The sequence below is a fragment of the Neophocaena asiaeorientalis genome, unplaced genomic scaffold (assembly GCF_003031525.2).
Source record: "Neophocaena asiaeorientalis asiaeorientalis breed wild unplaced genomic scaffold, Neophocaena_asiaeorientalis_V1.1 scaffold134, whole genome shotgun sequence".
NCBI lineage: Eukaryota > Metazoa > Chordata > Mammalia > Artiodactyla > Phocoenidae > Neophocaena > Neophocaena asiaeorientalis.
In genome coordinates this window covers 31,234,249-31,357,864 of record NW_020185339.1, presented here as the reverse complement: position 1 = coordinate 31,357,864, position 123,616 = coordinate 31,234,249, and the positions used below count along the sequence as shown (strand labels likewise).

At 41.1% G+C, this 123,616-nt stretch overlaps 1 protein-coding gene across 1 annotated transcript; it reads right to left on the bottom strand.

Annotated features, from left to right (window-relative positions):
- Positions 1–28,172: 28,172 nt before the first annotated feature.
- Positions 28,173–92,102, bottom strand: SLC38A1 (solute carrier family 38 member 1). The gene is made up of 17 exons (XM_024736939.1): positions 91,782–92,102; positions 78,210–78,324; positions 73,599–73,804; positions 64,717–64,792; positions 64,315–64,430; positions 42,624–42,697; positions 41,087–41,179; positions 40,700–40,781; positions 39,635–39,717; positions 38,190–38,248; positions 37,952–38,068; positions 36,625–36,704; positions 33,419–33,519; positions 31,022–31,140; positions 30,371–30,512; positions 30,171–30,268; positions 28,173–28,403 (listed from the first exon to the last, which is right to left on the bottom strand). Exons 3-17 carry the CDS (start codon positions 73,718–73,720, stop codon positions 28,302–28,304), a joined length of 1,464 nt encoding a protein of 487 aa, XP_024592707.1. The 5' UTR covers positions 73,721–73,804; positions 78,210–78,324; positions 91,782–92,102; the 3' UTR covers positions 28,173–28,301.
- Between the last annotated feature and the right edge of the window lie 31,514 nt (positions 92,103–123,616).

Genomic DNA, 123,616 nt, shown 5'->3' with positions numbered 1-123,616 from the left:
GAAAAAAAAAAAAAAAAAAAAAAAAAAAAAAAAAATGGAGATTGAGTTCCTGCAGAAGGCCAGCCATGCTGCCTCCACCTCTCACCCCCCGTAATGACAGCATCTTCTAAAACCACGTGTGATGTAGTTGGATGGGTGGATTAGCCTATGATGGCATTGAAGTTATAGCTCACAAATCTTTGCAAAACTGGAAACACAGCCCTACAGGCAGTTCAAATTCCACCCATTCCTTTTCATCGATCCCCAGACCTCCCTTATTTATTTCAAAACTATTGTAACCTCTCTGGGAACTCTTATCTAGACCATCTTCAATTTCTAAGACTGAAAAAAAAAAAAGGAGGAGAAGAAGCCTTTTTAAACGCAAAATGCTAAAAGGACTCTCTTGCCCAAAGAGCTTCCTTAAATTTCTTGTCAAGGGCCAATACAGATCTTAAAAGTCTTCTCCAAAAATAGTAAAAGACTTTCGCTACCTGAGTGAGTAGACTTAATTTATTCCAATTGTTATTATAAGCTGATAAGTTTTATATTATACCTGATTCATGACGAAAGTTTTAAAATGAAAACTATGAGATCTTTATGCCTACCTGTATGCATGTATATCTATGTATGTACATTATAGATATGGTATTTTTAACCTCTGGATGGCATTGCCAAAATTAATTTGTGAAAGAGCTTTATTTAATTGGCTTAAAAAAGCAAGTGCCTATATAAAACTCTCAGAAATGTAATAGGAACTAACCCAAATGAATTTCAGATTCATGTCATCTGGGAAAATATTTGGTGTTAAAGCCAGTTTAAGTTTGTTGGTTTAATTAATACAAATATGTCTTCAGAATTATCAACATTAAGTATAATACTTTTATTGTACCTAGGTTTACTAAAAGTCAAATAAGTTTACATTATCTGTAATAAAATTTGTCTGCAAGAAAAATAACTTGGTATGATGAATTATCATAGGCAAATTAAATGTAAATGTGATAAGAGTTTTAGGTGAACTCTTTAACAATAAGTATGTTTTATCGTATGTCTACTTAAAAATAGTTTCCCCAAATCTTTTTGGTAACTTGAAACTTCAGAGTTTTGTTAAGTTAAATGATGGGAATTCTTTGAATGTCTAGGTCATTTCCAAATAAGATAAAATACTGAAATATTAATTGCTAAACAAGTCTAAGGTTACCTAATTTTGACCTCTTATTACAGAAAGACTGTGCCTGGGTCTATTAGTTAATATGTATACCGTGTGTGTTATTGAAAGATTGTATTATGAAGTAGCATATGGTTCTAAAAATTATAAAATGCATTTGTAAATTCGCCAAGCCTCCAAATGTCAATACAGTTCGCAATTGTTTACTCCTTTATTTTCACTAAAAAATTAAGATTTCAAAGAATTAAGAATCCAAATTAATATATGTAATTAAAACTACTAGAATTAAATTTCCTTCCATGCAAGGAAAGTTTTTTAAAGGTATAAGGAATGGAAATGCATTTTGTTAAGGGAAAAGAAAGTGAATTTGTCCCAAAGCTGGTAATTTCTAAATGGGAAAGAAAACAAGGGACAAATAAAATGGCCATAGAAGTTGTAAAAGGTTTGTTAAAAAAAAAAAAAGGAATCTTTAGAAAGGAATTTTATGTGTGGTCAGAACTTGCTAAAGTTGGAATAAATTTAATTAAGCAAATGAGTTTTAAAATCGAAAGTAAGCTGGTACAAAATTTAAATTTGGTTTTTCTCTCTGTTTTTTTTCTATTGGCCTGCTTTTGATAATAAAAGATTATGAAAGGTTTTGTTTGTTTGTTTTGTCTTTTGTTTTGTTTTGTTTGCCTTCAAGTAATCCACCTTAAAAAAAAAAAACAGAAACAACAGAGGTTTTATGTCTTGTCAAGTTAATCTCTTATATTCTATGTTCTTTATCAGGTCTTTGAATACTTAAGTAAACCTTGTCCTCTGGATATTAAAAGAGCTAAGATTTCCTCAGAACTGTATTTTGCACTTTCTGTATTTGCCTATGAGGTCTTTAATTGTTATTGGTTAAAAGGATTACTAAGCATTGTTTCACAGTGATCTATGATCCTATTTGCCCAAGTGTTTAAAAAACTTTTGATATTTTTGACAAACGTCCCCAAATCAAATTCTAAATGAAGTCTTTTTGACTTAGAACTAACTTTGAAATGTGAGATGTTTCAGCGGGCTCTTGAAATATCTCAAAGATTGCCCTCTCAGAGGCACGGACATATATACACTACCAAACGTAAGGTAGATAGCTAGTGGGAAGCAGCCGCATAGCACAGCAAGATCAGCTCGGTGCTTTGTGACCACCTAGAGGGCTGGGATAGGGAGGGAGTGGGAGGGAGGGAGACGCAAGAGGGAAGAGATATGGGAGCATATGTATATGTATAACTGATTCACTTTGTTATAAAGCAGAAACTAACACATCATTGTGAAGCAATTATACCCCAATAAAGATGTTAAAAAAAAAAAAAGATTGCTCTCTCTTTATGGAAAGGGAGATTTTAAGCTAATTAGGCTTATTTGATATGTTAAATTACATGAGAAGCATTGTCAAATAAGAAATAATACTAAGCCTTCTTTATGTTGTGTCTGTAAAGGTATATAAGTGTTTCAGAAACTATGTGAAATTCCTAAAAGTCTGATGTGTCCTGGTATAATATCAGTCATAATTCTAGTTATTATTTTTAAATGTTGTATGCCATAGAAATAATCAAATTTTCTTGTTAATTGCATTGTAACCAGATCTTTAACCATGCCATTTTAGGTCTTTTAGCATTTGTAGGCAGTTGTTGTTTTACTCTGATGTTTTTGCAAAAATGCTTCATCTTCAAGGAAATTCGTAGAAAGGATTTTTTGACAAATACAGGTTTCTGACAACTTTTGGATCATACCACTGAAATGGGTAAAAAATTATAGATGCCTAATGGAAAAACTAATGGCTTCATAAAACTGCTAACAAAAGGTCAATGTCAAGAACTAATTATAATGACTTTGTTTTAAACATTGCTGGCTCTTTTATGTTTTGCTTTTCCAGATTTAAGGAAACTTTTTCTCTCAAACTATCTATGATTTGCAGCGATTTGATAAAGTATACCTTTGTAAATGAAGATGAAACATTTATCTCTTTCTCCCTACCTGATCCCTCCAGAATTCAGAAACTCTTAGTAAGTATTCTTCTTTTCATGGCAATGTAGTTATTTGCATAAGTTCAATAGGAATCCATTCTCCGTATAATAGGACGTGATTAGAAACGTTGGCTATATTACCAAGGCTTTGACTTTGAGTATACATAAACTCAGATATGATCATGCAAGATTGACTTTATGGAGCCAATAAAGCCCCTTGGAAAAGCAGCCTGGTACCTTGCCTGCAAGATTCGCAGCATCCTAACCAGGTGAATAAGGATGCTCATTTCCTGGCAGGTACAGGAACCTCAAGATATTTGGAGTACCTCAAGAAGAGGGTAATTCATCCAAGTCTATAGGTATTGCAGACAAAGTCTGATGGAAAGTACTTGGACTGGCTTTCCTGGCCTCAAGAGACTATTAAAAATTCAAGCTAAGATTCTTTAAGAAAAGTTCCAACAAAGCAGATTTAAAAGAGCCTATAAGATCAATCGCTGTTCTTATTACACTTATGTAAATAATCAGGCCAAGTTTATTGAAAACAAACTTATTTTGGAAGCAAATAAGTCTTAATTTGACTACTTTCGGTAGAAATTAGGGTTGGTTTTGAGAGAAAACTTATGTTTCAGTAATATACATTTGTGGGTGTTAGATTTTAGTGCTGTTAATTGTCTTTGAGATTTTGGTATTTACCTGTAAACTGAACCAGGTCCTAAATCCTTCTAGTTTCCTCCAATATGTGGCTATGACTCTCCATACTAATGTTTCCAGTTTTCCTCCTTAGAATCATTGAGAACTAAAATTGCCCTTTTCCTGAAGCCATGCAAGCTAAAATTGGACAACTTGATAAAAACCTCAGAGAAATCACTGTAACTGCTCATGTATAGACAATCCTCATGACTGTTGCTGTATGAGAAATTCAGAGAGTTTACCTAAATACCCGATGACATCATCAGAGACATTTCAAACTGCAAAAGATGCTTTGAACCTGACATTTAGAAATCTTTTTCAGTTGGCTCCCCTCTGGACTTGGTGCCTTATGGAGATCTGGATTGCAACTAATTATACTAATCATAATTCTAACTTGTTCACTCTTTGTTGTTTTTAAAATGTTGATACTTTGTATTTCTTGTTGTTGTACTAAGATGCCTTCCACAGGAATAATGATAGCTCAATGTCTGGAGATGATTAACCACTCCTATAAGATTCCTCCTAATGAAGAATCATGAACTTCTCCTATTTTGAATGCTGTCTAAGACTCACTTCCTAGATGGCTCCTTGTTGTTCAAATGTGGCCATAAAGTCTCTAACAGCATACCTCTCACACAACCACCTTTTTCTGTCCTCCGTGGGATATGACTCTCTGGGAATGAGACTTCTCAGTGCTGGGAAGTAGATGCCGATGCCAAATAACCAAATGGTTGATCATCAATGCTTTCTAAAGAAAGATCTTAATCAAAAGGGGGAAATGTGAAAGGAAAATAAAAATGGAGTCAGGATTGCTAAGAGAGCTCCCTAATATGTGGCTGGGAGACCACTGAGGACATGTGACTTATGCATATCTTAGCCTGGGTGGAACCTGATTTTGAACACTTATTGTCTTAACATAGGCATCCAAAACAATGTTCCAAAAACTCAAGATACTTATCAGACCCTTACCCTAAATAACTCATAATAGCCTATCCCTTAAAGATAAATATTTCCTTTCTGTGTCAGAGTACAGCCTCATGGCTCTTACCTTTATAAGCCCCTCACTCTTACTCTTCCCTAGAATATGCTTTAGGTTTTATCCAAATCTGTGCCTCCCAAATTGCAATTCTTAAGATCCCCAATAAACTGTTTTATTTGTAGCCTTCTGTGTTTGTTGGTCGACAGAGGGAAGCATGGCCAAGGACTGCAGTTCATTAATGCATTGTTCCATTAAATAATGGGTGATGTTATAGATAATAGTCTGCCTAATATGGTTTGGTCTTGAGTTAATTGATATTGAGTCATATTTTAGCTTTAAGTTCTGCTGTGTCCCTATATTGCTGTGAAACTGTCCATTATCTCCAGAGGCGATCCTTAAATTTGAAGGAATTATTGGTCTGGAGTTGGAAGCAGGCAGGTTAAAAGTTCAGTAAAGGCTTAACCAGGAGAAAAGGACAATTTGTATGCCTGGTTAGGATATGGATTGGTGATTCTTATACCATACCTAAAAGTAAGTGAAGTAGAATAAAATGGGTCACAGAAATTGTTGAACCAAGGAAATCCCATCCATGACTTCTTAATCAGTCCTGAATATGTATTATTTTCAGAAAAAAAATCTTCCTTTTATGTTTCTAAAGAGTGAAATTTAAAGGATGAGACACAGAATAAAAGGTGAAATAGTACAGACAAATTAAACTAGGGCAAAGTAAGTCCCTTCACCTATGGTAGCGGTTTTCAAACTTTAGTATGCATCAGAATTCTCTAGGGAGCTTAGTGAGTATGCAGATTCCTGACCATACACGTGGCTTAATAGATCTTGGGAGGACTCAGAAATTTACATTTTTAAAAGACACCCAACTATTCTCATTCAGGTAGTCCAGAGATCATACTTTGAAAGACAATTAAGCCATACAAGGAGAGACTAATGTTGGCAGATGCTAATACAGCATCTCTTCAGGTAGTGAAACTTCATAGTGGTTGGGCAGACAAGCCTGAACAGAGAAACTTTGGAACCCATTTTTGGGCTGGGGCTTGCATATTGTTTCATTCCTTCTGGGTTATAAAAACTACATTCAGGAAAAGGTAGGGAGCAACAACAACACTCTACATACACACACACATCTATGGTTTCTAGACTTACGGATATCTTCTACAAATGTATTCTGAGATGCTTATTTCATCATTAGTAAAGCCTTTCTTTAGTCATGTCCATGAATAAACCTTTGACCTTTCTTACTTTCTTCCCATCCAGATTGCGTAGAACACTCCAAACTCCAACCAGCCCTGACAAAGGACCTTCAGTTGAGCCTTACACTGCTCCAAGATTGAGTGAAGCTGCTGGCTTTTTTGCCCTTTCTCTACACCTACCTCTCTGCTTTGACAAGACTCCCCTATCCAGGTGCTTCGAGGTAGACTCCACCTATAATCTCTGACCCGGCCCATTTCATGACCCCATTTTTTTGAGATTAGCAGGGTGCAAACAGATTTAGATTCCTACCTCAAGCCAGCAGAATTTAATATTTAAATCACCTTCCATTCATTCAATAACATTTGAGTGCTACTCGATATTTGAGCGCCTACTATGTACCAGGCATTGTTCTAAGCACTTGGGATACATCAGTGAACACACTTGAAAGATCCCTGACCTTGCAAAGCTTATATTCCAGCAGGAGAGACAGTCAACAAACAATAAACATTATTAAGGCAGTAATTGCTATGAGAAAATGAAAAAGTAGAGCAAGGGATGTGTGTGTGTGTGTGTGTGTGTGTGTGTGTGTGTGTGTGTGTGTGTGAAGTTGCGGTATTACACAGAATGTTCAGGGTAAGGCTTATTAAGAAAGTGAGAACTGTGCAAGGATTGAAAGGATGGGAGTGAGTTAGCCAGAGGATATTTGTGGGAAGAGCTACAAAGAGCAAAGACCCTATGACAGAGATGTGACTTGCAGGCTCAAAGAGCAGTCAGGAAGCCAGTGTAACTGGAACAGATTGAACAAACAATATAATAGAAGGAGATAAAATAAGAGGTAATAATGGAGAAAGTCAGCAATAGCTTCAACATTTTTGTCTGATCTACTAGGAGATGGGAGTTGATATCAACTGAGGGAGGGAGGGCGGGCTGTGGATGGAACAAGTTTAGGGAATAAGGGGAAATCAAGCAGTTTGTTTTGTAAATGCCAGACATCCAAGTAGAGAAGTTGGGTAGACACTTGAGTATATGAGCTCGGAATTCAAGAGAGATATAAAATATGGGAATCATCAACATATAGATTTTATTTAAAGACATGGGACTGCTTGAGGTTAGCAAGATGTAAATGAAGAAGAGATTCAAACTCTGATCCCTGGGGTACTCCAAAATTAAGAGGATAAGTTAAGAGAAGCAAACAGCAAAAGAAACTGAGAAGAAGCAATGAGAGAGGTAGTATGAAAACTATGAGAACGTGTTATGCTGGAGAGTATTAGGGAGAAGGAGACAAGTCAGGCTGCTGACAGGTTAAGGTCTGAGGTTTGACCATTGGGATTAATATTGGTGACCCTGACAAAAGCAATTTTGGTGGAGTAATGGAGGTAAAGCCTGACTGAAGCAGGTTCAAGTGGAATAAAAGGAAAGTAATTGGGGACAGTAAATATAGACAATTATTTCTAAGAATCTTGATACAAATGGAAAGGAAAAGAGGCAGTTGCTAATGAGGAGTTAAGAGAGGTGTTTTGTTTTGTTTAAATTTTTATTGGAATATAGTTGATTTACAATGTTGTGTTAGCTTCTATCCACTCCTATTTTTTTAAGATTCTTTTCCCATATAGGCCATTACAGAGTATCGAGTAGAGTTCCGTGTGCCATACAGCAGGTTCTTATTAGTTATCTATTTTATATATAGTAGTGTATATAAGTCAGTCCCAATCTCCCAATTTATCCCTCCCACCCCTTACCCCCTGGTGACCATAAGTTTGTTTTCTACGTTCATGACTCTACTTCTGTTTTGTAATTTGTACCTTTTTTTTAAGATTCCATATAAAAGCAACATCATATGATATTTGTCTTTCTGTGTCTGACTTACTTCACTCAGTATGACAATCTTTATATCCATCCATATTGCTGCAAATGACATTATTTCATTCCTTTTTATGGCTGAGTAGTACTCCATTGTATATATGTACCACATCTTCTTTATCCATTCCTCTGCTGATGGACATTTAGGTTGCTTCCATGTCCTGGCTACTGTAAATATTGCTGCAATGAACAATGGGGTGCATGTATCTTTTCTTTTTTTAAAACATTTTCTATTTTATTTTTTTATTTTTGGCTGCCTTGGGTCTTTGTTGCTGTGCACGGGGCTTTCTCTGGTTGCGGCGAGCAGGGGCTACTCCTCATTGCGGTGTGCGGGCTTCTCATTGCAGTGGCTTCCCTTGTTGTGGAGCATGGGCTCTAGGCATGCAGACTTAGTAGTTGTGGCACACAAGCTCTAGAGTGGAGGCTCAGTAGTTGTGGCACAGGGGCTTAGTTGTTCGGCAGCATGTGGGATCTTCCTGGGCCAGGGCTCAAACCTGTGTCCCCTGCATTGGCAGGCAAATTCTTAACCATTGCGCCACCAGGGAAGCCCTGCATGTATCTTTTCAAAGGATGTTTTTCTCTGGGTATATGCCCAGGAATGGGATTGCTGGGTCATATGGTAGTTCTATTTTTAGTTCTTTTAAGGAATCTCCATAAGAGAGGTGTTTTTATGGCTGATTTTGAAATGGTAGAGATATAAACATGCCTGTATGACTATGAGAATGACCCAACAAAGAGAAAGAGGATCAATACTACGGGAGAGACAAAGGAAAACTGCTAGAGCAATGTCCTTGATTAGATGAGAGAGTGGAGGTCCCGTCCACAAGTACAGAGACTGGCTTTGTAGAGAGTACAGATGGTTCACCTACGGTAACAGGCAGGAAAGCTGAGCATATGGGAGATGAGGCTGATTGGTGGGTACATGAGATGGTGTGATGAAGTTTAGGGAAGTTCTCTTCTGATGCTTCAATTTTCTCAGTGAAGCAGGAAATAAAGTCATCTCTTGAGATTAGAGAGGAGGATGAGGTTTTGGGCTTTCAGAAGAGAAAATGTGTGAAAAAGTTGTTTGAGAGGGGGAGAATGAGTGAACTTGTTATAAATGGTATGCTCATCTGTGGCCAGTAGGGGCCCAGTTGTGGTTCCTGGTCATAAATTTAACGTGCAATTTGTCAAGAGTGTGTGGTTTTTCTCCAGTCGTATTGAGCTACATATACAGGTGCAGGCACAGAGTAGATTTTCAGTTGGATTTAACCTAGGGAGAAAAGTGAACTGACTCTCAAGAGGAGTTGATTGAAGACAGTTTAACGGAGGGACAGTCTTCCAAGGTGTGGGCAACTTTAAGAGAACCAACAAGGATAATGAGGCATCCTAGGGTTATAGCAGCAGCAGGGAGCCATTGCTTCCCCAAGGCTGAAAGGGCAAGAGGAGGCGTGGTCCTCAGAACCCCGTGAGTGGTACGGCTGCAGGAAAAGAGCTTGTCAATCTGGAACTGTGGCCTTAGAGAAACTCAGCCAATGCTGAGCTGCAGACTGACAGGAAGGGAGCAGGGAATGAATACCCCTACCTCTCTTTCTCCTGCCCTCCACTCTCTTGCCAGTGCCTCTCCTTGCTAACTGGTAGCTAAAGGGTAAGGAAGCCATGCTGAAGCATCGATAACGGGCAGCTCACAGAGCAGAGGGAAGAAGGATGGAGAGTAGATCAGAGAAGGATATGCGGCCAGACCAGAGTGGTGCTTTTGCTAGATAAGTACACTGAAGTAAGAAAGAGCAAGTAAGTCAAACCAATACACAAGAGAGTCATTATAATTGTTGCCTGTGGGACTCAGATGGGTAAAGAAGGGAGAGAGGACATGAAGGGCATGAGGGACAGTGAGAATACACAGCAATCGCCATCTGGTGAGGGTGAAAGATACCTGCCGCTCAGGTAACAGAAGGAGTGATGATAGGAGGTAAAGGTAGGAGGTGGTGGTCAAATAGTGGGATGCATGGAACTGAGATTATGGAGGAGTTGCAGTTATTGATAATGACAAGGTCTAGCTATTATGATGTGAGTGAGTGGCTGGGGTAGGGTGAAAAACAAAATCATTGAAGGTGGGGAGGTCAAGTAACTAAGAGGCCAGATCCCCTGGGCTCAGGAGCTCTTCCCAGACCACCACTTAGTGTTATCGCTAAGCTGGGCCTCCTGTTGCTCCGCCCACTTGAGCCTCAATTGATGGCACTGGCTTATGCCTCATCCTGGTTCCTAAGTTCCAGTCAGTACCCTGGTTACTACTCTGGTCCCCTCTAGAACTAGAGACTTGCCCTAGAGTCCAGTACAGTTGACTGAGGCACTGCTATCTTTGGAGAAGTTTCCTGGCTGATGTCTATGGCTGTCCTGACCTGGGAATCACTTCTAATTACCTGTCGCAGAGTTTCATCACTAGAAGGTCCCTGGCCACTTTCCCCTTGGACCCTGTAGCTTTGACAGATGGCTGATCATGACTGAAGCTGGTGTGACACTCCCTCCCCTCTCCACATCTTCAGAGTCAGCCTTAGCAGCTGGGTGGATTCCCCCAAGAGCCTATCCTCAAGTAGAATTCTCTCTACCTCCCTACCTGTCATTATGCCTGAGTCGGAGGACCGAGCTGTGAAAGCATCAACACTACTGAAGGGAGGATCTATAGATGGATACAGTAAAAGTGACAGGTACCAGTCACATAAGCAGCCTTTTCAAAAGTAATCCTATGTCCAGCTCCAAATTTGCATATCTAGAGTTGCCTTCATAAATATTTTCTTTCTGATTCATAGCTAAAGACTATGCACTTTGTTAACTTTTCTGGCAAAGGAGAATCAATGAGTTAGATATAAAGCACATGATATAAAGCAGGAATGGCTTCCAAAACATACTGCAATTCTTTTAGAGCTGAATTTGAAAAGAGACAAGAATGTCAGTGATACTTTGATACTTTGACAATGCTGGGAATGAGGTGCTTCTTCTACCTGACATAATGAAATAAGGAATCTGTAGTCTGCTAAGAATCAGTTACGAGTGGAAACTAAGAAAAATACTCAGTTTATAATAGTGACAAAAACTATAAAATTCTTAGGAATAAATTTTAAAAGGAAGGCATAAAACCCATATGAAGTGACTGTCAAATCTTTCTGAAAGGTGTAAAATGGAATCTACATAAATTGAGAGATAGTTTTGTTTTGGATGGGAGAAAGACTCAATATTTTAAAGTCTATTATTCCCAAATAAATAAGATGAAGGTACTGCCATTCCAACCTGACTTCCAGCAGGAAAAACCTGGGAAATTTTATTTTAGAATCAAGATATAAGATTAAATATCTGAAAGTAACTAAAATTTTTGAAAGAACGGTTGAGGGCGGCTTGCCTTACCAATTATGAAAGCATGAAATGACTGTGACTATAGTGGTTAGCACTATGTTGTGTAACTGAAATTTGCTGAGAGTAGAATTTAACTGTTCACCCTCACATGCACAAAAGGATAAATATGTGAGGTGATGGGGTGTTCATTAACCAGATGGGAGGAATCCTTCCACAATGTATATATATGTCAACTCATCACGATATTACACTTTAATATCTTATGATTTTATTTGTCTATTATACCTCAGTAAAGTTGAAAAAAGAAAATGCAGTAAGTAAATTGAAAACATTTTGAAGACAAAAAATAACAATAAAAAAATAAGACAACTGTAATTCAGATGGTTTTAGCACAGGACTAGAAAAACTGACGGGAAGAATAGAAAGCCCAGAAACAGATCAAGATCTACTTGAGAACTTAATAAATAAATGGACAAAGAATGGTTTGTATAATAAATGGTGCTGACTTAATTATCCATTCATCTTTAAGAAAAGTTGTACCCCTACCTCCCACATACACACAAATATACTTCACATGGATTGAAGACCTTAAATATTATAAATAAAATAATAAACACATTCAATGAAATTTAAGAAGATATTTTTATTACTTGGTACCAAGAGAGAATTTCTTTATAAAGACTAGAAATACAGAAAAACCTAAAACCATACAGTAAAAAGAACTATATTTGACTGTCTGAAAGCAGAAAATAAAAGGCTTCAGTATATCCCAAAGTCCCAAAACAAACATGAGAGACTGGGAAAAAGTAAATATTTTATAACACATGTAATAAAACGTTCTTTTGTCCTTTTTACACAAACTGATTTTGAAAAAATCCTATTTAACAAGGAATAAAGAATATGAACAGTTCTTGATTACCATTTGGCAAAACTTTAAAAGAGTCCCAGTATCCAGTTCTGGTAAAGATGCAGAAAAGGGGCAGATATATATTATTTGTGGGTGCATGGATTATTACCAATAATTTAGAAAGTAATTTGGTAATTTCTGTTAAAATTAAATAAAATTAAATATAAAATTAAAATTTAAAAAAAATTAAAATAAAATTAAATAACCATAGACCTTTTGGCACATATTAAGTAACATGTCTGAGTTTGCAAAGCCAATACATTTGAATCTAGACCATCTGATTTTAAAATTCCTGCCACCATGGTATAAGCACCATACTGAAAGTTATATTTCTGATGTTCAGTATTAGTCCAGTAGTCTAAAGACAAGTCAGCCCTACGCCTATACAGATCTGTATGAGCATAAGGAAAAAAGGTTTTAATTGTGGCTGCCTCAGGGAGTGGGATTATAAGAGAAGATTATTAACCACTTCTTCATACATCTCTACCATGTTTGACTTGTGAGGAGGGGCTTATAATTTTTAAAATACTTATAAAGAAAAATATTTTAAATTAAGTTAAAAAAATTTGTAAAGGGGGAGGAAAACAAATCTGGGAACATGATATTGAACGCTGCATCTGATTATTACAGTTTAAGGAAGAAAATGACTTAATGTAAACACATTAATTTATTCATTCACTCATTCAACAAATATTTATTGAACACCTACCCTGTTCCAATTGCTGGGGATACAGCAGTGAACAAAATAGACATAGACCCTCACCTCATGGAATTACATTCCAGATAGGGATAGACAGATCATAAACAAATAAACAAGCAAAGTAAAGCATTTCAGTTGGAGACAAGAGTTCTACCAACAAAATCAAAGTAAGATAAGGGATATAGGGAGTGAGCCTATGAGTGTTAGGTGAGTTGCTATTTTTTTTAATAGAATGGTCAGAGAATGTCTGAGGGATAAGGTGACACTTCAGAAGAGACCTGAAGGCAAAGAGGATAACTGCCATGTGGATAACTATGGGAAGAGTGCAATAACAGAAGGAACAGCAAGTGCAAAGGCCCTGAGGTCAGAACATGCTTGATATGTTTAAGGAACAAGAAGGCCAGATTGGGGTGAAGGTGGAGGGACAAAAAGATCACGAGAAGATCATGTAGAGAAGGACTTTAGCTTTTTCTGAGAGTAATATGGGAAGCCATTGGAGGATTCTGAACAGTGACAATGATAGGATTTATGAACCTATGACTTGAAGAATATTTAGTTGGCCATTTCAGTTTGAAGGTAGTACAGTATTTGCCATTCACTCCGCGTAACACACGGAAACACCGCAGTGTGTCCCCTGAGAGCATTATTTGAAAAGAGGACGTGGCCTGGAGAGTTTCCAGAGAAGTCTGAGCGGGCAACTGAGTGGAATTTTTGAGAGTGCTTGGAAATCCTGTCCTCATTTGCTTGGACCCTGCTGACAAAATGTGCTTTTCTGTGTGGTTTGTTTTGTGGCTACCCTATTCAAAGAAAAGAAACCTTGGAAAATCGATAAGGACATTTTATTCCAGGAGTATTGTGTTTTGATTTTGAGTGAGGGGAAAATGTCCCCAGGATTTAGCTAGGGCCTGATGCCTCTCCCACACAAAGAACAAAAAACAAAACAAGACCCCCAGGACTGTGATTTGTCAGGAAGCTCTAGAAGCTCAGATCATTTATTTCACACAGTGTGGCCTGAGGCAAACTTAGTGTTGAAGGTTGAGCTCCCCAGAAGCAAATTCTGAGACAGAATTTGTGTAAAAGTGCTTTATTAAGAAGTGTTCCTATGAAGAACCCTCAGGGGGTCAGGGAGTGGGCCTGGGAAGGGAAGGAGCCAGGCAAGGAATTGTGCAGGATCAGATCACGAGGGTCTGAAGGAAAACTGCACACCTCTACGCCACGCATCTCATCCCGCAAGCTTACCAAGCTGTTATACGTCACCCCTGTCAGTCACTGGTCACGTGCTGTGTGAAGTGGAGCAATGATAAATTCTTAGGCATATGGATCACAGAGTGGGCTCCACCGAAAATCTCTAAGAGACAAGATCCGGGAGTAAGGACATTGTTTGCCAAAGGGGTCTTCGAAAACTACGAATGAAAAGTAGATTTCACACTTTCCTTCGTGCTCTTCCAAACCATCACGCTTTTCAACAGGAAAATACACCTTTACTACAAATATAAACTTCCATGTTTGAAAAGTGCTTCCCCAGGTAAGCAGGTAAGCTGCTTCCCCAGGTGGAAAAAACTGCTTCTAAACAACTTAGAAGAGCCATCTTTTCAACAAGTAGGGACAGTACATACTACTTCCTCTGATGCCCAATTTCCAAGCCTTGAGCCAGTCGTACAGACCTAGGTTTTTTTTTTTTTTTTTAATTGGAGTATAGTTGCTTTACAGTATTGTGCTAATCTATACTGTACAGCAAAGTGAATCAGCTATATGTATACATATATCCCCTCTTTTTGGATTTCCTTCTCATTTAGGTCACCACAGAGCACTGAGTAGAGTTCCCTATGCTATACAGTAGGTTCTCATTAGTTATCTATTTTATATGTAGTATCAATAATGTATATATGTCAATCCCAATCTCCCAATTCATCCCATCCCCCCCTTCCCCCTTGGTATCCACTCATTTGTTCTCTATGTCTGTGTCTCTATTTCTTCTTTGTAAATAAGATCGTCTATACCAGTTTTTTCAGATTCCACATATATGCGTTAATATACGATATTTGTTTTTCTTTTTGACTTACTTCACTCTGTATGACAGTCTCTAGGTCCATCCATGTCTCTACAAATGACCTAATTTTGTTCCTTTCTATGGCTGAGTAATATTCCATTGTATATATGTACTATATCTTCTTTATCCATTCCTCTGTTGATGGACATTTAGGTTGCTTCCATGACCTGGCTATTGTAAATGAACTTTGGGGTGCATGTATCTTTTTAAATTATGGTTTTCTCAGGGTATATGGCTGGTAGTGGGATTGCTGGGTCATATGGTAGTTCTATTTTTAGTTTTTTAAGGAATCTCCACACTGTTCTCCAGAGTGGCTGCATCAATTTACATTCTCACCAACAATGCACGAGGGTTCCCTTTTCTCCACACCCTCTCCAGCATTTATTGTTTGAAGATATTTTGATGATGGCCATTCTGAACAGAGTGAGGTGATACCTCATTGTAGTTTTGATTTGCATTTCTCTAATAATTAGTGATGTTGAGCATCTTTCCATGTGTTTGTTGGCCATCTGTATGTCTCTGGAGAAATGTCTATTTAGGTCTTCTGCCCATTTTTTGATTGGGTTGTTTGCTTTTTTAATATTGAGCTGTTTGGGCTATTTGTATATTTTGGAGATTAATCCTTTGTCAGTTGCTTCATTGGCAAATATTTTCTCCCATTCTGAGGGTTGTCTTTTCATCTTGTTTATGGTTTCCTTTGCTGTGCAAAAGCTTTGAAGTTTAATTAGGTCCCATTTGTTTATTTTTGTTTTTATTTCCATTACTCTGGGAGGTGGGTCAAAAAAAGATATTGCTGCGATTTATATCAAAGAGTGTTCTGCCTATGTTTTCCTCTAAGAGTTTTATGGTGTCTGGCTTTACATTTAGGTCTTTAATCCATTTTGAGTTTATTTTTGTCATACAGACCTAGTGTGTTTCCAACTGCCTAAGGAAAAAGGTACCAGCTAGTGGTCAGGGACCCATCCTGCTCTCAGATGTGTTTTGTTTGCTCTGCATAATATGTTTAAAAATTGGACTTGTAGTATTTGTCTGCAAAAAAAAAAAGCATCAAAAATTTTGCCCACAAAAAAGTATCAAAAATTAATTTGTGTCCAGAGTGTTCATATTATGAATAAGAGGCTGAGAATCAAAGATAAAAAATTATCTTTGCTTAGGGGAACAGCGAATATGGCAACATAAAATATCAAAAAAGTGATAGGAATTTCACATCCTAGAATTTTCTTAATAAAAATAATAAGCTGAAGGTAATACACAGCCAATCTGAACTAAGTTAGTAAAACCAGTTTAAAGGGCATTTTGAGGAATTGGTTTTTTATCAGCATTTAAAAAGGAATGATAGAATAAGTTTGCTAAATTAAATACACAGCTTTTGAGGTTATATTTCTACTGGGAAGAAATCATTTGCATCTCTAACAGACAAAAATCTATAAATTAACATTAAATGTGTGATATTTAAAAAGTATAATTTGTAATATTTACATATTGTATATAAATATTACATATTTCATATGTAATTATGCAATTATCAATACATACGACAAATTACATATATAATTACACATTACATTTAACTATTACAATATGTAATTATGTATGTTGTAATATTACAACTTACAGATTTATCACAAAATCTGGGACTTTAGTCAGTAGTACACAGCATATCAAACAGAAGTACTTCCTCTAGATGATTAAATAATCCATGGGTGGCACTGCTAAATAATGTCCCAGTTCAATATTGTGTCTTCTCCCTGTCTTATTTCTAAGTTTTGGATAATTTTTAAAATATCTCTGGCTGTGCCACTAGAGATTATGATGGAATTGGCCTGAAGAAATACTCTGGCATGTTTCTTTTTTAAAGCTGTCTTAAATTCATAAAATATATAAAACCGACCCATCACCATTTTGGAACTAGCTGTGAAGAACCAAGCTGTCGTTGAACAAGAATCTACCAGTTAAAATGTTCTGATGCATAAGATGGAGAAATGTCTCTAATTTCTATCTGTGATTGAAGCTGGGCTAACTGGGAGCCTGAATATGGAAAATAGGGATTGGGGCTGGGTTTACTTGGGGGGTTGGTGTTGACATAAGGACTGTTCAAGAGTTCATTAAGAAAAGAGAAGAGATGAAGAAACAGCCCAAAGGACAGAAGAAACAGTAAAAAAAGAGAGACAGGGATATGAATTGAGATGAAGAGACATGATGAGAATCTGGCAGTATGTTGTTCATTTATTTCTGTTACTTCTTGTGGGTTAGAAAAGTTCACAGGCATGGAATCGATGGGCAAAAGTGAAGAGCATTTACAATATTAATAGATATTGCCAAAAAAATTGCAACAGTTTATACTCTCACCAGCTGCATATGAAACTGGCTGTTTCTTACATCCTTACCAGAACTATAATAGCAACAGTTTTAATCATTTCTGATATGAAAGTAAAATTTTAAAAGGTATATAAATGTTCTACATTAGATTTATTTACTTATGAGTTAGATGATTAGATTGAACATCGTTTCAAGTGTTTATTTCTCTTTCTTGCAGCTCCTTTTTACATTTTTGTGGCCCATTTTTCTGTTGGGATTTAAATATTTTTCTTAGTGATTTTTAAAAGCTTTTGACTAGTTAAGGAGATGAGCTCTATGCTATGTAGCCAAGGACTGGGTAGGCAGAACTTTAAGATGCTTCTAGATGCTTCTTTGTGAATACAGTTTAGTAACTTTCGAACAAGAAAGTCAGTGGAATGGCCTCTATAAAGTTCTAAGTAGGAGTCAAACAGACAGGCATTTCCTCAAGGGAAGACTGTACCAGAAACATTTTTGTGGTTTAATGTGACTGTCCAAAGCCAAACATCGCTTGGGGTATTGAAACAATGACTGTTGGAAAGAGTCAGGCAAATTTGCAGAGGCATGACAAAGATAGTATTAATTCTCCTACCCAATACATTCTGTTTTGAGTTTTACTACTTTTAGAACCTCTCCCATTGATTCCCCAAAGGGAAACTCACCATGAGGGACATCCGGAGTGAAGACCTGGCATCAATATCAGGTTTCAGTGCCCATGGGTGGGGGAAGGGGTGAGCGTTGGCTCTGATACAGTGTGCAGCTATAATTGGAGCCCTGCCTAAGCCAGACAGCCTGGAGGGCGTGAGTTGGGAACAAGCTTGTGGCAAACAGCTCTACCTTGCTTGGGTTCCCAAGGTGGCAGTCTCCATAGCACTGTGTGGATTAGTTGCCCTTCCTCCATGGTGGCTTCAGCCCTGGTGGAGTTGTGGACCTGTGAGGGCACCGCTGTTAACAGTAGACACAGATTAACAAACTGTTCAGAGCCAGTGTTCAACAGTGACACCGTGTGGTAGCAACAGAAGCTGCACTGCAGTGGGAAGGAAGCCTGCTATGAACTGATTAAATTCACCAGTAAGTTTCTCTTTTGCCTGGAGTTTGGAAGCAAGCACTTCTGGAGCCAAATGCCTCGAGGGTTCTTGGACAATTTGGAGGGGAGGGAGTATCAAGAAAGAGACATGGGGCAACCTGGTAATATGACCAAGGGAATACTTTGAATAATTTCGACCTCAAATTTGAGAGTCAGGTCATACCAGTTGCAACCCATGTGTAGCAAATGTTAGTTTTGTCTCTCATTTGGACTTTTGGGTTTTTTGCCCTTTGGCACTTTTGTAAGTCATAGGGAGTTGCACAATTTTATAGATCAATTACTTCCTTTGTGACTTCTGTATTTTTGTACGAAGAAAGGCCTTCCCCTCTCTAAGATATTATATATATGAGATACAGATATACAGACAGTGATAGGAAAACTGTGAAAGGCTTTGAAATAGGTAAAAATGATTACTGGGTGCCCTTTCAGTGGAATACCACACAGCTCTTCAAGGTTACCTGGAAGGATACCTATGATAGAGTGGAAACCATTAGTTACCTAGTAAATGAACCACAGCCTTTCCATCTCATTATCAAAAACCCTCTTCTATTTCTCCTTGAAACTTGCCTGAGGCCCTGTTATAAGCTACAGGCCCAAATCTGGCTCTTTAGCAAAGACACACAGGCCCAGCGATTCGTGGAAAAGGAGTGTGCCAAGTGCATTAAACTATTAAACACTTCAAAGAATACACTCCTGGGTACGAGCTTCTGAGCTGACATTACTTAGACAACGTTCAAGCTGTACCTGTGGAATGAGTGTGGATTTACACGACCGCTTTTAGTCCAGAAGCAGACAACTTTATGAAAGCAGAGCATTAACCCAAGATCCAGCAGAGCAAAATTACAAGGAATGGAAGGAGATGATGAGGGCAATCTTACTGTGGTTGTGTTGCGGCTGTTTTAATACTCTTATTTTCTGGATATATAAGGAGGCCATTTCTCTTTCTTCTTAAGCTGTCTTTAATCTACAACCCAGTGGACTCTGCTTTTGTAAAGTGAAGGTAAACTCATTCAGCTTCCCTCTGCCTCCAAATTAAAAAGCTCTGAGTTCCTTTACTTTTTCACAGCAATAGAGTTATTTGCATAGTTTCCTTTCTACCAGTACATAGTTGGAAAAATTGTGTATCAATTCCTTGTAATATCATGTTTGTGAATGATACTCGTTTAATCAAACACCTCTAAGGAACAAAGGTTGATTTTACTTATAAAGCCAATGCCTACAAAACCATCCCAGGAAAGCTGGCCTAGTACCATCCTTAGAGATGGTAAGAAAGGGCACTTCCTGGAAGGGCAGGATCCTTAGCAAATTTGGGGGGAACTCAAATGGAGAGGAATTCATCCAAATTTCTAGACAGCACAGGTGAAATACGGTGGGGTTTCTTGGGCTTGCTTTCCTAGCCTTGAGCTGGCAAATAACAGAGACTTTTAAAAGTGCAATTCTGTGCTCCAATTAGCTGTTCAATATTGCATGTCTCCGGATTTGCAAAGCAAACCCAAGAAAGCCTGTGTGGTTAATTAACACCTGCTGCACCTATGCAAATTATCAGGCCAAACCTAATGAGGCCAGCCTTTTGTTTTTAATAACCAAGAATAACCTTTGAGACTTTTATGGTCAAAAAGCAGAAAGTTATTAGGAAAATTGGAAAGCATTTGAAAATTTGAAAGGAGCAAAAAAAATTATTGGGTTTACTACCTATGTAATACTAGTCGTCCCTTCTGAGTTATCTGATTCTAAATGAATATTGCTTTCTTTTTTTTTTTTGCCTTTGAGCTATTTTATAACCCGGTAAATTGTAGAAAACTGATAGAGACAGAAATGATTATTGCCCAGAGAAGCAAATGAATTCTGTCTGATGGAGATGTAATTGATTTCCCTCTGTGGAGAAGGCCAGTTTTTCATCTATTAGTTAAATTCATTTCAGCATCCCTGATTGCTCATATATGTGTGTGTTCTTTGAATTCTCCTTTGAACCATTTTAAAACATCTTAATTGTTCCTTTATGAATAACGAACTAGGGCTTCCCTGGTGGCGCAGTGGTTAAGAACCCACCTGCCAATGCAGGGGACACGGGTTCGAGCCCTGGTCCGGGAAGATCCCACATGCCGCGAAGCAACTAAGCCCGTGCGCCACAACTACTGAGCCTTCGTTCTACAGCCCGTGAGCCACAACTACTGAAGCCCGTGCGCCTAGAGCCTGTGCTGTGCAACAAGACAAGCCACCGCAATGAGAAGCCCATGCACTGCAATGAAGAGTAGCCCCGTCTCACCGCAACTAGAGAAAGCCCGCGCGCAGCAACTAAGACCCAATGCAGACAAAAAAATAAATAAATTTAAAACAAAACAAAAAATAATGAACTAGATAAATATTTTGACACACTTTGTATGAGTCGTATTTCTACATTTGTAAAAAAATAGACATATTTACCTGTGTGTTTTAAAGTCTTTAATATATATGAGCTTTTTTTAGATATAAGGGGCAATACAAGGATATAGCTTTATCATCTTCAAAAAGCTAGTCATCTTTCCACCATTTATTGAGTAACCCATATTTTCCTCATTAATTTGAAAGGCCACTTTTCTCATGTTATTTGTGTCCTCTATTATGATCTATTTATTTCAGTATAAATCTGTTTTAAGTGTTACTGCTTTATAATACATTTTGATAACTTGGCAGGTTATTATGATGTTGCAGTAACCCTACCAAAGAACAGAGTGTCCTGCCAATTTCGATTAGTCTAAAATTTAAACTAATGAAAGATAAAGCATTGGCGTACCAAAAATTGGCTCCGTTATTTGGGCCTCATCAACCCCTTCCAGACTGGGCTAACCCGACAGAACCGAATTATAAATCTAGAAGGTAAGTGAGCAGGTTTTCTGAGTTGCAAAGTAATCAGTAAGTCCATAGTTTATTCCATTTTGGTGGGGTAGAATAACGCAGACCCAGACAATTATGTGTAAAATAGGGCAGAAGAGAACAGTATTAGCAGACACGCATGGAACTGCAGTGGAAGTCAGAACCATCAAAACCACAGCAGGACCAGACCTTCTGGTTTATAACAAAACCTGCTCATATTCTCAAGCCTTTTGCACGTATGCACTTTTACAACTGCTTGGGTTGGAAAGTGATGACGACACACACCATTTGTCCCTGGGTTTTTTTTTTTTTTTTTGGCGTTACGCGGGCCCCTCACTGCTGTGGCCCCTCCCACCGCAGAGCACAGTCTCCGGACGCGCAGGCTCAGCGGCCATAGCTCACGGGCCCAGCCGCTCCGCGGTATGTGGGATCTTCCCGGACCGGGGCACGAACCCGTGTCCCCTGCATCGGCAGGCGGACTCTCAACCACTGCGCCACCAGGGAAGCCCGTCCCTGGGGTTTTGATGAATTAAGAAATAGAAACAGGAGGCACATAAGGATAAAAGTATCAGCCTTCTTGCTAAAGAAGTCAGATCGGTGTCCACAGCTTGGACTGCTAGGCCCCAAATTTCCACCATGAGATCCACACGGGCACCAAGGTGGCCCTGCAGAACGGGCTGTCTCCTGGGCAGCCCAGGGAGAGTCGAGAGCAGCCTCACAGCCAGTCATACCATGAAGGCCCAGGTCGTTCATGCACTAACCCTGTCCACAGAGGAACTTGGATACCAGACTATGGTCATCCTGCCATCTTGGTCTGATAAAACTTTCCTAAGATCATGGGGAAGAGCCAGTGATGGACATGGAAATGAGGCTGCAGGAGATTTCCCTTCAATAGTTCCTGGAGAAACGGAAGTGTCGATAGGATTTCCTGTTTTATGGGTGGTTGCAGTGTGGGTAGAGGAAGACTAGAGTCCCTCCCACAAGATGGCACAGAAACTGATATTCATAAAGATGAACCTGAGTTTAAGAAGAAAATATTACGCTCAGCCTACTCTGATAACGAAGGATGGAAAAGATGTAATGTGCTTCAGATCAGATAGATTTCTGTCGGAAGTAATTTTTAAAGTTTGGGCACCTGAATATAATCTTCCATGAACTCTCGGTGTCCCAGAACACTGACAAACGTGTCAAATCCGTCTCCAACAATCCCAAATAGTGCGTAAGTACCTAAATACCTCCCTCTTTAGTACTGCACCCCAGAAGAATGAAGACAAAAATTCATAAATACTTTTATTCCACATTTTTAATGTTTAAAAACTATGTTAACAGAGCAGTTATAGAACAGAACTTCTTACATGTCTTTATTTACACCATATCCTGGGGGGGGGGGGCGGAAATATGTGTTTGATCAACCATGAATGGCAAAGTTTTGTGACTTGTGACTCACTTAAATCATCCATCTGAAATTCATTTACAAGGTTTTTACATTAATAAAACAGTGGTGTGCTACACGCACTGGACTTAGATGAAGTCTAAAATACACTGAACTCTAGTGAGCGGATTACATACCAACGATCAAGATTCAAGTGTTTTGGGAAAAAGTGACTTAACACAGTCTACGTTGGCGTTGACACTGAAAAGAAAAGGCAATCATGCAAGACTTGCAAAAGCTTGATAAAATAATAGGTTTTTTTTTCTTTCTTTCATATTTGTGCTCATAGCTAATATTCAGGTCTTTCCCCCCTTTCAGAGATCCCAAAGTTTGGGAAATGCAGCAATTCAATTTTGAAAAAAAAAAAAACCCCAAAACCGTTCTCCTCCCTAACTTCTGTTTTCATAAATGCTGTGTAGTGTTAACGGTGAAACAGCATTATGAAGAAACAACTCGTTACTTTGGGTACATCTATTTCTATATGGCAATAATTTGGGTCTAAAATGTTCCTTATTTGTATCTCAGAGGACTAGCTTTGAAATAACTGATCATAACACCAGTATAAGAAATCAACGAAACTATTTCTCAGACATTTCTCTCTCTAAACAATTAAGTAAGACTTGTAGGTTCCAAGTTTACATTGACAGAACTATGTTACCTGGGAGAGAATGTAAATTTTTCTAATTCCCAAACAAAACCGCTAATATCTATGAAAACATTCTTGATATGCAGACACTAGTGACTTCTATTTCAATGTGGATCAACAACTGCAAAAATATACAGCCTCCTATTTATTTACAATATATTTACATACAAATGAAGTATTTCTTACAATAAGCCTCAACTGCATAGATTCTTCCTTTTAAAAGCACAAATTCAAGCCTGCATGCACATGGGCCCAGTTTCACAGTCCTTCCTCCAAGAAATTCCTAAAGAAGATCTGAGCCTTGTGAATTTTACATGTTTTTCAAGAACTTTCCCTTTAAGATTTAGTGGTATTTTTCAGTTGTCAGCCACGCCATCCCCAATTTGTACCTGAAAGCCTTAGATAACTATAAATAATTCACCGTGTGTATTTTAGAGGCAGTGTATTCTGCTAAAAGATTCTCAGATCTGCCATCTCTAAGGAAACATTCATTAACATCGTTAAATGATGCAGTCTCAATCGTCTTTATTTTGAAAGGGGCTAGAAGTTTACTGTGAACTGGAACGGAGGAATTAAACATTCTTAAAGTTTACACCCTTTCTAAGCCTCGTGCCACTTACACTGATAAAGAGGGGAACTGATTGATGGCTTTTGCACTAAGGCATAAAATCATGGATCTGATCATTTCACTGACCTCTGCCCCACGCCCACCCCAACAAAACGTGCTGTCCAGCACTCTGAGCCGCTGAAACCGAGCTGAGCGCTAATCTTTTCGGAGCGGTTCGTAGCCCCTCTCGCAGTGCGGCACTTTCGGCAGAGAATTCACTTTAAAGGGAGGACGGGCTTGATCGCCAGACACTGAATCCAAACATTCTGGAGAACTTACTCCTGACACGAATTCCGTATTTCCTCTGAGGTTGCATTTACAAACGGTATATCATTTAATGTCTTTCAAAAAAGAAAAAAAAAAACAAACCACCCAAAGCCCAAACACCTCACTTTTATTTCTTCACAGCTGCCGTAACTGTAACCTTACGGTGTGTCAGGCTGCGCGAGCCCCGCTTACAAAGGTGCACCTGTACCAGCATTTCCAGTGGGAAGGGGGCTGAGACGAGGCCCCTTCCTCCCCTCCCTAAGTCCTGCTTCCCACTTCTTGTCCGTGAGTCCTAGGAACCACCCTCAGAGAATTATGGGCAGGACTAATGAAGAGGAAAAGGAGAGACAAACTGGCTCCCCGGCAGGGCTTTTTACAACATGCTTTGCTGGGCCTCCACCCTGAGAGTTTCTGATTTTACTGGGTCTGGGGTGGGGCCTGAGAATGTGCATTCCAATGAGTTCCCAGGTGATGCTGATGCTTCTGGTCTGGGGATTCCCCACTTTGAGAACCACTGGCTTGGAGGCTTGACGCCAACTCCAGAAAGAAGCCAATTCTGGGGTAACTGTCTGAGGTGTCCTCTGAAATACCGTGACACCTTACCACAGCCCTTTGTCCACCCCAAGCCCCACGGCCATGACCCACGGATGCCTGTCTCAACAGGGTCTGCAAATGTAAAAAAGGAAAAGTGGGTAGAGAGCTTTTTTACCCCCATTTGATTACTGGGCAGTTAAACCATGGTTTACTAGCACTAAACCCATTAAAAGTGCTGTGTGCTGGCTTCTATGACTGGCATGTGGGAGAAGATATGCCGTGGCATCCTTTTTGGTAGCGGGAGGGAAGGAGACGAACTCCAGGAGTAAGAGGTCCTACAAATAGAAACAGGCAGGCCACGCCTGAGACCCCAGAGAAAAGAAAGGGTAGCAGCGGAGAACGTCCCTGGCGGTTTACGGCCCACAGGAGGACCCTTCATCCTCCGTAACCCTCCTCCTACCACGAGGTCTCTGGTGGCCCTGAACTTGGTCCCCCTCCTTTGCTGGAGACCTACCTTCAGGCCACTCTGGGCACCTCTAATTGGTGGTGTGTGACTGGAGTGGGCAATCCAGATTCCAGTAACAACGAGTGAGGGATTCTTGGCAACTCTGAACAAATACCCCCTAGAAACAATATTATATTTAGTGTGTAGGTTCTTTAGCAATCTTGTTATATTATCCTATTTCAGCTAAACTATGGGCTTAGATCATTTTCTCTAGCTGGTCTGGGGGCGGCCTAGCCATCATGTATAACCTGGTTTCTAAAGGAAAAAGCATTCCAGGTTGCAAACAACTGACAGTTTTACAACTGGTCTGCTTACAAACTGGGGGCTGCCCGTGGTTAACAAGACTGGACTTCTTTCCTGTATATACTTTGCAACCCCACTTCCAGTAAGTAACATGAAGGAAACTAGGGATTTACAGTGTGCTGTGTTATTATAACCAGAGAACAGTTCATGATCCAAAGTACGAAGCTGGCACTGTTCACTAGTGCTGAGATCCTATCTACCAAAGGAAAACGTGCTGCTCCCAAAGGCTAAGGTATACTATTCGTTAGTCTACTCATTTAGCAGAAAAGCTTCTACAGCACTTGACTGTGTTATTTAAATTCTACCTAACATCTGTGGTACACGTATTTTTGGCTACCGGTTCACTGTTCTGAATAAGAAGAATAAGGGCAGGTACACTTTACAGCTAATCCCACACAAATGATGTAATTAGTCCATGATATTTGACAAATTACAGTAGGGTCTACTATATTCAGTCAACAATAAACTTAGATAAACATTACAAAGAAGGTTTAAAAAACCTGTAGTATCACAGACATTCACAGCAATGTGCCTCCTCTAAATAAGTATATTTTAAATAATAATAAAAATCCCTTGTCCTGACACGTAAAATCCAGACATCCAAAAATATCACTACACATTCCAAGAGCTAATGATTACCTTCTAAATGGACTCTGTGGGCATAAAATGAATTGTTATAAATTAATAACGAAAATAGAAAGCAGCATAATATAGCTTGCAGGCTACATTTGTAGTTTATTTAATGGAGGGTCATCCACTCTCTGGCTATGTCATTATTTGGTGCCCTGGACAGCTCAAAGGGCCAGCCAACTTGTTTTGTTGAGTTTCTCTCCTGCTCATCTAACATGGAAGACACCGCTGAGAAGGACAGAGAGGGCTGTGGATTTTACTAGGTTAGGAAGTCATACATAGGTAGGTACTCATATCTCAACACCTGAACTCTGACCTAATGTGCATGTAATTCTGGAGCATAATGGTAAAAGCTATGATGATCCCACTAAGAAATGCAGGAAATAACTTCTCCTTTTCCCCCAAGAGGATCACGAGAAAGCGCTCTGATGCCTGCGCTCTCCATGGGACATTAGTCTGTAAAGGGAAGGGGACATTTCCGTGTTACTCCCGGTAAGTGTGGAGGCCTCTGGGGGTCTCCTTGGGGGAGGAACAGAGCCCAGAGCTAAGTGCCTGGAAACTCTGCCAAGAGTCTGCGGTCAGAGGCCACTTACCTCTGGAAAAGAAATCTGTGCTTGGTGAACTTACGTGTCTGTGGAATTCAACTAGGATGCAGATAAAACACAAGTCCTGTTTCAAGTGACCAGCTCACAGGGTACACACACTTCTCACCGTGTGATACGGACAATCCAATCATAGGTGACGGCCCAGCTCAGGCGGAATGCGGTGCTGGGTTTCTATACTGTCTCCCACGCCTTTCCAAGCTACCTTGTGCCAAACTCTCTTCTTTTTTCAGCCTCTCTGTAGTTTCCTTCACTTGCTTTAGGAGAGGGGCTGGGGTAAGAGTGTGAGGCAACTCTGTCCTCCTGTGTGGTTCACGTCAGGCGGGCAGTAACGGCCCACCCTTGACTAGGGGCGAGAAGAGAGAGAGCACAGACGCCAAAGTCCCCATCTGGGGGAAGAAAGGTACACAGTGATTTCATCACGTGTTCTTCTCAAAGACCATCTCTGAGGGCTCGTTTTCTTTTTTCAAGACTGGATGGATGGTTAATGGAGAAGAAATAGGAATGAGGCTTATTTAAGGTACAAAAATCTTATATTTGTAATAACCTAAATTTATAGATATAAAACAAGTCTTTTAAAGACCCCCCTAAGGTACCCAATATAAAACAGGAGTTACTTATCCTAGATCATCCTTGGTTAGATACACGTGATTCTCTGTGCAAAAAGCTGGTGGACATGAGTAAAAGCTGCTGGGTTTGTAATTTAAGAAAATGCTTTTCCCCCTTCAACAATACCGACGCAGGGCTGAAGGCTACCTGCGCCCGAGGACTAGTTCCTTAGGCATTTTGGACAATCTTTTTGTAGGACTCTTGCTTCTCAATTTGTTACAAAGGTATCATGGGTCTTCCCCAATAGAAATTGACGCAGCTTAGGGTAACTCTGACAGAAATCGTCAAGGGGGAAACAAAACTTCATTTGCTAGATTACCCAGATGTGTAGGTTAGTATGTTTACCAAGGTAAGAATCATTCCCATCCCCTTCCCAGCTGAGAACAGTCGCCAGAGAATATCTCTGCACAGAGTGGGATGCAGTGCCAGCGAGGCCATGGGCTGCAGAAGCTCGGCTGCCAGGTGATCAGAGCTGCCTCAAATATTGGGCATCCTCTGATCCAGCAAGGGTGTGCCCCTGTGACTCTCATATGATATCCCTATGTGCTATGTTAACCAAAATAGGCAAATTATTTACGAAACCATTTTTTTTTCTGTAAAGCAAAATAAATATATACAATTCAAGATTCTTTTCTTTTCTAAAAAGGTACAGATATTATAAGCTGAACATCAGTAGGAAAATTATGTCAGGATCTGGATGTGTAATAAATAAACGTGTGATCATGTCTTCCAAGTTCTAAGAGACGATGACATCACAGAAAACAGTTAGGAGAGTGAAAAATAACCGATTGTGAAAAGTACTGGAAAATATGATTGCGTGCAATTTGGAACAAAAGAAATCCATAATCCTTAAAATTGATCCCCGATCTTGGAGGGACATGAACCATGATAGAAACAGGTCTCTGTTTTGTTACCAAAGTGTTATTCCATTGTGTATCTTGTAAATTTCTGTTTGCTTCGGTAAACTTGCAAAGGATGCGACGGTGAGGGCTTGCTGATGAGTGGTAACTTGACCGTTTCCTTCTCCATCTGGTCTCAGTGGCCCTCATCACCACCTGATGAGCAGGCCCAGTCGTAGATAACCAAGGGAATGCTGACCAGGGAAAACACCACCCCCAGACCCAAGAAAAGGGCAGCCTGGAGTGACAGAAAGGCAACGGTTATTTTCAGGGAAGCAAACATTTCCCACACATACCAGGGAAAAAACAGATCTGCTCTGCTTTTCCCGCTCTTTTTGAGTCCCTCTGTATCTGGAGTTTGTTACAACTATTGCCGAACTGTGAGAATCTTTCTAAAACTGTGTGCATCTGATTCTCCAGGGATGGGAAACTAAGAAAAACCAGCTATCAGAACCATCCTCTGCATTCTGTCCTTTGACTTCGGAGTCACCTCAGAGTGAATCTGTTCTACAGCTGACGGTATCCTCACAGCTTCTTTCAGACTAAGACGACAACCGAAAAAAAGAATGGGCTTAGAAAACATACAGGTCATTTCATTACTCTTTACCAACCAACCTAGGTTATCGCTGGCGGGCAGACATTTCTGTTTAAAAAGGTGTTAAAAGGATATCAAAAAGAAAAGTAGATTTGATCGAGTGAACATAGGAAATGGGTGTCCAAAACGAAGTTATTTCAAGGGTTGATGAAGGCCACAGGGGGCAGGTTCCTAACTCTAGAATCTGGAGAACTCGAGATTGTAAACTGCTTGGCCTTGAGAGTTTCCAATGAGAGCTGAAATTCAGGGAGAAGGATGAAGCAACATGAGAGCCAGGGGGGCTGGACTAGAGTCTGGATGGGGAGACAGAGGTAAGGGAAGGGGAAGGGGAGGGTTGCACACAGGCTCACCATCACCGGTCTGGTGTAACTCCCACTGGGTCCCCACATGGACTGGATCCCTCGTCTAATGCTATTTGGTAGATCCTCCTAGCAGTTTTGAAACGGGAGCAGGGTTGGAGAGGCCCAGAGAATTCACGGGCAATAGGTCTCCATCACTGTCAAACTTAATCTTAGTTTACGTTACTGCTGTGTCAGAGTGACTGCTCTTCCTCTGTGTCCTCATGAAGTCCCCACTGGTCGGATCTAGAAGGACTGAGGGTTTATGGCTTTAGGGATAAACCTGCTGGGGAAGCAGATGCTCTACCAGCATCAACGCTGCTTCTCCTAAATGCACAGCGATGATCCCCCATGCCTATGTCTCTCATCCGGGTCTGTTGACTCAGGTAACATGTGGATCGGAGTGCTTACACTATCTGGGAGGGCGGCTGAGAAGCCTTCTCCGAAGCCAAACATAATGGTGCTCCAGAAGGTACTCATGTAGCAGCCACTTCACCCCTGCTTCCCTCACTGTCTCCAAGTGCACCACCTTCAAGATGCCCTTGAACTTCACCAGACCTGGAAACAAGAATCCCAATATAGAAAGGTAGTTTCTGAATCCAGGTCTGCTGCTCCAAAGCATTTCTGTCAAATCATAAAAAAGACTCTTTACGCTAACTCAGCCATTTAAATTAAGGCATTGCAGGTTCCCTGGGCTGTAGCACGGAGTTACAGGAATAGGAATTGTACCGAAACAGCAGACTGCATAAAATCTTTGAGCCCCTTTCCACTTCAGGTCTTGCTAAAGACAAGGCATTACCCTACAGAGACACAGGACGATAAACGTCTAATCTTTCAGCTGGCCCTGCCCTCGCAGAGCAAAATAAGGCACAAAAGAGCAAAACCTGAAAATATTTTGAGGGAATGGAGAAAATTCTGATATTTTAAATTTCCCAAATGGGCAAACACTAGGAGTGCTGCCTACTTTTGAGATCCCTAAAAGTAGTATTAGTTGGTGGAGATGGACTATGTATTTGATATAGTTCAGTGAAAAACTAATCAGAAAAATGAGAGTGGCTGGCATGAGACGTACCCAAATTTGTTGAGCTCCTTTATCTCCATCTTGGCTTGTGATTTTTAAATAAAGAGACGAAGGAAGGATGAAAATAAGCATATTAGCAGACGTAACTCCTGAAAAGTAAGGAAAAACAAAGTTTGAGGTTGTTATCGTGAAACTTCAGGTTTCTAAACAGCTATTGTAAATAGAATAAGCAGAAAGTCAGAAAGCCGTACCTACGACTCCAAAAATATCCTTCATGGAGGGTATGAAGATCACCAACAAGTTGATAATAACCAGCAGTATGAAGGTCACCAAGACATGACGACATAAATTAAACTTTGTTTTCTTAGCCAGTTCAAATAAAGAAGAACGAACCTGCAGGGAAAGAAAACAAAAAATTCCGTAATGCCCACAGCACGCTGCCTTTCACATTTCTCGGCAGTGACTGAAAGATTGGTGCACAGGCATTTGGGACATGTTTTGTCACACCTAGTGAGTTTATAGATAGCTTTAACAGTTTGGGAAGCAGGGGGGCTTGACTTAAGATGGGAAGTCTTTTTCTTTACGAATAAAACAGGGGGATAGTTTCTGTTTTATCTATGACTGAGTGTTCTTTTACGGTTCTTCTATATTCCCCTGTCATGGATGACTGGGATTCAAACAGTCTATCTACATTTCTCTGTAAAGAAGAGGGACAGATAAATTAGAACGAAGATTCATTCCATCAGAAGGTTACCCTAACTCACTGATCCCACTTTTTTTGCAAAGAGCTTTGGGATCCTTTCTTGATGCAGTTTCAATGATGCAGGAGAGTTCCCTGCAGCAGGCTTGCTCTGCAAGGAGACCTCAGCTTTTCTCAGGTTGCACTGAGGCCTTTTACTCACCGTGAAAAATAACACCGGCACCGTGAGGATGACGGCGACAATGACAGCCAGCCGCACGGTCAGGATGAGGATGTCATCTTTACTCTGATACTTGTGGAGGAGGTCCGAATGCACATTTTCTAAAACGAGGGAAACGTAAGAGGGTGTTAAAACAAGACAAAGGCACATCACGGAATGACGGGTTTTCTGAGCCACAAAGAATCTGTAAACTAAAGGGCAAGGAAAGCAATGTTCTGGGTATCGAAGTGTCTATTCACAATTTATAAAGTTGAAAAGAAAAACCCCCTGTGTGAGATGGGCGCCACCTGTCCACACGTACCTGTAGCAAAAAGGAATGTACAGTAATCACTAGAAGAAGTTACACCAAGTGGGGAGCTTAATTTACACCACACTAAACCCAAGAGTAAGTTGGGGGTAGAAGTACCATACGGTTGAAGCACAAAGCCCTTCTTCATCTAGATTCTCCCCGACTTGGTGCCACTCATCAAACAACACAGAACAGCTTCACTCTCGCTAAGTGGACTGCAGGCCCCACGGGGCCACTCTCAAACTCTCCTCTTATAACTCAATGTCCGAGCGGCAGAGGTACCCATGGAACTTCACCATGGTGAAGTTCATCATCCTTCTCTTCCAGGTATGTTTCCCTCATAAAAAAAGTACTTAGCTTATACGCCACTTTGAACTGTTTCTCAACTCTGAACTTCAGGAAGTGTCATTTCAAAGAGAACCAAAGCTAGAATGGCAGCCACTGACAGCAAGAATGCTCACTCGTGTCTTTTTTATCAATGACTTTTGAGCAGTTAGTTGTGATTTGGGGATGCTCGTGAGAAGAGGTGAGCTCAAGGTCCTTCTACTCTGCCATCTTATCTCCAACTGGAAAATGCTCACTCCTTTGACGAAAGATAGTTTCCCTCCCTTCTCAAGGTTCAGGGTGTGGAATTCCAATTCTAGTCAGGGCCAGAGATTGGTCTCAATTTTAGAAAAAGGGCCCTAGGATATAATAAAAATCTCCTTAGTTCTAACTTCCTTGATGCAAAATTCATAGCCGTCTAAAAATAGCTGAGTTTTTTCTTTGACCTAAGAGTATGAAAGGGTTTGGTATTCTATTCTATGTGGGAAAAAAATGGATTTGCCAAGAAAAAACATAGCTTAAACAAGGTTGCAGTGAGACCATTCAGCTAACCTTAGGCACTCTCTCTCTCTCTCCCTCCCTTTACCCACCCTAATCCCTACAACTCTGCAGGAAACTTAAGAACACCATCTTTATGCAGAAATTAAATGTGGTATTTATGGACTCACTAGACAATGCTATTCTCTATCGCTTGTGAGAATGTTAATAAGGGAATTCCCTGGTGGTTCAGTGGTTAGGACTTGGTGCTTCCCTTCCTCTCTAGGATGAACTGATCATCTCTAAATGTGTTTAAATTTTGAGACATTTGTGTTTATGAAAAAATGCCCCCAAGAAATATTATTTAATAGAGAATGTGAAATTTATGTATTTAAATTTATATTAGGCCCCAAATTATAATGATAATGAAAGATGTTAAATAAAGCTGCAGGATGATTGGAATAGAAGAGGATGAAGAAGTAGTAAAAGAAGGTAAACTATTCATACAGGATCAATAAAAGTTACAAATGAAACCTTGTTCTTGTTCTTTTTCAGATTTCATTTCTTTTAACTTTCTATGTCACTGCTTCAAATCGTTGCAAGGCTCCACCTGCAGCTGAAGAATCAGGTGTTTTATTTTTATTTATTTATTTTTTTTTTGCGGTACGCGGGCCTCTCACCGTTGTGGCTTCTCCCGTCGCGGAGCACAGGCTCCGGACGCGCAGGCTCAGCGGCCATGGCTCACGGGCCCAGCCGCTCCGCGGCACATGAGATCCTCCCGGACCGGGGCACGAACCCGCGTCCCCTGCATCGGCAGGCGGACTCTCAACCACTGCGCCACCAGGGAAACCCCAGGTGCTTTATTTTTAATTAATGCAGAGTGTCATGAGTGTAGCACTCTATCTACTCTTTCTCACTTTCAAAATCTGTCTCTCTTTTCTATTAATGGAATCTGACCCAGTTCTCAACAGCAATTAGGAAAGCCTTCTCTGATTATAGTTTTAAACTTTCTTCGGTAAAGGTGGCGTGCTTATAAAATGCAATTTCTTTTAAGGACAGTATTAGGAGAAAAAATTACAGTATACTGTTTCCGTAATTATTCTGTTGTGCAGTCTGCATGAATATGTAGAGGAACCACTGCCATTTGCTTTAAGTAGAAGAAAAGATCAGCCAAGTCAATGCACAGATTTGTTGCTTTTTGGGCTATCATATTAAAAGTTATTTTGATATCGATTTTTACTAATTTACTTACTAATACCTATATTTATGTACGGACAGAAGGTACTTACCATAGAATGTCAAGTAGCCAAAAATGGCAGTCAAGAAATACATAACAAACATGGCGAAAAAGGAGATATTTGAGACCATCTGCATCTTTTTCTGTGATCGACTAAAAACAAAGATAAAGGAATTTGAAAAATTAAAAACCACATTACTGAATGTAAGCACCAGTGTTAACACTGAAGAATAGAACTTAACTTTCTATCAGGCTGGGGCTGACCTGACCACCTGAAATTACCCCCAGCAAATATGCCAGTTTATAACAACTTCTTTTACACCGAATGGGTATTGTGAGAGAGACAGCCACGTAATGAACAATCCCTTGAATGTTCTTCCCCATTCTTTTGAAAGAATATCGAGTTCTCATCTGTAGAGCAAAGAGTATTTTTTAACATTTGCTTGATACTATCTCTATACTCAGCATGCACAGGAAAAAGGCAGGATAAATTCCAAAGCTGTTCTCTCACCTCGGGGCAGAGCTACAACTTGACCTCGGTGTTCAGTTGCTAAAGCTGCTATTTAAGTTCCGGTTTTCCCACTGAATAGCCCCAGGGAAGCCTGTTTGTCTCCAGAGCAATGAGTGCCTAAGAGCTCACAGCTGGGATAATGAAGGGCTCTCTCTTTCTCTCTTAGGTCAAGTTTACTCTGGGAGTTTGCATGAACCTCTAAGTTTCTTTAACTGCCCAAACAATTAATCCACAAGACTTGTACCCAACAGTCGACCACCAACAGTCACAACATTTGAGTGTGTCATAAAAGGGAGTATGGAAAACGAGAAAAATTGAGAAGTACCCATGTGAGGAAATTACAAACTAAAAGCTGAACTATTAAATTTAAAAGATGCCAAAGACGTATTTAAACACCCTAAATATAAGGTCATAAAGTAAGCCTGATGAACACATAGATAGGTAGATGTAAACACCGATACTTCAAAGTTTACTCATATATCAATTAAATATGAAAGAGGAAGAATAATGAGTGAATTCAATGCTAAATAACATCATCTTTATTTTTGTTTCAAAATGGAAACAGATAGCTATATTGTATATCTTTCTGAGTTTAAGACTATACCATGATGCCTACTTCAAGAAACAAGAAAAATCTCAAATAAACAATCTAACCTGACACCTAGAGGAACTAGAAAAAGAAGAACAAACAAAGTCCAAAGGAAGGAAACAAAGATCAGAGTGGAAATAAATGAAATAGAAACTAAAAAGACAATAGAAAAGATCGATGAAACTAAGAGCCGATTCTTTGAAAAGATGAAGAAGAGTGACAAGCCTTTAGCTAGACTCACTAAGAAAAAAAGACAGAAGGCCCTGATAAATAAAATCAGAAACAAAAGAGGATAAATAACAATGGATACCACAGAAATACAAAGGATTACAAGAGAATATTATGAAAGCTATATGCCAACAAATTGGGCAACCTAGAAGAAATGGACAAATGCTTAGAATCATATAACCTTCCAAGACTGAGTCATAAAGAAATAGAAAATCTGAATAGACTGATCACTAGTACAGAGATTGAAACAGTAATCAAAAACCTCCAAAAAAACAAGTCTCCAGGACCAGAGGGCTTCCCTGGTGAATTCTACCAAACATTTAAAGAAGATTTAATACCTATCCTTCTCAAACTCTTCCAAAATTTTGAAGAGGAGGGAATGCCTCCTAACATTTTATGAGGTCAACATCACCATGATACCAAAACCAGACAAAGACGACACACAAAAAAATTGCTGGCCAATATCTCTGATGAACATAGATGCAAAAAATCCTCAACAAAATACTAGCAAACTGAATACAACAATACATCAAAAGGATCATACACTGTGATCAAGTGGAATTTATTCCAGGGATGCAAGGATAGTTCAACGTTCTCAAATCAATCAATGTGATATATATACCACATTAACAAAACACCCACTTACGATAAAAACTCAATGAAGTGGGTACAGAAGGAACTTACCTCAACATAATAAAGGCCATATATGACAAACCCACAGCTAACATCATTCTCAATGATGAAAAACTGGAAGTTATCTCTCTAAAATGAGGAAGAGGACAAGTGTGCCCACTCTCACCACTCTTATTCAACCTAGTATCGAAAGTCCTAGCCAGAGCAATTAGGGAAGAAAACGAAATAAAAGGCATCCAAATTGGAAAGCTGTCCCTATTTGCAGGTGACACGATTTTATATATTGAAAACCCTGAAGACTCCACCAAAAAACTATTAGAAATAATAAACAAGTACAGTAAAGTTGCAGGGTACAAAGTCAACATACAAAAATCTGCCATGTTTCTGTATGCTAAAGATGAGCTAGCAGAAAGAGAAATTAAGAAAACAATCCATTTACAGTTGCAACAAAAAGAATAAAATACCTAGGAATAAAACTAACCAAGGAGGTAGCTACAGAGAATAGAGTAGTGGTTACCAGAGGGGAAGGGGCTGGGGGAGGACAAAATGCGTAAAGGGGATCAACTGTATGGTGATGGATGGAAACTAAATTTTTGGTGGTGAGCAGGATGTGATGTATACAGAAGGAGAAATATTAGGTTGTACACGTGAAACCTATATAAGCTGTAAACCAGTTACCTCAAAAAAAAGACACTATGCCATGATGACTATTTTTATGTGGAAAGTCTGATAACAATAGGCTAAAAAGAGAACCCATGAGGGAATTTCTAAGCAGGGCTTTCGTTTTCTCTAACAGCAATCAAAAACAAATCCATATAATCATTGTAATAGTTTGAAATGAACAACAATATTCTTTTGTCCAGTTTGTGGTCTTGACATTAATTTCTTCCTGCCTGATTTACCAGCCTTTTCCAAGTAAACCAAAAGGCAAATCAGATGCAGTGTATTTAGTGGCTCACAGATGGGTATGAAGATTATTATTATCCACTTGCAAAATAATCATAAGTAACATAAAGCAACACAAATACGTGAACTCTCTTGAGTAATACAGAATTTGAAAAACCAAATTAACAAGAAAAAGCCCATAGAGTAAGCCGCTTTATACATTTACGGCCAAAATACACTGTAGGTTTGTGATTTTTCTTGCTTGAGAATGGCAGAAAGTAAATGTTGAAGCTGGGTGATGAGTCAGCGGGGGTTCATCATACGAGTCCATTTATTTTAAATACAGTACTTGCCTATTAATGAGGGGCCCTAAAATGACTCAGTTTGCAAAAAAATTAAACACATCTCTTACTCTTTAAGCTCGCTGTAAATTGGCAGGACAGACGGGTGGCAGACAAATGCGAATGCAATTGTTGGTAAAGCGTACACGGTCTATTTGAAAGAAAAAATATAAATGTTACGGAAAGGCATTTTTACCATAAAAATTGTACAGCTCCAGTATTTCTGAGCCGTCTTTTCATCTGACAGCCCTTCAGAATCCCTGGATTATTTGGTTATTAGGAGAGCTTTGGTATCGAAATAGGTGCAGCTTCTCTAAGAGAGCTTATCTAGCTTGAGACATTAGGCACTTGGCAGAGAGGGGTTCTAGAGCTGGGCTCACCCATAGTGTATTTTACAACCTCCAGGCACTGCGTCACCCCGTACTTATGTGGCGCTAGCCGGTTACATAGCACTTTCCTACATTATTTCACTGAATCCCCACAGCAACCCTGAGGCAGACCAGTGCTGTTCTCCTGACTCCCTCCAAGACAGGCTAGGCAACACGCCCAGAACTTCCACCTCCGTTTTACTGCTCTTTGCACTATACAGGGCGCATCAATCAGACTTAAATACGGCATCTAAAAAGCAAGTTACTTTCTAAAAAGAAAATCACTTCACTGCTTTGGCTGTATCCTTGAGAGTTAAAAGACAGCGAGAGAGAGAGAACGAGCTAAATTCGTTTTCTTAGATAAGGTTTTTTAAAACTCCCAAATTCAATATAGTAACTTCTTATGCAAAAAGAAGTTGGCAGAGAAGGAGGGAAAAGTAACATTTCTCATGCTCTAATTTTGCCCAAGCACTGTACCAGGCACATTCTAACAAAACCCTGTAAGACACAGAATAGAACAGTTATTTTACAAATGGGGTTGATAATTTGCTTGAGGATTCAAATCCAAGCCTGACTGGTTCCCTAGTCCATCATTTCCAATATGTCACATGAAGGTTCCTTAAGTGCCAATTTGTGGTGGCGTCTGTATTTCAACTGTACTTGCTGGGGAAGTCTGAGGTGTTCCTTTCTGTCACCACAAGATAAGAAGCAGTGGGCTAAGGATGTTAGTTATTAATCTGTTTTTAAAGATCTACAAGGAATAACAGAGCTGAGACAATTATCCAGAAAGAGGTTTTCACAGGGAATACTTAAGGCTGTCCTACACATAAACTGGGTAAAAGGGAGAATGAAATATACAATTTGTATATTTCTCCAAGGTCCCTAAATGGATTGTGGCAGTGGGAAGCAGTGATACAGTGTTCTTTTGAGAACAAACACATCAAAGACAGTTTAACCAAAAGAAGTCTGAGAAATACAAATGCCCTTAGTAGAAACACTCGTTTTTATATTTAAAGGATAAGAAACTTACCTTTGAATTGAAGGTAACATATTTTGGCGTACACATGTCAGCATTTGTTGAATTAGCACTTATTGTTGAATTTAGCTCTGTAACAATGCAGGGAATTTGAAATTTCTTGTATATAACCTAGTATTAAAAAATAAAGGAGAAACAATCAGACGTTATCACATAAAGCCAAATAATGCATAATTATTACATAGCATCATACTACAGCAAAACCAAGCCAACCATTTCAATCAGCACTTACCACAATTAGGAAAAAAACCATACAGCTCAAGGAAAATCCACTAGTATAGCCAAGATAGCCTAAAAAAAAAAGTTTAAAGAATTATATGATTTCATCCGTCACCTCTTTCAATGCATTCTTTCAAGCATAGTTTGGGGTTCCACTAGTATTCATACATGCTAGTATTAATACAAGATTATTTGATAGTGCTACCTTACTTGGCAAAAATGGTGACTTGAAATTAAAACATTATAGCATTATGTGTTTTGATTCCAGTTCTTCCTGACACACTAGATAGAGAACACAGATTCCCAGAATCCAGGGGAAAAGACCTTCCCAAATTTGGCCATAGGTCTCTGTTGCTGTACTCGGATGGATTCCTATGGCCAAATCCCATTTACTCCTTGAACCATTCAGTAATTCTTGATTATGCACATATTGTATAAACACTGAATATACGCAGTGGAGAGGAAGTGCTTTCTAGGGAGAAACTGAACACCTGAGGATCTCCACCTTGCTCCCCTTGGAATGCCTGGTAGATCTCCAAGCACCATAATCTCCAGCAAGGCAGAGTTCAGTGGTCTCTGGGGGCTGCACTATTCTCACCCCTGGGGGAGAAGAGCCCTTCTCCACTAGCACTGAAAAGAGCTACATGTATATACACAGAAAAGCTTAAACACAGACTCAGAAACCAGATAATTAAGTAGCTTAAAAAACAATCTACTTATAGGTCTCACAGAACAGCTACAGAGGCTTGGCATTTTTCATACAAAACAAAAAACTATGGTTAGCAATCATTTTGGGAAGAACGTTAAATGTCTGCCTTGAATGAGCCCAGAATTAAAGGAAATGCATTTCAGAGGCTCTGGACTGGACGGCAGTCTGGCTGCATTATTCCACACACGAAATGTCCATAACATCAGGGACCCTGGTCTCCAAATACACACACACAAAAATGTCAAAACCAAATGTATATGACTTAGTGATTATCTACCACTTTTGACTTTTTGCTTCTCTCTCTCCCTTCAATGAAGCAAATAATTGAGACTGGTTAGACTCTGATAATTTTAAGAGTGATTCATAATACTTTGGAGTAAAAATATAAGTAACTTTCTGTCTTGATATCAGATGTGAAATTCTGCTCATCTAAATAATCAGAGTATGTAAGACCTTGTATGAAGAGAATTCCATTTCCTGGACTTTGTGCTTTTGGACAGAGCACTGTCTGTTGCTGGTCCCAGGACCTCCCTTCTTCCCTCCACGACTTAGTAGAGGGATTGCTTAGGAAGTCACATACCAACCAGTGTTTTTATCCCATGTTAAAGTCAAGCCTGATTAATACTTGTAATTTATCACTCATTTAATCTTTACCCTACAAGTGAAAGCAGAGGGCAAAGTTGTTCGTTTTTATTAGGTTTCTGATTCACCTGGGTATTGTAGAGACTATGAGAAAAGCAAGCTCTTACCTAAGTTCTTCAAGAGACACAGAGGGAGAATTATGCCAAAGGTAACTACCACCACCAGAAGGCGGCCATCCACGTACCAGGCTCTGAAAGGCATGTAAGCAGTTGGGTCACATTTTCTTAGAAAGTGACTTTTCTTTCCTCACACATAAAAATTCACAGTATTTAAACTTTGTTAACTATTACCAATGTTTACCATTAACTTTTATCATTATTCAGGTTTTATCCAACCACTTTGACCCAACCACTAGTCACTTACTATCATCTCTCTCCCCAGGCAGCAGAAGAAGAGATACTGCTTCCCCCCTCACTCCCACTGGCTAAGCATGCCTTTCCTCTGAATTATTTACATCGGGTTCAAAGCTGAATGCACACATTACGTTCTGTCAGATTACGACTTCTCTTATCAATTATTTAAAGAGAAAGTTCCTTTCTGTTTTGCTTGGCTAATATCATCGAAAAACAAGTCACCACAGGTAGCCATTGCTTTCTCCCTAATCCCTTGTATTTGACCTTGAATCCTGATGAAAGAACACTAGGAACTCTGGTTTCTACTATTCTCCCTTGAAAGAAAACAGAGAAACTAAGACTGACAAGAACTGTTAAACAAGAGGTAGTCAAAACACAGGATGTACTAAACACAGCTGCAACATTTTCCAAGGTTAGCTGCATCTTTAATGAGGCTGGCTCGCGTCAGTTCTGCTCCCCAAATGCTCTGTCCCTTCTTTAAGGAAGAAACTCCGGTCTTAATCTTGCTTGTTCCACTTCTGCGTCAAAAATACTCCACATCTGTTCTACTTCATAGAAACTGGATGTAGATTTCAAGCTCTTGGGAAGTTGCAGCACCTAGCGTTTACAGCATGACCGATGCCTCTACCTTTTACATGCTCAGATTCAAATGGCTCTGCCTGCTTCCTTCATTTATATGCCCCCAGAAACAACAAACCAAGAAAAAACAGCCTAGGGAAAACTTTGTTTCTGCAGTCTTCATAAAACAAAAACGTTGGTTAGCCCACATTTCAATTAAAAGCATTTTAGTTATCTCACAAACAACGGTCTATAACTTACGAAAATGTCTCTTCCTTTCCCATTAGAAACTTTATGGCAGAGGGTAGTTCATTTTTTACTATGAAGAGGTAGCTCAGCATTGCTAGAGGAAAATGAGAACATTTTTAGAAAGAGGATACTGAGGCTCACGTTGCAAGCTATATAAAAGGTCACCAGCCTGTTCCTAGACTAACCTTCAATAAGACACAAAGACAGCTGTAGACACTGTCCCAGTATCCTTGGTTGTTAAGCGACTACCGCGTCTGCTGGACTTCCCAAGCGCCATTTTAGCAATGAGAACGATACTCTTGAATTATGTTAAAATTCATGTGGCCACCCAACCACCAGGATTAGAAAGAAATAATAATGTTCACAACATTAATGTATAGAAAAACACGATCTTTTTACCTCCAGTGTTCTGTAGGGAGGTGGCTCCAAAGATGACAAGTTTCCCTGTGGTGCCAAAGACCTGTTCTCCCAGCTTTTCATAAACCATGCAGCCTGTTTAAAAACCACAGTTGAGAACAGAAGAAATGACAGAGTTCCCTATGTTCAAAATAGCCAAGATTTCATCATTCTATGGACGATTCCCCAAGTTATTGTGTCTTTATCAAAAATCACACAAATAGCCTTCTTGGCTTTGCAAGGGTTAAGGCATTCTCATTACAAAACAACCCCTTGACATTTTTAAATGTCAGACATGACCACGATTTTTTCTTTTTCAGGTTGGCTACAAAAGCACTGTAAATAAACGATGAGGTCATAAGACTTATTTGTTTTACTGTCTCAAAAGTCTCCCTACGTTACTGGGGCGGAAGTTCCCACTCTGATCTTATTCTCAGGTCTGGTGTGTATCATTAAAATAAAAATTTGATTTAAAAATAAAAATCCTGATGCTTGGGAAGAAAAGTTCCTTTCGAATGAATTACCTGAACTGATCAGGCTAACAAGGAATTATCTTAGTAATATTCCAACAATGCCTCATGGGTCCTAAATACAGTAACAAGCTTAGAAACACGTAATAACCACAATGTCGGAATTCTGACCTTTGATAAAATTTAGTTCAGGGATTTACAGCTCACAAAAGAGGGAAGCAGACAACTCTGTCAAGCGAATAATTTGGCCATAGCAAAATTCGAAAGTGTTCAACCGGCTCATCTCAATAAATACTAAAATGTTAAACCATTCATTTAAGAAGATGGGTTTATATTTCTTTGTAACAGTTCAGCTCACGTTTTTCAAAAGGTTCACAGGAAGCAATATGAGTCAGACTACAATTAAACTTTTGTTTATTCTCTCATAAGACTGGTGTTTAAACTAGACAACGGTTAGACCTGCAGTTTATTAGAAAACGTTCCAGTTAAACGGAGTCATCTACATACAGTAATAGTCGGCCAATGTGGTTTTAGCTAAAGTAAAAGTCAAAGTATTACAAACATAATCCAGTGTCCCAGGAACAGAAAATAAACACTTCAGATATTACACTGCCCAGAGAACCTGAAGTCTTTTCACAGCACGCTCATTCCCGCATTGCACTGGGAATCACGTTTTCTCCTTGGAATATGCACGAAAGGGAATGAAAGCTCTGTTTCCTTTTGAAACCTTGGAGGCTATGATATAAAAACATGGGATCCTTGGTCTAATTTTATAAAGACCTAAGGAAAAAGCCGAATGAAGTCATCTTAAACTAGAAAAGCAGGTGTAATTGAGGGTTCTCTTTAAATGGCAATGTTATTTGCTCATTGTTGATAACAAGTTAACTTATATGTTGCTCTATCTACTTCTCCAGGTAAATTCCTCTACAGGTCTTCCAGTGACGACAGGTCAAAGTACTGTTTTTCTTTAATAATCAAGTTGCTGAACAGGGAGAGTATCATTTGTTCACAGTATCACCATGAGAATCAATTACCCTGGCTTTACAAAACTAGACGTGCTATCAGCTTACCTGTTTCCTTTGAACAGATCAACAGAAGGTTGATTGAATATATCGACAGCAGTGTTACTGAAGTCAAAAGTACCCTAAGGCAAAGAAAATAAGTCTTGTGATAACTATAAAGAACACAGACCCTGACCTCATACTGCATCGGGTTGGCCAAAAAGTTCGTTCAGGTTTTGCATAACACGTTACGGAAAAACCCGAATAAACTTTTTGGCCAAACCAACAGAAAGGCCAAGGTTGATTTAGATGTTATACGGTTAATGCTATTCATTGACAGGATCCAGATACTGGAACCTATTAGTCACACCCTCCTTAACATCCTGGATAAAAACGTTCTACCAAGTAAAGAACTCCTCATTAGAATGTAACTCCAAGAATTCAAATGCTTTGTAATCCTAAGCGTAAACAGAAATAGCTTTCTGGGATCATTTCAGTTGAGGCCACTTTAAAACAACATTGTGAAAGAAAGCTTTTGTGGTCTACGGTACACTTGCTGTGACACCCCCGTGAGGAAGTGTGAGAGAGGGGCGTGAGGGTGGGAGTGGGGTGAGTGGGGATGTTGAGGGAAAGGCTCGCAGTGACCCTTAGGTCCAGGACCACGTGACTGTGGGCACCTTGCTTGATGTCTCCCATCCGTCGCCTATAACAGAAGGCCAAACGGTGTCTAGGTTCTTTTCACCTAATTACTTTATGGCTATCTTTGAATCTATACATTAGACCACTGAGATAATTCACTTTTTTTTTGCACCCGGTTCCTCTTAAAATAATAATAAGTTTCCCTCTCTTAACGGATGGGAAAAGTTTGACAACCAAGCGGAATGAAAAGACTTTGTTGAACGACAAACTCATGTTTTTGTTTTAGTACATCTGACTCATTATCAAACCTTCCTCGAGAAAAAGCACAGTTAGAATGATGTGGGAGATGGTATAGATTGTTTCTGAATCATTTGGTTAAAACAGACCTAAGAATTGCAAATAAAGCTTATTTATTTAAAGAACTAAATTCCAGTCCCCTAGATAAGACCGCTCACTTCCTGATGTAGGGAAATATGTCCCAGGAACAATGCATTACTGCAATTGATTCCATGTTTGAGTAATGAAGGCAATTCTTTTTCTAGCAAGTACTGCTGAGCGGTGCTTGGCCCCTTGTGCAATTCTCTCTGCGTGGGCCTCTTCCCAGCCCTTCCCCCACTCCGCACACCTGCTGAACCACTGCTCAGATGTCACCTCCTCAGGTACCTTCCCTTGCCCCAGGCAGAAACACTGCTTCTTAGCTTTCTCGTCTCGCGGCATTTTGTTTCTCCTCTGTTTCAACCATGCGGAAATAAACGGGGGAGGACAGACAGCCAAGGGCAGAGCAGAGGGACTGCCAGAGACTGGCCAGAAACCATAAAAGAGTGACAGGGCTCGGCAGAAGTAAAACAAACACTGGGAGAAAGAATGGAAAATCTATGGGAGGAAGAATGGAAAACCTAACACTTCAGGTGAAAGTCCAACTGACCGGCTAATAAAGGGGAATTTAGGTTAAGATATGATTGTAAAGACGTACATTCGGACATATATTGACTCAGATCCCTGAGTAAGAGGGTGAATAAGAGGGTAAGTCCCTTATTACCTATTCTGGTTAAGGGACACGAAAAACTGAGAGCTAGCATTTATTAAGCAATCCAGCAGTTTTGAGATCTGTAACGGAACATGATTTGCTATGCTCTGCCGGAGAGTAAGAGACAGGACACATCTGTGGTATGATTTTTCCTTCATCTTATAAGATAATATTTATGTTAAGGAAGCAAGCCTTGAGTTTCACTCAGAGTTCACTCATGTTGATACTGAACCCTAAGTGGCAACTTCCACAAGCGCCTGTGACAGGCCACAGGGGATTTCTGTGGCACAGAAGATCCTGGGCTACCAACTGGGGATAGAATGGATGCAACTTGAGGATTAGCCATGGGCTCTTCTGAAGTGACCCTGTCCTCTGCTGAATTGGCTCTCCTGGGACTGACCTGGGGAGGAGAGGACATATTACCACTGGGCCCCAGGCTAATGAGTAAAGAGTATGATCTTTCAAAATATGTACGTTGTAGGAGGGATAATTACTAACATCTACCTAATGGGTAACCAAAGGCCCTCAGCCAGGGAGAACTGGGTCCTCAGTAGCAAAAGAAACATTCTACGGAAACATCTGTTCCCCCAGCTGGTAGCTCTGGGACCACATGTGCTTGCACATACGGCTCTGAGCCATTCTTTTGGGTGGACTTCTCTGTAGATGATGCTCAGCTGGCTTGTGGCCTTCGGCAAAAGAGAAAGGATTTCTTCATAAACTCGTTTCACCTCTTTTTCTTTTCCAAGTGGGAGAAAAGTGTTTATCAGGGAAGATTTTAGCAGGGAGCTCACCTATCTTCTTCCCCAAACTTAACAACAGCAGAATGAGATCCTTCCACAGCGATGACAAGCCCCTTGCTCTCATGTCTGAGAGACATCACACCGCACCCCCGGCCAAACGACCCATAGTAAGTCTGACGGCCAATCCCTGGAGACCCTTTTCTCCATCCCTCCCAACATATAGACCTTCCCTTCCAAGACTGAAAACTAATATAAAGCAAAACCCTTTTTCTATCAGGTCACTAAAAGGCAACTTCTGTATGTAAAATTCTTATCACTGCTTTAGCCTATAACAGAATCTAGCATTAATGGAATTAAAATTTAGAAAAGTATATCTCCCTATTTAGATTCTTAGAAAGAAGCAATAAAATATCGAATTGGTTATCACAGATCCTAGAATAGTTTAAGAGGATCCAGTCAGAGCTGACATCTGAAAGAAAGAGCAGGGAGAATGACTCGTGAGACTAAGGACTTATTTGAACACTTCTTCTATCTTGAGCATGACTGTGCCCCTATTTACACAAGTAAATATTTGTACATATAGTTTGCTTTCCTGGAGGAGAAACATAAGCTGGTATTCCTGTGCTAAGAGGAACAGAAGTGATTCATCTTTTTCATTTCATCTGGGTATCACGTAAGCTTTCACACAGCTAACCATTGACCAAGTTTCCATATGGTTCGGGCAAAAGCTGCTCACTGAAAAAGGCATGTTTCAATGGGAACCAAACCTCAACAACAGGCAACTGAGTTGTCAAGGTATTAATAGTTCAGACTGATGTTCAGCCTTGAAGAGAAGGGGACCTAGAACATATGACTGAACACGGGCCCTGGGGAAGCAGTGGCGGGAGAGATAGTGTCGCGAAGAACGTGTTCAGGGATTTTGAGAAACCTCATGTGTCAGCGATACTTTGAAAAACGTGGTGCAGGGACATTCCAGTAGATTTTGTGTCCCCTGAGAAGAAAGAGTCTGGTTAGGAAACAGAATTCTAGGCTCCTGGACTGGGGAGAGACCTTCAGAGACTACCCTGCCCAGCTTTTCAGGCAGGATGGGAAACCTCTATGCTCTGTGCCAACACATAGGCATCCAGGTCTGCAAAGTCTTCTGTCAGGGGACACATAATGCAACCCATCCTGCTTCTGGAAAGTGCTGTGCACTGGAACTGAGGCTGAGCTGAAACTTCTGCTGCTATGTTTATCTTGGGTCCTTATTTTACCCTCTGGACCTACTTGAATCTACTTGAAATCTAACCCCTCCTCCACCTAAAGGTCCATCTGACGGTGCTCATTTTAAGATGGTGCTCTTTGACTTTAACTTCTCCAGTACTTTCAGCTGTTCATCCTGTGATGGAGTGTTCAGCTGTTTACAGCTCAGTCGTGGTCCAGTTTCTCATCCATCCTTTTTAATGGCTGTGAGCCAAGCACAATGCTCTCACATTAGTTTTGATCCAGACCGTGCAAAGCACAGTAAGATTATTAATTTGAGTTGGACATCCTGCTTTTTCTTTTTTTAATGCTTTTTATTAGTAATGTTGAGCATCTTTTCATGTGCCTCTTGGCCATCTGTATGTCTTTTTTTTTTTGCTTTAATTTTTTTATACAGCAGGTTAGTTATCTATTAGTTATTAGTTTTCTATTTTATACATATTAGTGTATATATGTCAATCCCAATCTCCCAATTCATTCCACCCCACTCCCCTACTCCTGCTTTCCCCACTTGGTGTCCATATGTTTGTTCTCTACATCTGTGTCTCTATTTCTGCCTTGCGAACTGGTTCATCTGTACCGTTTTTCTAGATTCCACATATATGCGTTAATATACGATATTTATTTTTCTCTTTCTGACTTATTTCACTCTGTATGACAGCCTCTATGTCCATCCACATCTCTACAAATGACCCAATTTCGTTCCTTTTTATGGCTGAGTAATATTCCATTGTATATATGTATCATATCTTCTTTATCCATTCGTCTGTCGATGCGCATTTAGGTTGCTTCCGTGACCTGGCTACTGTAAATAGTGCTGCAGTGAACATTGGGGTGCATGTGTTTTTTTTTTTTTTTTTTGTTAGCCTAATGAGACCCGTTTCAGACCTCTGACCTCCAAAACTGTAAGGTAATAAGTTTGTGCTGTTTTACACCACTAAGTTTGGTAACAAATTTGTGTTGTTTTACATCATTAAATTTGGTAATTTGTTACAGTGGCCATAGTTTTTTTTTTTTTTTTTTTTGCGGTACGCGGGCCTCTCACTGTTGTGGCCTCTCCCGTTGCGGAGAATAGGCTCCGGATGCGCAAGCTCAGTGGCCATGGCTCACAGGCCCAGGCGCTCCACGGCATGTGGGATCCTCCCGGACCGGGGCACGAACCCGTGTCCCCTGCATCGGCAGGCAGACTCTCAACCACTGCGCCACCAGGGAAGTCCTGCATGTGTCTTTTTGAATTACGGTTTTCTCTGGGTATATGCCCAGGAGTCATCCTGCTTCTTTTAAGGCAAACTATTTTGTTTTTCATTTTTATGGAAGCAAGTCACACTTTTCATTCTTGTTGAGCTTCTGGGGGAACTGCTGTTAGGCCAGTCTTCCTGGTTCCATCCTGTGCACTTCTTTTTTTTTTTTTTAAGCCAAGTATAAGGCTCTGCACTTATTTTCATTACCTTTTATCGTTCCAGTCTTGTGATATTTTTAAAATTGTTATCCTTTTTACTTATGTATCAACTACCTCATCCAGCTTCCTATCTTGAGTCTGCCTTCATCCAAGTCACTGGTTCTTTCTGAACAGAACAAGCCCATCTGGAAAATGGCCCACTGTCCGGCCAACTGCTCCAGCCAGACACCTGGAGGTCATCCCTGACTTCTCATCTACTCACTCATTGCTCATCTCTAATTCACTAGCAAATGTCCTATCATTTCCGCCTCTAAAATATATCCCAAATCCATACGCTTTTTTTTCCATCTCCACAGCCACTACTCTAATCCAAGCCACTGTCATCTTTAATTTCTGGGCAACTGTGATAACCTGTTTCCCTTTTCTTGACCCCTCTGATCCATCCTCCATCCAGCAGCCAGAGGTATCTTTTTGTTCTATTGCTTTATTATGTTTCTTCACCACTAGACTGTAGGACAGGCCACGATGGTTTAATCCACAGTCATGGCCTGTCCTACTTACCTGTTTACTTCCAATACCAAACATAGCACACAGCGGACTCTTGGCTAAGTATAAGTGAATTTACAAAGATTAGAATCTCATTTGTAAGCCACGTGAGATGCCAAATATCTTGCTAAAATCAAGGTACACTCTGCTTAAGCCAGTTTGGTGACCTACCAGTTCACTCTTTCTTTTATTTTCTGAAAAAGAATTTTTTTTTTTGAATTTTTAACTTTAATTAAATTAATTTATTTATACAGCAGGTTCTTATTATATCAGTTCACTCTTATCTCAAAAGATGAAGTTAGGTGAGCATGACTATTGAGGAAAACCTTATTTGCCCCCAGGGAGCAGTGTTTTCTGCAGTAATTGCATGTAAATAAGCTATTTAATAATCTGCTCTAGAATAATGTTTGGGATACACTTTTTACTACTTTTGAAAGCTGGGATGAAATTGGCCCATTTCCAGTCCTCTGGCAATACGCCATGATTTTTCTTTTTTAATTCATATGCCTTTTTAAAAAAATTATTTATTTGTTTTTGGCTGAGTTTGGGTCTTCATTGCTGCGTGCGGGCTTTCTCTAGTTGCAGTGAGTGGAGGCTACTCTTTGTTGCGGTGTGAGGGCTTCTCACTGCAGTGGCTTCTCCTGTTGTAGAGCATGTGCTCTAGGTGCACGGGCTTCAGTAGTTGTGGCTTGAAGGCTCTAGAACGCAGGCTCAGTAGTTGTGGTCCACGGGCTTAGCTGCTCCGCGGCATGTGGGATCTTCCCGGACCAGGGCTCGAACCCGTGTCCCCTGCATTGGCAGGCAGATTGTTAACCACTGTGCCACCAGGGAAGTCCCTCCATGATTTCTTAAATATTCCTAGATATTTTTACTCTATTTGCTGCAAGAAAATTTTGACTCACACATTAAAACAACGAACATCTAAACATCTATCTTAAAAACATTTATCTGTCATCGTTTTGAATCATATTGATAGGACTATGATTCCTGTTCTTCTATAATTTACCCAAAGATTATATGGACAATGTTATTGAAAATTTCATTTTTTAAAGTATTTTATGCTAATGAAATGGAAAGCTGTGACAATAAATGGAACCAACACACTTAAGGAGACTGAAATGTTCTATGCCACGGTTGTGGTGGTGATTCCACAACTCTATTTGGGTAAACTCATCAAATCTTATCCTTTAAATGGGGAAATTTTATAAATTATATCTCAAAAAAAAAAAGAAAAAAACCGAACCTCCCAGCACTTTAAGGGTGATGAGACTATCTTTTAACAGCCCAGCTATATAACGAGAAATCATACGACATCCTTCAACCGAGCGTCAGAGTCCTTGAAAGAGGTGAAGATGAAGCAGCCGTCACTGCTGCGGATCCAGAAATAGCTCAGATGGGGGTGTTCAAGGCTGCCACGCAGGTGAGGGCTTTCAGCTCTTCCAGGACCCGCTCCGCTCAAAAAAGAGAGAACCCTTACCAACCCTCCCAGCATGACTCCTCCTGTCCTCTCCTTTGCCAGAGTTCAAAGCAGCTATTCTCAAATTTCAATGTGTATATACGTATCTCCTTAGGATCTTGTTAAAATGAAGATTGTCATTCTGTAGGTCTGGGATGGGACCTGAGGTTCTGTATTCCTCCCGAGCTCGCAGGCAGTGTTGATGCTGCCGGTCCGTGGACCGGCTTGGAGCAGGCGGGATGGGAGGCAGCCAGCTCTGGTGCCCCCCGCATATCCATCTCAGTGTTTCTGTTTCTCACAACCTCCGAACCAGCACCACCACACTGCCCGCCATGCCGCCTGCAGGTATTCAGCGTGAATACCTGCGACACGGATCCCACCGCTGTCCAGGTGAGACTGCACTGAAGGGAAGCATTTACAGCGGAACCATTACCATTCCTGTGAGTCCCTGACCGGCGCTCAGTGTGAGAGCGAGTCCTGTCTGCTTCCTTTGGTCGACTTCCTAAGGGTAGTAGAGCATTACTTACCTCACCAGGATATATATTTTTTTAAGTATTTTCAACTCCACACTCTTCCCCACACTGCCATGTCTTTCCTTCCAAAAGGGACCCGAGGCTCACCACACTATATAATCCTTCCTCTTCTAAACGTGGCTGAAAGTATAAAAGTTTTTTTTTTTTTTTTTAAGTAATGTCCAGAGATGCTTGTTTTATTTCTCACCAGCTGACTGCATTTCAGGCTGGTGACTTCAAGTAACAGTTTAATTACCAACTGATTTTGTACCCCTGAACTACAAATCAACAATACAACTCAGCAAGGAGCAATGGGGTCAACGTCTAACTGGGAGGGGCTGGGTTTTCCAAATAAATGGTCTTGGTTGACAGGGTGCCATGGGTGGAGCCACAAGGGCAAGGCCTGAGATCGTTTGGGAGACCCTGACACCTGGTTGAGATAGGCTGAAACCCTGTGAATCCCTAGGCCAAGCCCTCCATCCCAAATCCTAAGAGCACAGCTATAATCTTCCTTTTTGTGGTCAGTTCAGCCCAAACAAGGAGCTGAGCTGGGCCTAGCAAAGTGGATCTGGGGCCTACTTTTAGCTTATCTGTCCTCCACCTGCACTCCCAACCTTAGGGCACAGCTCTTTCTGCAGGTTCTTAGGAAAAAGCCAGGCTTCTGTTAATTTCTTGTCCCTTTTTAGTTCTGCTTTGAGAAGAAAATGGAACATCGGTAACCAAGGGTGGGCACAGGCATCTCAGCAGAGCTCCAGTGGCCCCGGAGCCCACAGCAGGGATGAGTCAGGTCTACGCTGGTGAGTGGTGCTCCTCTAGGAACACAGGGCCACTGCATCCTCCTGGGAGAAGGTCCAAGGGGAAGAATTCATTAATAACATTCCAAGCTAGTAGGAGCTGTTCATCTGAGAAGGCAGAAACTGCGAGAGGGTCAAGATCAAAGAAGAGGGCTTCCCTGGTGGCGCAGTGGTTAAGAATCCGCCTGCCAATGCGGGGGGCATGGGTTTGAGCCCTGGTCCGGGAAGATCCCCCATGCCGCGGAGGAACGAAGCCCGTGCGCCACAACTACTGAGCCTGCACTCTAGAGCCTGCAAGCCACAACTACTGGGCCCACGTGCCACAACTACTGAAGCCCACGCGCCTAGAGCCGGTGTTCCGATTCAAGAGAAGCCACCGCAATGAGAAGCCTGTGCACCACAACGAAGAGTAACCCACGCTCACCGCAACTAGAGAAAGCCCGCACGCAGCAACAAAGACCCAACTCGGCCATAAATAAATAAATTAATTAATGAATTTTAAAAAAATCAAAGAAGAAAGAGCTAGAAAGGAGGGATGAGCAATTCATTCTTATCACATGGGAGGCACTCCATCCAAGTAAGCAATTACTACGTGAATTGTTACTGTAGATCCTCTTCTTTTTCTCACCAGAAAATTACACAACCTTCCTTTGAGTTCTGGAGATCCCCTGCCCAAGAACCGACTGACAAGCTGGTGTTTTTCTCTGAGACCAAGACAGACCAAGTCATTTAGGACAGGCTGGTCTCAGCAGCATCTCTACGATGAGGCTTCACGTGGCCGCCGCTCCCACCGTGCTCAGCCTGTGCCCGCGGGTGTCTCCATAGGGCTCTGCAGATGCGTGCTGGCACCCGAGGCAGGGCCGGAGCACCCATGCTCCGCCCCTTGGTGCCCACAAAATCCTTCTTGAATTGAAAAGTATCCTAACGTTCTAATGTTATTTAATCACGCAAGTATCTTTGCTTCTATATTCTTTGATATCCTCAGTGCCTGGGAGGGTGTCTGGCACATAAAATGTACCAATAAATATTTGATGAATAAATGAATTATCTGATTAAAAAATATAAAACTTTTACCATCCTCATGATTAGAAGAGCCCACATAAAAACTACCCTGCTGGACGAAAAGTGGTCTTTGTTGCTTGTCCTGCTATTATCTAACATCATCTCCCAGCAAACCACAGCCCCTCACTCCTAAACTCACAGACATAGATGCTCATCATCTACAAGAAAATGTAAAACCCCAGGACAAGGGAATTGGACCAATGGCAGGAAACATTCTGTTTTCTGGCCAATCATCTTTCTCCAGTCCTTCCCTGGGGTGCGGGTCTCTCCCAAGCTCTCTTCTACCTCCTTCCTTTCTTCCACATTTCCAGGCTGTCTCTGCCCTCCTGCACTTTCCTCCCCACTTTCTCATTCACCTCTGATCTCTGCTCACTCTGCTGCTCTTCCATTCCACCCCCATTCTTCCTATGAGAAATATCTCTATGAAATGAATAAAGATTTAAAAACACTGTTGAAGAGAGTGCCAGTGGGGGATGAGGGAAGGGCTGGAGAGCTCACCGAGGATGAAGTTAAAGTGTCACCCATCTGTACGATGAGAGAGCTCAGATTCAGGGCTTTTCCGGGCCAGTGTGACAGAGCACCAGTGGAGGAAGGGAATTTCAGGTGTGGGGAAGACCTGAAGGGGTTTAAGTGAAGGACCGTGGCATCTAAGCTGGACAGGGAAGGAAGCACAGAGGTCCTCAATGACATTTAAGGCCAGGCACAGTGGGAGTATCCAAGGGGGAGCCCTTGGAGGGAAGTAGAGGAGGCTGCAGTCCGAAGCAGGGTGTTTGGAAGGTACGTGCAGGTAGGTGGTGCAGCCTTGTTCCTGTTGGGTGCCAGTGGGAGAGGCTTACGTGGAGAGGAAAGGGCACACAGAGAAAGTTTATTTAACAAGAGCTTAGATGGAAGAAGACACGTCTGAAAATTAGGAGGGGGGACAAGCTGTTCTGAGACTCTAATTCATGGGGAAGTTATAAATATTTTGACAAATTCAAAATTATATTTTACATACAAATGTACTCCTAGAGCTTTCATTTACTTCAATGAGAATTCAGTATAATTAATAAAACACTTTACTGATCACCACTAATTATAAATTTAAGTGTATTCACTAGGTTGGGCCCACACTAAGCACTTTGCAATATTTTACTTATAAGTAGTACTATTACTGTCTACCTTACAGATAAGGAAACTGAAGTTCAGAGAGGTTGAGTATTTTGTCCAAGGTCACAAAGTGAGCATCAGAGCCCTCAAACCCTGCTAGTCTGACTCGAGTCCTTACCCACCGTGCTCTGTTGTCTGCCAAAGTCAAATGTGCACGGAAGGATGCCAGTGTAAAAAGCAAGACCCAAGCAGAAGACAAAAAACTTAGAGTAAAATATACCAAAATGTTAACAGAGCTTGTTTTAACAGTAAGACTTTGGGTGATTTCTTGATACTTTATTTTATGCATTTTCAAAACGGTCTTTAATGATTATCTTACTTTTGCAATAACACTATTAAAATGAAAAATAAAGGAAACTTTCAAACGAAAAGTATTATTATTCCAAACCCTTTTTGGGGTGTGTGCATTTGTTTAAGCCCCAAGCTAATTAATATAGTCCCTATTTCATTTAAGGAGCTCAAGAAATGCTTATGGAAAGGAGCAGAAACATCTAATTATTCAGACCCAAAGTAGACTTCTTAGTCACTGCATCCTAATTAAATTTCAACATTCTGAGGGTCAGAGGACCAGCACACTAGGATCTAGTAGCATGTGATTATTTGTAATATTTACAAATTGAACTAGAGAATGAAAGGGATGGTTTTTAAAGCCTGGGCAGGGAACAGGTGAGGATCAATTATTTGTACAATTCCATTTCTTTCCGTGTAGGCAAATCGAACTTCTGTGCTGCAAAGTTTCTCTTAAACTAGCCTCACTATTGATTAGATATTTTGTTTTGTCTGAGGAAAGGAATATGCATCGCTGGTGACCAAACCAAATAATATCTAATACAATCCTAAAGAGAAAGAAGTGTTTAAAAGAGATTTGCGGAGAGAAATAGAATTTATCAGTTTAGTTGATGCTTTGAGAAGTTAAGAAAGTTAGGAGGAGGGCTGAGTTTAAATGAGGAAGTTGTACCAGCAAGAAAGAAAACCAGATGCCACCACCACTTCCTGTTTTTACCTACAGTCCTTGGTAGAAGGCTATCGGTTTTGTGGGCACTCCATTTATAACTCTAGACACGGTTTCCTTCCTCTTCTTCCATTCCACAAGGATCACTGGTTTCTCTTCTCCTCAAACCTAGATCCTTACCTTTCAAAACGATGCCCCCTTTATCACACTCTAAAGTTGTGACTCCTGAGTGACAAGAATTCCATATAACCATTCGGTAAAGGAACATGCTGTACTTGGTGGGCATTTTGGACTTCCATTCCAGTAGGAATGATGGATTACGGGCTCCATTCACACTTTGCAACTCTGTTTCCATGGTAACAACGCACATTTAAGGAGAGATGGGAGAGTTAAGAGGAATACACCTTCGTTGCCCTCCCTTCCCCCATCCCACACCCAACTGCTGTCATCCTGGGCAAGTTACTCAGCCTCTGTGAATCTTAGCTTCTTTATCTGTAAAATGGGGATGATAAATAGGGTTGTTATAAAGATTCCATGAAACAATGTATACTTTATAACTATCTTCTTTTTTTTTTTTTTTTTTTTTTTTTTTGCGGTACGCGGGCCTCTCACTGCTGTGGCCTCTCCCGTTGCGGAGCACAGGCTCCAGACGCGCAGGCTCAGCGGCCATGGCCCACGGGCCCAGCAGCTCCGCGGCATGTGGGATCTTCCCGGAACCCGCGTCCCCTGCATCGGCAGGCGGACTCCCAACCACTGCGCCACCAGGGAAGCCCCTATCTTCTTTTTTTAACCCTTTAAAAAAGTAAAAGCCATACAAACAGAGGCTGCAGGTGGCTTTGGTTTTTGGGCTGTAGTCTGCCGACCCTGATACAGATGTAGATCATTAATACCATGTGCCTGATGAAAGGTGAAGCGTGTGGCCATAGAACAAAGCAAAACTAACTGGCCCACATCAGGGCAGTCTTCTAATCTACTAAACCAACTACCACTCTGTGAGTAAGAAAAGTTCAAGCTACTCTGGGAAATCCAAACTTCTGGACTAATTTGGATCAACTGTGCAGGTACACATCTGTCCTACTGTAACCCGGAAGAGTAAATGTTAAAGGCATTCTACACATCATGGCCGTGAACAGTACTGTTAAAACCTTAGACCGTTTAGTTAAGTTGCCTCTTGCAGACTAAGAAAAACACGGGGCCCCAAAATGGGGGCCACGCTGCTGTCCTTGGGTAGTGCCGGGGCACCCGATGCAACACAGCACAGGCAGGACTGAGTGAGCTCAGTGTACACGCTCTCACACACTCGCACACACACACACACACACACATACACACACACACACACCACACTCCTACGTCTCTGGGGCCAAGAGAATCGATTTCTTGGAACCCCCCTTATCAGACACATATCAGATGACTCATCAACTAAGCATAACTGCTCAACTTCTAAAAACAGTGGGTGGGACCCATCGCCTACACTTGCCAACTCTGTTTACAAAACAGGCACTCATTTTCAGCACAACACCCCTTCCCCCTTTCCTATTTGCCCATTTCTGAAAAGTTCTTCATCCAGTGAATTTCAATAGAGTTCAATGGCACTGCCGCTGTCCTTTCTACATGTATTTCTAATGCTGGCAAGCCTGAATGTGCATTGCTCCCCTTCCAGTATTATTGTTCCCAAACAAGAGACTCTGATGCCAATGATTTTTGCTGCCAGCTGAAGGACAACAACTTTCTCTTCAAATCATTTCTAAGGAACGGAGACTATAACTCAAAGAATTTTGAAAACAAGTAAGTGACTGACGTAAGACGTAAGGTGAGTGTGCCTCCACCCAGGGACCTCCTCGGATCATCAGAAGAGCAGCGTTTCCTATTGACTTCCTCTTCATCGCCCTGTTTTGATATCACAAAATCCAATTTGGTCTTTCCTTAGGAGGCAAAGAATTGCCTGCTTAGGGGCCCACAGAGAAGACAACATTTACCAGGAATGACTTGAGAGATATCACACAAACCATCTTTGTTACTGCTAAAAGCAAAATTATCACCTTGGTGGGTGTGATTCAAACTTTTGGGAATATATGGAAAGTAACAGAGCAATGACAGTTCGAGAACATACAGAGTATTTGCAAGGTACACTGCAATCTCACTCCAATTTGGTAGAATTTGCTGAAAATGATTTAGAAACTCCAGAGAGCTATGCTGAGGCAGTTATCTGAGACTGCAAACCTCTTGAAGGAACAAGAAGCTCATTTTTGTGACACGATAGTAACGATCAAATAACTATAATATCTGAACAGGACTTAGGGCAATGTGTTGATGGGTCTGTTCTAATTCCGTTTCTGCCTACCCCTTATGCAGGCTGAATTGTAAAACACAGAATTTAAAGAGAGAAGGCACCTGGTAGTCTGATCTTTGTTTATAGAGTCCTCATTTTATATTTTTATCTTTACCGGCATGGCTATTGACTGATTTGTTTGTAAACACTGTGATTGTAGACAATACAATGTTGCATCTTTTTGGTGGTAGGATAATGGTAAGTGATAATGGTCACAAAGGTAAATACTGAGAGGGAGAAGAATTCACCTACACCTGGAACAAACAATCCACCACAAAGTGAAGGTAATTGCTATAAACTGACAATGACAATTACTGTCCTTTTTGCAAACAGCAATTTAGCAACAAACGCCCTTTTAGCAATGCAGCGCTAACCTCGTACAGTATTCCTTAACAGTCTCTAACCATTTTGAATTTTCAAATGAAGGAGGCATTCCCAGGAAAGTAATAAATGGGTGGTGAGTCCCTTCCTAAACTTCTTTAAGTTTCATTACATCTCCAGAGCCTACTTTAAATCTGAAGGTGAACTAAACCTCAGAGTTGATGTTTTCCCTCTGCTAAGTTTGCAAAATTATGAGAGCCATTGTTTGCCCTAAAGCCTTGTAAGACTATGTAAGACTATGCTAATTTTTACATATTCTTTCATTTCAGGGAAACTTTATTGAGAATCAGCTATAGGCAACCACTGTTCTAGATCCTGTCGTGGGGAGAGAGACAAGGAAGACGTTAATTGTGCCCTTGTAGGGCTCAGTGTTCAATAGGGAACAAAAATATATACGCCTAAATAATGGAAGTAATACCTGCTATTAGAAAGATAAAGGCTACACCAAAAAGAGAAGGAAGGGAGATCTTTCCTTCCACCTGGGAGGATCAGAGAAACACTTTTGGAGATGGCATCGGACCTGGGTCTCACGGGACCGGCAGGATTCAGAAGCACAGGGACGGCATGGGAGGGGGGTGGCAGAAGGGCCGAGGTGATGGGCACGGTGCCGGCGGCCCCTACAGAAGAGAGGGAGGCTGGTGTAGCTGATGCAAAGGCAGTCTGCAGGCAATTGTGGTGAAAGTGCAGTTTGGAGCAGGTGGCACTGTACTGATTGCTCATTTTAGCTCTTGTGGTCTAAATAGTGACACCGAAAATATTTTTTTCTCAAGTTTTTTGCAGGAAAGAGAAAGAGGAAAAATCTTATCGCAGTGATTTGAAGTTCTCTAAAAAACAGTTTTCTCAACTAGTTTCTTCCCCTAAAGCACATGGTAGAAAGATACTTTAAAGAGTATAAACTTTCCACTCCCACTCCACCCCCAGACCGCGTGTCACCCTCCAGAGGTAGCCACTGTCAACAGTTGTCTTGTTTACCCTCCCAAACAGTCTGTGTAATATACGCACATATTACGCAACCTACGCCCATCCTCACTTCCACCCAATATTCAGTTTGTTTTTAATTTTTCAATACCAGTACATGTGAGTCTATCTTACTCCTTTAAATAGTAGTCTAACATTCCATTTTATGGAACTACTATGGTTGTTTAACCAATTCCCTAATAACGAACTTGGTGTTATTTGACTTTGCTATTTCTTGGTTTTCAATTCTTAATTACAAAAAGTTTAGTTAAAGCCCTGGAAGGAATTAAGTTCAAGGGCAGTGGGAAATCTTAAACAGCACATGAGGCAAAGTCAGGCACAGATATGACAAACATGAAGCAGTTCAAAAAGTTTACTGGTTTCACAATATACTAGAGGCATGTATCGTACTTGCTGTGACCAGGAACACGGCCACCCCTGATACACAATTTCGTACCCTTGGTATTGCTGAACTATTTTCATTACAATAAAGGTGACGGTTCTTGGTGGAACAGTCGTCAGGAACACTGACTGATTTTACAAGGTGATTTTAAAGAGCTAAAGGATTAACTTGCAAGTATCCATTGATAAGAATAAAATTTGTCTCAAGAAGTACATTAATAATGTAAGTTTGGCTTCTGAAGGCATCACTAAAAGGCAGTATAGTGTCTTAGATCACTCAGGTTCTAGACTCAAGAAATCCTGGATGGAACATGGAACCCTGGCTCCCCTATTTTCTAAGTTGTTATTAAGCCTCAGTTACTTCATCTGTAAAATGGGGCTAACATTTACTTCATAGTGTTGCTGGTGGGGATTAGATGAGATAACATGGTATACATAGTTACCATTCAATAAATGTTAACTATTATTTGGTAACTACCTAATTAATACTTTAACAAACACTTAGTACATAGTGTTACTATGTACCAGGCACTGCTGGTACTCTCTCCATCTCCGTCTCTCTCTCTCTCTCTCTCTCTCTCTCTCTCTCTCTCTCTCTCTCTCTCTCTCTCTCACACACACACACACACACACACACACACACACGCTCACTCAGTTTCTTATAGCAGCCCTATAGGGTTGTACTAACTAATAAATGTCTTCTTGCGTGCCACTTTTCAAAGTGTGCTTTTAGATACATTATCTTTTTTATTCTCACAACCACTACCCCAGTGAGAAAGACAATGCAAGACACCAGAAAAAGGCAGGAATTATAATCAACCAAAATAAAATTTAAACGATTGTTTCATTCAGACTGTAACGCTGTTTCACAATGATTATTTCAAACAGATTGTTTACAAACTCAGTGTTCATGATAAACTATGACATCTCTTTGAGCTCCCAGCAATGTCATGAATTACACTCTCATGGTTTTAACCTTAAAGGTTACATGATTAAAATAATAATAAATAATAATGATACATGCTAAGAAGTTATGGGAAAATATAAAGCATCTATTACTTTATCAGATTCCATACGGTGTAATAAACCTCTCATTTACCTAGCACAGTGAGGAGGTCACATGCTCTTCAGAGATCAATTCTCTATAACATGTATGCGTTTAATAGGAATCTTTAGAAAATGTAACTTTCCTATTTGGGGAGATGGTAATGTGAAATAAACAAAACAAAAGCCATCATTCTTCTGTGCTAATATTTACTTTTTTTTTTTTTTTTTTTGCGGTACGCGGGCCTCTCACCGCCGTGGCCTCTCCCGTTGCGGAGCACAGGCTCCGGACGCGCAGGCTCAGTGGCCATGGCTCACGGGCCCAGCCGCTCCGCGGCATGTGGGAACTTCCCGTACCGGGGCACGAACCCGTGTCCCCTACATCGGCAGGCGGACTCTCAACCACTGCGCCACCAGGGAAGCCCAATATTTACTTTTAATTCCCACTTTTGCTATGATGGAGTTATGGGGAAGCTGTGGGAAAAGAGTAGCAATAGAAGAGGAGGACGCAGGGGAAAGAGATTTCTTCAGCACCCTTTGCCTTTCCCTTGGATCCCACTCAGGAAAACTCAATTCAATAGGTGCATTTTACCCTTACCCGTGCCTCAGCACATCCCCAAACTGCTGCCTCAGGGAACAGCCCCATTTTACTGCCAACAGAGAACATATACCTTTAGAACAACTGTCCACTGAGATTCACCACTAGCATACTTCCGGTTCCTCCGATGCAATTGTAAGGCCTCAGGATTTAGGATAACACAAAACCTCACAGCATTCTCATAATAGGGCTGAATTCACTGAATCGAACTGAATCAGACGTGTGTTAAACAGGAATGACAGCCATCATAGTCAGGCCCCAAAAATGAGCCCCAAGCTCATCCAGCAAAAAGAAATCACCCCAGCAAGTTTCCAGATGACTCCAATGAAGAGCCCAGCACCCAGCCTCAGTGAGACACAGAGGAGCCTTCCCAGCTGCTTTTCTAAAGAAGCCTGGACAGCCTTGGGCTCTTTCTCTGCCTTGGCCAATATGAGTCTGGAACGGGGCCCTGTACCAGATGAATTGTCTTCTTCCTGCCAACTGCTTCTTGGCGTGAGCAGTTGTGGGAACAGCTGGTTTTATAACACAGAGTGAGCCCTTGTTCTGAGGTAGGAGAGCTCTGCATTCTGTGAAAAACTTGTAAGTTGGGGTCTCTATACAACTACCTTCATGAGCTTTAACCTGAAGGTTTGGTGTGTTGTGCTTGCTATTCATGCGTCTTGCAAAGAACCAAACAACCTATGAGAGTTTTACCCAGAGGAAATCTTCCGGCAACTCTAAAAGTCACCTTTACCCAATTCTTTGTCTCAATCAGAAACTGAGGAGTCATGAGATAAGAGATCACTTATCCCTGAACCAGTATAACTAAAAATCAACCAAATTCCAGGAATGGTAGGTTGAAAACAAGAATTTACTCCTGCTCCCCTGGTCCCAATAATCCAGTAAAGCGATTTCTTAAGGCATAAAACTGCTAGGATAGTAAGAACAGGAGAGAAGAGACGATAGTAACAAAAATTCAGAAGCTGGAAAGTGGACAGAGCTGAGTCTTAAATTGGCAGTGGAGAAAGCCAAGACCAATCCAATTTACACCACAGAATTCCCAAAAGGCCCTGGTGGCATTACTGGAAGTAGGGAACAATGGACAGGATGAACTAAAATAAAGAGGATCTGTTGAACTTCTTTCAAGAAATAGCTAGATTCCCCAGACCAGGCACCTACTCTGTAAAGCAGAGTGACTGCTCCTCTCCCATCTTGGCAAAAGATAAATAAATATACAGAAAATATATTCTCTGAAAAGTATAAAATGTAAGTCTCCGAGTGAGGGACTCAGCACAACTTGTGAGGGAGGGGTTCTGTAATGAAAACTAGGATTGGGTGGACACGTGCACAGAGATATTCACCCAAGCCCTTTCCCCCAACTTGGTTCCCATAAAGATGGCAGCAGTGCCCAGACCCTACAGGCAGGTGACTGGAAGATCTTCCCTGAGTGATCTGAACAGCCAAGAAGAAACTGACACGGCTGGTTCCCCAAGGAAAGGGCTACTGACAGCACCTCTAGTGAAGCTATTTCCGACAAACCCCACTCATGTGTACCAGGCTCCAATTAGCCTTGTTCCAGTCCACCCCCTGCAATTCTTGAATACAGCAGACAGAGAAGGGCAACCTGACATCTAAGGAAAAATTCTAAAATGAAAGAGTCCAAAACAAACAGAAAAATCAACTTGCATCACAGGGATACAATCAGCAGAACTCAGATTATGGGAAACACAATACGACAAATGGTCCAGTTTCTTCAACAAATAAACTGTGCAGAAAAGAACAATAGAATATGGGGGAACCTATAGAGTGAAAGAGACTTAAACCACATAACAACCAATTGTAGTATATGGACCTTATTTGAGTACTGATTTAAACAATCCAATTGCTTTTGAAAAATAAGGTAAGCAGAGCAATTTAAATATTGTTTGGGTATTTGATGATATAAGGAACTGTGGTTAATTTTCTGGGTATGGCATATCATGGTTATGTTTTTACAGTCCTTATATATTAGAGAAGTAAACTGAAATATTTACAGATGAAACGATGTGATGGCTGGGATTTGCTTCAAGACAATCTGGGTGAGGGGCTGACTAAACAAGCATGGTCATGAGATGAAGGGAATACAGGGATATTTTAGACTCTCTACTTGATGTCTGAAATTTTCCATAACAGAGAAAAACCATTACTAGAATCGTCAGAGAAAACAATGGAATTGTAAAACAGAAACAAAATAATATAAAAAGGGAACATTCAAAGAAAGTTTAAAAGCCCCTGTAAATAAAAAAATAATAAGAGAAATAAAACATTCAGTAAAGAGTTGGAAAAAAATTGGTGGCATATTCCAGAGAGTATAGTGAAAAACTTTAGAAATGAAAATAAAGGAAAGAATAAAGAGTTAGAGGGCTAGTCCAGAAAGTCCAAAATCTTGGTAACAGTTCCAGAAAGAGAGAAAAGAGAAAGAGAAGGACGGAATTCATCAACACAACAATGTAAGAAAATGTCCCAGAACTGAAGACCATGAATTTCTAAAAGAAAAGATGTACCAGCTGCCTGACACAATGGAGGAAAAAAGGCACACAGCAAGACACACCATTGAGAAACACTGGGAACAAAGAGATTTGGCAAGTGTCCAGAAAAGACAAAATAAAAACAAAAGCCCTGGCTACATAAAAAAGATGAAGAGGGCTTCCCTGGTGGCGCAGTGGTTGGGAGTCCGCCTGCTGGTGCAGGGGGTGCGGGTTCGTGCCCCGGTCCGGGAAGATCCCACATGCCGCGGAGCGGCTAGGACCGTGAGCCATGGCCGCTGAGCCTGCGCATCCGGAGCCTGTGCTCCGCAACGGGAGAGGCCACGGTGGTGAGAGGCCCGCGTACCGCAAAAAAACAAAACAAAACAAAACAAAAACACTCTGAGCAGTTTCTGGCATAGAGTAAGAGCCACAAGAGTTGTTCTTGTTATCATCACCAAAGAAACGACTCTTTATCCTGTGTTAACATATAACTACTTGATATATTACAATAATTAAAAAGAAAGCAATCAGTGTAAAACACATGTCCAAACCAAACATATTTCCGGCTTTGGAATGACTGAACATTGTCACAGACCATAGGGTTTTGGAGGTTAACAGAGTTCTGAGATTTTTCTAGTGCAATTTCCTTGTTTCAAAGCGTAGGGAATTGAAGCTCAGAATAGCTAAGTAACTTGCTGGACTATACAGCCAATTCAGAAGAGGAGTTGAGATTAGCAGTCAGATGTTTCATGTCAATGCACTGAATTTCATTAAGTGTAGCTACTCAAACTCCATCTATGGTATCGTCACAGGGTCAGAATTTCACATATACAAAAAAAGTATCACCACAGAAATATTTTATCCAACTCCTGTCATTTTACCCTAAAACCTGCCACTTGGCTCATGACATACGTAAACAGAAAGACCACCTAGAAAGATCCAGCCGGGGCAATAAAGCGAGGAGGCTATAGTTGGGTTTACTGGTTAGGTTGACAAGAGGAAGGTAATGTATTAGATTCACTGTCCTACACAGAGTTGATCTGATTCTAGGATGGATACCTCTAGTGGGTTTACACACAAAAGTATGAATATTAATCCCTAGTGCTGTGGACCAATATGGTGCAGCCTGGATGGGCATTTCTGATGCTTGAGTAGTGGAATGGGTAGCAATGCACTTCCATCACAGTCTTCTAAGTCTTTCTAAAGGAATAAACACAACTTGTAGGATTAGAAGACATCTTGGTCACTGCTTCCAAGGAAATGATGGATCTGGCAATGAGGACTACTGGGCAAGCCCAGTGAAGAGCGTGAGTGTCGTCAGGGGGTGAAAGCACCACTTGTTACTCCTTTGAGGTCTGAGAAATCAGGCTGGGTGGGAATTTTCCTGGTATAAATTGTATGATCTGTCTTCATCTCATTCCAACTGAAATCAAGCCCTGTGTACATTTGCAGAAAATCTCATTCAACAGTTTGAGATGAACTTATTTCAGAAGAAAATTGCCCGTTTTCTTTTCACTGAATCTCAGGGGGAAAGTACAGAATAATTTCTCATCTCTAAAACACTGAAAACGTCTATGCTTCTTGAATATTTCTTACAAACGAATTTGCAGTTACCTTTGGATATAGTACGTGTTCCACAGCTATCCAATACCAAAGTGGTGACTGGATGGATTGAACACCTCAGTATTTTCACCATTTATTGATAGCTGAGATTTAAAGTGACAAGTCTAGAGTCCAAAAATACAAAAAGTGCTATTTTCAAATCTTTTATCCTTTTTGCAAGTGCTTATTTTGGTATTTTTGATTAATGAAAAGATTTTCTCCTTTTACTTTCTTATAAACATGAGGTGCTTCCTGGAAAATCATTCAAAACAAACATTCAAAACAAACAATATAGAAGGATGCACTGTAACTTAGCCAAGTTAGTAAAACACAGAAAGAAATAAGAACTATTTCGAAGTATTTCCAATGTCTTCTGTGTATGAACAGAAACATACAGAAAATACAGTTTTTTAAATGAAAGGTACGGCAGTGTCAACACTCACAGAAAAAGTAGGATTCCGGTATTTGCCAGGGCGAAGGCGAGTCCCAAAATCCCACTGCCCATAATGGCGTTGCTTAGGTTAAAAACAGACATGCCCAAGGAGGTTGTTCCTGGAATCTGAACAGAGACACATTAAGCAAAAGAGTCCTCAAGACAGATCATCACGCCAAAGCCTTTAAAGAAAGCACTATCAGGAACCAACAGGGAAATGAAGTTCGAGGAATCCTTTCTTAGTGGTCTAGTTACTTTTTAAAAATGGGTTTCAGGAGAAAATACATAGGCTCCGAGGAATAACCCGGTGAATAAATAGCTATGTTTTTGGTACTACGCTGGATGAACTGAACATCTGTCACAATTTATGTAATTTTAAAAAATAAGCAAACTTTATTATAATGACACTTACATAGTCATCACATTTCTTTTTTTCCAAATGGCTGTTCGTGAGACTCCTTCTACTTTCACGATCGGAAATAAACTTGCTGTAAAGAGACGTATTATGATTTAATTTCATGATAATGACTTGAAAATTTAACATCATGACTAAATGATTTATTACTTACCAAAACATCACACATAAAAAGTTATCAACCAGTTACTTAAGAGTTTATAGTCCTATTCAACCACTCTCCCTACCTCATTTTTGTTTTGTTTTGGTTTTTTTTTTGCCAGTGTTCGTTGTCCACATTCTTGTTTTACCAAATAAACTAAACGTGCTCCAAGGGCAGACACCTTGCCTCATTCCTTTTTATATCCCTCACTCTACTTAGCACAAAACAATGCAAACAGCAGGTGCTCATCTTGAGAGGAAATGAAAGACAACCATAAGTCAAAAAGAGCTATAGATTTTGAATCATTTTAATACTAATAAATTAAAACATTATATGCAATGCAAATTGTTCTCTAATGGAAAATTAGATGATGTCAAGAGTACTATAGATTGTTCTCTAGATTGTTCTCTAATGGAAAATTAGATGATGTCAAGAATACTATAAAGCTGGCATTTAAAAGAATATTGGAGGCAGGATTCCTTCTGAGCTCACATTCCTGGAGCACAAAGTTATTACATAGGAATTCCCTCCCCCCAGCAAAAAGGAAAACAACTCTTTTCCCATCACACATTCTTTCAGCACCTGCTTATATGCAAGTCACTAGACCAGGCAATGTGGGAGATATGGGGGTGTGTAATAAGTGATGCAGCAGTAGCCCACAGGAAGTTATGGTGGAGGAAGCAGGGCATATGGTCCATGGTTAGAGGCAGAGCTAGTAGGGCTTAAAGCAAGCATGGGATTCAGAACGTGAGTTCAAATTCTCACTTGCTCTGAGGGCCTGAGTATGCTACCCCAGTTTCCTGATCTGTGAAACGGGAACGACGCTATTATATTATCTCATAGTGTTACTGGGAGAATTAAATGAGAGTACATGTAAAACATCAGTACAGCTCCAGGCACAGAGGAAGAGCAACACGTGGGAAAGATTCAGACAGGGTGAATGGAGTACGGTATACACAAATATACAGAAGGAGAAATTCAGAATGCTCTAAGGACCAGCAAATACATTCGGGATTAATATCAGAACTTTAAGTGCTATTGTCAAAGAAAAGTCTATTCATAAGCAAACTGCTACATGTATTAGTTAAGACATGTTAGGGGTGCTTTTCGGCTCTCCTTCTGGAAATTTTATTATCTGGTCTAAGTAAGAAATAATCAGTGCGTTTTCCACTAATAAATATAAAGCCACTTGAATTGGACTATCTTAAAGAGGCATATATCTTTAAACTATACATTATATTTTCATATGCTTTTTTTTTTTTTTGCGGTACGCGGGCCTCTCACTGTTGTGGCCTCTCCCGTTGCGGAGCACAGGCTCCGGATGCGCAGGCTCAGCGGCCATGGCTCACGGGCCCAGCCGCTCCGCGGCATGTGGGATCTTCCCGGACCGGGGCACGAACCCGTGTCCCCTGCATCGGCAGGCGGACTCTCAACCACTGCGCCACCAGGGAAGCCCTCATATGATGCTTTTTTCTAATGAGGCTATATTTCACCATAAACCATGTTTTAATGAAAGATATATATCATTAATGTTGGTTTTATTTGTCTACCGTTTTCATCTTTAATCCATATTCTTCGGGTCTGCATTATTTCGCCAGGAGAAACCAAAGCCAGGCAACATACCTGGTATGAGCAGCGCAGCCTGCGGTTTATTTCCTTCCGCATCTGCCTTTGCCTAGGACCTGTCCAGTGACTGTCAGAGATGAAAAGGAAGTGAAGAAAACCTTGGTCTCCTGAAACCCAGGGGCTGACATTCCAGCTGAGGAGAGACCAGACCAGCTAACACCAGAATAGGAACATCAGGCCATGCAAAATGGAGATGAGATAAGGAAGCCAGAGAAGGAAAAACCATTACTGGGTGGGATTAGCCCGAGGAAACTAAAGGGCCGAGGCCTGAGAAACAGCATTGCAGGGTCTTAGCAAGAGAATGACATAATGAAAGCTGTGTCTTTGGAGACCCATCTGGCAGTTCTCTAGCCTTGGCTCTTCTTTTGCCCTTAACATTTTAAATCTTTCCCAAGAACTGAGGTTTACAGATCTGGCTGGAGAGGGACCGGGAGAGCAGCCTTCCTTTTCACCCAGGCGGCCCAAGGAAATGGGGGTGCTGGACTTCCCAAACTGAAATTGACTCATATTTAGTGTGGCTGTTAAATAAAAGACTGTATACAATCAGGCTAATTTTAACAATCAACTCAAGTCTACCAAATCATTATCCAGAAGGTCCCCTGTTTGCCTTTCTTGCAGAGAGACTTGCTTTTCAAAGAGAATCTCCATCGTTTTTAAATTAAGGGGAAAGCCCCGAACGTTTTCAAATAAACTAAACCAAACACCAGTAAACCTCCTATTATGGCAGATCTAAGTTCCTGGCCTGCCAATGCTCCCCAGACTTGCGGCAGAAGACTGATAGAGAAGAACCGGATCAAAGGCACCTGGATGCAGGGGCATTCAACAGGGTCAAACACTGCAACGGAAGGGGAGGAAGAAGAGGCCCCTGCATGCTTGCCAGCTCTCTGCGGCAGCGCGTCTGCAGGATGAGAATAATGCAAGTGACCTGCAGAGCTGTTGTGATTAGTAACCATGAAAAAGCACATTAAAACACGTAGTGCTTTGAGTGCTTCCCGATTCTGCCTCTTTCTGTCTACTTTCTACAGCAAGACTTGATAGGTTTTCCCAAAAATCTTCACTGGTGCTCCCACTGAAAAAGTTTCGAGTCCAAACTGCTCGCCCTGCAAATTCCAGGTACTGCTGAATTTGATTTTGCCTCACTGTTCAGTCTTAGCTCCCCCTGCTCTTCCAAATGGTCTTCCCAAGAGGCAGTGAGGATCAAGATAAGACCAGGGCATTCTGAGAATAGAGGCTGAGAAACAAGTACCACTAGGAATCCACCCTCCCCTCAAGAGACCCTCCATCCTCCTCTCTGCCAATGCCTTCCTGCCCGTTCACAACCCTCAGCCTCCATGAGTCTGCTGATGTTCTGGTTTGAACGCAGTTTTCGGACTCTGATCTATTTACGATTTTTCTGTAGCACAGACTGTGGCACTAAGCTCATCTGGCATCCAGAGTGGTGGTGTCATGTTCTCACTCCCTTAGCTCCTCCTTCTATGTACCTGCCCATGTGTTAGCAACTCAGAGGAACCCTCCGTAAACCAAATGCGCCTCTTCCATTGAGGAACTAGGGAGTAGCTTAGGCTGCAGGGAAATCTCGCTCAGTAAGGACGGAGTACTCAGATAAAGCCTCTGTATTCTCTTTACGGTATTTCAACTTTTTCTTCTGCCTTTCAATCTTTGCTTTGTATTTCTGCAAACTTTTTTTTAAAACAAAATAAAACCAAACTTTTTTTTTTGTAATGGAAAAGTCCATTTATAATAACTAGGTCAAGCAGCTTACCACAAGTTTCTGTTGTCTCACCATTTTAAAAATGCAATTTCATGTTAAAAAGCACTGACCTCTGGCAAAGACCTCTTTATTGACTTAAAAATGCACTATTGGAGAAGGTGCCTTTGACATGAGGTCTTGGGAATGATAAAAGTATTATTAAAAAAGCATTTTCAGTGGGTCGTTCTGTACCCATAAAGCAGAATCTGATCAACTCTTAGGTAGCCAATTGTTCTGTGAACAAAACAAAACAAAAATCTACAGTGGCTGTCATGCTGACCTTCAACAGACAAAGCCTTAAAAAGGATGTAGGCGTTACACTGAGGTAGTGTGAAGGGAGACAAGCAATATAGAGCAGTTATTTGAAGCCAAAAATCAATCAACAACAATCCAGTTAAGGATGGGTTGTACAATGGGAAGATAATCTTCCTATTTTAATCTCTACCAATCAGGTTCTTACTAGGTTATAGTGTTCCATTGGAAGATTTATAACACAAAAGAGATGAGTGGTTGAACTTAAATGACCTTTCCTAGCTCTTTCCCTGAAACTAACAGTCTATAAAAAAGGAAAAGAGAAAAGGAGGAAAGAAGCATGTAACTGAGAGACTGGAAAACAGGAAAGAATTAAAGAAATAGGCATTTAAAGAGAAGACTGAGAGGTGAGAAAAGCCTTATCTGGTGGATAAACTCTACCCAAAATAGGAGAAAACAGATTTTCGTTGTAGCAGGAGCAATTAAAGCCAGGGAAGAATTTTCTGAAATGAAAACTGAATATGCAAAGAAGTTATGGTATCTTCTTCCCTAAGGTATAGAAAAGACATTAGCAGAAGAGAAGGGGTAACTTTTCAAGGGTCCTCCCGATGATACAAATGTAGTTCATGAACTCCGGAAGACATACGGGGACCAAGGAAAAAAAAAGGCTGATGTAAGGTGTAGTGACAAGAGTTCCTCATTAAGAAATACCTTAATGAAAGACTCTCAAATTTTGTTAGAAGCTTCCTGGGTCATAACAACAATAACTGTTCATGGAGATTAGGGCAACAGTAGATACATATTAAAATATGTGAATATTTGCCTGGCTACAGCTAGGATAATCTATTAATATTTCAACGACTTTAAGATAACTATAACCAACAATCATCCCAAACCTAAAACGGTATTATTAGTCCTTGGGTGCAGAAGAAAGAAGTGCTTGCCAAAGAAAGAGGGTTGCACGTTTACTGTTAGAGACTTGCCTCGTACTAAAAGACTTACTCTTGCCAGACACCGTGTCAAGTGCTTTACATGAGTTTTCTCATCTCTTTTCACAATAATTGCATGTGATTAGTACTATTTTTAGCTCCATTTTGGAAAAATTAAGTAACTTGACCAACGTTACATTATAACTAAATTGCTGAGCCAGGATTTGAACCTAAGCGGGCTGATGGTACAGCCTGAGTCCTTAACCTACAAACAGCATTGCATTTAATATTCCCCAACAATCCCAGGAGGTCAGGTATTATTTTTATCCCTGTGTTACAGGGATGGAACTAAGGCTTAAAGTACAAGATCACACAAGACCTATGGATGGAGCCAGGATTCAATATAAGTTGAAATCCAAACCATGCACTTAACTGCTCTCTCTGTCTGTCTCTGTCTCTTTCTTTCATTTAACAAATACTTTGTAATGCCTGCCCTGCTCCAGGCACTATTACCATATCATTACAAGGTACAAGAGATATAAAAATGATTAAGATGGGTCCTTCTCTCAAGAAGCCCACGTCTAGAAGAATGTCTAGAGCTCATTACTCAAAATGTGGTCCATGGACCAGCTGTAAGGGCATCACCTGGAAGCTTGTGAGAAATTAGAATCTCAGGCCCGGTACCAGAGCTACTGAGTCAGAACCTGCATGTTGACAAGGTTTCCAGGTGTTTCACATGCACATTAAATGTCAGCAGTACTGGCCCAGTGGACATTTCAAAAGGCTTTGCTTTGTAAAGCAATTACACTCCAACAAAGATGTTAAAAAAAAAAAAAAAAAGGCTTTGCTGTTCCAGGTATAGGTTTCTATGACTACAACCCACAAATTAGGGCATGAAATAAGACAACTGAACTGGAATAAGAGCAGGTGTCCTAATGCCCAAATGGTTCTACTCTATTTTTTTTCTTTTTTGCGGTACGCGGGCCTCTCACTGCTGTGGCCTCTCCCGTTGCGGAGCACAGGCTCTGGACGCGCAGGCTCAGTGGCCATGGCTCACGGGCCCAGCCGCTCCGCGGCATGTGGGATCTTCCCGGACCGGGGCACGAACCCGTGTCTCCTGAATCGGCAGGCGGACTCTCAACCACTGCGCCACCAGGGAAGCCCCTCTACTCTATTTTTAACTAAACTTAATAAAATGATTCTTAAGGTATCCTAGTAGGGAGTTTCCAGGCAAAGCTATCAGTTATACGCCAGCTAATGAGAAGTCAAGATTTGTTTTCAACATTTTCTCTAGCTTCCTAAAAAAAGGCACTGTTACCTAGAAGTTCACTGTTTTGGGAGATGGTTTTCCTAGATTCATATAATTGGGCTTACCTTCCTCCCACCAATGTGAAAAAGCTAACAGAAGAGTCAGAAGTATTAGGTGTAGCTTTGCAGAAATCACGGGTGTGTGTGTGTGTGTGTGTGTGTGGGTGTCTTCTTTGATTTTTATTTACCTTTTTGGCTTCATGCTGTAATATGTTGTTTTTAAATTTTCATTGTTCTAGAGCCAGAAATGAAGCAAAATTCATAAACCATGTCAATGAAAGAGGAGAGATAAAATAAAGCAATAAACGCATCACACCACACTTGTGACAGTGGAACCAAATTCCAAAAAACAGGAGGCTGTACAGTCCACGTCTTAGTCATGGTCTCTGGGGAAGTGAGCTCCCCTGGCAGGCACCCCAAGGGGCGAGAAGGGGTGCCTCCCCCTACCACAAGAGGTTATCACCTCCCAAACAATACTTTTTCTTAGTAAAACTTTTAAATATCAAGTTCAGATCTTAAGCTGAATATTATAAAAGACTCTCATTTTAAGGTCCTCAAGGTTTACACTGCTTTGGGAATGAAGCTTTGTTATAAACCTAAAATGTGCTAATTGTGAAATAGCTGGAATCCCATCCACCACCGTTAACTGCAGGTCAGCAGTGACTACAGAACACCCCAGGGGCCCAGAGCAGAAAATACCACTGGTAGAGTTTAGCAGAGTTTAATTGACAGTAGAGACTATCTTTCTCATTCACGCCCAAGCAGTTTAATCAGAGGCAGCAGGACAGAGAGGAAAGACAGGGATTTCAGACAGACCTGTGTGTGCCCTTGAGCAAGTTATTTTATTTCTCTGAGCCTCCATTTTCTTATGGTACACTGAATTTTTAAATTTTCCTTATTTGCAAAAGAATACATTGAATGATGTTATAAGGATAAGTGGTAATATATGTAATCACACCTGGCACTCAAGAAATGGTAGTTATTCTTAATAATTACACAGAAAGGTGGTTGAGAGTCCGCCTGCCGATGCAGGGGACACGGGTTCGTGCCCCGGTCCGGGAAGATCCCACATGCCGCGGAGCGGCTGGGCCCGTGAGCCATGGCCGCTGAGGCTGCGCGTCCGGAGCCTGTGCTCCGCAATGGGAGAGGCCACAACAGTGAGAGGCCCGCGTACCACAAAAAAAGAAAAAAAAAAAATTACACGGAAAAGGTGAAAGAAGCAAACTTGAGTTCAACAATAAGAAGTATCACATGGTGAATGATACTTGGATGGCAACGAGGAAGTATTTGGGTTGGAGACTTAACCTCTGAGAATACATAAGGAAGAGTACAAGGAGGAGGGGCAGGGCTGAAACTTCTGAGTGTCTGTAAATGATGGCAGCCCAGTCAATTACACATTGTATCAGAATGCAGAGGAGATTATCAGAAATGATTTCTGTGAAGATGCCTGGTTAGCTGACATAATGTTTTCATCTTCCTCCCAATTTCCTTTTGACCCCGCTCCCGCAAGCGTAGCATGGCTGGTGTTCTAGTAAGTAGTCCCCGTATATTCCACTCTCTCCTCCCAGCCTTTTAGGAGGCCTTAGGCTTCAAACAAACCTCACAACTAACTCCCAAGCTGGAAAGCTTCCTGCTAAGGGATCCATATAAGCTGGCTGTAAAATCAGAAGGTCAGAATTTGCAGCAACATGGATGGACCTAGAGAGATTATCACACTAAGTGAAGTAAGTCGGAAAGAGAAAGATAAATTCCATACGATATCACTTACATGTGGAATCTAAAATATGACACAAATGAACTTATCTACGACACAGAAACAGACTCACAGACACAGAGAACAGACTTGTGGTTGCCAGTGGGAAGGGGGTGTGGGAGGGATGGATTGAGAGTTTGGGGTTAGCAGATGCAAACTATTATATATAGAATGGATAAACAACAAGGTCCTACTGTATAGCACAGGGAACTACATTCAATATCCTGTGATAAACCATAATGGAAAAGAATATGAAAAAGAATATATATATATATGGATAACTGAATCACTTTGCTATACACCAGAAAATAACACAATGTAAGTCAACTATATTTCAATAAAATACATTTTTTAAAATAATTAAAAGATAAAATCAGAAGGTCAGAGAATGCCCCAAATCATTAAAAAAAAAAAAAAAAAATATATTTGGTCCTACTCTTGTAACTTAAGAAACACAGGACCCAAGGGTTGGAAGGACTTGCTGAGGTCACAGCTAAGGGTGAGAGCTGCCAGGCCAGCATTCTTCCGACCCGCCCCCTACCTCCCCTCACTCACTGTATCTCTTCTTTTCTTTCTCTTTCATGTACTATATCTCCGTTTCATGAACTGTTTCATCTACTATTTCTCATAGAGCCATTTGGCTCTGTGTTATTATTACTTAAAATCCATATTACAAACGATGCTTGTAGTGACGTATTTGTCATTTTAACATGGGAACATTGACAAATGCGACTTTGACCATTCCTTGATTAACATGTGTGCGAGGCCAGATGACTGTAGTACACATTCAGATATGGCACGCAGTGAAATTCCAACAGTTGGTCTGATTCATAAACACAGAGCTTTTGAAAAGTTAGGGCTGGTTGTGGTCCAATGTATTTATACATTTTTATTAGACTCAATTGAAAGATTTGAAAGGATGAATAAATTACTTTCCTATTTGCTTCATCTGCTGTTGCAGACGATGCCCAACAGATGTCACATATGAAATTCAAATTACATCTTCAAATGGAGCATAACTTTAGTAATGAATAATTCAAGAGAATAACTGAAAACCAGAATGATATTTTAGAGACATTTCTTTCATTGGAGAGAAACTGTTCGTGGAAAAATACTCACCTATTTATCTGACCATTTTCTACCTCGGTGAAATCATTGGAATCATTGCTAATGTTATCATCTTCGGGCACTGTCATGTTTTGCAATTCAGTTAATTCGAGTCCACTTTTGAAATGCATCATGTTTAGAAAGTACCTGTCGTCCGAATCCTCCTTTTCTGAGTGTATTTACAAATGGATAGCAGCAAAAATATAAGGTTCACACCCCTAAAATACAACACAAGGAAAAATAATTAAACATACGAATATCACCACTGATTACGCATAACTATTACACAGAAATGCTTTGCTGATAACATAACTTTTACATTTTGCTATTCAAAGCATTAAAGCAATCTTAGTACGTCAAGTTATAGAGGCTGTAAATTTTCTGTCTTTCATAAATCTTCCTCCATTTTTAACTATAAAATGAGTCATGTCCCATAATCTTTATGCTCACGTTCATAGGAATGCCATGTGATCTGTAGGCAAGAGAGATGCCCTTTTATGAAGCAGTGTGTTTAAAAGGAAAGCGAATAGGTTATTTTAATGTGTCAGACCACAGGGCACACATATAGCTGGGTACAGACTGAACAGGCACAAAAGCACGTCTGATTTAGCAATCCCAGTTTAATAAAAATGCAAATCCTCAATAAATGGCATCATGCAGGATCAACCACCCAACCTGGAGGTCAAGCAGCAAAGGACATATCTGTGTTTTGAAATTTAGCAAACCGTTTATCCATCAACTGCAAGAGATTAAATCAGTCTCTTCAGTGAAATCACTCCATGTCAGGGAGTTAGGGAATTAAAAACTCATACTCAGGGGATTTAGGTTAATCCACCTGAAACTGTATTTCCTCACAGAAATGAAAGACTTGCCGAGTTCACATTTCCTCCCACATGGATGACTGTGATTTAAATTTCTAAGTGGTCACCAATAATATATAAGGGGGTAAAGAGTTTCAGACACACAACATCACAAATCAAAAAGCAGGTGGCAACAGAGGTATGGTACTGTGATTTATTATAAAGAAGACATATTTGGTCTTCGTTCCTATTTCTGGTTCACAGGTCCCCAAACCCTTAGAATTTCCTAAGTGTTGAGGGGGATAAATGTCTTTTGGTATATTAATGAGGTGACTTTGGGAAAGCACCTACGGATGGGGGCTGGTTGCCAGTGGAGCCAAACATGTGATTAGAGGGTTGGAACTTTTAGCCCCACCCCGTGATTTCCGGGGAGAGGAGACAGGCCAGATCTTGAATCAATCACTAGTGGCCAATGAGTTCATCAATCATGCCTATGTAATGAAGCCTCCATAAAAAGCAAAAAAAGGAGGAGGTTCAAAGAATATCCATACTAGGGACCCAGAACTCCACCCCGTACTGGGCACCCAGCTCCACAAGGACTGAAGCTCCTGTGTTGAGGACCTCGCCCTGTGTATCTCTACATCTGGCTGTTGATTTGTATCCTCTGAGATCTTTTGGAATAAATGGGTCACCTAGTGAGTAAATGGGTTTTCCTGAGTTCTGTGAGCTGTTCTGGCAAATTAATGGAACCCAAGGAGGGGGTCATGGGAACCTCTAATCTATGGCCAGTCAGTCAGGAGCAAAGGCAATATAACCTGGGCTTGTGACTGGTGTCTGAAGTGAAGGGCAGCCTTGTGGCATGGAGCCCTTGACCCGTAGAATCTCATTCTATCTACCAGTGGACAGTGTCAGAATTGAGTTGACAATTGCGGGTGTGGGGAAGCCTACACACACAACACACACACGTTGGAAATGGGTCCAGGAACCCTTTTAAGAGGTAAATGCAACTTCGAAAGTAAGGCCTGTAACGGTATAGGAGCCTCACTAAGATAATCTCAGGGAGGCAATGGGGATCATGGAATGAAGCAGAATGTCAGCGAGATCTTTTTTTTAACCTCGAATGGATGCTCCATCTTGGATGATGTTTTGATATTTTTGTCTGATCCGGAATTCCATAAGATAACTGTAACCTAGTTAAGAGTCAAAGCTCCAATGTGCCCATCTAAGCATCCTAGTATATCCGAAGAAGCATTTTGCTAACTGATAATATCTTCAGGACCCCTAGAAAGTACCCTAGAATGATACTTCTTTAAGAATTTCCTTCCTCTCAACCTAGGGCCAAGACGGGAATAAAGACGCAGACCTACTAGAGAATGGACTTGAGGACACGGGGAGGGGTAAGGGTAAGCTGGGACAAAGTGATTGAGTGGCATGGACATATATATACTACCAAATGTAAAACAGATAGCTAGTGGGAAGCAGCTGCATAGCACAGGGAGATCAGCTAGGTGCTTTGTGACCACCTAGAGGGGTGGGACAGGGAGGGTGGGAGGGAGACGCAAGAGGGAAGAGATATGGGAACATATGTATATGTATAGCTGATTCACTTTGTTACAAAGCAGAAACTAACACACCATTGTAAAGCAATTATACTCCAATAAAGATGTTAAAAAAAAAAAAAAAAGAATTTCCTTCTTCTCTTCCCCACAGCTAGGCCCCACCTTACTCCTTTCCATTCACACCGTCTCCTGTCTAGAATGAATCTTCCCTGGTTCCAGGATCCTTTACAGCTTCCACAAGATAAATACTGTCTAATACCTCAGATTCCAGGAGCCTCACCCTTCCTGCAGGGCAGGGCCTCTCCTGGAAAGCAGGAAGCCAGGATGGGAGATTGGAGCTCCCCGAACTCCTGGTCTAAGGCTAACCTGGCAGCTCAGGGCTGATTCTTCCAGCTAGGGTGGTAGTGCTGGAGCCTGGGCCATGACTAATTGCTTTTAGTGTCTTCACACAGCAGCAGCATTTACAGCCTGTCTTTACTTTGCAAAAGTTGAAGTGCATCAGAAAGGTTAAACCCCCTTGTCACCCCCTGGCCCCCTGTGAAGAAAGCTGCACAAATGGACTGGGCTGGGTAACCCCTAGGAGTCTTGGCACACGGCCTCTTGCCTGTATGACTCCCTCAGAGGCCACTGAAGTGATACCATAGGGCTGCTAGAAAGTTCACTCAGTGGGGACTTCCCTGGTGGTCCAGTGGTAAAGAATACGCCTTACAGTGCAGGGGACAGGGTTCGATCCCTGGTCAGGGAACTAAGATCCCACATGCCACGGGGCAACTAAGCCTGCGCGCTACAACTACTGAGCTCGCGTGTCTCAACTAGAGCCTGCGTGCCGCAAACTACAGAGCCCACGTGCTCTAGAACCCGCGCCCCACAACTAGAGAAGAGAAAGCCTGCACGCCACAACTAGAGAGGAGCCCGCGCACCACAACGAAGAGTCCCACATGCCTCAACAAAGATCCCACGTGCCGCAACTAAGATCCGACACAGCCAAAGAAATAAATAAAATAAATAAATAAATAAATAATAAAATAAATCTTAAAAAAAAGAAAAAAAAAGTTCACTCAGTGGATGGCGTTTCCAATCTGGGTTAAGGAGTCCTTTTCTCTCTAAAAACTTGTAGGAAACAGGGTACTAGACAAAAAATTTCTGAGGAGAGGAAAAGTTGACTAACAACAGATCTGGAGTCTACTGTTTGAATGTAAACTTTCATATCAATATATGTGTGTGAATACAAATATATACTACACACACACACACACACACACACACACACACACACACACGTGCAATGGACCAAAAAGGAAAAGAATAAAAAGAACAGAGTAAGTTCTGGCCACTAAAATTATGTCAGTATTAGGCAAATGCCAGTTCTAAGTTAATCACATAGGATACATTTTTGCCTTTGGCTTAAAGAGAAATTTATTTTTTCACAGTTCCAGAAGTCCAAGATTAAGCTAATGGCAAGTTTTATTTCTTCTGAGGCCTCTCTCCTTGGCTTACAGATAGCTGTCTTCTTGATCTGTCCTCATATGGTCTTTCGTCTCTCTGTGTGTTTTCTGTATTGTAACCTCCTTTTCTTTTTTCTTTTTTTTTAAATTTAGGATAAATTTTTATTGTTGTGAAATAACCTATCTGAAATCTAACTTACTCCTGAAAATAAAAACTGGAAAAATGGGGAAAATTAACAAAGTTAGTGACATCTGTCACTAAGGTTGAGGCCACACTTAGGAAGTACCATCCATTCAATTTATTGTATACATTGAGTGCTAGGTGATGAAAGGATTTTAAAAGTCTGAAAAGGATCTGAGGCAGCTTCACAGAAAAATCACATTTGAACTGGCTCTTGAAAAAGAAAACAAAAATTTTCTGGTTCTAAAGCTAATATATGCCCACTGTAGAATCTTTAGAGCGAACATTGTACAAGAAACCCCACCAGCCAAAATGGGTCACTGTTAGAGTTTCACATGCTTCCTCCCTTCTTTTCTTCTTTTTTTCTTTTCCTTTCTTTCTTCCTCTCTAGCTCTCTCTCCTCTCTTTCTTCCTCTCTAGCTCTCTCTCTCCTCTCTCTTTTTTATTTAACATTGGAATTTTAGACTGTTTTTAGTCTGTCTTTCATGTAATATTACATAGTATGTATTCTGAAAAACAGACGTGTTTTTTAAAAGTATATTAGTTCCTTGTTAATAAATAATACAGGCCTTTGTAGAAAAATTCAAAAATACAAGCTTGCAAATGAAAGAAAGAACAAATAAAAAGAAAAAAGTCACCTGTTATCTCAGCAAGCAGAGATGATCACTGTATATATATTGGAGTATAACCTTCAAGGATTTTTCTACGTACATAGATATAGTGCCTGGCACACAGTAGGCACTCGATAAATATCTGTTAAATGAAAAGAATGAGTACAAATGTTTTAAAAATATGTATACATTTACAAAAATGGAAATCATACCATAGAGTTTTTAAAACATATTTTTTCACTTAACAAGATGTGGTCTCCTATCCTGAGTTATGTCCATAAACACGGGTCTACACCATTACGGCAAATGCTCCTTAACCGCTTGACTGTGTCATAAATTGACATCCAACCTACTACTGCTAGACAGTCACACTGCCTGGTAGACAGGAGACTGACAGGTGGAGATGGGCCCTGAGCTGAGACTTTTCAATGAAGGAAAACACGGCCAACGACAAAGACACAGGAAGTGCAGGTTGAGTTTAAGAAACAAAAGAATTATAGTTTCACTGAAAGACTGAAGCAATTATCAGACTATACAGTTAATTAAAAGACCGAATGGGGTCATCATGTGAAGATCTTGATGCTAACCCAACCACAATTACTATCTCCCAACATTTATAATAGGTTACAAATAGAATATTTCTGATCCTTCACTGCAATCTTGTGAGGTATTCTTAAGAAGCATTATTATCTTGCCATGCTTACTGGTACGTTTTACTAATAGTACCAATGTAAAATACAGAAACTTCTTCTCTACTCTTCATGGTGATATGCATCAAAGGAGAGGATACACAGAGAAAACTGGTTTGGTCTTTCTTACGTTGCTTACAACCTACTGAAACAAGCAAGACCTTCCCATATAAAATGACAGTGTATCATAAAACATTTGCGTGATAGAGACCAAACTGTACAACAGAACAAAGAATAAGTCCAGAAAGATTTCAGAGACATACATACATACATATGTACATACAGGAAGGAAGGAGGGAAGGAAAGAAGGAAGTAAGGAAGGAAAGAAGGGAGGGAGGGAGGTGGGGGGAGGGAGGAAGGAAATTGGAACCTGCAGAAATGAGGTAAGGTTTTATAAAGAGTTAGGACTTGAACTATGTCTAAAAATAGGTAGGATTTAGACTGGGGTAGGGAAGGCATTCCTTGCACTGGAAACAGCACAGGCAAAGACATGGAGGCCAAATGTGCACAGAACACCCACTCAGATGAATCTAGCTACAGCAGAGGGAGCAAGGTACATGTTCTTGAGTAATAAGAGGTTATATTGGTTTAGCAAAAGCTGATTAAAAAATTGTAGAGAGAAAACCAAACCAAAGAATACACTATAACTCAAACGTTGTCCAAAATTACTTTTGGGGATAAATAAACAAAAATACAATTTCAATCGCTAAGACACTGTGTGATGGATTGGCCCACTCAATATTTGTTCCCACGTCTTTCTAGTCCAGTTCTGTATCTAGAGGATAGAGAGGTGCAAACTACATTTCCCACATTCCTTTGCAGCTAGGGGTCTAGAAAAGATTTAGATTCCACCAATCAGAGAGCAAAGTGGTGGGGTCCAGGCACCCATTTTGCTGGTACAATTCTAGCAGGTGCCACAGACAGCACTGGAGCCAACAACTGTGGCTATGAATTCCTGATCATCAGATTTAGCCTAAGTGACGTGCTCCTGGAGCATATGTTCCAACAATGAGAAACCGGCTTCCTGGCTTCCTGATGGAGGCACAAGAGCTGCCCCTAAAGCCAGATGAGTGGTGGTGTTCCTGGCGATTCTTCCTAGAGACCCAGCCTAAAGCCTGGTCTGCCATCTTTCCTAACAATTTTACAGGCCTTAATTCCCCATATTCAATCCCTTTTGCTTAACATACATAGAAGGATCTCTGTTAATATACAGCTAAACCCTGACTGATATTCTTAATTTTATTTTTTTCCTCCCTCTAAAATTTTTTATTATGAAAATTTTAAACACATATAAAAGTGGACAGAATAGAATAATGGGTGTCCACGTAGCAACTTCAACAAGGATCATTTCAGACCAGTCTTGTTGAAGTTTTACCCCCACCATCACATAGAATTATTTAACAAAAGATCCCAGATATCCTATCATTTGTAACTATTTCAGCACATATCTCTAAAAGGTCAGATCTATTTTTAAAACAATATCACCATATCACGATCACACCTAAAATGTAACAAGAATTCCTTTATGACATTAAATATCCTGTCACACACACTTAATTTCAAAATTGTTATGAATCACTATTATTTTTTTTTTATTCTGAAGAATAAGATCACACCTCTCCCAGCTCAGCTCCTGAAAATCAATTATGACAGCTAGGTGAGTGGTTTTGAGAATGTGTTAGGCATAAGGCCAATGACGGTCCTGGTCTTCCTGCCATCTCTTCCCATAACCAACTGAGCCTATTTACAAACTTGAGGTCCTTAGCGCACCGGGCTCTTCACTGTATTTCAAAGAGCCTCACACAGGCTAAACAGGTTAACTAAAATGTCAAGAGTCCTTGCTTTTGGCAAGATTGCCTTAATGTGATAATCCTAGATTCTGACTGGCAATGTTATATATCTTTGAGTAAAAAAAGTGGGAAGTGAATTAATATTTTCAAGTTGTAGTCAAAACTCACTGAACAGTATACTTAAGATCCAGATGTTGCATTCCACATCAGTTATACTTCAACTAAAATAAAAGCTTAAAATTGATAATCTTTGAAAACCTGGGGTCCTCGGGAGGCGGGGAATGGCCTTCAGTAGTGAAAGGCTGGGACCCAGTAAGCACTCTCATAAGAAAAGGTGTTTTCTCTCTTCTTACACAAAACTCATGACTTGGGGGACGAGGGGAAGATGGCGGAAGAGTAAGACGCGGAGATCACCTTCCTCCCCACAGATACACCAGAAATACATCTACATGTGGAACAACTCCTAAAGAACACCTACTGAATGCTGGCAGAAGACCTCAGACCTCCCAAAAGGCAAGAAACTCCCCCACGTACCTGGGTAGGGTGAAAGAAAAAAGAATAAACAGAGACAAAAGGATTGGGACGGAACCTGCACCAGTGGGAGGCAGCTGTGAAGGAGGAAATGTTTCCACACACTAGGAAGCCCCTTCGCGGGCGGAGACTGCGGGAGGCAGAGTGGGGCAGCTTTGGGGCCACGGAGCAGAGCACAGCAACAGGGTGCGGAGGGCAAAGCGGAGCGATTCTCGCACAGAGGATCAGAGCCGACCGGCACTCACCAGCCCAAGAGGCTTGCCTGCTCACCCGCTGGGGCGGGCGGGGCTGGGAGCTGATGCTCGGGCTTCGGTCAGAGCGCAGGGAGAGGACTGGGGCTGGCAGCGTGAACACAGCCTGAAGGGGTTAGTGCACTACAGCTAGCCGGGAGGGAGTCCGGGGAAAAGTTTGGACCTGCCGAAGAGGCAAGAGACTTTTCTTTCCCTCTTTGTTTCCTGGTGCGCGAGGAGAGGGGATTAAGAGCGCTGCTTAAAGGAGCTCCAGAGAGGGGCGCGAGCCGCGCTAAAAGCGCGGACCCCAGAGACGGTCATGAGATGCTAAGGCTGCTGCTGCCGCCACCAAGAAGCCCGTGTGCGAGCACAGGTCACTCTCCACACCCCACTTGCGGGGAGCCTGTGCAGCCCGCCACTGCCAGGGTTCCGTGATCCAGGAACCTCCCCCAGGAGAACGCACGGCGCGCCTCAAGCTGGTGCAACGTCACGCAGGCCTCTGCCGCTGCAAGCCCGGCCCGCACTCTGTGCCCCTCCCTCCCCCGCCGGCCTGAGTGAGCCAGAGTCCCCGAAGCAGAGGCTCCTTTAACCCCGTCCTGTCTGAGCGAAGAACAGACGCCCTCCGGCGACCTACATGCAGAGGCAGGGCCAAATCCAAAGCTGAGCCCTGGGAGCTGTGAGAACAAAGAAGAGAAAGGGAAATCTCTCCCAGCAGCCTCAGAAGCAGCGGATTAAATCTCCACAATCAACTTGATGTACCCTGCATCTGTGGAATACATGAATAGACAACGAATCATCCCAAACTGAGGTGGACTTTGAGAGCAAGATTTATTATTTTTTCCCCTTTTCCTTTTTGTGAGTGTGTATGTGAATGCTTCTGTGTGAGATTTTGTCTGTATAGCTTTGCTTCCACCATTTGTCCTAGGGTTCTATCCGTTTTTTTTTCTTCTTTTAAAAAAAACACATTTTTTTCTTAATAATTATTTTTTATTTCAACTATTTTAAGCAGGAACTAACACACCATTGTAAAGCAATTATACACCAATAAAGTTGTAAAAAAAAAACCAAACAACTCATGACTTATCCAGTGTTTATGTCTCAGCTCTGCTAGGCCCTGGCCTCCCACTTTCTCTCTACTGGCTTCCCCGACTTCTGTCAGTCACGCTCAGCCTCATAGCTGGAAAGTAACCTTGAACTGTCACCCCTCCCTCCTGTCGTTACTGCAAACAGTCTGAACAACTTGCCCCTGACCTCATCATTCCCCTGAACCCAGGATCCACTGGCAAATCCGGGCTTCACCCTTCAGGAGCTGTGTTGACCCTGGGCAAGTAGGTTAACTTCTCTTTACCACAGTGTCCTCTTCTGTAAAATGGAGATAAAGTAGTACCCACCTGACAGAGTCCTTATAAAGACTCCATAATTGGGTCCATGCTCGGCCTGATTCTGGTAAGCGAGGGTGACTGTCACTGCTACTATTGCTACCTCTTCCTAATCAAGGCAAGTGGCCTTTTCTCGGTCCCCATCCCTTCACTTCCCTGCACAGGAGGGTCACTGTTTCCTGACCTCCACCACCTTGCCCCTCGCCGCATCCTCCTTTGCCAGCACCTGTCCTCCTCCCAGCCTCAGTGTGGGCAGCCCTTCTCCCTCCCTTCTTCCTCCGCACACTCCAAGCTCTTTCCTTTGTAAGTTTCAAGCCTGAAGTGTCAGGCTCCACCCTGCAAGGGCATCTTTCATATCTTTTTCCCCCCAGGCCTTTTCATTTTACAAAACTAGAAATCCTCTGCGTTTTGAAATAGGATCTTCCTCATAAATACTACTTGCTAATGATCACGTCACTTAACATGGCATGTGTTTCTTCATCTGTAAACTGAGAAGGCTGCAGGGGAGAGGCAATCTCTCAGGTTCCCTCCTGCTCAGAAAAATTTCCACGAATTCTTTTCAGACCCCAGCTGCCTGCCGGCCCTCCCCACGTGGATGTTTGCCATGACCTCCAACTCCACGTGCCTCACTGAACACATCACCCGACCTCACACATCAGCTTTTCTATTTCTGTTCATGATAATGTTCGTTCCCCTCCTCACTCAGACATGGAACCCGGATATCTAATCAGTCCCCAGGTCCTATCAACATTCTTTCATACCGTCCCTTCCTTCCTCTCGTTCCTTCCGGCTCCCCAGTCCTAGCCTGGCCAGTCGCTTCCCATCATGCTGCCTACTGAGCCCTACCCACTTCAGGAAGACGCAGGTTCTTCCTGAAAACCCATGTCTTGCACATTCCTCTTCCCCCCCCCCACTTGCCAATCATAACTGTTCCTAATAGCTGAATCCCTGGAACCTCAAATTCAAGGCCCAGATTGCTCTTACCTCTCTCTTTAAATTTCTCTCCCACGATGTTCCTTCTGAACCTTCCATTCCTGTGATGGACCTACTTATAAGCAGTTTCCTGCTTTGCTTCCACCATCTTGGTCCTAACATACTTCCCGCAAACCCCTTCCCCATCAAGCTCATGCTCATTTAGGTACAACATTTCTTTCAAAGCCCATCTTGCTGGCTTGCATGCTTTTTTTTTTTTTTTTTAATTTCAAGCCAACCTTCTCTGTGAGGTCTTCCTCCAATGACCAGCTCATGATTGATTATTTACTTGTGATGAATTCTTACAGCGCTTTTGTATAGATTACACATTGGCTTATAGCAAGAGTTCTTATATATTTTCATGATCTCCTTATGGAGTTATCCAGTTCCCTAATTATTATACATTTTCAGCTTCTCGAGGACAGGGACCATAGCCCTCTTAGCTCCCTAGCAAAGGTGACAGTAAATATGTTAACAATAATGGTGATGACTAAATTGAAGAAGCAAGCTATGATAATCTGTCTATAGACAATACAGCAGCAATCCTCACAAACACAGTTTCACAGGAAAACATAACAAAAATGGGAAGTTAAAGGAAGCAACACATACAGCCCCACAGCACAGTTTTCATGAAGTCTGCCACTTCGTTTCTTTTACATTTGATCTGGGCATGTGAGAATTACGTGAAAGTGCATTTAAAACTGTAAAGTACTATATGAATGGAAGGTATTTATCGTGAACATCCTGGCCTCTATGCCTGGAATGTTTGAGAACTCTTGGCATGATTTCTACAAGTTCAGAGAAAGGGTTGGATTAAAGGAGTGGTTCTCAACTGGGGACCATTTTGGAGCCCATCTGACCATGCCTGGAGACAATTTTTTGTTGTCAGAAGTGAGAGGGTGTCGCAGGCTTCTAGTGGCGAGAGATGCTGCTAAACACCACACAATGCACAGGGTGGCTGCCCACAACAAAGCTTTATCTGGCCCCAGATGCCAAGAGTGCCGAGGGTGAGAAGCCCCATGTTAAAGGAAGCTCACCAGAGGATCAAGACTGACCATTTCTGCACGGGGCAGAGACGAGCTGTTCACTTCCCTAGACAGACTGCCCTCTGCGTCCTGTCTTATTCACAGTATCCCAGCACCTGCTCCTACCGCTCCACAAGGCTGTTCGGGTTCCCAGATGATCTTTTATTTTCTTAATTTTAATTTTTTTATTTAACTATTTCATTTTGTTGGAAAATATTTGACTAGGTAATACATGTACATAGTACAACGTTCATAAAGTACAAAAGAGTCTACAGGGAAAAAAGCCTCCTTCACTCCTTATCCCCCAAGAAGTTCCCTCCCATGTTTTCTTCTATAACTTTTACAGTTTTATTTTTTACATTAAAATCTTTGACTCACCCAGATGATCTTTTAAATGTCTGTTATCAACATGCCCAGCCTATGATGTCGGGGAGTTAACCTACCCATATTCAGATGTTTTGAAACTATTCTGATTTCTCAAAGTCAGAAAATATTAATAAACTCTAGAAGTTAATGAAGTTAATCTGTAACTCTGGATATAGGAGGACGGACTGTATATTACATTACAAAAACTAAAGTTTGATTTAATTAAAACAGTGAGTGTCTTTGAGCAGTGTGAATACCACAAAAGTAAAAATCTTTCTCATCAACTGAAAATTCATGGATTTAAATAATTACATACAGAGTTTAAAAACAGCTTGGCATATTACAGCCTTTGAGAAATTCTTTTTCTTTGCACATGTATGTTTTTGCTATAGTAATATCTGTGATCAAGGATTACTGTTGAACTAAAAACAATAAACAGGAGTTTATTTTTTTTAAGTCCTAGCTGTTATGACAGCTGACTCCCAACAAAATACTCCAGGAAAAACAGAAATAATGACAATTTGAAAGCACCACAAAGTGCTTTCAAACTGCATGTAAGGAGGTTCATTTATAAATATAAACATTAAAAAATATGCCTTTATTTGAAAAGAGAAAATATAATAAAACACACTATAACTAAATACCAAATGATGTTATAGTCCTTGAACAAGTTCTTTCTTCTCTTTGGACCTTTGTCTTAGACAGAATCTGAAGTTCAGATTAACTGATGCACTCTGAAAGATCTCTCCCAGTTCTAAAATCCTCTGAATTTATGATTCTGTAGACTGTTTCTTAATGAATCACTTTCATTTCAGAGATAAGAAGATGGGCTTGTGGACAAGTCTTTTGAATAGGTGACTTAGACTAGGAGTACTCAGTTCTGACTACACACAGAAATCACCTTGGGAGCTTTAGAAAAATAACAGCGATAATCTGCCCCCCTAACGCACACCAGTTTCTGATTCACTTGGTCTAGGATGGAATCTAAGCATGGATATTTTAAATGCTCTGTTGGGGATTCTAATGTGCTGCCAACATTAAGATCTACAGATTACATTGGGTTGGCCAAAAAGTTCATTCAGGTTTTTCCGTGAGATGGTATGGAAAAACCCGAACGAACTTTTTAGCCAATCCAATACTAAGGGTTTAAAAACAAATGCAGCAGGAGCCCAAGTTGGTAAGCTGAATGAGCAAAGCAGATTGGGCACAAGAAACTGGAAAACATGTGTCTCATCTATTTCAGTAAAAGTAAGACAGATCTTTTGGTTTCTTTTCAAGAAATGCCAGAAATCCCCAGGCTTTAAGTGAAATTCTGATACTGTACTTAAACGTTGACAACTAATTCCAAACAATTTTAAGAGAACATGGAGGTCCCACAAAATCTACCCACAGGTTTCATTTGGTTCTGTAGCCACCAGTTTGCAACATAAACAAAACCGGTTCAATAAACCAAGCCCAGCTTTTCCTCTGTGCTCTGTCCTGCTGCTCTCCCAACTCAGAGCCTCCCCCTCCCAGACCTTGGGCCATAACCTCTCCCTTTCCTTTTCCTTTCCATTGTCTCTTTCTTTTCCAATCATCTTCATCATTCCTAAGACATGGAAACTGAGACCCACACATTAAATCTTTATTTGGCCCTGGCTGCATCACTGGATGGGCTTCTACGCCTGGGAAAATTCAGGTTATAAACTGTAACCTGAGGCTGTGACTCCAAGATGTCAACAACTGGTGAGCTTTGCCAAGTCAGGGGGAAAGCCGGTCAGGCTCATAATTTCACATTACCAAGACTTTATCACACAATATATGGAAGTCTTCATTTAATTTCTGCTTTTGTTTTGCTTGCTTTTAAATCTAAACCACTGCGTATGAGAATTATCCCTGGTGTTGTTTTTGTTTTTTTTTTAAGTTCCTATGTCTGGGCTCTGCCGCAGGGTGACTAAATCTGAATCTCTGGAAATGGAGTCTGGGCATCGGTAGCTTTTAAAAGACTCGAGGTGAGTCTGACGTGACGCTCACGTTGAGAATCGTTAATCTCTACCCGTCTCCTAAAACTTCCGATTAGCAGTGTGTTTAACTCCAGATGACTATCATCTTGGGTTCTTTTAACCTGTTCAAGGATGTTCTCACCTCTGTTCCCATTGTACCTTCACAACTCTGTGAGTTTGGCAGCTTGGACACTATCATCAGCATTGGACAGATGAGGAAACGAGGCATTAAAAATGTTAACTGGGGCTTCCCTGGTGGCGCAGTGGTTGAGAGTCCGCCTGCCGATGCAGGGGACGCGGGTTCGTGCCCCGGTCCGGGAAGATCCCACATGCCGAGGAGCGGCTGGGCCCGTGAGCCATGGCCGCTGAGCCTGCGCGTCCGGAGCCTGTGCTCCGCAACGCGGGAGGCCACAACAGTGAGAGGCCCGCGTACCGCAAAAAAAAAAAAATTAAAAAAAAAATGTTAACTGAGTTGCCTCAGTGGACCCAGCTAGTTATTGGCAAAGACACACTGTAGCTTCACCTGAGGCAGAGTTCCTTGATTGCAACATGGCTGCTTGCAAAGTTTCCCCAAACCGTGGTGCTTCCCTATCACTGAACTCCTTTATGCTTAGTAGTAACCTTAACACACAGGAGGTGAGTAGAAAAACCAATGAATAAAATGCGATCAACTTCCAGAAATAAGTGTAACAATGTTTTTTTTTCTTATCATACTTAACCCTTCCCTTATTTTATTTATTTTTTATTATTTATTTTTAACATCTTTATTGGAGTATAATTGTTTTACAGTGTTGTGTTAGTTTTTCCAGCTATACATATACATATATCCCCATATCCCCTCCCTCTTGTGTCTCCGTCCCACCCTCCCTATCCCACCCCTCTAGGTGGTCACAAAGCACCAAGCTGATCTCCCTGTGCTATGCAGCTGCTTCCCACTAGCTATCTATTTTACATTTGGTAGTGTATATATATGTCCATGCCACTCTCTCACTGCGTCCCATCTTACCCTTCCGCCTCCCCGTGTCCTCAAGTCCACTCTCTATGTCTGTGTCTTTATTCTTGTCCTGCCCCTACGTTCATCAGAACCTTTTTTTTTTTTTAGATTCCATATATATGTGTTAGCATACGGTATTTGTTTTTCTCTTTCTGATTTACTTCACTCTGTATGACAGACTCTAGGTCCATCCGCCTCACTGTTTTTAAAAGACTCGATTTAGGGTAAGTGTTCTAAGTTGTCCTTCTGTGAAACCTATGATGCTATTTGGAATGTGCTTCCTTCCACGAACCCGCACACCACCTTTCATAGGTGCACATTCTCCCAGGGACTGAGAACATTCAGGTAGTTTCCATTAAGGTATTATTTTCAGAGTATTTTCAAATGATTAAATATTCATTGAATATTAGAGGTAAGGGGAACTTTCCTGATCAGCTTCCCCCATCTCTTCTGATAGATGAGAAACCTGAAGTCCCTTTTAATTCAATATATATGGATCGCTAACATTGTGCGAAGCACTGCACGATTATCCTCATTAAACCTTCTGAATAACTCATCATACCACTACCACCACGTTTAACAAATGGGGGGTGGGGCGGGAAATGAGGCTCAGAAATGCTAAAAAAAACCCACAAAACTTGCTCAAGGGCCCCAGGCTGGAGACCTGGGACTGATTCAAAGTGTACGTCCTTATCCTCCACCTTCCATCACCTGCACTGATGATGGTGCAAAAAGTGAAAGATAAATCTTTATTTAAAGGTGAGGTGATCAGTGGACACATTTGATGAGGTAGAAAAGTGGCATTTAGGCTAAGCCTTCACAAATATATAGCATTTCAGTAGGCATTCCGGTTTGGAATCAACATCAATATTGAGGCAGAAAAGTGAAAGGAAGGGTACAGGGTGAACTGGGAGAAAGAGGTGAGGATTGTGGAGGGTCCCGAGTGCCCAGCTAAGGAATTTAGACTTAAATTGTAGGCAACTGGAACCCACTGAAGGTTTTCAGAAGCAAGATGAGTTTTAAAAATGAGTTTTGAAAACACGGATCACATGGAAGTGTCGAGATTGAATTAGGGAAGCAGAGCTTGGTACAGAGATCAACTAGAAGTCCATCACACCTCCTTTGCCGGCTACTTCACTCTTTACCACGTGCTGTGCTTGTCTCTGCTCCCCTGAGCACTGGTTTCTTCGGGGCACCTCAATGTCCATTTCACCGTTCTTGTATCCCAACCGACCGCTGCAATTGCCCTGTCTAGGGCAGATAACAGAGACCTGAACCCGGGCAGTGGGAATGGAGATGAAAAAACAGATTTGTGGAGCATGTGCAGCACCTGGTAACTGCCCAGAAGCGGAGAGAAGGTAAGAGAGAAGGAGAAGCAGAGGAGAAAAAGACTCTGACGTTTCAACTTAACAGGGGAACAAATAATGAGATACAGAAAGAAAGGGATGGTCAACAGTAGCACGGAGCGCTGAACAAGATGTTTTGGCCAAGGTCTCAATGCAACAGGCATTTATTAAGCAGCTACTCTGTGCTGGGCATTAGGGGAACAGTAATGAACTAGACTGGTCTTTGCCCTCAAGTATCACCCAGAGGGAGGAAAAGACAGCCTAGCAATAACCAGGTTCCTGGCCTCTTAGTCTCAGGACAAATGTCCCCTCTCACACAGGCCCTCCTAGAGGGTCATCTATCTCAAGCACCCTCCCCCATCACATGATCCTGTTTTATTTCTTCATTGCTGGAACAAATCTCCAAAATTCATTTATAGGTACATTTATTGTCTGTTTCCCCCAGGAGAATGGAAGTCTCACAGAAGCAGGAACTTTATCTTGCTAGTTGCTAACTGCCACATAAACCCTCAGTAGGAAAAACTCATTGAATACGTTGGAGGGAAAAAAAAAAGTGAATAAACGTCAAGGTTAAGACCTCGTGCCAAACTAGGTGAGTTTCTCGATGCCTAAGGTGACATAGTGAACACTGAATTAACTCTGAAGGGTAAAGCCATTTTGATATTGGGGTCCAAACCGAAATCCAGGGGGCCCCACCATGGATCAGAGCCCTGACTTGGCTGTTTTGTATAGATTTCAGGAATACCCACCCAGCGAGAGATATTTAACAATGAGGCCAGCCAGCCGCCTGGCTCAGGTTTTATTTCAGTTGTCCTTCTGACGTCAGAAGAAGCACGAGTTGCTGCACAGTTTCTTCTATCAAGGTGACAAATTACAGCCTTGTTGGGCCCAGCAGTCTGCAAACCATAGATTTATTCTCTCCTCCCCCTTATATTAAAAATTTTTAAACCCACGGCAGAGATGTCAGATTCCTTTCCAAATGCAAATAAATCCTGTTTCCTAGCTCTCGGGTCTTTTTTCACTCATGAAATACATCACCAGGGATTCGTATGCGGAAGTATGTGATCCTGGTGGCAGTTAGGTTTTCACCGTAGAACCAGCGCCGCAAACCAAAACCGGGTCCGCGCCGCAGAGTGAGACACAAAGGACTCTCAAAATTGTAGCACCACCTTCCTAAGCCGAAGGCAGCCTGTGAAAGGCACCCGAAACTCCGTGACGCGCTTACCGCGAAATTCCTTTTGCCGCCATATGCACTTGTACCTTCTCTGACTACAGTTCAGCCCAAACCCAGAGCCGGGCGATTCCGCAGGGAAGCGGCGCCCAGGCAGCCCTGTAACCTGGAGGTCCCAGTGGGTGCTGAGGAGCCCGATGCTCCGGAAGGCGGATTACGGTGCGGGGCGGGGACGCGCACCAGGGCGAAGGAACACCTTCCTCCGGGCACGGCCGCGGCGAGGTTAAAGGCCTTTTGTGGCAACGTTTAGGGAAGCAAGCGAGATGCGGGGGTGGAGGGAGGAGGTGGGAGTGCAGGCGAGGACTGTCCGCGCCCCGCGCAAGCGGTGGCCTTTTGTTCGCCAGCTGAAGCGGATCCCAGCTCTCAGAGTGGCACTTCTCTTTTTCTCCTTCTTCATTTGGGAAAGAACTTCTTTGGGGCGGGAAAGGGCAGTGAGTCACTGCCAGCATCCTTTACCAATCACCCCCTCACCTCCACCCCACGACCCGCATCCTCCCACTCCTATTCATACTGAGAGCGGGGCAGAGCTCGAGAAGGGCCGGCAAGCGTGTTCCCGTTTACTCGGGCTCCGCGCCTCCGCTCCCCGACCCGCGGCCAGTCCCCGAGACCCAGACGGCCGCACACACAGTCCCGAGGACATCACATGCCCTCCTCGGGGCCCTGCGGACACAGGAAATTCCCCGCAACTGCCCGGCATTCAAACACTCCTCGGGTATGCAGTCGCGCCCTCACCTCGGCCGGGCTCTCCAGACCCTCGTGGTCCCTAACCCCCGTGTGACTGAACCAGATCTGGTGCCACAATCTGTCCCTAAGAAAACAGACTCCAAAAGTAAGCCAGAGCCCATGCAAAGGTGAAATAAGGGGTCCCGGCACCGGTCAGGAGAACAGGGGATCTGGACTTTTCCTAAAAGCAAAATCCGAACGCATCCGGCACAGCCGCGCACTCCTTCCTTTCTCGCCGCATGGATGACTTCTGCATTACCGCCTCCTCTCACATCTAAAACATCCCTTTCCTCCCCGCCGCCGCTCCCTCAGCTCTCCCCGGGAACGCGAAATCACCTTACCTCGGGCAATAAAGGAAAAGTAGCAAAAGGAGACGTCAAGGTATCCGCCCTTCCGGGATTTTCCCCCGGCCGTGCGATGTCCTTTGTGTCAAGGTCTGGCTGTCTCAGCGGAGGAAAGGTGGCCTCCGTCAGTGAGGTCTGGGCAGGGAGGCTCAGCGTGGCGTGACGGATTTCCGAGGAAGGTGAAGGGCGGCGACCTTCAGGCGGAGCGGCGTGGCTGCCCCAGCCCGCGCTCTCCTGTCTCTCCTCCTTTCGGGGCCGATTGCATCAGAATCTCCCCCCACCACCAACCCCCACCCACACGGTGCTCGCCAGCCTCGCACTTACATCCACATGCTCGGCCGCCGAGGGTCTCGAATCGCAGTCATTCTCCTATTGGGGGGCGCGTCGCCCCTGTGCATCCATGGCTCGTGACGGTTTAGCTGGGAAAGTCAGGCTATTCCTCCGCGTCCAGCGTGCCGTCGCCTCCCCTCCTGCACGCCCGCTCTTTAACCGAAGCTGCGTGTCACTCAGCGGTGCCCGTCACATGGTGCCTCTGCCGGCGGCCGCCCCTCGCTACCTCCTTGTCGCCGCCCGCCGAGGATGCAGCGACCGCGGCCGGCGGAGACTGAGCATCCGGGAAGAAGGGAGGAGTGAGGGAGGGGTTGCGGGCGTGCGTGTGCGGGGCGCGCCGGCAGTGGCACCGGGAGCAGAGGCTGCGGGCAGCCTGGACACCTGCCCCACGCCCCCCTGGGGCCTGGCAGCGAGCCCAGAGCCCAGCTGCGGCGGCGGCTGGAGAGCCCTCGGGGATGGAGGAGGTGGGGGCGGCTTGGAGGGCGCGGAAGGAGGAGAGGAGGGCTGCGCCCTGAGGGACTGGGGGGGCGCTTTTGGGGTCAGCGCCAAGGCCGGGCCGGGGCGCGGGAGCGAGGGGAGCTGCATTGTGGGAAAGGCGCCGCGTGAGGATGGCGGTGGGAGTGGCTGGTCGGCGCGCAGCCCCGCGAGCCGCTAGCTGCGCAGGAGCCGCGGGTATACAGGGAGCGGTGTGTCGGCTCCCCCGGGAAGGCGCCGAAATGGCCGGGGTCGGCTGGGAGGAAGCTGAAGCGGCTGGGGCAGCGGGGAACGCTGCACCTCTGGAAACCCTTTGTCCGCAACCCGCAGTGGGAGGCACCTCCTGTCTTCCGAATCCAGCACCCGCAGACCTCGCCAGCCCTCCCCGAGATCTGTTCTGGGGCGCTCTGTTTGGGGGACTGGGTGGTTTTGCTGAACTGCGGGCGCACTCTGGCCCGGCGGGGAGACCCCGCGTGATTCCGCTCCGGGCTCGGCGCGTCGGGGTTCAGGGAGCCCGGCGCTCCAAGTCGGGGGCCAGCGGGGAGCGAGGGCGCCGGATGGAGAGGCCTGGGACAGCTGGGCCCATTTCCCTTTCTTTTGCTCACTCTTTGTTCCAGGCACAGCCCCTTTGAACTGACTGGGCACTTCCTTGCAGGGGAGTGTGTTTCCTTAAAATGGCGACAGGAAATCCCACCTGCGCGTCAGCCAATTAGACTGTCAGCACAGCGCGAATTTGCGAGGTGGAAACTCGAGCCTTTTATTGACAGGAACGGTTCCGTCTCCGTGTTGCATCAAAACAGGAAAGGGAAGGTGAATCATCTGTCAAAAATTAATCTACCTGGAGCATTTCAAGGGGGCAGACCGAGTAGCCTCTGTCACCGAGTGGCTATGGCTTTTTAGTCACCGCTGGAAAGGAGAGAATACAACCAAACTCCTCGTAACTGACGAAAATCCTCGTTCCGTCCAGTGGCAGAAAACGGTCTTCGTTAGTTCAAGAATGGCTATCAGAGAACTCTACTCTGAAGGCCAGCTCTTGAATAAACCTGAGAAACTGAAAGGCGGTGCAAACAGAAGGGAAGATAACGGGCAGCCTCGTTCAGACAGACCTGCCATCAAATTCTGCCTCAAACACTGCGTCCCTTGCCTGCTTAACTTTCGTCTTTAGTCATGGTTCCCGATTTGTAAAAAAGAGTGTTAGTAGGACCCATCTCATAGTAATATTCTACAGGTCACCAGAGAGTTGACTCTTCTCCCCCTTGCTTCCTAGAGGAAGCTAATTTAAGATGAAATTACTAATTATAAGTAGCGTACACCTTGCCTGGCAGAGATAATTCTTATGACTAAGGTAGGAAATCTGAACAGGCAAAGTAGGTAGATTGTGAGCATAGCTCCATAAGCCAGTTGAAATGTTTACCTTTTTTATCATCATGTGTATTCACCAGTGTTTGGAGAGCATCTGATCGCAAGCTTATCTTTTGATTACAGTTTTAACTTATTTGCTAGTTTCTGTGCACCAAAGACTGCAGTTAAGTAGCATTTTAAAAATTGGATTCAATAATGATGAGTTGGACTTCACTCCTTGCCAATTACTGTGCTAAGCACTTTGCATATAAATATTATTACATGTAATCCTTTCAGCTACTCAATTCGGTATTATCCTGTTGGTATAAACAAGAAAGCAGGTTTGAAGAGGCTAAGTTGGCCACATTCACTTAAGACAGTAAGTGGTGAAAGGGGACGTGAGGGAAGTGGTTCCCATTCAGGCCTGAATTCAAAGTCCAAGGTCAGGCTTAACCATGATGCTACGACCATTTGCAAGTAGACACTCTTGGGCCTTGAGTGTGCAAAGATCTTCACCCCTCATCTGGCTTTTAGTTGACAACCTGGAACTGAAGTGTAGACTTCAACATGGAGGCTGAAGTGAAGAAGCTGCCGTGGGGAGGATTGCGGGGAAGGAGAGTGTGGGTGGTGTTCAAGACGAGTGCCTGGTCACTGCAGTGCGGCTTTTCCTCCAAAACTGCTGGTAGGTGAAACTTCCTTTCAGCGGTCCTTTCAGTAGCCCAGCACTTAAACCCAATTGCTGTGGTCTCAAATGGGGGAAAGGGGTGTCGTGATGATGACTCTGCTCTTCACTGTGTGCTTCCCGAGAGACAAGCAACGGGGTAAGCACGTTACAGATGGTCTCTCGTTTAATCCTCACACCATTCCTAAGAGGTTGCAGACCATCCTAACCCCTGATTCAGAGGTTAAGAAATGTATTCCAAGTCCATCCAGCTCTAATTTGGCATATCTAGTCTTACATCCAGAGCTGACGCCAAAGCCAGTTTTCTGTGCCTGGCTCTAAAATGTTCCCCGATGCTGGAACAGCCGCCTTTGGAGGACCAAGAGGTAGGACATATCCCAGGCCCCCCTGCCTTCACATGGGGACCACTTCCCTATTGCCAGAGACCTCAGGAGTCAGTTTGCTCTGTAATAGGTTTCTGAGCCCCAAGAGGATTGTCGTTCGTATCTAATGTTACTGTGGACCTTTGCAATTGAGTAGCTAGATTTCCCCAAAAGATATTCATGTAGTCAGGACACATTTAATGGGTTATACTGTGGACTGCCCTATGGAACTGAGAAAAGAAAAATTCTGTATCTGAAAGGGAAGTGGGAGCAGGAAGCTCTAGTGTGAAAGGAGAACTGAATGACCTCAGGTCACCTGGGAGTTTCCTAGTAGCTCCATAGGCCCTTTCTGGATGGTTCCAGGAAGGAGGGGCAGCTTTGTGAAGAAAGATCAACCACTTCCCAAAGCAGATTCAGCCTGAACTTGAGCCACGTCTGCTCTCATCCCCGCTTCACCCTGTACTCACCCGGTTGTACCTCTTCTCCATCTGGGTTGCCCAATAGGACAGCTGTGCGCTTACAGAGAAAAGGTGCTTTCCTCCATGGGTTTTCAAAGCTGTCTAAATATATCTGGTCTAATACCAGTAGACTTCTTGTGCATGAATTTTGAAATAGGATCAAAACTACCTTCTGAATATGTATAGCTGTTTTCCTTTTTAACTGCTTATAGGACAGTCAGAATTTTGACAATGATGAAACATAGAAATGTCAATTGGTGCGGTTATTGCAGAATAAGTGTCCTGAGCACCTCCTATTTGTGACAGAAGTAGTACAGCCTTCTGAAAAAAATCTTGCCTCATTAGAAACTAAGTTACTTATTTTGAAATCAGTCTTTTATTCCTATTTATAGGATCTGCCCTAAAACAACAGATGGTCTTTAAAATTGTTAGTGCTTCTTTTGACTGATGCAATCACATTTCTTTGCCTGATTAACCCTTTTTACCAACTTTGATGTTCCTTGGATCTCATCCATAGATGACAATATTTTGACAATAAGAGTTAGTTAAAGCAGCCACAGCAAAAAGTAAATTTGCAACGAAAAGAGTCCCCAGTTGTCTGGCCTATCCTTTTGCAGATACGTGGTGCTATGTTTCCTACCCCCTTGGTAGTACTGTGACAGGGCCTGCTGTCACCTCTTCCAGCGTTGCAATGGACATTCTACCTCATCAGATTTGTAACTGGCTCTGGGGAGGTCAGCAACTCCCACTGATTCTAAACTGAATTTAAATTAAAATCCCAGAGCAGGCTTCTTAAAAAAATGTCTATTGTTTCTGATTTCAACCCAGGTCAGCTTTGTAGGGTCACAGTTAGGGAAGCAGGGACTAGGGTTTGTTAGGTATTGTGAGTATATGGCAATACAGTTTCATTCGTTTAAGCTCAACTAAAGAACCAGGGCCAGTGATCAGTCCCAGAAGTTTAATGTCTAATTTACCCGACATGTATGCATTGTTATGCAGGTCAACTTGAGTGGATCTCCCTAGCATGTTACCAAATGAGGTAATGAGACCCATCTGATGATCGAATGGCTCTGTGTCTCCAGAGTATTCACCACAATGCTTGGCACATAATAAGTGCACAATAAATGGTATCTGGTACTGTTCTGCACACTTTGCAGAAATAAGCACAAGACAGTGAATATTCAAAGCCCACGTTTGTAGGCACAAAGTATTCTCTAATGCTCACTCCATACTGAAACAGCTGTCAAGCCCACACCTCTACTCCCATCCTTCCTACTACGGGACTAAGGAGACAAGGTATTTATTAGAGAATAGTTAGCCCTTCAGGTTAACTCCAAACCTTACTGTTAAAGTGAGAAAGCGCAGTTTAGGCTCTACATAAGAAATGTATTAATTAAAAAGTAGAAGTGTTCCCAAATCGAATGTCACATCTATACTTTTTAATGGTGCCAGTGTAAGTTAGCACAACTTTATGTGAGGTAGCAATTTAGTGATTAAGAATGTGGGCTCGGGGCTTCCCTGGTGGTGCAGTGGTTGAGAGTCCGCCTGCCGGTGCAGGGGACGCGGGTTCGTGTCCCGGTCCGGGAAGATCCCACATGCCACGGAGCAGCTGGGCCCGTGAGCCATGGACGCTGAGCCTGCACGTCCAGAGCCTGTGTTCCGCAGCGGGAGAGGCCACAACAGTGAGAGGCCCGCGTACCGCAAAAAAAAAAAAAAGAAAATTTGGGCTCTGAAGCCAAATTTTCTGAGTTCTAATTCTGGCTCCACAGCCTACTAGGCCTGTGGCCTTTGATGAGTTGCTTAACTTCTCTGTGCCTCAGTTTCCTCATCTTTAAAATGGAAATAAACAATACCTACCTTATACAGTTATATGAAATATGTTTGTTAATATGTGTAAACACTTGAAATAAGTCACAACTTATCTCAGGTATTTAATAAATAATAATACTAATTACCGGAAAATAATTTGACAATAAATAGGAAGAACTTAGATCCCATTGGTGTCACTTCTGGGAGTCTGCATCCTAAAAATAATGCACAGAGATGTTCACAAATAGCACAGAAGGTAAGGGCGTAGGCTTTGGAATCAGGCAAGTAAAGGTAAAAAGCATGTTTGAAAGTATTCATTCAAAGCAAGGATAACATAAATTCATAAATGACAGATCAAAAGTAAATACTCAGGTGTCTAGGCTAGGGGAGACCTATAAACCCTCTGTAAACCCTTAGAGATACTGTGGGAAACAGAATACAGGGCTGACTGTTCCTTAGTCCTGATCTGATGTGGTTACTTTTGGTTTCTTATTAGTTTGGATGTCCGAAGACAATATAGCTGGAGAAAGGATCTTCATCCAAGAGTGAGAGAAATCAAAGTGATAGCAAGTGATGAAAGGCATCAAGGGAAGTGGGGATATAGATGAGAAAATGAGAAAGTGAATGACAAGATCGGAAGGCAGAAAAATCTGAAGCCACAGATGCATGGCGTGAGCTAGTTCAGGCCAGGACGAGGGCAGGGTCATCTCAGGAAGTTGGAGGGGGCTATTTGATGCTAAAATCTTGCTGGGCAGAAATATAATTTTTGTCTTCTCTGCTGAAAAGGTAGCTTTGGGGAGGAAGGGTTGGTTTTTGTCTTCGTTTTTTCTCTGCCGTCTGGGAAGCAATAAAAGGGGAAGAACTCTATTCATTACTTGAGTAGAGTCACACGCTTTACTAAAATGTTTCTTTTCGAAGTAATTGTTCTTAAAATAGGAAAAACCCAGTAATTTTCAGTGTGCTTGATTTTGAAGGACTATTTATTCAGTTGTATTTTAGACATCCAATGCTATTTTGTAATCACAAATGGGGTAATTTTAATAAGAGATTTATTGATATGTTTATAGCTAACTACACACACACGCACATATGTACTTCTAAGATAAAATACTCAAAGTTTTTGATTCAAATGTAACATGTCCAAAACTGAACTCATCCTTTCTTCCCCCAACCCAAACTCTCCTCTCCCCCATAGAACCCATCTTGGGAAACCGTACCATCGTGGTCACAGCAGCTCAGGCGAGAGGTGGGGGAGTATCTTAGTGTCTCCTTCACCCTTCACATCCAATTGATGCATTCTTTGAACAAACATTTACTAAGTGCCAGGCATTCTGTGAGTCTTTCATGGAGCTTGGAAAGACCAACATTCCACAATGATCTCACCAGTGAATGTACGATTTATAGATGGAGAGAAGTGCTGTGAGGAAAAGGGTTCAGTATGACTCTCTAGGGTAACAGAGGCACATGCACTGGGCTGGGAATCAGAGGAGGCTTCCCAGAAGACATGAGCCTTGCTTGGGTTCTATCCTCTTTATACTGAGGGTTTTAATAGGGAGGCAGTGATGGACATGATCCAGTGAGCATTTTCAAAGGAATAATCACTAGTCCTATCACTCCACCTTGTAAATACTCGTAGCATTTGTTCCTTTTCCTAACTCCTTACAGCCATAACTAGTATGAGCCTCTAGTAGCACACTTCTGGGAAAAGTTCTCTTCAAAAGGCATTGATAACGTACCTCATCCTTAAAAACATCTTGATTTTACTTCTGCAACATAATATGTACTTGTATATACTTGTCAGTAATACACCTGTATTACTGTCCTGTTTATTATATGCATTAAAAACATTCACAAAACTTAAAATTAAATAGTATTTTACACTTATTTGTTAATATTTTTTATTACTAAAATATAGTTCTAATTATTATTAAAATATTAACATTTTAGTGAGATAAGTTTAATTCAATATACTTTATTTTTAAAATCTTATTCTAACACTCTGTCATACAGCAATTCACGAGTCTGGTTCCAAATTTGGTTAATTTTGACTCTTGAATTTAATGGCTGTCATGACTGGAAAAGAGACCTCACAGAGACACGGGGACCCAATGGAGGCAGTGTACTGTCGGCTATACTTATCAAATCAAGCTGTTCAGTTCTTAATCCTAACCACTAATTGACAAAGATTTATTTTTTCACTGTTACTCTACAAAGATACACTTAGATGGAGGTCATCATTCATGGTTATGGAAGTGAGCCATGGGCCCTACTTGATAATTCTGAACTTGTTTTGATGGACTTCTTATCACATTTGATTAGATGGTCATTGCTTTACCTTGCAATGTGGCTGACCAAAGAGCTCTCTCTAGGGGTGAAAGTGTCAGCTCTACTTTTTTTATTTCCTTAGGCTTGAATTATTATTATTTTTCAGCTGAAATTTCTGTAGAGGAATCTTTTAAATCTACTTTGTCTATTTTTGGAGGACACGTTAAAGTAGATAAAACAGAAAATATAGTTTGTAAATTCACGCAACCAAGCATACAGAAATGCAATACATTGCAATATACTGAAAGGGGACGAATTAACTAAGGCACCACTGTCACCTTCTATGCTCCTTCCTCAAGATACCTGGGATGCTGCAATTGACGGGGGCCGTCTAATGTGTGGGCTGAGGGAGAGCCATCATTGGTCTATTCATCTACATAGGAGGAACAATATTTTCTCCCTGCAACCCACTTTGTTACCCCACCTTAGCCTTCCACAAGAGCCTCCTAGCTGGTCTCCCTCCAGCCACTCCTGGCCACATAATCTCTCCACAACAGTTTAGAAGTCACTTGCCTGAGTTGGCAGTCTCTGTAACCCATTGAAATGATTTATTCAGAGACTATCTTCCCTACAGGTCTGCAAGCTTCATAAAGGAAGATGGCATGTTTTTAACTGTTTCCAAGCACCTCAGACATAATAGAAGCTCAATAAATATTTGTCCAATTAATGAATGAATATATAGAATATCTTTACAGTTAAGTAGCTCTAATTCTTTTCTATTGAATTTAAATTTCAGGTCCTTAAAATGACAGGGAATATTAAAATATTTATCAAATGTACATTTAGCTAAGTTTTTAAAGTCTGAGAACCTATATATACAAATCAAATGAATAGCCATTTTTGGAATCTTATGATGAATGAATTACTATTTTAAAACATCAAGGGTAAATGTCTATTGAATGACACTTTTAAAAGCAAAAAAGGAACGTCAACCTGTGTTTAAAAAGTAATGTATTAACCTATAATGGAAAAGAATCTGAAAAGGAATATATATGTGTGTGTGTGTATATATATATATATATCCCCGAATCACTTTGCTGTACACCTGAAACATTGTAAATCAACTATATTTCAAGAAGAAATAAAAATTTTAAAAATTACAAAAAACTTTTAAATAATGTATTTAGTTTAACAGGGTTCTAGTTTATGGGAATGATCTGGAAAATTCAGAGCCCCAACCACCTAAAAATGATCATTCCTTAATAGCAAGTGTGGTTTTTACTTCCAGACTTACCTGGATAAGTGCCAGCATTCTCTAAGTCACATTTGCTGTATGAAATTAACATTTGTAAATGGAGTCTAATTAAATTTTGTGATTTAAAAAAACAGTTATAAGTTAATTGTCCTGTTGTTCCTCCTTGTTCTTTTTATAACAGTTAGTATTTAGACATCATCCTATAGTTAAGATACAAAGCACTTACCAATATCAATTTAATAATGAATTCAATAGTTCTTTCTCTATATTCAATATTGTAACTTTGATCAAAAAAGAAATGCACTGATCTTTCCTTTTCAATTTTGAAAAGGAACAGAATGAAAGAAAATTGTCTTATTGCTTGGCATTTGTTCATTCATTCATTTGTTCAACACATGTGTTCAAAGTTAAGTCCTTTGGCAGTGTTCTTTATCTGATTTTCTGTTCTCCTTTGGAAACTTACTCCTGCATTAATTTTTCTACTACGGTATTTTCATCCTCTGCTCTACCGACTGTAAAGTATTCAAACCTCTCCCATCATTAAAAATAAAGAAAGAGAGGATGGAGGAGAAGGGGGGTGGCGGTGCCAGGGAGGGAGGAAATTTCCTTTGATTTTACATTTCTCTCTGGCTATAGCTCTCATCTTTCTTCTATTTAAGGGCCAAGATTCGAACAGTTAACAATATGTTTCCAATTCTTTACCTCCCATTCAGTTTTTAAATACACACACACATACACACAATTGTAAAATTCATTCTTACTGTGGAAAAGTTGGAAAATGCAGTCAAATGTAAAGAAGAAAACCCAAATCATTCATAAGCTTACAGACTCTAGATAACCACTATTGACATTCACTTCATTTTGTATATGTGCATACCATTATTACAATCAGAATCATGTCCAGTTTTGTATTTTGGTGACATTAAATTTTGATCATTTTACTATGTCATTAAACATTCTTCAAAAGCATAAAATTTTAAGGCTACAAAGTATTCCATCATACGGTTTTGCAATCATTCTCATTGATTTCAGATTTTTACTTTTTATATGAGTGTATTAAACTTTTCCCTCATCTCTGATTATTTCCATAGGTAAATTTCTAGAAGTGGAATTCCAGGGTTAAAATGTATCTGTGTTTTAAAATACTTGCTACAAATTTAAAGTCACTTTCTAGAAAGAAAGTATGCATTAAAACATTAATAGTATGTGAAACTGCTCATGGCATTGAATCTTCAGCATTCTTGGGTATTATAATCTTACTCACTTTTATTAATTTAGTAAGTGAACAAGAGTTTCTGGGTTTAATTTGCATTTCTTTTGTTACCAGTTTTATTGAATTTTTAAAATGTGCTTATTAGACCTTTTATTTCTTCTCTGAATTGTGTATCATGTGCTTTACTCATTTTCTCCTAATATTTTAGTGTTTTTAAATCCATTTGTGTAAGCTTTTTATATTTTAAAAGTCATAATTGTAGCTACAGTTTTTCCTTTGTCTGCCTTTTATTATTTTTTATGTTCAGACGTCAAAATTTTTATGTCAATGAACTGTTGAAATTTTTTTTCTTAGACCTACAAATTCATTTCTTATCCAGAGAAAAGATAATATACACCAGAACTTGGCTTTAGTTCTTATGACTTAGATATTTTCCCACCCATTTAATTCTTTAATCCATCTAGGGAGAGTTAAGAATCTAAACTGATTTGCTCCAAATCGCTAACCAATTATTCAACTACCCATTGTGAAAATGCCTTCTCTTCTCTCCTCAGTTGTGGTGCCTCTTTTATCAGATGCTATTATTTATTACTGTTTATTATTCCAGATGAATTTAGGATTATTAATAAGTCAATAAAAGAAAACAATTGGACTTTTGTCACACCTATAATTCAATTTAAACACACACATAAAATATTTACAATGAAAACCTAAAATACCCAAGGATTCTCTTAACACAAAATGTATAGGCTATCTTTCTATATTTTTCAAAGTATAAAATTTTGCTAATATATAAATAAAGATCTGAATACAATGAGAAATATACTACACTCCTGAACAGCCTGAAGATAGCAATTTTTCCTAAATTAATTTATAGAAAGGGAAATTTGCCAACCAAATCTTATTTTTTAAAATAAAAATATGAATTGTCTGCCAGAGGGCAGACAGCAGAAGCAAGAAGAACTACAATCCTGCAGCCTGTGGAACAAAAACCACATCACAGGGCTTCCCTGGTGGCGCAGTGGTTGAGAATCCGCCTGCCAATGCAGGGAACACGGGTTCGAGCCCTGGTCTGGGAGGATCCCACATGCCGCGGAGCAACTAAGCCCGTGTGCCACAACTACTGAGCCTGCGCTCTAGAGCCCGTGCTCCGCAACGGGAGAGGCTGCAACAATGAGAGGCCCGCAAACCGTGATGAAGAGTGGCCCCCGCTCGCCGCAACTAGAGAAAGCCCTCGCACAGAAACGAAGACCCAACACAGCCAAATAAATAAATAAATAAATAAATAAAACAACAACAACAAAAAAAAAAACAAAAAAAAAAACCACATACTGCTGTGGAACAGAATAAAGAAAAAAGAATGAAAAGAAATGAAGACAGCCTAAGAGACCACTGGGACAACATTAAACGCAACAACATTCGCATTATAGGACTCCCAGTAGAAGAAGAGAGAGAGAAAGGACCCCCCCAAAAATTTTGAAGAGATTATAGTTGAAATATTCCCTAACATGGGAAAGGAAATAGTGACTCAAGTCCAGGAAGTGCAGAGAGTCTCAGGCAGGTTAAACCCAAGGAGAAACAGGCCGAGACACATAGTAATCAAACTGACAAAAATTAAAGACAAAGAAACTTTATTGAAAGCAGCAAGGGAAAAACGACAAATAACATACAAGGGAACTCCCATAAGGTTAACAGCTGATTTCTCAGCAGAAACTCTACAAGCCAGAAGGGAGTGGCATGACATATTTAAAGTGATGAAAGGGAAGAACCTACAACCAAGAATACTCTACCCGGCAAGGATCTCATTCAGATTCGATGGAGAAATCAAAAGTTTTACAGACAAACAAAAGCTAAGAGGATTCAGCATCACCAAACCAAACCAGCTCTACAACAAATGTTAAAGGAACTTTTCTAAGTGGGAAACACAAGAGAAGAAAAGGACCTACAAAAACAAACCCATAACAATTAAGAAAATGGTCATAGGAACATACATATCAATAATTACCTTAAACGTGAATGGATTAAATGCCCCAACCAAAAGACACAGGCTCACTGAATGGATACAAAAACAAGACCCATCTATATGCTGTCTACAAGAAACCCACTTCAGACCTAGGGACACATACAGACTGAAAGTGAGGGGATGGAAAAAGATATTCCATGCAAATGGAAATCAAAAGAAAGCTGGAGTAGCAATAATCATATCAGATAAAATAAACTTTAAAATAAAGAATGTTAAAAGAGACAAGGAAGGACCCTACATAATGATCAAGGGATCAATCCAAGGAGAAGATATAACAATTATAAATATATATGCACCCAATACAGGAGCACCTCAATACATAAGGCAACTGCTAACAGCCATAAAAGAGGAAATCGACAGTAACGCAATAATTGTGGGGGACTTTAACACCTCACTTACACCAATGGACAGATCATCCAAACAGAAAATTAATAATGAAACACAAGCTTTCAATGACACAATAGACCAGATAGATTTAACTGATATTTATAGGACATTCCTATACAGGTTCCTATACAGGTTACGCTCTCTTCTCAAGTGCACACGGAACATTCTCCAGGATAGATCACATCATGGGTCACAAACCAAGCCTCAGTAAATTTAAGAAAATTGAAATCATATCAAGCATCTTTTCTGACCACAATGCAATGAGCAAAAAAACAAAAACAAAAACGAAAAAAAGGCCTGCTGGTTACAGAAAGATAAAGATCCCAAATGTTCATTCAGAGGGGGCTAGTGAAAGCAATTATGTCTGCACAGTGGAACACTCGGCAACCTTCATTTTCAACCTTCAAAAAAAAAAAAAAGAATCCACCTGCCAATGCTGGGGACACGGGTTCAAGCCCTGCCCCGTGATGATCCCACATGCCACGGAGCAACTAAGCTAGCAAGCCACAACTACTGAAGCCCATGCATCTAGAGACCGTGCTCTGCAACAAGAGAAGCCACTGCAATGAGGACCCTCACACCGCAACGAAGAGTAGCCCCCACTCCCCAGAACTAGAGAAAGCCCACTTGCACCAACGAAGACCCAACACAGCCAAATAAATAAAATAAATATGTAAATTAATAAATAAATTTACTTAAAATAATATGAATTGTCCTAACCATGCACAGCTAAGACACCATTTTTAAGTAAATTACATTTCTTTGTCAGGTAAGCATAAATAGGAACTTTTCATGTACTCAGTTTCTAGCCATCCACAATATATTGGTTGACATTCTTATTCTATAGGTAAACATGGTAGACACAACTCGTGTTTGTTACATGGAGTAAAATAACATCTTGGTCTAAGTCACCAAGAATGTTTGAAAATCAACCAGTTAGACACCTGTCATAGGTTGGGTTCCCTGGGAAACAGTGTGAGACTGAGGTTAACGAGCGTAAGGTTTATTAGGGATGCTCTTGGGATCCACACTTGAGGAAGGGAAGGAAAGGAAGCAAGATTAGGGAAGAGAGAGGAGTTGGGCTATGACACAGTCTCAGTGAAAGCCTCAGCCAACCCCACAAGGAGCTCAAGGCTGCGGTGGCCCTTCAGAGCTGTCTTGAGTTAGGGTGAGGACCCGGATATTTTTACCTCCGTATTGACCAGTCATGGGACGCAGGCTGCCTTGGGAAAAGAGTGTGACCTCGGGCGAATCAGCTTTCTTTCACGGAGATACTTCCCCAAGAGGGCAGATAAGTGAGGGCTTCTGACAGCAGCAGTCCTAAAGGGGGAGAGGGGCAGTGTCCTGCGGTGTCCTCTGTAGCATAAACTTAAATTCATCCTCATAATTTCCACATTGTGTATCATCAATGTCTATTCAATAAGATTTGTAACAGTAGAAAACAATTCTTGAGAGAATTATTTTTTAAAACACACAGCCTAGTGTACTCCATGTCATAAACAGATAAGAAATAGAAAAGAGGGACTTCTCTGGTGGTCCAGTGGTTAAGACTTCACCTTCCAATGCAGGGGGTGCAGGTTCAATCCCTGGTCAGGGAGCTAAGATCCCACATGCCTTGTGGCCAAAAAACCAAAACATAAAACAGAAGCAATATTGTAACAAATTCAGTAAAGACTTAAAAATGGTCCACATCAAAAAAGAAAACAAAATCTTAAAATGAAAAAAAAGAAATGGTTCTAAGGTCCTCTTGTCTGACTCTTGGGCATGAAAAACTATAATGGAAGCGTTTGGATTTTGCTTTCCATCCCCTTTGCTTTTCATTGTCTTCTTTGGTGAAGCAGCAAAGCAAAAAGAAGCCAGGGAAAAATAGTAAGAGATCAAGGTCCACATATATTCTTGAACAGGGAATGCTGATAGTGATCTATCCATATTAAGAAAGATAGCTCATTCTTCTGACCTTTATGAAGTGGGGTTGGGGGATGAGGGGACAGGTAGAGATGGAGGGGAGAATAGGAGGGTTGCAGAGGTGCCGACCGAGGAAGATTGCAGGGGAAGGAACAGAAGGAAAAATGACCAAACCCCTACTTGTGCCCACCTCTAAGTCACATGCTTGCGTGTTGTCTGTTTCGCCTTCACAACAAACTTTGAGGTAGGCACTATTAGCCCCAGTTTTCAGAGGGAGGATGTGAAGGGCAGAGAGGGGGTATAACTTAGTCAAGATTTTATAGACAGTAGCTGAGCTAGAATTCAAACTCCCATCTGTCTGCTCTCAGTGCCTGTGTTTCTTTCTGTTATGTGCTATAAATATGAGGGATAGAACAGGACCAAACAATTAGAAATCATCCTGCCATTCTAGCATCACTCAGCTTTATCATCCATGTGGTTTAATGAACATTTATTGAGTGATTACCAGGCACTTTATTATTTGTTGGGATTAAAAAGCGTTGAGTAACATACAGTATTAGTCATGAAGATCTACTGTGCTTATCAGCCCTGTTAATTACTAGCCTATCGATTTTGCCATTTTGTTCCTATACCCGTGGCAAAGTAATGGAAATGGTCATCCAATTAATTTCTTGGATAGGTTGCCCGAGTTACCTAAATGCATGACAAGCTGACATTTGAAAGACATTAAAAACATAAGGTATGCCCGGAGGTGGATCTTTGGAGATGAAAGGAGAAGCTGCTGGCATGGACGGGGGACTCCTTTTCCTAATGGAAGCAAAGTAAAAGAATGTGATGTAAGAGGAGTAAAAATGCGAGGTGAGGTGGACGCTCCTGAGTTGTTTGTTGACTTCAGTGAAGGACCTAAGAGAGTAAGTTAGAGGCTGTACATTCTTTCTCTTGGTGTAGCGTCCTGGTTACAAGCATGGGCTTTGCTGCGAAATATACGCAAGTTCCCGTCTTGTCCACATGTGAGATGCATGTGTGGGCAAGTGACTTATCTTCCACTATCTTGAGTATCTTTACTATAAACATCCCTGTCTTAACAGGGATATTTATAGTACCCATCTCATAGGCTTGCCATGTGGGCTACATGAGATACAGGCTTAAATAGGGCCTGACACTTTTTGCTTTCTGCTGATTAGCTCTTGTTAAGAATTAGTATGCTTTACTTGAACACTTATTTAGCTCTAGTTTATATTCAATATGGGAGACAGTAGAGCCTGGTGGTTTAAAAAATGGTGTCTGGAACTGGACAGCCAGAGTTCAAACCCAGACTCTGCCTTGTGCTGGCTATGTGAGTGACCTTGGGCGAGTTACTTAACCACACTGGGCCTCAATTCTCTTGTCTGCAAAGTGGAGATTATGACAGATCCTACTCCAACGTTGTCATGTAGGTTTTGACTTCATGTATATAAAGCCCCTAGGACAATACCATATAGAAGAGCTATGTGTTCACAGTTATCTACATACACACACAGATATGTGTACTTCTAAAATAAAATACTCGAAGTTTTTGATTCAGATGTAACACGTCCAAAATTGAACTCACCCATTTTTTCCCCCAACCCAAACCCTTCCCCTCCTCCCATAGACCCCATCTTGGGAAACTGCACCACTGCGGGCACAGCTGCTCAGGTGAGACGTTGAGGATACATATGTCTTCAGACATACACGAACACACTGGAAAGTACACACACACACACACACACACGCACACACACACCAGCTACAAATGGTCCAAGCGCTACAGTCCCTTCTCTGGGGAAACGAGCAACACACTTAGTCCTGTGCTGAATTTCCCTGGGAAAGGCACCTGACTTCTGTAACAGAATCTAAGGTCAAGATAAGATGGGAGGAACACACAGCTCGTGGTACAGCCAGGCCAGAGAGTAACCCTAGTGTCCTCTTCACCTTCCTTATCAGCCTTCTTGCCTTCCTTCCATCACTCCCACCCGCCATTGCTCCCCTGGGGCCTCCCCTGTGCCCAGTCCCTGGTTTCAGTGAATTTCAGCAATGAGCCTTAGCTTAAGTATGAACTCTAATTAAAGTATTTGCTGATAACTTCACGTAGGAAACCTCCCAGGGGGGCCTTCTTATTTTTTACAGGAGGAAAAGTCAGTGCCTGCTTCTGCCTCTCCAGCCCTCCCCGTTTCTCCTTAATTTCTGTCCTGTCGTGGGACGAGCTCGCAGCAAGTGGAGCAGTGGGACGTGTGGTTTTTGGTTTTATTCTCGGTGCTGCTTCTCTGGAGGTGCCTGGTTACACGTGCAAGCTTTGCCAGGACACAACCCACATCAGCTGTACTGCTCCCTTCCTAGGTGATGGGGCAAAGCAGGGCTGCTATTTTCGTTTAGAAAAAAGTTATCACCAGGTATCTAGTCCGTCTCTTTGGCTTTTCTCTTATAAGACACTTTCACATATTTAGTGGGGGAAAAGAAACGAGCCAGAGGACACATTAAGAAGAGGAAGGAGACAGGTTTAGGTGAGGGCCTTGACAAGTTCTCTGAACAGACTGGACGTGCCTTGGATGTGCCAGTGGCCATGCAGGTGTCAGCTAAATGAGTGCCCAGGTAGATCCTGAAAGCATCACAGAAAGCATTTCAAGCTGGGACGCTGGAATTTCCTCCATAACATCCCTAATAAGGGGGCTTCTAGCCTCTTGGGGCTATTTCTTTCGTTTTCAGGTTATCCTTTCTCTGCCCTTCACTACTCCTTCTTCTCCTCTCCTCTGTCACATGATAAACACTTCAGATATTCTAGAGCTGCTTCTTGTGTATTCTTTAGGTAGCCACCACCATCCCCTGGGGCCGGTGCCACCCCAATTCTGCCTTGTTTTCTCTTCCTCAGCATAAGTACTCAGTCATTCCTTATATGTGTGTTGACAATATGAGCTGCACTTTAAAATTTCAAGTATATGGTCTGTGCTCACTTTGGCTATCTGATGTCAAGGCCCCTGTCCCAGATTTTGTTTGGAGAAGATGTTGCTCTGGATTGCTGGGCTACTCCTGCAAATTCTCTAATTCTGACCCCTGATCCTTCCCTCTTCCTCTCCCTTCAACCCATCACAACTTCCTAAATATTCACTTGGCACGGGTACCTGTAAAGTTTGCTGACCTCCAAAGAGCTCTAAACATTATTCTAAACTGCCGATGGATATGGAATACAGGGGTGACCAGAATGTGTTAAGAGAGGGTACAAATAATAAATCCTACATGGCAGAGAAGTACGGAGAGAGTGCAGAGTGAGGGTGTAGAGTTAATGTAAAAGAGGAAAAGTGCCTCCAGTCCAATTTATACCTGAAATCCCTTAAAACTCTGTGTCTTTATTTTCCTAGATAAATGTTTGCCTTTTGTAGATTATATTTGATTCCCTGTCTCTTTATAAGTTAATATTTTTCTGTGGTCCTCAATTAATTGTTCAACTTCCTCCTGAAAAGTATTTACTGAACCCTTGATACTCAAGAACCAATGTCACAGGCATCACCTGGGAGCTTGTTAGAAATGCAGGATCTCAGACCTATGGGATCAGAACCTGCATTTTAACCAGATTCTCAAGTGATCCCTACGCCCACTGAAGTCTGAGAAGCACTGCATTAACCCATCACAGCCGCCTGCAAACACTCTATGCTTCCTTGTCAGTGGCTGAAAAAATCTTAAAATTGTGTTCCAAAACTGCACCAACATATACTGATCGTTTATCCTTGACTGCGTGTGTTGATTTTTCTCTTAAAGTTGTGTATAGTCGGGGACACTCAGGACGGGGGTGATGTAAGTACTCTACCCCTCCAAGAAGTAGAGGGGTAGAGTACCTTACTGTACTTCTAGGAGAAGATGGAGATTTAAATCTTTGTCTTAGGATAAAAATGGTGATGAGGAAAGGAAGAGGCATGAGCAGAATCTAAAGTAACCTCAGGACTGGAGCTGAAAGGGTGGACTTGGAATGGCCATATTGGGTAGCAGTGAGAATAAGTTACCAGGCACTAATCTAATACCCATGGTTGGAAAGCAGAAGCAATGTAGGGGCAGCTAAGAGACTATCTTGTGGACATTTAGCAAAGAAATAACACGTCTAAAAAGGATGTTGCAATTTCTCAGAGAAGTTGTAAAAGGTGGACTGGTACTTTTCCAAGCCTCAGTTTTTCCATCTGTCAAATGGAGGGTAATTTCCAGCGTGCCAATTGTTGTAAGGAATAAAAACAAATCACGCAAAGAGCTTAGACCAGGGTCGGCACATAGGAAGCAGTGAACTGGCACAGAGGTAGCTAGAGTTATTCTATCACTACTCTTGAGAGACTGAAAGCAGAGAACCTATCTAGGAAGCTCTTCTAGTAGTAAAAATAATAGCAACAGTGATTAAGTCCTCACTGTGAGCTGGGCACTTTTCTAAAAGTGCTTTACAGAAAGTAGCACATATATGCCTCACCACAGTCCTCTGAGATAGGTACTGTTATCCCCATTTGTCAGATTGAAAACTGAAGGACAGAGGGGATCAGCGATTTGCATAATTTCTCCACCACCACGCTACTCCACTACATGTGTTCCAGTGAAGACAAGGAAGAGGGGTATGGAGGGAGAAATAGAAAAGAAAGGGATGAGCAAAAACCCACCAGGGAGGAAGAGTGGCAGTGAGTGAGCAAACAGCCCTGGATGAATAGACAAGGGCCCAAAATAACTGAACTGCTGAGCAGAGCTGGGAGAAAAATGGCACCCATGCCAGAGATGGAGGTTTGTTTTGGTTTTGGTTTACCATACTCGAAATGTTTAAGGTTTGATCAAAATCTCTGGGATCATTTTGAAGCCATAAATAATTATTTTTGAAAACTAAGATTGCTTTTGTTTTTTTTGAACAAAGAATACTCAGAACCAGCCATCCACCTGAAGCCTGTGTGTTCAGTGATTAGTTCTGTACATAGGTGAGCATTTCTCTCAAGTAGCACATATTTAAAGAGCATAAGTGGCTTTTTTTCACACCCCATTTAATTTACACTGGTTTTACCTTCCTGCACAGATGGCCTGCTTTTCCTCTTCCTGTGCTTAATTATAACTGAAGCCGAAGAGTGTTAAATGCCCATGAGGATTCAGTGGCGTTAAAGGATACAGGAAGAGGAGTCAGATGGCGCCAGTATTACAACAAACCTGCAAGGAATGGTTCCTAAAGTTATGATATTATGCACAAAGCATTAAAAAGATATTTTGCAGCATCGTTAATAAAATGGGAAGATGCAAGAAATGTTAACTGAAAATAAAGGAGGAAACTGAATAGTATATGCAGTATAATTCTCAAATGGTGAAAGTAAAATGTATATAAATGTATGCTTATATTTATCACATATTTTTAAAAGGCTGAATAGTCATTTTATAATCAGAAAAATCCTGTGCTTTTAAAAAAGAAAAGCAACATTTAGAGCCTCTGTTTTTCCTGTTAGGTGTTTAAATCTGAATGAAAGCTGCAGTTTCTGCTGAATTTTTTGCCTGGTCTGTTTGGGAGAGCCTTAAGTTCAGGGAAGAAGAGAGGAGCTCATCATCATCACAAGCTGTCAATTGTTTAGCGACACTAAGTAGAATTGCTCTTCCTATTAAGTGGAAAAGTCAGCCCAGAGGGACAGGAAGAGAGGGTGGTGGGAAGGAAGAACCTTCAGAAGAGCCTTCCTCTTCAGCATTTTTCAGTGATGATTACACCAGGGACTCCGCCAGCTGCAGCCTGCAGCTGTGTTTCCAGCTGTGCCTGGATAGGGCTGGAGGATGTGTATGTCAAGTGCCCTAGCGCCGGGAGCATGCAGACTAGTCAGCACATGCAGTGGAGCTGTGGCTGCACTGAAACTCTAGGAAGGGGCTTTCTGGACAACTTTCAGAAGGCTGAAGTTCTACCTTTCAGATGTCAGAAAGATCAAGTGAGTCCATGTACGTAAAAAACTGAAACTTACAAAGCACTATATTGATTCACTTGTTGAGATGATTTCTGTCCTTAAGCTCTAAAACTTTAAAGCTTAATCACGGTGACTTTCATAAATGCAGCAGATAAAATCTTTTTATTGCTTAGCATATTTTAAATTTCTGAAAACAACATTACAGTGACGATAAAGAATGCTTTATAGCAAGAAAATTATGATCCATCACTCTCAAGAACCAAATTATTTCCATTTGGGGGGCTTTAAAGTGTTTATGCTTATAGTATAAGAAAGTTACATTACATTACAGAAATTCTGAAGAAAAAATATCATCCCTCTAAAATACCGTGACCCTAAGGCAACTGTCGTCAGTTATGTGTATCCTTTTCCAAGTTTTTTCCTAGAGGCAACATCTTTAAAATTTAAATTGTAGTGGATATAATAAATTTGTAATCTGATTTTCTTTTGCTTTTCTGTTTGACACCATATTAAGTAGGAGTCAGTTTAGGATAATGGTTAAAAAATCTCATGTTCTGGAGTCAGGTAGGAACTTCTTTAAGGAGTTCTCCTCCTATTAACTGGAAAAGGGAAGTCACTCAGATCACTGAAAGAGGGCAGGGGAAATGAAAGAAGAATCTTCAAAAGAGACTTCAAAGGGGGGTAATACCCACTTCACAGAATTATTGTGAGACAGATATGAAGTAATATCCTCAACATTGCTAATTTATGGCCTGGGACATAGAAAGCATTCAGTATATGGTAGTTATTGTATCATACATATGTTGTTACATAGACTTTATGCTAATTATTTTAATACCAATGTAAGATTCCATAGATAAATGTACTATAATATCTCTATTGTTGACCATTAATTTTCTTATAATTTTTCAGTATTATAAATAATGAAGGACATGGCTTTTCTTACATTTTAGATTATCTCTTGAGACCATACACAATTTAATGGAACTACTATGTCAATGAACATTTTCTTGGTTCTTGATACATTTTGCTATATTGATTTCCAAACATGTTCCAACTTATAATGTCATTATCAATATTTGAAAACAATAGTTTTACTGCACCATTGCCAGGATTAAATATTAAAGTTAATGTGTGTGTGTGTGTGTGTGTGTGTGTGTGCGCACATACATGTGTTTGTGTATGCTCACTAATTTGGTAAGAAGCTAATGATGATGTATGAGGATTTTTGCTAAGCCAGGGCAAAACCTCTGATAAGCTGGCATGTGGAATTAGGAAGCAATGCTCCCTAGAGGTACTCTTCATGATCTGGGAAGACTAAGTTTCTAACTATTGTAGAAAGTTCCGGAAATTTAACTCCCATGGTATATGCAGAACAGATGCCCAACTGTATCTCCTCACTTGCATTTGTCCAAGAACTCAATGGGAACGAAATAGTGTTCAGCTCAGGAATGGGGGTCATCAGGTGTAAAAAATTTTAATGGTAAAAGAGAGAACCTCCAAAAAAGAAAGGAAGGAAAGAAGGAAGGGAGGGAGGGAGGGAGGGAGGGAGGAAGAAAAGAAGGAAGAAAAACTAAACTTCAAGAAGAGGCAGTTGAGCCTTTGAGGAAAAAATTCTCTTTGAATAAAAGTATATTCTGGGCTTCCCTGGTGGCGCATCCAAAAAAAAAAAAAAAAAAAAAAAAGTATATTCTGACAGAGTAGCTCAACAGCAAGGTCTCACTGCTGAAAAGAGTTGGTGCTTTCTGAGCACTTAGAAAGAGAAGATGGTAATAAAAAAAGGAAAAACATATCACATGTCTGCTGTAGCAATCTTTCTCTGAAACAACTGGTCAGGAAAAGTCAGTATTTCCAACCAGGTAGAGAGTGAAAAAAGCCCTAGAGTCGGTGGGCCAGACAGTAGCCTGTGGGCAAAAGAGCATTAGCCATTGGGGGGACAGGGATGGCTGAGACAGGGACAACAATGCTCTGGGCACCACTTTGATGACGTGAGGCAGTGGGCCTACTTGTAGCTATTTGCTGTCCTCTTTCTGAATTTCTGCTTCTGATCTACTATGGTCTTGGAAACTAGATACCAAATCTTGTCAGACTTAGTGGTAAAATAACAATAAAAAGTCTCTAGGAGGAGGATCCTGGGAAGGTAGTAGAGTAAGAAGCACCAGAAATGTCTTCCCACCTAGAAAAAATTGGACTGGCAGAATCTGTCTGATGTAACCATTTTGGAACTTTGGAATTTGTTGAAGGCTTGAAACTTCCAGAGGAAGGTGTGGATGTTAAATTGCAGTTAATTTTGATTAATTTACCTCACAGCACAGTAGCAGCTACCCAGTATCCACCCCCCAGACCCTTGGCAGGCAGCCATGCACACATTCCAGGAGAAGGTTGTATGCAGCTTGTAGGAGCCAGAGTGGGCAGTACAGGTCCTGTCTTACAAGTAGTGGAGATCTGTACTATGATGACTGATTACTGCTTCTGAGCACAGAGGTACAAAGAGATGGGTGGCCATTGTTGTTGCATCTCTCTCCATTGTAAGTTCCTCCCCCTATTGCTGAAGTTACTTACAAGGGATTTAAGTGCCAATGTCTTTTTACCTAATCATTTTTTCTTTTTTCTTCCCTTCTGGTAGCCAGACATTAAAGACTAAGATATTCAAAGGTAACTGCAAAAGTGGGGGACATTGGAAAGTTATTGCACATGCCCAGGGAAAGGCATACACTCAGAAGAGATCTGAGAAGATCTAAGTTTACTCCTCAGGCCAATCCTTGGCACAGAGACATCCCACAACAATCAACCAATAAAGAAAAACAAAAACAAAATCCATCAAACTCTAGGGAAAGGGAAGAATCTGATTTCCAGAGTTACTATATTATTAGATTCAAATGTCCAGTTTTCAACAACAACAACAAAAAAATCACAAAGCATACAAAGGAACAGGAAAGTAAGGCTCATTCAAAAGGAAAAAATAAGCAAAGAGAAACTGTTCCTGAGAAAGACCTTATGGCAGACCTATTAGACAAAGTCTTTAAAACAACTGTCTTTGAGATAGCTTCATCCACCAGAGGGCAGACAGCCGAAGCAAGAAGAACTACAATCCTGCAGCCTGTGGAACAAAAACCACATCACAGAAAGATAAACAAGATGAAAAGGGAGAGGGCTATGTACCAGAAGAAGGAACAAGATAAAACCCCAGAAAAACAACTAAATGAAGTGGAGATAGGCAACCTTCCAGAAAAGGAATTCAGAATAATGATAGTGAAGATGATCCAGGACCTCGGAAAAAGAATGTAGGCAAAGATCAAGAAGATGCAAGAAATGTTTAACAAAGACCTAGAAGAATTAAAGAACAAAGAAACAGAGATGAACAATACAATAACTGAAATGAAAAATACACTAGAAGGAATCAATAGCAGAATAACTGAGGCAGAACAGGTAAGTGACCTGTAAGGCAGAATGGTGGAATTCCCTGATGTGGAACAGAATAAAGAAAAAAGAATGAAATGAAATGAAGACAGACTAAGAGACCTCTGGGACAATATTAAACGCAACAACATTCACATTATAGGGCTCCCAGAAGGAGAAGAGAGAGAGAAAGGACCCAAGAAAATATTTGAAGAGATTGTAGTCGAAAAATTCCCTAACAAGGGAAAGGAAATAGTGACTCAAGTCCAGGAAGCACAGAGCGTCTCAGGCAGGATAAACCCAAGGAGAAACACACCGAGACACATAGAAATCAAACTGACAAAAATTAAAAACAAAGAAAAATTATTGAAAGCAGCAAGGGAAAAAAGACAAATAATATACAAGGGAACTACCATAAGATTAACAGCGGATTTCGCAGCAGAAACTCTGCAAGCAACTCTATGCCAATAAAATGGACAACCTGGAAGAAATGGACAAATTCTTAGAAAGGTATAAACTTCCATGACTGAACCAGGAAGAAATAGAAAATATGAACAGACCAATCATAATTAATGAAATTGAAACTGTGATTAAAAATCTTCCAACAAACAAAAGTCCAGGACCAGATAGCTTCACAGGTGAATTCTATCAAACATTTAGAGAAGAGCCAACACCCATTCTTCTCAAACTCTTCCAAAAAATTGCAGAAGAAGGAACACTCCCAAACTCATTCTATGAGGCCACCATCACCCTAATACCAAAAGCAGACAAACATACTACAAAAAAAGTAAATTACAGACCAATATCACTGATGAATATAGATGCAAAAATCCTCAACAAAATACTAGCAAACAGAATCCAGCAACACATTTAAAGGATCATACACCATGATCAAGTGGGATTTATCCCAGGGATGCAAGGATTCTTCAATATACACAAATCTATCAACATGATACACCATATTAACAAATTGAAGAGGAAAAACCATATGATCATCTCAATAGATGCAGAAAAAGCTTTTGACAAAATTCAACACCCATTCTCCAGAAAGTGGGCATAGAGGGAACCTACCTCAACATGATAAAGGCCATATACAACAAACCCACAGCAAACATCATTCTCAATGGTGAAAAACTGAAAGCATTTCCTCTAAGATCAGGAACGAGACAAGGGCGTTCACTCTCACTACTATTATTCAACATAGTTATGGAAGTCCTAGCCAAAGCAATCAGAGAAGAAAAAGGAATACAAATTGGAAAAGAAGAAGTAAAACTGTCACTGTTTGCCAATGACATGATACTATACATAAAGAATCCTAAAGATGTCACCAGAAAACTATGAGAGCTAATCAATGAATTTGGTAAGGTTGCAGGATACAAAATTAATGCACAGAAATCTCTGGCATTCCTATACACTAATGATGAAAAATCTGAAAGACAAATTAAGGAAACACTCCCATTTACCACTTGAACAAAAAGAATCAAATATTCCCTAGGAATAAACCTACCTAGGGAGACAAAAGACCTGTATGCAGAATACTATAAGATACGGATGAAAGAAATTACAGATGATACAAACAGATGGAGAGATATACCATGTTCTTGGATTGAAAGAATCAATATTGTGAAAATAACTATACTACCCAAAGCAATCTACAGATTCAATGCAATCCCTATCAAATTACCAGTGGCATTTTTCACAGAACTAGAACAAAAAAATCTTAAAATTTGCATGGAGACACAAAAGACCCCAAATAGCCAAAGCAGTCTTGAGGGAAAAAAACAGAGCTGGAGGAATCAGACTCCCTGACTTCTGGCTATACTACAAAGCTACAGTAGTCAAGACAATATGGTACTGGCACAAAAACAGAGATACAGATCAATGCAACAGGATAGGAAGTCCAGAAATAAACCCACGCACCTATGGTCAACTAATCTATGACAAAGGAAGCAAAGATATACAATGGAGAAAAGACAGTCTCTTCAATAAGTGGTGCTGGGAACACTGGACAGCTACATGTAAAAGAATGAAATTAGAACACTCCTTAACACCATACACAAAAATAAACTTAAAATGGATTAGAGACCTAAATGTAAGACAGGAAACTATAAAACTCTTAGAGGAAAACATAGGAAGAACACTCTTTGACATAAATCACGGCAAGATCTTTTTTGATCCATCTCCTAGAGTAATGGAAATAAAAACAAAAATTAAAAAATGGGACCTACTTAAACTTAAAATCTTTTTCAAAGCAAAGGAAACTACAAACAAGATGAAAAGACAACCCTCAGAATGGGAGAAAATATTTGCCAATGAAGCAACTGACAAAGGATTAATCTACAAAATATACAAATAGCCCATACAGCTCAATAACAAAAAAGCAAACAACCCAATCAAAAAATGGGCAGAAGACCTAAATAGACATTTCTCCAGAGACATACAGATGGCCAACAAACACATGGAAAGATGCTCAACATCACTAATTATTAGAGAAATGCAAATCAAAACTACAATGAGGTATCACCTCACAACAGTTAGAATGGGCATCATCAGAAAATCTACAAACAACAAATCCTGGAGAGGGTGGGCAGAAAAGGGAACCCTCTTGCACTGTTGATGGGAATGTAAATTGATACAGCCACTATGGAGAACAGTAAGGAGGTTCCTTAAAAATCTAAAAATAGAATTACCATATGACCCAGCAATCCCACTACTTGGCATATACCCAGAGAAAACCGTAATTCCAAAAGAGACATGCACCCCAGTGTTCATTGCAGCACTATTTACAATAGTCAGGGCATGGAAGCCACCTAAATGCCCATTGACAGACGAATGGGTAAAGAAGATGTGGTACATATATACAATGGAATATTACTTGGCCATAAAAAGGAAAGAAATTGGGTCATTTGTAGAGATGTGGATGGACATAGAGACTGTCATACAGAGTGAAGTAAGTCAGAAAGAGAAAAACAAATATCATATATTAACACATATATGTGGAACCTAGAAAAGTGGTACAGATGAACCAGTTTGCAGGGCAGAAATTGAGACACAGATGTGGAGAACAAACGTATGGACACCAAGGGGGGAAAATGGTGGTGGTGGTGGTGGTGGTGGTGCAGTGGTTAATTGGGAGATTGAGATTGACATATATACACTAATATGTATAAAATGGATAACTAAGAAGAACCTGCTGTATAAAAAAATAAATAAAAAAAAGAAAAAACAACTGTCTTCAAGATGCTGAAAGAACTAAAGTCCAGAAATGTGGAGAAAGTCAAGCAAACAGATATGAAGAAATGAAAATATTAATAAAGAGATAGAAATCCTAAAAAAAATTCTGAAGCTGGAAAGTACAATAACAGAAATTTAAAATTCACCAGAAGGATTCAAAGGTAGATTTGAGCAGACAGAAGAAAGAATCACTGAACTTGAAGATAGAAAAATGGAAATTTTCAACTCTGAGGAACAGAAAGAAAAAAGATTGAAGAAAAGTCAACAGAGAGAGCCTAAAGAACTTGTAAGACACTGTCAAGCAGACCAACATACATATTGTGTGAGTCCCAGAGGGAGGAGGAGGAGAGAGGCAGAGAGAATATGTGAAGAAATAATAGCCAAAAACTTCCTATATTTAATGAAGACATGAGTATAAAGAAGAAGCTCAATGGCTCCAAGTAGAATAAACTCAAAGAGACTCACACCAAGGCCCATTATAATCAAACTATCAAAAGACAAAGGGAATCCTGAAAGCAGCTAGAGAGAAGTGACTTTTCACATACAAGGGATTCAATAAAATAATCACCAAGTTTCTCATCAGAAACTTTGGAGGCCAGAAGGCAGAGGGCTGATGTATTCAAAGTGCTAAAAGGAAAAAACAAAACAAAACTGTTAACCAAGAATCTTATATCCAGCAAAACTTTGTCAAAAGTGAGGGGGAAATTAAATCATTCCCAGATAAGCAAAATCAGAGGGAGTTTGTTATTATTAGACCTGTCCTGCAAGAAATGAATAAGTTAGTTCACAAGTTGAAATGAAAGGACAATAAACAGTAACTGAAAGCCATATGAATAAATAAAGAGCTCAATAAAGATAAATACATGGGCAATTATAAAATCTAGTGTTACTGTAAAAGTGGTTTGTAACTCCACTTTTTGATTTGTACATGATTTAAGAGACATACATTTTTTTAAAAAATTGTATTTTTAAATTGTATTTTTAAAAAAATAGTATTGATATTATTTGCAGCTTTGGTTTATAACTCCACATTTTGTTTTCTATATAATTTAAGAGACTAGTTTATGGTTTTGAACATACAATATATTAGGATGTAATTTTATGATAACAACTGAAAAAGAGGGGCAGAGTTTTTGTATGTTATTAAACTGGTATATATCCAAATTAGAGTGTTATAACTTCAGGATGTTGAAAGTAATCCCCATGGTAACCACAAAAGAAAAAACAACCCAATTTAAAAATGGTCAAAGGACTTGAATAGACATTTCTCCAGAGAAGATACACAAATGACCAACAAGCATATGAAAAGATGCACAACATCACTAGGAAACTGCAAATCAAAATCACAATGAGATAAGACCTCACACTCATTAGGATGGCTACTATTAAAATAAAACAGAAAATAACAAGTGTTGGCAAGGATATGAAAAATTGGCAATTTTGTGCACTGTGGGTGAGAACGCAAAATGGTACAGCTGCTGTAGAAAATAGTATGGCAGCTCCTCAAAAAATTAAAAATAGAATTTCAGTATGATCCAGCAAACACCATTTCTGAGTATATACACAAAACTGAAAGCAAGATCTTGGAGAGATATTTCTACACGCATGTTCATAACAGCATTATTCACAATAGCTACAACATGGAAGCGAGACAGGTGTCTGTCCATTGACAGATGAATGGAAAAACAGAATGTGATAATACATACAATGGAATATTATTCAGTCTTAAAAAGGAAGGAAATTCTCCAATATGTCACAACATAGATAAACATTAAAGACATTATGCTAAGTTAAATAATTCAGTCACAAAAAGACAAATACTCCACTTTGTATGACTCCATAAGTATGACTCCACTTATATGAGGCACATAGAGGTGTCAAATCGTAGAAACAGAAAGTAGAGTGGTGGTTGCCAGAGGCTGGGGAGTGGAGGGAGTGGGGAGTTATTGTGTAATAGGTAGAGAGTTTCAGTCTTTAAGATGAAAATAGTTCTGGAGATGGAGGGTGGTAATGGTTGCACAGAAATATGAAGGTACTTAGTAACACTAAACTGTACACTTAGATGGTTAAGATGGTAAATTTCATGTATTTCATTATGTATATTTTAGAACAATAAAAAAAGGCTCTGAGAGAAAGCCTGAGGGGTTGTCCTATAAGCAATATGTATATATTTTAGTGTATGGGGTTTATAAACTCTATTTTGATCACATATTCGTCCTTTTAGTTTCTTTCCCAACCCTTAGTTCTGTTCTATTCAAAGGAGTTTGTCTAGTAACTGAGTTCTAAACAGATGAGGTCATTTGGTAAATGTTTTTATAGGTTTATTTGCCCTCATCCAGGTTCATAACATATAAAGGCACCATAAAGGAGTGGATAAAAAAGTAGACTCTGGAGTCAGAAAGACGTGGGTTTGAATTTGAGCTCCAGAATTAACTACCTGTGTGACTCTGGGGACTTTTGCAACCTCTCAGTTTACTCATCTGTGAAATGGAGATAATAAGGTACCATTGGAGTATTTTGTGATAACTAAACAAGATGCATATGAAATGATATGATGATGGTGCCTGGCACCAATAAGAGCCGATGTTTGTTATCATTATACTGAGAAGTCCCAGCAGGAGGCGAGAGCATTCACTCTCTCTCATTCTGCTTGCTGTTGAGACGACCATGTCAGCATAACACAGACAGTTCACTTTGCAATTGGAATTACACACAGATCATTGCTTAATTATCAGATGATATCAACAAAATGAGGATTTGTAATGGATTTTATAAAAGAAAGAATGACTTTTCAATTAAATTTAGAAAAGAGGCAGGCAGGGGAAAAAACCTTATTTCCCTTGAGTTTACCCTATAATCACAAACTGGGCCTGAGTAAGCATATTGCTTCTTAGAACAAGGGTAAAATAAAGTCATTCAAGACCTAGCTGTGCAAAATTGGATTTCCCAAAAAGAACTGGAGATCAGATATTCAAAAGAGATACTCTTAAAAACAACATTCAACGAAGAGTAGCCCCTGCTCGCCGCAACTAGAGAAAGCCTGCACACAGCAACAGAGACCCAGTGCAGCCAAAAATAAACAAATAAATAAGTAAATTTATTTTAAAAAAACCCCAAAACATTGATATTTACATTTGAAACTAATCTTTCTTTCTTTTTTTTTTTTTTTTTTTGACTCTCAACCACTGCGCCACCAGGGAAGCCCCAAACTAATCTTTCTTAATTACTTTTTATTTATCTTTTTGATGAAGCTTTACACACACACGCACACACACACACACATTCATAGGTTTATGCATGTGTGTGTTTATATTCTTAGTTTGCTACTTACATTTTTTTCACGTAAAAATAAAGAAACATGTAATTGGAAGATAGCCGTGGTGAATTTACCCCTTCATTTTGTATCACGAAAAGAGTGTTTTGGGGCCCTGGGTGACCGTCCCTTTTACCTCCCTCAGCTTCTCTCTTCCTCACTTAGGCTTAAAGAAAGAGAGTGTAAATGAGTATATAGTATCTTTGTCTCAGAAGAAAGCACACAGTAGAAAAAAGCACGTCAATAACCGATACAAATGCGTATTTAAAACATGATTGGGATTGAAAACATATGTCCAAAGACTTGTACATGAATATTGATAACAGCATTATTCATAATAGCCCCGTATTGACCCCAGCCTAAATGTCCATCCCCTGATGAAAAGATAAACAAAATGTGTTATATCCATACAATAGAATGTATTTATATTTTTATATTTATATATAAAAACATGCAAATTTGTAGTTAGTATATTTAACTCTGTGAATATACTTAAAACCCACTGAGTTGTACCCTTTAAGAGGGTAAATTTTATCGTGTGAATTTAATAGTACGTGAATTATATTTCAATAAAGCTGTTTTCAAAAAAGGAAAAGAAGAGCCGACTAGGTTCTAACGGAACTGTTGTAATTTTCTTTGTTATCACGTCTATAAATAATTTCACCATAGAAGTGTTATAACATTTTCATAAAGAACCTGAAGGTTATTTACATAAAGCCAACTTTTTCTGAAAACATCTTCACCTTAGAAATTGGAGTTTCCCGGGAGAAGCAGGGAGCATTAACAGCAAATTGGCTCAAACCCTCTTGGAGGATTATGGAAATGTTTGCATTCTCTATTCACACTCACCAGTTGAAAATTCTGAGGCAATGTTTGTTTTCAGAACATTTAAAGCTTCCTGGAGAGATTGAATGATTCTTAAGAGTAATGCCAACACAGCATTATGCATTTGACATGAAGAATTAAAGAGAATGACTAATGAAGTTCTAGCAAAGCTCCTTCCAAATTCTACCTCTGTTCTCTACCAGGGTATATGAGTCATTTTCCATGCCCAATTCATTTAAACAATGAATTCTTCCAGAAATTGAGAAACTAGCAAGCAATGACAAAGTCCACTCGAAAAACAAATTTGAGTTTTTGATTGTATTTCCATTTGGTCCTCTCTAAGGATTAAAATGAACAGTGTCATCAATATGCTACAGGAAGGGGTTTCCCTGGTGGCGCAGTGGTTGAGAGTCCGCCTGCCGATGCAGGGGACACGGGTTCGTGCCCCGGTCCGGGAAGATCCCACATGCCGCGGAGCGGCTGGGCCCGTGAGCCATGGCCGCTGAGCCTGCGCGTCCGGAGCCTGTGCTCTGCAACGGGAGAGGCCACAACAGTGAGAGGCCCGCGTACCGCAAAAAAAAAAAAAAAGAAATGCTACAGGAAGAAGTTAGATTGACATAATATTACAGGTTTTAAGTTATGCAATGTTTT

Bases quoted from the DNA above. Each gene is read 5' to 3' on its own strand.
- SLC38A1 (XM_024736939.1), bottom strand. From the start codon at position 73,720: ATGATGCATTTCAAAAGTGGACTCGAATTAACTGAATTGCAAAACATG. The intron at 30,513-31,021 runs GTGAGTAAAAGG...CTTTCCCTGCAG, and splicing joins TGCCGGTGTTATTTTTCACG to GTTCGTTCTTCTTTATTTGA. The intron at 30,269-30,370 runs GTACGGCTTTCT...CTTACTTTTCAG, and splicing joins GGATATTTTTGGAGTCGTAG to GAGTTACGTCTGCTAATATG.